The 140,842-nt window shown below is 47.5% G+C and overlaps 5 protein-coding genes and 1 non-coding gene across 14 annotated transcripts in view; 2 read left to right on the top strand and 4 right to left on the bottom strand.

The window, feature by feature from the left end:
• Positions 1–2,928: 2,928 nt before the first annotated feature.
• On the bottom strand, positions 2,929–26,685 carry Fbxw2 (F-box and WD repeat domain containing 2). Its single transcript, XM_040735590.1, has 8 exons — positions 26,590–26,685; positions 26,376–26,484; positions 19,544–20,053; positions 13,098–13,292; positions 11,208–11,341; positions 7,963–8,049; positions 6,223–6,392; positions 2,929–3,597 (listed from the first exon to the last, which is right to left on the bottom strand). Exons 3-8 carry the CDS (start codon positions 20,031–20,033, stop codon positions 3,309–3,311), a joined length of 1,365 nt encoding a protein of 454 aa, XP_040591524.1. The 5' UTR covers positions 20,034–20,053; positions 26,376–26,484; positions 26,590–26,685; the 3' UTR covers positions 2,929–3,308.
• Positions 26,686–34,025: 7,340 nt separating this feature from the next.
• Psmd5 (proteasome 26S subunit, non-ATPase 5) lies at positions 34,026–52,434 on the bottom strand. Of its 3 annotated transcripts, XM_005082073.4 has the most exons (10): positions 52,228–52,434; positions 48,058–48,202; positions 47,103–47,216; positions 46,435–46,563; positions 43,610–43,719; positions 42,991–43,133; positions 40,229–40,420; positions 38,579–38,688; positions 37,161–37,301; positions 34,026–35,034 (listed from the first exon to the last, which is right to left on the bottom strand). In XM_005082073.4, the coding sequence occupies exons 1-10, from the start codon at positions 52,398–52,400 to the stop codon at positions 34,777–34,779; spliced, it is 1,515 nt and encodes a 504-aa protein (XP_005082130.1). In that variant the 5' UTR covers positions 52,401–52,434; the 3' UTR covers positions 34,026–34,776. The 3 variants fall into 3 exon arrangements, with proteins under 3 accessions (XP_005082130.1, XP_040591532.1, XP_040591533.1); XM_040735598.1 differs by lacking the exon at positions 47,103–47,216; XM_040735599.1 differs by lacking the exons at positions 47,103–47,216; positions 48,058–48,202; positions 52,228–52,434 and adding an exon at positions 46,946–47,080.
• Positions 52,435–57,823: 5,389 nt separating this feature from the next.
• On the top strand, positions 57,824–86,246 carry LOC101824467 (protein CutA homolog). 3 transcript variants are annotated; one of them, XM_013122059.3, is made up of 7 exons: positions 57,824–58,051; positions 66,938–67,083; positions 70,177–70,236; positions 71,390–71,435; positions 71,769–71,818; positions 82,639–82,771; positions 86,081–86,211. In XM_013122059.3, the coding sequence occupies exons 1-6, from the start codon at positions 57,983–57,985 to the stop codon at positions 82,739–82,741; spliced, it is 474 nt and encodes a 157-aa protein (XP_012977513.1). In that variant the 5' UTR covers positions 57,824–57,982; the 3' UTR covers positions 82,742–82,771; positions 86,081–86,211. The 3 variants fall into 3 exon arrangements, with proteins under 3 accessions (XP_012977513.1, XP_005082132.1, XP_021089717.1); XM_005082075.4 differs by having other exon boundaries at positions 57,828–58,051; positions 86,107–86,246; XM_021234058.2 differs by lacking the exon at positions 86,081–86,211 and having other exon boundaries at positions 57,829–58,051; positions 82,639–85,796.
• Positions 86,247–86,262: 16 nt separating this feature from the next.
• Positions 86,263–105,729, bottom strand: Phf19 (PHD finger protein 19). 3 transcript variants are annotated; one of them, XM_013122058.3, is made up of 15 exons: positions 105,598–105,729; positions 103,308–103,508; positions 102,892–102,973; positions 98,153–98,248; positions 97,682–97,782; positions 96,991–97,139; positions 95,819–95,914; positions 95,026–95,094; positions 94,817–94,937; positions 92,584–92,651; positions 91,895–92,056; positions 91,288–91,375; positions 90,563–90,648; positions 89,572–89,667; positions 86,263–88,577 (listed from the first exon to the last, which is right to left on the bottom strand). In XM_013122058.3, exons 2-15 carry the CDS (start codon positions 103,491–103,493, stop codon positions 88,235–88,237), a joined length of 1,743 nt encoding a protein of 580 aa, XP_012977512.1. In that variant the 5' UTR covers positions 103,494–103,508; positions 105,598–105,729; the 3' UTR covers positions 86,263–88,234. The 3 variants fall into 3 exon arrangements, with proteins under 3 accessions (XP_012977512.1, XP_021089716.1, XP_040591610.1); XM_021234057.2 differs by lacking the exon at positions 105,598–105,729 and adding an exon at positions 104,717–104,903; XM_040735676.1 differs by lacking the exons at positions 86,263–88,577; positions 89,572–89,667; positions 90,563–90,648; positions 91,288–91,375; positions 92,584–92,651 and having other exon boundaries at positions 91,901–92,056.
• Positions 105,730–107,894: 2,165 nt separating this feature from the next.
• Positions 107,895–107,999, top strand: LOC121136086. Its single transcript, XR_005873215.1, has one exon. It is a non-coding gene; the product is annotated as a U6 spliceosomal RNA (small nuclear RNA).
• A 16,739-nt stretch (positions 108,000–124,738) lies between these two features.
• Traf1 (TNF receptor associated factor 1) overlaps positions 124,739–140,842 on the bottom strand; it is a 19,789-nt gene continuing 3,685 nt past the window's right edge. Inside the window, exons 2-8 of one of the 3 annotated variants that reach the window (XM_005082079.3) lie at positions 140,521–140,688; positions 138,840–138,924; positions 131,808–131,873; positions 130,896–131,306; positions 129,501–129,678; positions 128,113–128,261; positions 124,739–127,051 (exon numbers count right to left, since the gene is read on the bottom strand). In XM_005082079.3, coding sequence (XP_005082136.1) covers positions 126,833–127,051; positions 128,113–128,261; positions 129,501–129,678; positions 130,896–131,306; positions 131,808–131,873; positions 138,840–138,924; positions 140,521–140,660 — 1,248 coding nt within the window. In that variant the 5' untranslated portion in view covers positions 140,661–140,688 and the 3' untranslated portion in view covers positions 124,739–126,832. Of the gene's footprint in view, positions 127,052–128,112; positions 128,262–129,500; positions 129,679–130,895; positions 131,307–131,807; positions 131,874–138,839; positions 138,925–139,005; positions 140,451–140,520; positions 140,689–140,842 lie in introns of those variants that run through there. The other 2 variants (XM_021234063.2, XM_040735685.1) reach the window with 2 other exon arrangements.

The raw sequence follows: 140,842 nt of genomic DNA, 5'->3' as shown, positions 1-140,842 counted from the left end.
CGGCCCCGGCGCGGCGCAGGGCGCTCCGCGGTGAGACGACGCCGAGAGCCAGCGAGCCCGAGCTCCCCGGATGCAGACGCGGCTCCCTGGGGGACCCCGGGGATGCGCGGCCCTGGTCCCGCAGGACTCCGAGCGCTGGTAGCTCCCGCCGTGGGGTCCCCGGCAGAGGTGCCCGGCGCTGCGGACTGCGGAGGGCCGCGGTGTGGTCGCGTCCCGGCCGTGGACGCCGGCGGGTGGGGTCGGGGTGACAGTCGCCTCTGCTTCCCCGCTCGCTGCATTGCCTTAGGACGCGGGTCTCTTCTGAGGGTTCGGGTGCGGACCCCGTTTCCCAGCACCTTGCTGAGCTGTCTAAGGGAGCGAGCGGTCGCTTCTCGAGAGTGCAAATGCTTTGATGACCGCAGAGCTGCCCCCGCAGCCCGAAGTGTCGTTTTCGTCGTTTCTCAAGGTCTCACCCAGTTCACGTTCAGAGTGTTGAAGGAATGAATGTAAAGGAAGCAAGCCGTTGGTAAACCACTGTTTTCTTTTTTTTTTTTTTTCGAGACAGGGTTTCTCTGTGGCTTTGGAGGCTGTCCTGGAACTCGCTTGATAGTCCAGGCTGGTCTCGAACTCACAGAGATCCGCCTGCCTCTGCCTCCCGAGTGCTGGGATTAAAGGCGTGCGCCACCAGGTAAACCACTGTTTTCAAACGTATTTCGCTCCTGCTAAAGCTAGTGCCCAGGTCCCCGTTGGTGTTCATACCATGGTTTCTGGTGTCCTCCCCACTCCAGACCAGGTTTCTTTGTGTAACACAGCCTTGGTGGCCCTGGAACTGATCAGTAGACTAGGCTGGCTTTGAATTCAGATCCGCTTCTGCCTTTGAGTGCTGGGATTAAAGGTGTGCACCGCCGCCACCACCACTATCTTAACTCGTTTCTAGTTTACTCTTTAACTATTATTTAGTGCATAAACTCTTGGTCATTTGAATGTCTTTTACGTTGTTTTTAAAATAATTTTTTAAGCTGTGGACTTAAAGCTATTTTTCAAGAAAAATTATATTTTGTTGGTGAATTTTATTTCTTTTAGGAAGATTTTGCTGCTTTCTTCATATGAAGTTGATACTTAAATCAGTCAACAAATATGCAAAATGTTTAGGACCACTTATGCTGTTTGTGTGAAAGTACCTGTCTTGTACTTAAATACTGATCGTATGTGTTACATGGTTGGTACCCATGATCAGCCACCTGCATCTTTCAGTCATTTGTCTTTTTTTCTGCTTGCTAATTTTTGTTTCCTTTCTGAGATAGGATTATCTTTTTAGGGTTTTTTTTTTTTTTTTGGTCCTGGAACTTGTTCTGTAGACCAGGCTGGCTGTTTTTCCAGAGGACCTGGAAGTTCTATTTCCAGCAAGGACAAAGGAAGTTTGTAACCTTCTGTAACTTCAGTTCCAAGGGATGTGATGCCCTCTTCCTCTGCAGGAACTAGGCACTCACTTGTTTCCTTGTACATACAAGCAGGCAAAACAGTCATATACATAAATCTTTTTGTTTGTTTTTGAGACAGGGTCTCTCCGTAGCCTTAGCCTTGGTTGTCCTGGAACTTGCTTTGTAGACCAAGCTTGCCTTGAACTCAAGAGATTCAACTGAATGCTGGGATTACAGGCATGGCCCACTACTGCCCCGCAAAAAAAAAAAAAAAAAAAGTTAATGAGCCGGGGCGGTGGTGGTGCAAGCCTTTGATCCCAGCACTCGGGAAGCAGAGGCAGGCAGATCTCTGGGAGGTCAAGTCCAGCCTGGTCTACAAAGTGAGTTCCAGGACGGCTAGGACTGTTACACAGAGAAACCCTGTCTTGAAAACAAAGCAAGTTCATGGTGGCCTCCAACTGATCTTGAACTCCTGATTTTCTTGTATCCCCTCTCCAAATGCTGCAACCTAAACTACCATGCCTGACTGCTGTGTGCTTTTTCTTTCCTTTCTTCTTTAAAACAAATAAATACGATTTTTAAAAATTTATGTGCATTGATATTTTTCGTGCGTGCGTGCGTGCTGGATTGTTTGATCTCTGGAACAGGAGTTACAGAAAGTTTATGAGCTGCTTCGTGATTGCTGGGAATTGAACCCGAGTCCTCTGTAAGAGCAGTATGTGCCTTTAACCACTGAGTCATTTCTTTAGCCTATACAGAAAACTTTACATTTTTTTTCTCAGTAGTTAATCAGAAAACTGGGGGGGGGGGGTCTAGTAAGGATTTTTTTTCTGTTCTGGAAATAGTTTTATCAGATTAATTGCCTTGTGCTGTCAGTCTCAAGTTTATCTCCTTCTTTTTAAGTACTTTGGTGTTTTGCCTGCAAGTATATCTGCATGACAGTGTCAAATCCACTGGAACTAGAGTCTTAGAGAGTAGTCAGCTGCCATGTGGTGCTGGGAACTGAACCCAGGTCCTCTGGAAGAGCAGGCAGTGCTCTTAACTGCTCAGCCATCCCTCCAGTCCCTCTAGTATATTTTCTATCTCAGAATAGATGTTTGTGTTTACATTTGTGTATTTGTATATATACCTGTACACGTTAAGTGTGTACATGTGCATACTCAAGTGTGTACATGTGTATATTTAAGCCTGGGGGGAAATCTTAGCTGATCAAACATCTGAGGAAATTGGGCTAGAGAAAGCACATGACTGACATAAAGCCAGGGCTGTTATCACCCCCAGTCCTCTCTGTGCACCAGCTAAGGTGGGGCCCAGCTTTCTCCACATGTAAACTAAATCTTCAGAAAACCTTCATATCTTAACCTTCCACAATCCCCCCCCCCTGCCAAGAACCATGGTTTACAATGAGGTGCAAAGAGTCAACCTCAAGACCCAGATCTACAGGACTCAGTAGTCTTTTTTTTAACAATGGCTCTTGTAAAATCCAAGCCTCGTGAGAAAGTTGCTATAATATCATAGTACCTTTTGCTTGAAATTCAAACAAAGCTTTAATAACAGACTCCATGTGATTTTATAGGCAACCATTTAGCAGATTAATGAATCATTTAACTTTCTTTACTCAATATTCCACTTAGAAAGAATCCAAAAATGCAATCTCATTCTGACCAACGTAACTAAGTACAAATGAAGTAAGTCACTGGTGTACCTCAGTAGCATGCTGCGGTGTAAGTCAGTAAAACAAGCCCTCCCGCCCCAGCCCTGGCCCCTGGCAAACAGATAAATGATTGTGCACTGCGTGATGATACCTTTAGGTGAGAACTTTGGTTCATGCAGTTGGCTGCCACAGACGTTGCACCCAAACCCGCAGCCCTGGCACCCAAAGTCAGTCAGTGGTGGCAGCTGTCGGCGTCAGCCATGCTCCTTCCACAAGACCAGGTGAATACTGTGGTCAGGCATGCTCGTGGCGAAGACTAAGCCTGTGTCATTGTGCCCATCCAGTCCATTGAGCCAGGATGCTTCACCCGCCAGGAAGCTGGAGCCTCTCTTTGATTTCCTGTACTCTGGCAGAGGCCAGCGGCTAATTAGACTCTCTGTCCTCAAGTCCATAATGTACAGGTAGTGGTTGTCAAACAGCAGGGCAAAGACATCTCCAAAGCCAAGCAAGGCCAAGTTTGCTACCTCAGGTGTCTTGATGACCCTACAAGGAAGAGAGTTACAAATCATGAAGCAGAAGACAACTTTGCTGTAGACACTTGAAATCCTAAGCAAATTCAGAGCTAGTAAGAATTTTTGATAAAAAGGAAAAAGAAACTGTGAATCTGGCATGGTGGTGGATACCTTTAATCCCAGGCAGACGGATTTGAGTTTGAGACCAGCCTGGTCTACAGAGTGAGTTCCAGAACAGCTAAGGTTACAGAGAAACCATGCTTAGGGGAAAAAACAAAAAAACACCACCTGCCAGGATAATACTCCATGAAATTAATAAAAGAGTCAAAAGCTGGTTCTTGGTGTGAAAACTAGACCAGAACATGGATTAACCTGGACTGAAAATTGCAAAAAAACAAGAAACAAAACAAACAAAAAAACAACAACAAAAACCACTCCTGGAATATTCAAGAACAGCTTTTATCTAGTCAAGCTAAACATTCCATCTGGTCACTGATATTTTTGTATATAATAAAAAATGAAAAAAATTTTGCTAGTGTAATGGTACTGGGAGTTAAGCCACTGAAAGGTGGCCTATAATTAGTTATTGAACATTGGTCTTCCCTCTTCCTGGTCAGTCATTCCCATGACTATGGTTTAATGTTTCTGCTGCTTCCCGGTATTCATCAGAATGCCTGATTCACAGGCAGGTGTTCAATAAATACCTTGTAGGGAATAAAGCAGTGGTACAAAGAACACAGATAAACACAAGATTCCTGTAACAGACCAAAAGTAAATGGGATGGGGGGAGTTTGTTCCCAACATTAAAATACAGTGTTGAGAATATGAGAATAGAAATACAGGGTTTGACAGGCATGACTACTTAAGAAGTGCAGATAGAAATCCCTACTGGCAGTTTGGGCCCTAGGCTATTCAAGATTACTGCGATTCTCCAGCCAAAGTGCTCAGCATGTTGCCATTTGGGGTTTTTTAGTTCAAAAGTGAAAAGATCCTAGAACCCACAAGGCTACAAGGTTTGTGCTAGGATTTCAAAAAACGTTTCCTCTATTTGTTTTAGAGGTGCAAAAAGGCAGAGATAAAACTCTCCTTTCAGATTTAAACCTAGCAAATCTAGACTCTAGGACCCAGAGACACGGTTCTGGGCAGGAAGCAGTGAACCAGTGACTGACAGGTGTGTGTAGGTCGGAGAACCATGCCTACCGAGCAGTCTTCTACCTTCTGGGTTCAGGGGATCCAAGTCATGTGGTCACGCTTGGGAGAAAGTGCCTTTACTTACCCTGCTCGCACTGATTCTTTGTTTCTGTTTTTCTTTAGAGACAGGCATTCACATAGCTGACTTTCAAGTTCACTACACAGCTAAGGATTACTCTGAACTCCAGATTCTCCTGCTTACACCTCTCAAGTTATGAGATTCAGTTTCAGAGTTTCTTTCTTGCTTTTGGTGGCCCTGGCTTCTCAGTACACTAAGCTCACGCCTACTGGATAATACAGCCATGGCTGGATGAATGCTGGACTAGGAGATGTAGAATATAAGGCCCTTGCATTTTTAGGCTGCTTTTATCTTTTCCTCAAAGCATGATCACTCTAGAAATGATTGACAGCTCTGAAATCTAATTATTCTATGACTCAAACGAAAATGAGTTGTAGCTGAGACCAGAGAGCCAGAGTTTATCAAAATCATACTCATAGGCCTATAATCAGACCCCATATAAACTGATCTTGATTGTATTTGTCATAATAAAAATTTGTCAACTCTTATACTAGTTCCTCACCACAAACATTTCATTTATAAATGTGAAAACTGAGACACAGAATGAGAAATTTAGACAAAGCCTCACAGACCATAGGAGATAATACAGATCTTTGGCATGAGAGGTGCCAAAAATCCTAAGACTTTGGTGCCTAAATTCAAGTCTTTTTTTTTATAAGATTTATTTATTATGTATGCAATGTTCTTTCTGCATGTTTGCCTGCATACCAGAAGAAGGCACCAGATCTTATTACAGATGGTTGTGAGCCATCATGTGGTTGCTGGGAACTGAATTCAAGACCTCTGGTAGATCAACCAGTGCTCTTAACCACTTGGCTATCTTTCTAGCCCTCAAGTCTTTTATCAAAGTAAATTCTCTAATTTACCATACAGCACTCAAACATGCCAACAGTATTCATTGGGGCACAGAACTGCCATTGAAACTCTTATATAAAATTCTTTTGGTAGTAAATCAGGTTAACTAGTCGCTAGTCAGCAGAAGGCTGCTTACTGCCTAGGCCTCACTGGAGTCAGGACCAAACAATGCATAAGTTCAACTGATAATGAAGTCAAACTCAGAGACATTAGACCTGAAGGAGGTCAGAAAGGTCTTCTCATCTGCATCGCTCATTTTCCAGGAAAAGGTTTTGAATCCTGAAAGGGAAGGGGCTTATGATTCCGAGTAAGGGAGGGATTAGAATCTTGAGCTTTAGGTTTAAGCATATGATACTTTCTGACGTGCTTCTAAAACATTTGCCTAAGTGGAGCATTTGACATAGACAACCCAGTTAACTGATGCAGTACTTCCCAAAAGGAGATACTGGTGTGCACACCCAGATTTTCTCTTTACACTGCTGAGCTGGACAGACTTTCAAGGGGAGAGCACATGGCCCAAGGACACATTACCTGAGAATGTCGTAACTGGCAAAGTCCCACTGGTACAGACCAAGGGCTGAACTACAGACAATGTATTTCCCATCAAAATGAAGTCTTGGCTGCAGGCAGATACTTCTATCTTCAGAAACAGACAAAGTCTTCAAGCATTTACAGTTGATTTCTCTCCCAATTGGCCAAATCTACAAAAAAATAAAAAGGGAAGATGATTGGTCATATTAAACAAAAGCTAGTGCCCTAGGCTGTGGTAGTACACACCTTTAATCCCAGCTCTCTGGAGGCAGAGACAGGCGAGTCTCTATGAGTTCCAGGACAGCCAGGGCCCCGCGCGCAAACCCCCCCCCCCCCACGTACGTGTTTGCACAACATGACTTAAAAAAAAAGAGTGGCATCTGGTAACAGACACAAAGGAAATACAGGGTCAAGAGTCACAGGTTTAAGTCCTGATTTTATGTGATCCTAGGTAAAATAGTTAACCTCTCTGAATAATAATAATAATGCCTACCACAAAGGTGGTTTAAAGACGCATTAGAAGTGGAGTGTCAGACAGGCAATGGTGATGCAAACCTTTAATACCAGCACTTAGGAGGCAGAAGCAGAGAGGTCTCTGAGTTCGAGGCCAGCCTGGTCTACAGAATGAGTTCCAGGACAGCCAGGGCTACACAGAAACCCTGTCATGAAAAAACTGTTGGCAAATTGTTAAAACAAATCAATGTTTCTTTTTATAGTTTAGATCTAAGACTGAGGAAGGTAGGTGGTATGAGCCTTAAAAGAAGAGTCTTAGTGCTCAGGATGTTAAGGCAGGAGGATTGCAAGTTTGAGGTCAATCTGGGCTACATGGTTGAGCCCTCTCAAGATAACAAAATCAAACTCATCAATTTGGCTACATTAGATGGCCAGCAAGTCCCAGGAATCCTTTTTTTGTTTCTTCAAGACAGGGTTTCTTTGTGTACCCCTCTCTGTTCTGGCACTTGCTATATAGACCAGGCTGGCCTCGAACACAGTGATCCACCTGTCCCTGCCTCCAGGTGCTGGGATTAAAGGCGTGCACCACCATCTCCTGGCTTAAACGTGTGTGTGTATCTACACACCTATATGTGTGTATTTATTTACTTACTTTTTTATGATTTATTCATTTTTATATATGCAGTGTTCTGCCTACATGTATCCATGCAGGCCAGAAGAGGGCACCAGATCTCACTACAGATGGTTGTGGGCCACCATGTGGTTGCCAGCAATTACCTCTGGAAACGTGGCCAGTGCTCTCAACTTCTGAGCCATCTCTCTAGCCTCTATTTATTTTCAACCCAGAGATTTGTTTCTGTTTTTTGTTTTTTTTTGAAACAGGGTTTCTCTGTGGCTTTGGAGACTGTCCGGGAACTGGCTCTGTAGACCAGGCTGGCCTCGAACTCAGAGATCCGCCTGCCTGTCTCCCGAGTGTTGGGATTAAAGGCCTGCACCACCACCACCACCCGGCTTCAACCCAGAGATTTTCTTATCTCTGCCTCCTCACACCCGGATAACATTCCTGGCCTTTTTAATGGGTGTTGGAGATCTAAACTCAGGTATTGATTTTCACCAGCCTCTTGGCTGCCTGGCATATGAAGGATGAATCACACCATTTCTAATAGGTATAGTGACTTAAACTACGATCTCTCCCTGGCAATTAGCTCCCTTTGGCATACCTTTTTAGTTTTCCTTCTATGTTATTTTTTTCTTTGATGAGATAAATTATGGAGGGAGAAGACTTACCTTGATCTCATATTTATCCGCACTTAAGAGGATGTAGTCTCCAGGGCTGTGCAAGAGAGACTTGACTTTGCACTTCTGCAAAACCACCTACAAGCATAAGCATCTACATTACACAAAGAACTTAGCACTCCTGTCCTATACTAGTTTTATACTGTTTTTAAATTAAAATATGAAAATGAGCTTGCATTGACATGAGGAACATGTAGTGTGGAATTCTATTATTAGGCTAATTCTTAACATTTTACCACAACTAGATTCTGTTAACTGACTGTATCTCAATGTCCAGTGCTGGGAGCATTCACTCTTAGTTTTACTTGGAAGTGCTAACATCAGGGCTAATTCTTAAGATGGTGAGGTGCACACTTGGGATGTGGCTCAGTGGTGAATACTTGCCTACTATACTCAAAGCTCCAATTTGATCCCTGATACTGCATCCTCTTTATTCTTACTGCTGCTATTACATGCACGCACGCACGCACCCACGCACGACTTAAATGTAAGGAGCCAACTGTGATAGTGCAAGCCTTTAATCCCAGCATGTGGAAGGCAAAAACAGCAGATCTCTTACAGAGTGAGTCCATGTCAACTAGGGCTACCTGAAAAGACCCAGTCCTTAAAAATAAATAAACAAGGAACATACACCGTGCACACAGATGTGGACAGACACGGTCTGTTCATGAGCATGTGAGCCATATGACTCAGAATAAGGACCTGCGTCTGTCGCAGAGACCTGCTAACTGCAGCCATGGAGAAGACTGCAGCAGGTATGCTGTTCCTTAGTGCTGGAGACTGAACCAGAGCCTCCCACATGCTAAGTCAGCACCCTACCACTGCACTATACCAGACTCACTGTTTCTGTTTACTCACTTCATATAAGTGCGGAGAAGAGGAACTAGAATCATGCAAATAACAGTAACAGGAAAAGGCAAAGTTCATAGCACTTGGGGTCATCTGTTATTGTTAGGTCCTAGTATCTTTCAGTAGATCAGCACAAACGTTCAGAAGCCTGAGATACAGAAGCAGCTAAACCCAGCAGACCTGTTAACAGCCATCAGACAGACACCTCTGCTTGATGCTGCCCCAACACCTTATTTTATGTGTATAAGGATTTAGCTGATGACAGAGTTCTTCAGGTCATGAAGGGAGACTTGTCCACATCACAGGTATAATCGTGAGCCCACACCCACTAGGGTTGCCTGTTATATATTAGCTTTTCTGTTCCAACAAGTGAATGTGTCCAGCAGTTACCGATCTTCTCATAAACCGCCATGTCTTTTTTTTTTCTTGGGGGGCCGGGTTTCGAGACAGGGTTTCTCTGTGGCTTAGGAGGCTATCCTGGAACTCACTATGTAGACCAGGCTAGTCTTGAACTCAGAGGTCCACCTGCCTCTGCTGGGATTAAAGGAGTGCGCCACCGCCACCACCTGGCAAACTTCCCTACCTTTACTTTTACCTATTCAGAGAAAATTTTAGATTGCCCACTCAATATAAAACCTGGCAGGCATCTCTGAGTCTGTCCTCTTTCTAACCTACAATGAGTAATTTAGGTAACTTTATATTAAAAGATAGATCCTTCGTGCATTGCCACATAAACCCAAGCCACTGCATCTTTTTTTTTTTTTTTGGTTTTTCGAGACAGGGTTTCTCTGTATTATTTTGGAGGCTGTCCTGGAACTCACTCTGTAGACCAGGCTGGTCTCGAACTCACAGAGATCTGCCTGCCTCTGCCTCCCGAGTGCTGGGATTAAAGGCGTGCGCCACCAACGCCAGTCTGCCATTGCATCTTTTGCTTAAGCTAAACCTAACTGGGAATCTTGTAGCCACGGGTATGTATTTTCAAATCTATCGTCTTTCCACATTCAAACCGTGTTTCTCATACATAAATGATAGCAGACCTTAGATCCTAACTTCCAATGGCTTTTAGTGTCTACCAACCTTGCTATGGCACGCTAACTCTTCGGCCAGCTCTCATAATTACAGAATGGTTGCACTGGCCGCCTTTAGGTGCTTTCCTGTCCCTGAGCACATGCAAATATAAACCACACTCTGAAATGTTCTAACTGCTCTTTCCACAGCTATCTCCTAGTTCCCTTGTTTGGCCCTTCTCAAAAAACTTTTCCTAATTACTTCCTAGACTCTCTCATACCACACTATACTTCTTCACAGAACTAATCTGGAATTAAACAGCATTTATTTGTGAAATTACTAAGTACTAACCATTTCTATTAAATTAAAATCCATCATATTTAGCTAAGGTCTATTTTATTTACTCCTACATCCCCAGCCTCTTGGAAAAAGAGCATTAATAAGCTCAAGAATTGTGTCTCTTGTCAAGTTGTGGTAACAAATGCCTTTAATCCCAGCACTTGGGAGGCAGAGTCAGGTGGATCTCTGGGAGTTTGAGGTCAGTCTGGTCTTCAGAGTAAGTTCCAGAACTGCCAGGGCTATTACACAGAGAAACCCTGTCTCAAAAAACCAAATATAAAAAAAGTGCCTGCACAACATATCTATCACAATGCTGCATTTGAAACACACTTTATTTTGAGAATAAGAAAACATCACAACATTCTGTTAAAGGCTCATTTTTCTTCTTTGCTTTCTTTATATTTTTGTCATGATGGCACTTGATCTCACTGGGCTACACCCAGCCCCTCCCTATCTCATATTTCGCAAACACCACACTGTTTTGTTGTTGGTGATGCTGGTTTTGTTTACTCATTGTTCTTTTTTGGGGGCTGGAGAAGTGGCTACCTGTAGTCTTGAGGATCAAACCCAGAACCTCATGCTAGACAAGCATTCTACCTCTGAACTAGTTTGCAATACTCGCCTTTCAGATTTTCTTGTTTGTTTTTGAGATAGGGTTTCTCTGTGTATCCCAGGCTGTCCTGGAACTTGCTCTGTAGACCAGGCTGGCTTTGAACTCAGAGAGATCCTCCTGCTTTGCCTCTCAACTGCTGGGATTAAAGATGTGTGCTACTACTGCCCTGACACTTTTCAAAATGAAAATTATAGTTCTGAATAAAAGAAGGGTATCTTTATGTAGCCTAAGCTGCTGGCCTTGTGGACATGTAGATTACACCCAGATAATCTAACTGGTTTTTACATGGTGGTCACTATGGCATACCACCATGTTCTGACTGCATTTATTCTGTTGTGATTCATCTACAATATAAACAAGGCCTACCATCCTCCATTCCCCACCAGTGAGGAGCCAGACACCAAGGACATTTCCCTGGTCTTCCTACCTTGGTGACCCATTCAGTATGCCCAGTGAGTGTGTTCAGGCATGTCCCAGCAGATAAAGCCCATACTTTCACAGCGAAGTCCGCAGAGCCACTCACCAAAATATCCAGTTCATCACTGTAGTCCACACTGAACACTAGTGCACACAACACAGTCAAAGTTAAAACACTTCACTGTCAACGCATGTTTGTAAAAAATAACATTTATTCTCCTAGCTGTCTACATACATAACTTCCTAACCAGAGCACATTAAGAATTGAGCTATTGAAGCAGCAATTTTATGATACAAAGAAATCTATTTCAGGACTGTTGTCACAGTTTATCCTAAGGTTGAGAAAGCCTTGACTAACATGCTCTCTTCTGCTTCTGTCAGCTTCACATGGTAGAAAGATGCCATCTAGTTTGTGGGCAGACACCAGCAAAGGCGGCCCTTTTAAGATCTGCAGTGTGAAGAAAATAAACTGCAGAACACTCGGGCTCCAGAAACATCAGGGCAGACAAAAACAAGGGTCTCAGAGGCTGTACTTAGTCAACAGTGTCTAAAAGTCATATATCCAGCAACTACATTAGTTTAGGATGTGTACTGAATATTCAGTATTTGGTTTTAAATGTCTGCCAAACTCAAAAGCACACTAGGAACATAGAGGCAATGCTGACTCTTCCTTCAAGGAACCAAGGGACAAGCTGTTTTTTTAAAGGTTACCTCTTTGCTAGAGCAACCTTGAAGAGGATGACTACTCTGCCAGGGCTATCAGAGAGAACTTTAGAGAAGATGAAATCCTGGAGCTGGGACAAGAATACATGCAGCTTACTAAGAACATAAACAACACTCCAGGCAGAGGGTACAGGAAATGCATGGATTAAAAGCCACAGCAGGGTCAAGAAACAGCAGCACAACGTTTTTAGAGCAAGACCTTTCAAACTGGTAAGGAAGGACATCACCTAGAAGCTGTGGTATCTTTATGCCATGAAGTGTTACTCTGTTTAATGGACTGGGTCCACACTGTACCATAGACTTTTTTGTTTGTTTTTGAGACAGGATTTCTTTGTGTAGCCCTGGCTGTCTTACAACTTACTCTGTAGACCAGGCTGGAACTCACAGAGATCCACCTGCCTCTGCCTCTTAAGTGCTGGGATTAAAGGCGTGCGCCACCACAACCAGTTATAAACCATAGACTTCTAAGACAAATGAGAGCAGATTTAAAAAATTGTAAATATATAAGAATAGTTGACGGGTGCTTTTTAGTAGCAGAAGAGCTAGGTTTAGAGAAATACTAGCACCAATTACAACATAGGGAGCTCGGTATAAGAGTAAACAAGATAGGTAGAATCCCTGACCTATGGCGTTTAGGATTAAGAGGTAAGATAGTCACTATGATTATATGCATGACAGTCTAGTCTGCTCAGAAATATGACATTCTAAAACAGAAATCCCATTCATGTTAGCCCCAGGATGTTGCTTGTTTTACTTACTTAGCAGCCAAGTACTATTCTGTGTAGATACAATCCGTGAACTACCTTCTGCCCAAAGGTTTTTCAGCTCTAAATAAACGGAGTGGTCTGAATGTCTAAGTGTGACAGTATGGAATCCACTAAAAGCAAATGTGACTGACTGTGCAGGAAGGGAAATAAACTGGAAGAAGGACAGCTACTTCTTCCAGTATACAGGTACAAAAAGAGTGTTTTATTAAGGCTAAGGAAAAGCAAAATTGTGGAAAACATTCCAAATATAAGTAACTGAAATGCAGGGAAATAGCTGCAGCAGTTGAGAAAGAAGAGAAAAATCGCAGGTTAAAGCAAGCAAGAAAAAACAAACAAAAAAGTATTTGACTCAGGATTTTAAAAGGCATTGCTAAAGTAATTATAAAGACCCTCAAAAAAGAAGAACCCACCCGCCCCCGTGTGCCCCCGGAAATGCTGTGTCCTGGCTCCAGAACTCCATTCCCAGCAGGCCACGGTGTTGTCAAAGGAGCCTGTCACAAGCTTCTGTTCATCGAACTTCACAGCTGCACAGGTGTGGGTCTGGATGCCGTAAACACACTGCCCTGTGCTTACATCCCACAGCTTTGCAGACAAGTCATCTGACCCTTGAAGAGACAAATCAGGAAGGTTAGTGTGACCTAGACACCCTACAGGAGAAGCAGTCCACTAAAGAGGCTCTCTCCATAGTCCCCTCTGGGGTGCTTCTGCTTTAAGGCTAAAAAACCCAAAGCACAGACAATAATGTGATTTGTTGGGCCTCAAATGGCTTTAAATATACTAAGACAGAACCCAACCCTCTTGTCTTTTCCTCTTAATCTTCTAGGCTATAAAAGATATTAGATAAAGCATCTCTTTATGCTTCTACTTGCAACATTTCCGATCTTTGGTTATTAGCACTTTCAGATTTGGCTGGTTCATCTTACCTATGGCTGCATGTTTACACTTGAATGCTTGTCCACTCACTACCCAACAATTCTGAATAAATAAGGGCCGTTGACTAGGAAACCACAGTCCATTCTAAGACAAGATAAAGACAGGTCTCATGTCACTGGGTAACTTTTATAAAGGTCAACTGGTAATTCTTGAGCCATCTTGAAAATGCCAAGGAACCGCCGGGCGTTGGTGGCGCACGCCTTTAATCCCAGCACTCGGGAGGCAGAGGCAGGCGGATCTCTGAGAGTTCGAGGCCAGCCTGGTCTACAGAGCGAGTGCCAGGACAGCCTCCAAAACTACACAGAGAAACCCTGTCTCGAACAAAAACAACAGCAAAACAAAAAAACAACAACAACAAAAAGAAAATGCCAAGGAACCTCAGTAGATACCAGGGATAAATCACCTGCAGACATTCATATCAACTCACCAAGTGCTTACATTTGTAGGAAAAAAAGTTGGTTTTATTTCTGTCTGTAGGGAGTGGAGGAAGGCCTCAGTGTGAAAACTTCTGAATGAATATGTATTTTCACATGAGCAAGGTCTGTCAATGACTCCAAGACCAATTGGCCCATGGTAAATTGGCAAAACTGTTACACAGGGATGGCAAAGCTGCCCTTGGGAATATGAATATGAGTGTTTACAAATGACTGACCAATGTGTGCAGAGACTAAGAACTGCAGCCTCCCAGCTGTCTACAGTTAGAGACTGGCTACCTAAGATATCTCCTACTGAGACCAGGAAACCCTCCCTGATCCCAGCTTCACTGTGTTGTCTGTCTGCTCTTCAGGGTTTCCAGTCCCAAGTCACCTGGGACACAGCATGGCCTCTGATGAAAAGGTTATACTCATCATGGTGGTAATTCAGGACTGAGCTTTCATTAAGTCTGAAATCCCAGTTATTAAAATTCTGTCTCAAATCACTTTTAGAGGATCAACAAAAGACATTTTGAGAAATACTAAATATAGTTACTCAAACAAGACACTGTATTCTAGGAAAGCACCAACAAGTTGGTTTTCAAAGGCTGAAATGGAAGAAATGAGCATACAAAGACAAACTCCACACAAACAGGAGGCTAAAGCATTCTAGTTTAGAGTTGCAGAACTAAACCCTGTAGTCTCTAAGGTTGGTAGGCAGTTCTCCATCATCAGTAACACTCTTGAGAACCAGAGGTCCACAACAGTGTGCCAAATAAAAACCACACATAATCTGTCTTCTAATAGTTAACTTTAAAAAATGAAAACTGTATTTTATTTAATTCAGCTTGTCAAAAGTGTTAATACATGTAACAAAGTATCAAAAGGACACTCTTTGTTCTTTTATGTTCTAGGTCTTTTAATTCTGGTATTTCCCATTTCACACTTCCATCTGGACCAGCTATAGCTCAAGAACCCAACAGGGCTAGTGGATCCTCTCCAGCACAGCAGAGCACAGATTAGGATCCTTCCGATCCAATGCCAGGGCTTAACTGGTATTTCATTCAGTGAACATCTGTATGTGTCAGTCTCTCTCTCTCTCTCTCTCAGACAATTTTTCTTTTTTGGTCTGACTTGTTATGTCAAACAAGTCCTTTTTGTTTGTTTTTGCAAGACAGGGTTTCTCTGAGTATCAATGGCTGTCCTGTAACTTGCTCTGGAGACCACACTCAGAGATCTGCCTGTTTCTGCTTCCTGAGTGCTGGGATTACTTGTGTGTGTGCCACTACCACCTGGCCAAAAATTAAAAAAAAAAAAAAAAAAGACAGAAACACATATATAATTCTCTAACTTATTTTACCTGTGAAGTCTCAAACATGATGCCACTAGAAATTTCAAACTAACAAAAATCATAATTTTTAAATGCAAACCAGGTGAATTACAATAAAAATAATATATACCTATTTAGAAACTAACCTCTCAAAAATTATTTATTATGTAGTGTTCTGTCTGCGTGTATGCCTGCAGGCCAGAAGAGGGCACCAGATCTCAATATAGGTGGTTGTGAGCCACCGTGTGGTTGCTGGTTGTGGTTGAACTCAGGACCTCTGTAAGAGCAGCTGGTGCTCTCAACCTCTGAGCCATCTCTAGAAACTAATCTTAAAATGTAGGGCTTGGGGGCTGAATGTGGCTTAGTGGTGGAGTGCATGCATAGGCCCTAGATTTCTTTTTCGTCTTTTTTTTTTTTAAGATTTATTTTATTGTGTATACACTGTTCTACTTGCATGCCAGAAGAGGATGCCAGATATCATTACAGATGGTTGTGACTACCATGTGGATTTAACTCAGGACCTCTGAAAGAACAGCCAGTGCTCTTAACTGCTGAGCCATCTCTCCAGCCTGGCCCTGGATCTCTTTTTGCCAGCACCAAAAACAACCAAAAATGCAGTTTGGGTCCATTAACAAATATTAACTTTATAAGTAACCAGGACTTGAAGATTATTTCCTATTTACTTTTTTAACATATAATTGAGGGTTTTTTTCCCCTCCTTTTTCTTGTTTGTATGTGTACGTATGTTTGCATATGGAGACCTTGGGGGAAACATCCAGAATCTTTATCACTCTCCACCTTTATTCCTTATAAGGCAGTCAGTGTCTCTCAGTCAAACTAGGTCTGGGTGATGGTGGCAGATGCCTTTAATCCCAGCACTCAGGTGGCAGAGGTAGACAGATCTCTGAGTTCAAGGCCAGCCTGGTCTACAGAGTGAGTTCTGGGACAGCCATGTCTCAAAAAGCCAAAACAGAAAGGTGATCATGAAGATAATGAGCCCAGTGCCAATACTTAAGGAGTGCCAAGTCAATACCATATTTTTTTTTTTTGTTTCTGTTTTTCGAGGCAGGGTTTGGAGTCTGTCCTGGAACTAGCTCTTGTAGACCAGGCTGGTCTCGAAGTCACAGAGATCCGACTGCTTTTGCCTCCCGAATGCTGGGATTAAAGGCGTGCGGTGCCACCACCAGGCTTTAATACCATATCTCAATCTTAAAAAAAAAAAAAAGAGGCTAGACATCAATGCACAGAAAAATGGCTGATAATGTTCCAATAATCAGACTTACAGGGAAAATAGAAAGCATGAAGCAAGTTCAGGGTGACAAACCAAACCATGAAATGCCTTAATCAAATGACTAATCAAACTGGAAAAGTGCCTGTCATTTCAGAGAATAAGTCACCACATGGAAAAATATGTGTTCTATATAGAAATGCAGTTTAAAAATAATCTTGAGAAGTTACTTATCTCTTAACTATTAAAGATACTGAGATTGATTCTGGAGAGACTGAAAGCATATTATTTATGGCTGCTTCAGCTTCTGTCCCAAAGTAAGTAATCCAAGCAGGGGAGGGAAATGCAAACAAATATTTATAAAACAGAAACCTGAACACATACTAACATATAGCCACATGATATATTTATTCAAAAGATGAACTAATGCATATTAAAAGTGAAAATTATATAGTTTTGGCACTCCAGGAATATTTGTTAAAAAATAACCTGTCCAAATAGGCATTAATTAAGACTGCTGGTAAGAACCAGAAGCAGAGCTGAAGACAAGGCTCTTGCAGAGGACCCTAGTTCAGTTCCCAGATCTATCTCAGGGACCTGATGCCCACTCTGGCCTCTGCAGGAGCATCAACTTATGTGTAAGTACCCAAACTCAGACATGTGCATAAATACATAATTAAAAAGTAAAACAAAGCAAAACAAAACAAAACTGGGGGCTTAAAAGATGGCTTAGTTGTTAAGAGCAATGACTGCTCTTCCAGAGATTTTGAATTCCATGATGGCTCACAACTGTCTACAACTTTAATCCCATGATTTGATGCCTTCTTCTGGTGTGCAGACAAATACTCATGTAAATAAATCCAACAACAACACAAACAAAAAACTCCTAGAACCATTCTACACATAGCCTAGGAAGGAATTACATTACCATCAAAATGTGTCGCCTAAATGTGGACACATATCAAAACCATTTGTGGAAACACACCTCCATTATCTTTTTCTCCCCTCAAGACAGGGTTTCTCTATGTAACAGTCCTGGCTGTCCTAGAACTAGCTCGGTAGTCCAGGCTGGCCTAGAACTCACAGAGATTCACCTGCCTCTGCCTCCCAAGTGCTGGGATTAAAGATGTGCATCACCACTGCCCCGCTTATAATGCTATAGTAACACCAAATTTAAAACTTTAGCAATTGTATATATAATGTATATAGGTGCATTGTCATGTGCTTTAGCTTGTTAAAAGTATACTCCAAGAGTGAGGGCTCCTCTGTTCCATACTCCAGTGTGGCGGTGTGAATGAGAATGACCCCATAGGCTCATATGATTGAATACTTGGTCCCCAGTTGGTGGCATTGTTTGGGAAGGTCTAGGTGTGGTCTTGTTGGAAGAATTGTGTCACTGGGAGGTTTCAAAAGCCCATGCCATTCTCAGTTAGCTTTCTCTGTTTCATGTTCTCAGCTACTGCTCCAACAACATTCCTGCCTACCCGCCCCCCCCCCCCCATTGGCTGTGCTTGTGGTCATGGTCATGGACTCTGGACCCATAAGCTCCAAATTAAATTCTTTCTCTTATAAGTTGCTTTAGCCATGTTGTCTTATCATAGCAAAAGAAAAGCAACAAAGATATCCAGCAGATATATTTCAAGTACCTTCTAAGGCACCTTGTCCAAGAACAAGTTGACCCCTGGTTCTATAACTGGTAGAAAAAAAAAAAAGACAACAAGCAGCTAAGTGTTTTTAAACACCATATTCTTCAGAACAGCTAGAAGGCACATTATTCCCATAGGTTACTGCTGTTTATCCCATAATGCAAAAATGCCTACTTCAGGCAGCTGTGATACACGCCTTTAATCCCAGCAATTGGGAGGCAGAGGCAGGCAGATCTCTGTGAGTTCAAGGCCAGCATGGTCTATAGAACAGGCCAGCTTCCAAAGATAACAGAGAAACCCTATCTCGAAAAAACAACAGCAAAAAACAAAACCAACCAACCAAAAAATGCCTATAGTAGGAACGGGAAGGCTTACCAGTCAGGGAAGTTTATCCAAGAGAGAAAACACGAGGAATACAAAGGATTGTCTCAACTTTCCCAGTCAGTTGGGATGCTGTTAGCGCCCAATCGTATGTCATCTGCTATTTATTTGGAAGTCTCACTCTATAGGACTCTTCCACTTGGAAAAGTCAGCTGGCTGCCTGGGGTGAGGGGGGTAGTGGCTGACTTCTCCGGTTGATTTCTGCTGAAGGTTTGGAAGTCCCAAACTCGATAGTGTTATCTTGTGTTTGTTCTCCCAGTCATCTCTGCTAGACACCTGAAGTGCTCAGGCTGATGGTGTTTGGTTATCTGTTGTTTCATTAACTGATTGCTATTTATTCTCTAACCTTTTGCTTGCAATAGACTTAATAAGCTCATTCAAAACTGAAAGCACTGCTATGGTAGGTCATTCTTTGTGGACTGTCAGAACAGTGTGTCAGTCACTTAAATGCCCAGTTTAAAAACCATCCAGCTGCCTTTGTCTCCATGTCCAAACTGTCAGCACCCAGTTCTTAGGATCACAGGATTTTAGAGCATGGAAGGAACTCATCCCTTCCCATTATTTTAAAGATACGGAAATAAATACAGGTTAAATAATTCACCTAAAATGTTCTTGCCAGACCTATTTTTTTAAATAATAAGACACAAAATTAACAAACATGGAAGAAAAGTGTAAGAATTAGCCTACACCTTTCTGATTCACATTACACTTTAAAGACTGAATAAATCCGTATAAAAATGACTCTTCTCCAAAGGGAAGAAGAGCATGAGGAGTGGAGACAACTGCTCAGAGGAAAGCGCCACTACAAATGCCCCGTATAACCAACACTTGCTCTTCTCAAGAGGGAGCGAGCTTACAGGGATCAGTCTTCTAAGTCAGTAGAGAAGGAACCCTAACCCTCCCTGGGACTTGCCCAGGCCCTTACCTGTGCAGAGAAGTCCGTCTCTGTAGTAAAGTGCATACACTCTGGCACTATGTCCAATTAGTGATGAGGTCTCAAAGGCTTCGTGGTCCTCCAGCTGCTTCATCCTCAAGATAGCCTTCAAGTAAACCTTCTTCCAGTGCAGTGCGTCCTGAACAGAATCATCTATCTGCCAGCCCAAATTTTTACAGGCAGTCTGCCACACCTCTGTGCAGGCACTTATCACCTTATTCCACTGCTTAGAGACCAGGCAGCATGTGAGTAAAGTTTGAGGATCGAGCCATTTTAACAAATAAAAACTGAGCTCCAGGGGAAGGAGTTTGAGGAAGTCCCGCTTGAGGAGAGTCTCCAGGTTATTGGAGAGGTGCCTGAGCTGGACTGCCCCACTCAGACTAATCAGGTGGTCCAGAGTTTCATTTTTCTGCAAGTCCGTCAGAGAAAGAAATGTAACAGAAATGTTATCAAGCCATGTCTCAAAGTCCTTTCTCTCCATAAGGTTATGGAAATATTTACCTGTGGCACATCAAAATATTGTATTAGTTCTGTTCAAAACATTGTTCAAGCAAGACTGCTAATAAATGAAGTATTAAAAATTAGTGTAAAATAGCATTACAATTTTATGCTTAGTTACTTTATAGTTAATAAACTACACTGAATGTTTCCATCCACACAAAAGGAAATGCATCTAGGAAAACATTTTAACAAACTGTGAAACAGTAAATGTCAGAGGAACTTATGTCAGTGTGTGACTTGCTCCTTTTGAAGTCTAATACATGCCACACGCATCGTCACCAAAAAAGATTTACAGAACATCCATAAGAATGTATTCTACTCTGCATACAACCCTCCATCCAATCCATTACAAAACTACTTCCTCACTAAATTCCTTACTAAATACCTTTATTTGGGAATAAAATCACAATAATAGCAAATCTCTGGAGCTGTGACCTGTGCATTAGTTATGCTGGGTACAACCTGATCTGCTACTCAAAAATGACAAAATGAATGACTTGGTTTTACAACAGATGCTAAAGCAGAGAGACGTGAAGAAAGAAATAAACATGCAGTAAGCTTTGTGCAGCAGGTCTTCTAGTGCACCATTCCCTCAGCACTGCCTGCCGAACATGGGTTACTGGAGGCCTTACACAGCTTACTTTAGAAGCCTTACCATGTCCCTAGAGAACCATGAGGGCCCTTGCAGCCTACAACACAAAGCGGAATTAATAATCCCCATAGTGCTGGGCACAGTGGAACATGCCTGCAATCCTAGCCACTCAGAGGCTGCCCTAAAAGTCATTAAGTTGGAGACCAGGCCGGGCAATATGGCAAGACCATAGCAAAAAATAATCATCTGGACACTCACAAAAAACAAAAACAAAAAAACACATGTCATTTACACTTTACAAATGAAGACTCTACAGGTGCAAGAAGCTAGGTCACAAAGCTAGTGAAATGGCAGGACAGAGGAGACCTGTGTTTTCAAGATCAGTGCAGCAGCTGGGGGAGTGGGTGTGGAACCCAGCTCTCAAGGGACAGAGGCAGGTGGATCTCTGTGACTAGAGGCCAGCCTGATCTACCAGAGTGAGTTCCAGGACAGCCAGGGCTACACAGAGAAACCCTGTCTTGAAAAAAACATAAGTAAATAAATTAATAATAATAATGAGAATTAAACTAATGGAAAGAAAAAAATACCAATTTAAAAAATGATCTGTTCTGTGTTGATTTTAATATTGGGTAACAGGTTCATGGGAACCTAGTTTGATTTTTACTATGTTCAGACAGTTTCACGGCTTATGGGGGGAGGAGTTCTTCTGATTTCCTACAAGATTGTCACTTAATTTAAAAAAAATTAAAGTTCAATCTGGAAGAAAATAAATTTCTTTCCTGACATGTTACCTAGGTTAGATCTATAAAAAGTTAGTCCTGTCTTCCATCTTTGTTAGTTCCCAGTATGTAATTTGGCAAGACTGTGTGACACAAAGCTGTGTGTTAGCAGAAGCAACAGAATGTTTCAATCAGTCCTCTCTAGCTAACAGCCTGGGCGTCTGAAGACTACTCCAAGTCAGGGGTCTGGTTCTACAGGGAATACTCATTTATAGGAAAGGCCCAGTTCTTCATCTGCTAAAAAATAAGCAGCTCACATGGTCTCATCAACTCATCTCAAAAAATAAGCTTCCTCTGTCTGATCCCTAGCACAATCCCTCTGCAACACACCCAGAAAATCCTACCCTTAAGAACAATTAGTTACAAGACCAAGCCATTGGTTTCTGTGGGCATCGTAGCTATTGAACATTGGATTTTCACTGAGTCCCTGTCCCCTTGAGTACCAGAATAACAGATGTGTGCCACAAAGCCTGTGTAAAATCATTTGACTACTCAGAGCATACTACTAAAACTCACCAACTTTTACTTTTCTAAAAGAACCAACTAATTTTGGAGGGAAGTTCCTTAAAGCCACAGGTCTAAATTGAGCTTGTTCACATAGCCTCTAGGAATAATGCCATGTACTGGCAGCACAAGGTCCCCAGGGAAGCCTCAGGAAATGGGATTTCAATTCAACAGGAGGTGCTTTAATTCATCACAACATTCTTGCCAACAGTGGAACAGCTAACTACAGAATGGAGCTTCCCATTAGCGTGAAGAGACAGGACCGATGGATACTGAGAGCGGGATAAATGAAAAGAGCTAGACCAGCCAGTTTTGTTTTCTTTAAAAAAGCTGATTCAGTCACTTCCTGTGTGATCATGGGAATGCTCAACTAATGTCTATGTTCCCATTTGTAAAACAGAAGGTACTGTCCCAACTTCAGCAGCATGAGAATCAGAAATGAAGCAGAGACATGTCCAACAGTAACTTCAGTTCCATTACTATAAATGCCTGGCAGGGCTCCTGTATGTAGTCCGAGGCTGGAATGGACATGACTAACCTCAGTCCTATAATGTTATCACAGTTTCCTTCATATCTAGAAGAAAAACGCAAGAGCTCAGGCTAATTCCACAACGGAAGGCAGTTACTGACCAAGGCTCTAATGCCTCCTAGGTGCTTGCTCCTCTCTGTGCACACACACCCCTTGCTATCTTGCTTCTCTCGCCTTTCTCAATGCAAACTTGTTCTCCAGCCCTTAACAGAAACAACCACAAAGATCTGAGGAAATGTGTAGTATGAGAAAAACAGTCCTAAAGTGGGAGGTGGGAGCCTGAATTTGATCTATACCTCTAAGCAATTACATTTATGTTGGTCTTAATGACTAAAGCAGTGCCTGTGAGTATCCTTTGATTTTAGCCTGGGTCACAGAAAATGTAAGTACTACTGCCCTTACTAGCAAAGAATCTATGGCCCAGAGTTCTATAGGAAGCAGCAGCTCAATATTACCCAGTCTCCACCTCCCAAGGCAGAAACGTCTAACCTCTGAACTGTTTTACAGGAAAAACATTGTGGGTGCAAAGTTTAAATATTTCCTCTTCTTCTACTCTGCCATAACCTGTGCAGGTAAGGAATAAAAGATTCGGGCCCATGACAAGACTCAGTGGGTAAAAAGGTTTGTTGCAAAAACTAATGACCTGATCCCCAAAACCTATGTATGGTGGTATGAAAGAAAATGGCCCCCAAAGGGAGGGGCATAATTAGGAGGTGTGGCTTTGTTGGAGGAAGTGTGTCACTGTGGGGTCAGTCATCGAGTGTGACAGCCAAGTCAATTTTCTGTTGCAAGATACATCTCAGCTACTCCAGCATGTCTGCCAGCACTCCGCCATGATAATGTACTGAACCTCTGAAACTGTAAGCGAGCCCACCCCAAAATGTTTTCACTTATAAGAGCTGTCACAATCATGATGTCTCTTCACAGCAATAAAAATCAAACTAAGAAGTTACTACCAGGGAGTGGGATATTTCTGTGATAGGCCTGACCATGTGTTTGTTTGTTTGTTTGGAGGAGTTTGGACTTTGGTACTTTGGGTTTGGAAAGCAATGAACTCTTTAAACACTGCTTAATGGGCCATATAGTAGGAACATGGAAGACAGTGGTGCTGAGAGTTATTTGAATTATGGGGGGTGGGGGCAGGGTGGGCTCACTCAAGAGGTTTCAGAGGAGAAATTTAGTTTGTTATCTAGAGACTGCTCTTGTGACATTTTGGTGAAGAAAGTAGCTGCTTTTTGCCCTTGTCTGAAGTCTGCCTGAGGCTAAAATGAAGAGTTTTGGATTAATTCCATTGGCAGAAGAAATCTCAAACAGCCTAGTATAGGCTCTGTTTTGTATTAACTGTAATGAAAATACATAATGAAAAGGAGCAAGTTGAGCAAGGAAAAATATTCGATGAGAAAAAGGATACTAGGAAGTAGTCATGATAAACAGAGTTGGAGATCTGAAGAGCATTTCAACATCAGACATGAAGATGCAGTTTGGAGTTTGCCCAGCTGGTTTTCAGTCTTTCTTTAGTCTGGTATTTCCTCACTATGCTCCCTTCCCTGTGTTTTGGGATGATAATGTATATCCTGTGGTATATTAGAAGTATGTGATCTGTTTTTTGATTTTATAGGGGATTACAGTAAAGAGATTGCCATGCATCTCAGAAGACACTTTGGACTCTGAAACAAGTTTGGGTCTGTTATAGACTGTGGGGACATTGGAAGGTGGACTGAATGCATTTTGCATTAATATATAGCTATAAACCTTGGGGGCCAGGGAGTGGAATGTAGTTGTTTGAAAGAAAATGGTCCCAGACCGGGCAGTGGTGGTGCACGCCTTTAATCCCAGCACTAGGGAGGCAGAGGCAGGTGGATCTCAGTGAGTTCAAGACCAGCCTGGTCTACAAGAGCTAGTTCCAGGATAGCCTCCAAAGCCACAGAGAAACCCTGTCTCAAAAAAACAAAAACAAACAAACAACAAATTGGTCCCCAAGGGGAGGGGCACTATTAGGAGGTGTGACCTTGTTGGAGGAAGTGTGTGTGTGTGGGGGGGGGCTCTGCGCTACTTTTTGCTCAAGCTTCCCTCAGTGAGTCAACTTCTTGCCTGCAAGATGTAGGACTCTCAGCTACTCTAGTACATCTGCCTGCACTCTACCATGTTCCTCCTCATGATAGTGGACAGAGCCTCTGAAACTGTAACTAAACCTCCTCAATTAAATGTATTTATTTTTAAGAGCTGTCATGGTCATGGTATCTCTTCACAGCAATAAAAATCAAACTAAGACACTTTGTAAAGCTGGAAGGCAAAAACTGACCCCATAAAATTGTTCTTTGGCTTACACACTCACACACGAACTCAAGCATACACACACACCAAACACAAAAACATAATTTTTTAAAGAATTAAAGGTAGATATTTGTTGTTGTTGGAAAGGTTAGTTCCTTACCCCACCATTTCCTACCAAGTACAACCAGCTAAGCAGAGGCAGGCCAGGCATGGTGGCACACATCCTTTAATCTGAGTACTAAGAGACAGAGGCAGGGGAATCTTTCCGTTTGAAGCCAGCCTGGTCTACATAGGGAGTTCCAGTCAGAGCTATGTAGAGAGGTCCTGTCTCAAAAAACCAAAAAGGAAAAAAGAATCAGATGCTTTGAATACATGTGCATAGAGGCTTATATGTACATAAAAATATTTTCTGAGTATTCAGGAAACGGACTAAACAGGTTACTTCCAGAGAGAATGAGAAAGCAAGTAAAATGGATGAGCTCCCTTTTAAATATGAAAGCCTTTTGTATTTAAAACATGTGAATACACTATTTTAAAAATATTTTCCTCTCATTGCTCGAGGAATTTAGAAAATTGCTTTAATTTTCTTTTTTTTTTCTTTTTTGGTTTTTCGAGACAGGGTTTCTCTGTGGCTTTGGAGGCTGTCCTGGAACTAGCTCTTGTAGACCAGGCTGGCCTCGAACTCACAGAGATCCGCCTGCCTCTGCCTCCCAAGTGCTGGGATTAAAGGCGTGCGCCACCAACGCCCGGCTTAATTTTCTTTTTTAGTTAGTTTTTGTTTTTTGAGACAGGGTTTCTCTGTGTAGCTTTGGAGCCTATCCTGGCACTCGCTCAGTAAACCAGGCTGGCCTCGAACTCAGAGATCCTCCTGCCTCTGCCTCCCTAGTGCTGGGATTAAAGGCATGCGCCACCAATGCCCAGCTTTTGTTTGTTTTTTGAGACAGGTTTTTGCAATGCTGCCAAGGCTGGTCTCCAATCCGCAATTCTCCTGCCTCAGCTGCCTGAGTGTTGAGACTACTGGAGTCAACAGCCACCCATGGCCTAAAAGCCCCTAGTTTGCAGGTTATTTTTTTTAAAGCTTTGAAAAAACTCAAATAATATTCATAAAAAACGGGCTCTGAAATTTCACTTATTGGATAACCATTGGCAAATCACGTCCTGCATTCAAGCATATTTCCTCACTTGTAAACTGTAGCCTGGTACTGTTTTACCTACAGGAGTTTGTGAGGATTAAGCAGGATAAAGCGTTCTTCACAGTATCTGGCACACTATAAACCTACAATAAATGCCAGTTACTGTTACTATGTAGTACGAATACAGTTATCTCGGCTTCTTTTTTCTTTTCTAAGCAGCATCCCAAATACACACCTGTTTTCAAAGCATACCCACAAGTATGGTGCCTTCCTACACGCTCTACAACGTTCTGTATCTTACAAACCACCTGTCCGCACTTCATCTTTCATCAAACAGGTAGTCTTGGGGCATCAATGTTAATTCATTTCGCAGCTCGGGAAACCGAGGCATCAGAAGACAGGAACTCTTAGATCTAATTTTCCTGTTTCTAAAATGAACTCCGAATCCCTCAGCCCGCTCACGACTCCCTTGGTCCCCTGCTCCCGGGGCCGTGTTCCGCGCGGCACTGACCTGAGCGAGCGCCCCGGGGCCCGGGACCTCGCGCCGGGCTCACACCGACTAGGCGCGCTCGGGCCGCCAGAGCGTCGCAGCGGCCGGGTCCGCTCCGCAGCCATGGCGCCTGCGGGGAGAGGGAGAAGACAGGCCGACGCGGCGGGTCAGCAACGCCGCCGGCGCCCAGGATCCCTGCCCGATCAATCCCGCCCGGCCCAGAGCCCACACAGACCTGGACCTGCGGCCGCGGCTCTGGGCTGCAGCCTCACAGGGGAGCGGCTTCCGGTGCTGCTTGCGTCATCTCCGCGCGTCCCTCCCGGCACCCAGCGCCCAGCTCCAGGCGGAAACGGTTGTACTTCCGGCCCCCGCCCACCCGGAAGATGGGAAAGAATGGTCGGGCCTGTGGAGAGGGGCAGAGTGTACCCTGCCACCTGTCCTGGACGAAAGCGTCGTCTCAAGGCGGCTGTCCAGATTTTCACGGGAGTAATTTTTCGCCGGGGACTAAAGCTACCAATTAAGATGTATCTAAATTCAGACAACCCGTTAACACTTGATACATCCCAAACACGATTCTGGCACGGAAGGACAAATTCCTAACCGCGTGAGGTCTACATCTAGCCGTAGGGGAAAGACAGCATAAGCAACCAAGCAAGCTATGTGGAAAGGAGCAAGTGAGGTAGGCATGAATCCCAACATATGCACTCTGTGCCCAAATAGCAGGCACTCGACCATGGAGACAGCTGTTCTCTGTAACACCTAAGTTACTTTGTGGGAGCCTAAGTTACATTTTAAGTTTTTTTGTTTTGTTTTGTTTTTCGAGACAGGGTTTCTCTGTATTGCTTTGGAGTGGAGGTTGTCCTGGAACTCGCTCTGTAGACCAGGCTGGCCTCGAACTCACAGAGACCCTCCTGCCTCTGCCTTCCGAGTGCTGGGATTAAAGGCATGCACCACCAACGCCTGGCACATTTTAAGTTTTAAGCCCTTGTAAAATTTGGTTCTGGACCGTTTCCTGGAAAACCGGGTATGGACCTGGTCAGATCACACACACCTGGCCAATATTTAATTGAAGTTTCAACTGTGGTGGTCTTATTCTTGAGTGGTGGGATTAACAATGTATCAGTAGACTGGCATCCTTTTGCTGTCTCCAGACAGAAACCATGGTAAGCAAGGAGAAGCTCTTCAGTGCTACTATGTGGTAGCTATTTTTTGTTGTTACTGTTTTTCCAGACAGGGTTTCTCTGTGTAGCTCTGCCTGTCCTGGAACTCCCTCTGTAGACCAAGCTGGCCTTGAACTGAGATCAACCTGCCTCTGTCTCTTGAGTGCTGGGTTAAAGGGGTGTGCCACCACTGCCTGGCTTTTTTTTTTTTTTTTTTTTTTTTTTGGAAAGCTTTTTTTCCCTTGCTGTTTGACAGCAGCAATCAGGACAAGAGCAGGACGGGGAGGAGGGGTGCCCTCAGTCTTTGTACGTGCAGGGCTCCAGTCGGCCTAGGCATGGCGAGCACGGCTCTGGCAGGCCTTGTCCTTGCCCCATTCCCTCTGCCTTGCTACACTATTAGTTACATTCCTAAAGCTACCACCAAGGTCTTTCTTTATTTGGCCACTTCCTCCTCCTGGGGCTGACTAACAATGTCCAGCTATCAAAATTATTAAAGTCCAGCAATCAAAAGTCCTCTTTGAGCCGGGCACACGCCTTTAATCCCAGCACTCGGGAGGCAGAGGCAGGCGGATCTCTGTGAGTTCGAGGCCAGCCTGGTCTACAAAGTGAGTTCCACGACAGCCTCCAAAGCTGTCTCGAAAAAGCAAACAAACAAAAAAACAAAAACAAACAAACAAACAAACAAAAGTCCCCTTTGGCTCACCTAATTAACATGCCCAATCAAAACAAACCAGCTAACCCTAACGAAGGGTTTCCCTTTATAAACTGCCATTTGCCTATGAGCCATGCCTGTCCCCTCTGTGCAGAAGCAGTCCTTTACTCCCCCCCATGGCAATAGCCCTCCCCCCTTGTTCCCTTCACTTTGTTCCTCATCCTCTGTCTCCTGTCTTTGCTGCCCTCTGTCCCTCTGGAGCAAGTAAGTTTTCTTTGTGCTGAGAACTTGATCTTGTGGTACCTGGTTCTAGTCCTTTAAAAAATAGGCTTTGAGTGTCTGGACCCTTAGCTCTACCTTTCAATAGGCCTTGTCAAGGTTTGCCACCGAGCAAATGCCACAGGTAGTAGTTAGCACAAGAGGTTTATTTGGAGAGGGGGACAGCGAAAGGCGTGTCAGAGTGGGGACATGAGAGAGGCAGGCAGACAGACAGACAGAAAAGAGGAAGGAAAGAGGCAGGAGAGGAGCAAGAGAGGAGAGAGGAGGCGCGAGAGAGCTGTGCCTGGCCAGCATGTCTAAAGGGAGCCCCCCCCAACAGTTGATGGCATACTGCTTTGGCGACAGAGGCAGGCTGCCGCCCTAGCAGAAACCAACAAGCTCTCTGTCCTCTGTTGTCATCTATTTCTCCTGTCCGTCCTCCTTTCCTGACCAGCGTGAAACTTCCCTGCTGCTGCTCCCTCAGCTGTCAAACAGCTTGCCACTTTGTAGGCGTTCCACGCTGACCATGTTAAACCTGCGATTCACACGAGAAAAACCAGTTCCACAATTTGGAGTCAAATTTGAAGTAAGCTTTAATTAAATACTGGTCAGAATGATGGACTGTGGTCAGGTCCATTTCAGGGTCCTCAGGAAATGGCCACCAGTCACTTTTTGCAGAGGCTTAAAAAGGCAAAAAACAAAAACAAAACAAAACAAAAAAACCCCACAGGGCTAACTATTTCCCATCAGGTCCTCAGAGGCAAGCATATATCTTGCCATATTTTCTGCCTATATATCTCCTGCCAACAACCAATGAAGCACATGAGGTGCAAATGAACTTATTTAGGGGAGTGAAGATATGCAGCTTGTTAATTCCTGAGAACCGCAGTGCCCAGCATTCGGGACAGCTACATGTTCTTGGACAAATGGGGTTTCCTGGTTAACATTGGCTCTTCAAACCACGAGGCTCTTGTTGCCACGACTGGTTTTCCTGCTTCTACCGTCACCTCTTCTCCAATGTCTTTTTATGTTACCAGCTCAGCCCACACTAGCGAAAGTTGACAAGAACGGTGGCAAGAAGAGCCTTTTACTGGGCTCAGTGTTGCAACATGAGGGTGGAGGGCACCAGAGACTGTCTCCCGGATGACACCCCGAGTGAGTCTGAGCAGTCTGAGTACATGGCCGAGAAGGGTCTGTATAAGGCAGTCATGGCCACATCTGGTGTAGGTAGAAATAGTCACACGGCCGTCTAAGTTCACTAATACTTGTGATAGCCAGACATCTGGTACAAACTGCTTCATACAACCCTGAATGGGGTTGTACTCTCAGTAGCTGGGCCTCTCAGCTGCAATTGTGCACTTTTATCAAGACATTCTCCAAGCGTTCTAGACAGCTGGTGCTAGCATGAGGGTAGTATAGCTTGACTCTTTGAAAGTCCCTTTGCTTGAGGCAGGGAGGGCACAAGACAGAAGCTAGCAGTTGTTGGAGAGTTCTGACAGGCCCCAGCCTGGCAAACACGGTGCCAGCCGGCCTTGTCCTCCCCACTTCCCTCTCCCTTGCTCAGCCGGTGGAGTCCCTTATTCAAACACTTTCACATTTCTAAAGCTAGCCACCAAGGTCTGCTCACTTACTTGACCACTCCCTTATGCCCACTCATTCCTGAGGCTGATCACCAAGGTCCAACTACCAAAACACCAAAATCCAGCAGTTCAAATTCATAATTGGTTGCACCGACTAGCCTGTTGTCAGGACTTCTCAACTCAATCTAGCAGACTTCCGCTTTTCTCCTTAAAAACCACTCCTGTAGAGCCACTGGCTGCTGCTGTCTTAACCCTCTCGCTTGCATGTGTGCTCGACCCTCTTGTTGTGGAATATTCCTTTACACTGTGTGAAGTTACGTCGCTGGGGTTAGTTTAATGAAAAGTTAATGGCTAATAGCTAGGCAAGAGGTATAGCAGGGACTTCTGGACAGAGAGAGCTCTGGGAAAAAGAAAGGTGGTGTCCCCAGCCAGATGTTGAGAAGGCAGCATGGGCAGTACAGAGTAAAGGCAACCAAGCCTCGTTAAAAATGTAGATTAAAAGATATGAGTTAATTTAAATTATGAGCTAATGGGACAAGCCTTATAATTGATAAGAAGTCTCTGTGTTATTATTTGCGAGCTGGCAGTCCTGACCAAAAGAAAGTTCAACTACAGATGGCACCCAATGTGCCTTTAATCTCAACACTTGAGAGTCAGAGGCAGGTGGATCTCTGAGTTTGAGGCCAGCCTGGTCTACAGATAAAGTTCTAGGACAGCGAGGGCTGCACAGAGAAACGCTGTCTCAAACAAACAAAACACAAAACAAAATAAAAGAATCACAACTGTGTCAAGTGCTCCACACATATGTACACTATATATGCTATTTTTAAAATGCCTGCAACGTTATAAGGTAGTTTCTATTGTTGTCCATATATTTAGATGATTTGGGTATCTTGCCAACAGTTACAGTCACTCTGTCAGTAGTGTTGTGAGAAAAATGGTGCGCGAGAGAAAGATGCCATGCAACATGGTTCAAACAGAGGGGTTTTTGTTTGTTTGTTTTTTTGAGACAGGGTTTCTCTGTATTGTTTTGGAGCCTGTCCTGGAACTCGCTCTGTAGACCAGGCTGGTCTCTAACTCACAGAGATCCACCTGCCTCTGCCTCCTGAGGGCTGGGATTAAAGACAGGAGAGAGGAAAGAGCAGGGAGAGAAAGAAGAGGGGAGAGAGAGAGAGAGAGACAGACAGACAGACAGAGAGGGAGAGAGACAGAGAGAGAGAGAGAGAGAGTGACAGAGACAGAGAGAGAGAGACAGAGGGAGACAGATAGAGGAGGAGAGAGAGAGGGACAGACAGAGAGGGAGAGAAAGAAAGAGAGAAGAATGGGAAGCGGGCAGGGCCCTTTAGAAGGGAACATAGTGAATGTGCACAGGTGGAGCTCTAAGTGGCTGCATCTGAGGACACATCCTGTCAGAACCCCAAGGACAGGTCAGAAGAGATGCCTGGATACTGACAGGTAGAGAATGAGACTCTTAATCTCAGCATCATGGGCAACAGATGTAGCACAAATAATAAAACAGACACAGATATTGGGGTTAAAGCTGAAGATCAGAGAAATAAAGTGGCCAGTCACTAGAGAGTTCCCACCTCTACCAATGCTCAGACCGAGGGGGTAATCCACCGAGCCTCAGACTGCTCCCAAATGCACTGCTCCTCAGATTCTTCCCCTCTCTAGTGCTGGGATTAAAGGCATGGGATTCCGAGTACTGAGATCACCCTTGTGTGAGCTCTGTTTATCTTTTAGACTGGGTCAATTTCATGTAGCTCAGGGTGGCCTTGAACGATTTAGTAAATATCTTACATAGCTTAAACCAGAAATTCAGAATCTCTCAATAAGACACACTGAATATGTTTCTTTGGGGGAGAAAAGATGAGGTCACATGTATCCCTTAATGTTTAGAGCAGTCTTACCATGTGCATGTGCGGGTATTAGCGTTCTTCCTGAGAGAGACCATGCATTGCTTTTCTTTGGGAGGTGATGCTGTGCAAACATAATGCAGATGCAGGGTTCTCTGAGCTTCCACGTGTATTTTACTTGGAGCTCAGCACAATACAGAGTCTGTCCCATGAGAAACAGGACAGACACATGAAAAGGTTTGCTTTTTTCTCTTTTTCTGTTCATTTGTAGCTGGCTCAAGACATCTTTGAAAATGAACCACCCGATTTATTTCTAAATATAGACTAAATGCAAATCTACAAATTAAGTAGACCATCTGGATAACTGGATAGCAGTGTGGATATTTATGGGGGTTGATAGGGGTGAGGTTTTACTGCATAGCCCAGGTTGGTCTTGAAATTGTGAGTCCTCTGAGAGCTAGGATAACAGGTGTACATCATCGTATGTTCAGTACATGAACATTTATATCTTTCTCAAGTTTGTCAAGTTTCCTAATATGGCTTCTTTAAAGTAATTGTTCTATCTCACTATGAGTCCTCCTATAATTCAAAGACTTGGGCTCATGATACTGTTTCAGAATCCTATAAACTGTCTTCCAGCTCTCATTTATTATACTTTGTTCTCCTCTGATAATATATTTTCCACAGTCTGACTTGGAGTTCTCATTCTTTCTTTTTCTGGAAGTTAGTCTTACAAGAGCTGGAAAATGTCATGGAATCACATTAAGTAATATTTTGGGGGCTTTCTCCATCTTTTCTCTCCTTGACAGTCTGATAATGTGAGAATCTGTTGATAAATCACTCTGCATTGTTTCTAAAGACTCAAGATTAATTTTTAAAGGAATTTAAGTTTTTTATTTATGTGTCTGTAGAGATCAGAAAAGGGCATTTTGGAGTTACAAACAGATATGAACCACCAGGTATGAGTACTGGGAACCAAGCTCAAGTCCTCTTCAAGAGTATCGAGTTCTCTTAACTGCTGAGCCATCTCAAAAACCAAAAATCTTCTGTTTGAGGGGGTCTGTTGTTAAAATTTCAATTATACTTTATTATTCATTGAGTTTTTCAGCTTCAAGATTATTGTGTGTGTATGTGTGTGATTTTTTTTTTCATGAAGATGGAAGAATGCTTTCTTGCTTTTACTAAATGGCCAGAGTTCTCTTGTGTCTGTGTTTTCTTGGGTCATTATTTTGATGTCCTCATCAGGCACTTCATAAATTCCATCTGTGGGGCTAGTTACTGGAGAATTAACAGATTCATTTGATAGTGTCTGTCTTAGTTTGTGTTTTATTGCTGTGAAGAGCCACCATGACCTCAGCAACTCTTATAAAGGGAAGACATTTAACTGGGGCTGGCTTACAGTTCAGAGGTTCAGTTCACTATCATGGGGGCATGCAGGCAGACGTGGTGCTGGAGGAGCCAAGACTTATACTTCTGGATCAGCAGGCCACAGAGAGACAGAGCCACTAGGCCTTGCTTGGCTTTCTGAAACCTCAAAGCCCACCCCTAGTAACACACTTCCTCCAATATGGCCACACCCACTTCAATATGGCCACACCTCCTAATAGTGCCACTCCATCATGCCCAATATTTGAGCCTCTGTAGCCTAATTTGAGATATTGGCAGGAGAGAAAAAGGAAACTCAGAGACAAGAGGAGAAATGATGCAACTGGACCAGAATTCCAATCACTTGAGAATCATGTCACAGGAAGGGATGACTTATCAACCTTACCACAGCCTAAAAGAATCACTTCCTGGTTCTAAATTGGTCACTGCCAAGTTCATGCAGAAACCTGGACAACTGATTTTTGTGTGTAGAAAGCCTTACTGTTTAGAGAATAACCCTGGAGAGCAGGTAGAGGAGAGCCCTCTGTAAGCCAGAGAGGGCATCTCAGTTGTACACACTGTCCTTGCCATTCTGACTCTCATGGATCAGAGAAATTACCCCAAACCCTTCACAATGATGACCCACCAATGAAGTGACATTAAGAGAACTGTTTGGTTAAGGCTCATCTCCCTCCCTCCCTCCCTTGGAACTCAACACGGTAAAATTGACAAACAGCAAAAGTACCAATCCCAAACAAATTTTAGAGATTTTTACTTTCAAAGGAAAAGTAACCAAGAAATCCTATTAAAGCCATTTATTCTTTGTATACAAATAATACAATTCGATGATTCCAAATGACATATTTTTCAGAGACTACTTAAGATACCCACAGAGAAACTTTGGTCAGCCTACCCAAGCCTCCGGTGCTCAGGCCAGCCTGCATGAGCAGGCACTTCCTCCCTGAACCAAGCTTGCTCTACCCCAGATCCTGAGGAAGAGACACCTGACCCAGAAACACCAATGAGAAAAGGACAGCGCAGCAGAGTCAGTGCCTGAGCCACCTGGGAGGGGGTACAAAGGAGTCGGCAGCAAGCTCTGCTCCTCACTGACTCCCAGTGCCTGAGTCATTTGGTGCTCTCACCCCCTCCCCAAGGTCACCCGCAACAGAGGTGGAATCAGATAAGGAAAAAAAAAAAGAGTGGTGAAAAGAAATCAGAATCATTTTGGTTTCATTTTATTTTTAAGAGGTCACGAGTGTGCACATGGAAGCTTTCTGAGAAAACCAACCTTTGACCCTGCGCAGAGACTACAGCAGCCAGAGGACCAGCCTGGAAAAGCCTAGTGCTCCCCTAGTCCTGCTGTTGTGTTCACTGCCGGGTTAGTGCCTGGTCCACAACACATTCACGTAGGAACAGCACTGCTGATTAGGACTGCACCAGACACTCCATAGCACTGGAAGAGGGAAGCCCCTGCTCTCTGAAACACAGATGGAATCATATGCCTTGATAAATTCTGGTCAAAACATGGTCTTCTGCCCTAACTGAAAGGAATCAATCCGCTCCTTCCACTGCTGTCGTGGCAACAGGCTTCACATAGTACGGACCTTCACTTAGGTAGGTTCTGAGTCTCAGATAATTTGAGTTCCCAAAGATCTCTGCAACGGTCTTGGAATTGGCCAGTGCTTTCACCAGTTCATACTTGGCATCCTTTGAAGCTTTGTCATGTTCCACAGACCGGTCCATCACATATTCTACAAAACCTGGACTGTTAAACATAAGCTTCTGAGCCCAGGGCTGGTTTGCAATAGCCTGAAATTGAAGGCAGAAAGAGAATCCAATTCATCTAGTCCTTAAGAAGTCTGTGAGCTGAACAGCACAGTACTCAGAAACACAGTTGGCAGCACAAACCTTAGAGGCATCACCCCTGGTCCAAATAAACAAATTCCCAAGAAACATATTTTAAATAATGCCATACATTAAAAGCTTTGTATACAAAGGTGTTCATCACTAGTAAAAGCTTTAAATGTCTAACAATGGGCCTGGTTAAGTAAACAATGGCTCACAGCAATAAAAACTTAATATATGCCAAAGGGGTAGTGACCCACAGTTAGAGAACTGCTGGCATAGATCCAGTTTCTAGACAACACTAAAATATGGCACAAGAACAAAGAGCAAAACTAGAGAAGACAACGTTGCTTCAGGGACACTCTTGAAATGGGGTTTCTCTGTGTACTCCTAGCTGTCCTAGAACTCACTCTGTAGACCAGGTTGGCCTTGAACTCAGAGATCTGCCTTCTTCTGCCTTCCAAGTGCTGGACTAAAGGTGTGTGCCACCACTGCCCAGCACAGTCACTCTTAAGCTTGTACACAAGAGGAATGTTTACTGTAGCATCATTTGTAACATGTATCTAAATCTCCATTTGCAGGAGAATGACACATTGTGACTAAGTCAATGGAATGCTGATTTTCTATTGGCCTATTTTAAATCAGATGCATTTTTTTTTTTTTTTTTGGTCTTTCAAGACAGAGTTTCTCTGTATTGTTTTGGAGGTTGTCCTGGAACTTGCTCTGTTCCAGGACAGACTAGGCTGACCTCAAACTCACAGAGATCCACCTGCCTCTGCCTCCCGAGTACTGGGATTAAAGGTGTGCGCCACCAATGCCCGGCTTCAGATACATTTTAAAACTAAAATCTAAGAATATGTATGATCTGCACTGCAGGTAGCAGAACCGCTAGCACTGGCCTGTGAAGCCCATATCTGTGACAGTTAGACTTAGGAAAGAGGACCATGACTGTGACCAGGCAGAGGTACCGAGCACACACCAAGAACTTTCCTCTGGGAACACTGCACGCCAAGAGAGCAATGCTAAAACTAAAACCAGATACAAGCATGCAACTGTGTGGTTTGAAATTTCCTACTTTTCAGTCTCTCAAACTTTGAAATAATGAATCAGCGACCACATGTTTATCAAAAGCTCATTACTACATTTAGGATGTTCCCAGCCTCATTTCTTCCTCAGGCCAGCAGCAGCAGCCACCCACCAAATCAGAGGGGCCAGAAGAGCAAGAGCCAAGGCTGTGAGACATCAACACAGATGGCTGTTTCCAAGGTGAAGCATCCCCAAGCACTTTTAAAGTCTTACTGTTCTAGACCTTACGGGAACACCTGTGCTCCCTAAGACATGCTTTAGGAAATCTGCCCCTCACATTCCCACTCAGTATGGCCTAGTGTGTGTCCTGGGTCCTGGGATAAGACCACTAATGTGATTACACTTGGCCAGGATGACTGACGCACTGCCAAGTGCTAGGGCTAAGAAGGTAAACAGGGGAAGGAGTTAATAAACACTTCAACATAACATAATAATAAAGCATGCACACATACAATCCTTACCTTAGCTATAATTTTACAATCAACTTTCTAACTATATTTATGGTCTGTCTCTCTCCACAGATTGGGAGTTTCAGAAAAGGCTCAACATCCACATCTAGCAGGGTAAAGGGTAAGCTCAATGTCTGTTGAATGAATATATCACGTATGAGAACCAGTATCAATTTCACTGTATAGACAGGCCAAGTGTGCTAAAGCTACTTCTTGAAAAAATAAGAGATTCTTAAGCAAAGTTAGGAAAGAGTGTAGAGGTCAGAGATATGAAGCAAGTGCCAGAAGGGACAGCAGGAATAAGTCAGGAAAAGGCAAGGGTAAGGCTGAGTACAAGGTCCAGGAGCTGGTATTAATCTGAAATTAATCAATCTGTGATCTGTATCCAACAGTAGCTTGTTCAACTTCAAACAACATCAGATACCTTTAACTGATAACACGTGTCTCCCTCACTGGCCCCTGCAGTAGCAGGGCATAAACTGCTGTGCACACAGCGGCTAGCTTATTCTGAGTGCTCTGTGTTGAGCTGGCATTTACTAAGGAAAGAACACCTACTGTGAACACTTTCAAGGCAGCACAGTGTAGTTCAGGGAAGGGTTGGTTACTGATGCCACGGAAGAGCTCCAGGGAGTCTCGAGATAAGGAGGAAAACCAGGACTCTGCCATCCTCAGGAAGTCATCGGTCTGCTGCTCAGGCTGTAAGACAGAAAGGGAAATGCTCACAACAAGGTTGGTACACCTGGAGAAAGGCTAGCAGCGACGGCACAAAGAGCCTTGTGTAATGGCACCAGCGAGCTACCCGTGGAGAACTCACCCCCAAATCCAGCACAGAAAGTCCCCACTTTTGTTGGGGGGATGAAATAATCCCTAGGCTCTCTTTAGTTGTATTATTCCACTATACATTTAGAATGCTAGGAGTCAGGCTGTTGAGATGACTCAATGGGTAAAAGTACTTGCTGTGTACGCTTGATGGCCTAAGTTCAATCCCTGGATTTTTTATAAAAGCAGGAAGAGAGAATTGACTTTGCAAAGCTGTCTTGACCCTTACACGTGTATTATGGCATGTGTGCCCACACACCTCTCCCCATCCCTCCTTCTCTCATACACAATAATAGATGGGGGAAGTTCTGTATATATGCCAATAAAGCACTGTTGGCCAATAGGGAAGCGAGATAGGTGGGACTAGGAGCCCAGGAGAATTCTGGGTAGGAGAAACACAGGGAGTCAAGATGTAACTGCCATAGGGATAAGAAGCCCAGAAACTTCTCTCTGGTAAGAGAAATACTTAGATTAACAATTATGGGGTAAATACTTAAGTCAGAGCTCTATCAATCCCCAACTCTCCAATGTGCAGCAGGGAACACTGCAGAAGAGAGCGGGCCAAGGACTGTAAGCGCTGGAGCGGGGGAGGACATGCTGTGAGATACTGTCTTCTGACAGGGCATGACAGCAGCCGGGGAGGGACAGTCTTTGCAGTGTGGCTATGACCCCATACTCTTGTGCACACGGGCAGCACTAACTGGACTCGATGGTTATGAAAGATGAGAGACAGAGGGGAAGGGAGAGAGAAAGACAGACAGACACACATGAAGTTGGGAGGAGGGCACGTTGAAGAGGAGTGGATACAATCAAAATATATGTATACATGTATGAAACTAAATATCACTAAAATTTTTTCATGTAACAATCAAATAGTGAAATTTATCTTCTTTTTGTTGTTTTTGAGACAGGGTTTCTCTATGTAACCTTGGCTGTCCTAGAACTCACCATGTAGACCAGGCTGGCCTGGAGCTCAGAGATCCACCTGCCTCTGCCTCCCCAGTGCTGGGATTAAAGGCGTGCACCACTAGGTTATCATCTTAATTAAAGTGAGAAGCATGACACCCATGTGAACACTGACTTGACTAGTGCCAAGCTGACTCATCCCCCTAAATATAACCCACCACCCTTCAGTAATTTCTCCATCTACTCACTGATAAATACAGAAGAGAAGAAACAGCATCCAAGCATCTGGTTTTTAGCTCTGTAGACGCATTCTTTGCTTGATAACCTATTCTTGTGAGGAGGTGTTCAAAGCGGGTTCCTGTGAAGGACAATGGAGACCGAGAACATAAGCCCTATATTTGAACCATCTTAAACACAGTTAGTGCTACCAGTAACACTGAGATTACTGTGCAGCCATCACCATCTAGAATGTCTCCAATATGCCCTGGTATTCACTCTCCACTCTGTTTCTATGAACTTGACCTCCCCATGTGCTTACTATAATCTTGTCTGTGAAAGCGTGCAGTACTCACCTTCCATGCCTAGCTTTCTTCTCTTAGCATAATGCCTTCAAACTTCCTCCAGGCTATAGCTTGTGCCACAATTTCAGACTTTCACAAGATTCCATCAAATGAAAGACTGTATCAAATGCAAACCAGCAATGCACACTGGTTTGTTTTCAATTATTCAGAGTAGACTAATACTGCTATGAACAAGAATATACTGGCATCTGCTTGAGCCTGTGCTTTCCATGTAGTTTAGTTCCTATCTTGAAATGAAATTGCTGGCTCATGTTAACTCTGTTTAACTTTTAGTCAGTGGAACTCCACAGTGTTTTCTATAGCAATTAAACCATTTCATAGTGTGATCAGAAAAGTTTTCAACATCTGAACACTTGCTACGCTTTTTAACTTATCAGAGACCACGTGACAGATCCCAAACACAGCACTTTACTGCTACGGCAGGGTGAGCATCTTGTCCAGGACTGGATGAAAGGCTCCAGTCTGCACAAGCCCGGGAAGTCTCTTAAGTCCTGATTCCTGCCTTTCTGCTGCTGTATCTGAGCAAAGAGAAGACCAGCGGCTGGCTGCTCCACAGGACGGAGAAGCGGACGCCACAGTGAATGCACTTAAAACACGTTGCAGAGGCTGCTGCATGCAGCTCATCAATTCTCTTTTCTTTTCTTTTTGTTTTTTTGAGACAGGGTTTCTCTGTAGCTTTTGAGCCTGTCCTGGAATTCACTTTGTAGACCAGGCTAGCCTTGAATTCACAGAGATCTACCTGCCTCTGCCTCCCGAGTGCTGGGATTAAAGGCGTGCGCCACCACTGTCCAGCCAGTTCAACATGTACTTCACAAGTTACATCAAAACAGTACTGTGCTTTCTGTGTTAATTTGTTGTGTGAGTAGATGTTCATACATGTATCTTTCTTGACACAAAATTTTCTTTCCTGACTCTCTGTTTGTGAAATATCCAAAACTCTGAAGAGGCTGCTGTTGTGCTGTTTTGATAAACAAGGAAAGCGAGGCCTAGAGAAGTCACGTGAATCAGATTCATGCACTTCCATCGGTGACAGAACCAGAACAGGACACGAGCCATGCCTTTGTAAAAAGCAGTCAAGGAAGATGGTAACAGTAAATGCTGTTTGGTCCCTGCTGCATGAAAGAACTTGGACACAGTGCAGTGTAACAGCCACAGCTTTTCAGCAGTCATCATGAGACGCTATGAGATGAGTCTGTACCATAAAGACTATGCCCATAAAAGTAGTCTCTACAACAGTTAACAGCAGATAGACCACGCCCCAAATTCCGGCCAGAAATGAGAATGAATCTTACAAAACCCAAGATAAGTCATACCAACCTGTCTTCTGTAAAACCTGTTTCCCTTCAACACTGGATCCGAGGATTCCGACCGTGTCTACAGCTATACCAATCATGGTGGGGTCCTGACTGTCTGCCATTTCAAACACTTTCTCCAGAAAGACAGGGTAGCGCTCACAGATTTGTTGAGGACTATCCATGACAGCCAGGTTTCCAAAAAACTTCACAAATCCTAAACATGTTAATAAAAAATATACTTTAACAGAGGGATATAAGACAGCACAAATGTTTCCACAAGAATATTAATAAATGCAGGCCAGAAACAGGTGACAGATAAGCACTGTGTTGTCTACAGAGCAGAGCCAATAAGGAAACTGAAAGACCCATAATGTGTGTGACTCTGAGACAATAGAAACCCCAAGGTGTCAATGGAGTTTGGTAGGCAGAGGAGTATCTGTGAGTTCGAGGCCAGCCTGCTCTATACAGTGAGTTACAGTCAGGGAGAAAAGGAAATGAAGGGAAGAGTGGGGGGAGGGAGAGAGAGATGGGGAGGGCGGAGAGAGGGAGAGGAAGGGAGAGAGAGGGAGAAGTGAGAGGAAGAGGGAGGGAGATAGACACAGAGAAAGAGAGGGGAGGGACAGAGAGACACTGAGGGTGATGGAGAGGAAGGGAACATGTGTGCACCAATGGATAACAGTGACACGAAGACAAGCTTGAAGACACTGTTAAAGAGGTGCACACATGCCGGGCGGTGGTGGCGCACGGCTTTAATCCCAGCACTCGGGAGGCAGAGGCAGGCGGATCTCTGTGAGTTCTAGGCCAGCCTGGTCTACAGAGCGAGTGCCAGGACAGGCTCCAAAGCTACACAGAGAAACCCTGTCTCGAAAAACCAAAAAAAAAAAAAAAAAAAAGGTGCATACATTAGTAAAATACAGCAGAGCACGTCAAGGGGCATAAGCCTCCATCTACTACAAGTGTTCAATGAAGACTAATCAACTTGTCCTGGAAGGAGAAGGGTGGAGTGGGTCCTCTAGCATCTCACCTCAGAGACTGTAAATATTGGTATTGGTATCTTCATTTACTTTTCACTGAACTTTTAAAGAAAACCATCTAATGTTCAAGAGGACCCATGTTCTCATAACATTAGTGCAATCGCCCCTGGGGCAAATCTATCTATCTATCTATCTATCTATCTATCTATCTATCTATCTATCTATCTATCAATCAATCTATCAATCTATCTATCAATCTATCTATCTATCTATCTATCTATCTATCTATCTATCTATCTATCTATCTATCTATCTATCTATCTATCTATCTATCTATCTGGTTTTTCGAGACAGGGCTTCTCTGTGTAGCCCTGGCTGTCCTTGAACTCGCTCTGTAGATCAGGCTGATCTCAAACTCACAGAGATCCACCTGCCTCTGCATCCCGTGTAGTGATATATTATTTATGATTAGAATATGATATATTATTTAGATTATTTTGAGTAATGCTGATCCAGGTCCTTCATTGATTTTTGTTGTTTTTTGAGTCAGGATTTCTCTGTGTAGCTTTGGAGCCTGTCCTGGAATTTGCTCTGTAGACCAGGCTGGCCTGGAACTCACAGACCCCCCCCCCGCCTCCTGAGTGCTGGGATTAAAAGCACGCCACAACACTGCCCAGCCTCTTTGCTGATTTTTAACTGGGTTGTTTGCACTACTCATATTCTGGACACTGATTCCTAGGTACAGTGTGCAAATATCCCTCTAATCGCAGGTTGTATCTTCACTCTGGTGATTGTTTGGCTGAGCAGATGCCTTTTGGTTTGACAGAATTACATTTGTTGATTTTTTTCCTTCTGTCATCTGTGCTTTGAGAAGCATATCCAAAAACTTTCCTACTACATTCTCTTGTACCAGCTCAGTTTTATGTCTTACATTTTAGTCCTTAATTACACTGTGCTGAGTTTTATGACATGAGATGAGGGTCTAATTTCATTCTTTATTTAAATATACAGTCTTGTCTTTTAGTATCATTTATCAAAAATAATGTACTTTCCACTGTATGTTCTGGGCATGGACTGTAGATACACAGATTTATGCTGAGCGCTCCATTTTGTCCTGTTAGTTTGTGTGTCTTTATAGGAGTAAGATGGTGTTTTAATCACCAAGTATTCCTTTTTCAGATGCTATCACAATGGGAGCGCTTCCTTGAGCTCTTTTTGGACAGCTTGCTGTTAGTGTACAAGGCTACAAATTTTGTATGCCGCTGCTGATCCTATAACTTCACTGATTTCATTTCTTAGTTGTGACAGTCTCTCAGTGATGCATTCTGCATTAAGATCATGCCACCCACACCTAAAAACAGGATATCTTATTTTCCTTTTGGATTTAGATGCCTTTTATTTTTTCCCTTCCCAATGTGTAGGAGTTCCCATACTACCCTGAACAGAAGTAGTAGAGAGGGACCACTGCTCCTGATCTTAAAGGAAAGGCTCTCCACTTCTCACAATTGAACACATCATCAGCTACAGATTTGTCATTCATGGCCTGTACTAAGTTAAAATGCACGTATTCTTTTATCCTAGTTAACCGAGGATGCTGAATTTTTATCAGATGCATTTTTGGTATCTGCTGGCATGTTTTTGTCTTTCACTTAGTAATCTGGTGTATCTTCCTGATGGATGTGGGTTCACTGAGTCACTGGAAGGTGACTTGTGACACTGTACCACTGACGGCTGTGGATGTCCTGTACAGGAAGCAGCACTAAGAAGGGTTATCCCTGCCCTTCAGAAGCCCATGTTACTCAGCTCTTACCTGGCAAATAGAAGCCAGAGAAAGGGTCTGAATCTGCTCCAACAATTATATTAGATATCTGGTCAATGACTCCTTCCTGAGCAAGGTACTGTCGTCCATGATGGGTATATGCTAGTGATGTCACCATTTCTATACAGGTGGCTCTAAAAATAAAAAAGGATAAAAACGAAGAACATTTAAAAACTGCTTTAACACTGGTTATATTTTAATTTTCCTCACTAAATCGGAGAGGCCCATGTCCTGGCTTCCTTTTCAGATGAGGACACAAGAGCAACACTATTTTCCTAACTAATTTGGAGTCACTTGTTACAGTGGAGTTCAAAACTGAGGCCTAACCTTCTGACGGGAGGCCCACTACTATTTCTGTAACAGAGCTGTAACATACTAAGCAAAGAGCACACTTGCCCAGGGACAGAGGATATGGTCACATGAAAACAGCTAAAACTACAGTATTCATGATATAATGTAATTTCCTAAAATGCTTCCTGAAGATAAACAGCAGTCCCGAGACTGCAAACTGTGTGCAGTCTCCAACAGCGCAGCCCCACACTAAATCCCACAGTTGCTTCCTGACACTCCAAACAAAGCATTTATCTCTAAGAAGTCTGAGTCCACACACCTGACCAGCACGTCCTCACCCGTCAGCTCTCTCAGAAGCTGGGTCACCAGTCCACTCGTGGTACAGTAGTTTAAAGATTCTGACGACACAGAAGAAATCTCCACAATTAGCTGAAACAGAGAGAAAAAAAGGTCAAAAGAGCCCCCAAATTCGCTAGATCTCATTTTAAGTTAAATGCAGAACTATGCACTATATTTATATTTGTGAGTGCCCTCGATCACGCTCTCTCCCCCCCCTCTCTTTCCCTCTCTCCCTCTCCCTCTCTCTCTCTCTCCCTCTCCTCCCTCCCCCTCGTTTTTCGAGACAGGGTTTCTCTGTGTAACAGCCCGACTGTCCTGGAACTCGCTTTGCCCTTAAAGTCACTGAGCCTCTGCCTGCCTCTGCCTCCTGAGTGCTGGGATTAAAGGTGTGCGCCACCACTGCCTGCCTATAATTGAGTTCTCAACAATTCATGATGCTTCTAGGAAAACTTCACTGAACAAAACACAAATTACTCTGTCAGAGAAACAGTCCATTGCATCTAGATATACTTGTAATTCCACCAAGAAACCATTAACCAGGGCATTAAAGCTTACACCATTAACAAATATAAAAATAAGTCTAAACTAACACTCTGTCTCTCTCTGTTTCTGTCTCTCTCTCGTCTAATATATACAAGACCTGTATCTAAGCAACACAAAACAAAACAAACAACAATATGAATCCGTCTGTCACATCTTCATTCGACAATCATGTCCTGAAGTTTAATGAAAGACATAAGATACTCAAAGGGTTTAAGCAGAGAAGTGGTAAATCAGGAATTTGTTCTTTACATCTTTATTTACTTATCTATTTGTGAAGGGGAGTGTGTGTGTATGAGAGGAGGTGGGGACCAGAAGGCAACTTGTGAGAGTTGGTTCTCTCCTTCTGCCCTAAGAATTCTGAGGACCAAATTCAGGCCATCAGGCTTGGCAGCAAGAGACTTTACTCACTGAGCCATTTCACGGGCCCAAAGATCATTCTTCTACATACTATAAACATCATGCTGGACACCACAAATATACACAATTTAGTATATTAATTAAAATATATATTGGGGAAACAATACTCATTGCACTTAAGAGAAAGTAGGGATGAGAAAAAGGAGGGAAATTCATTTGGATGCAAATGCAGTGCAGAAGGTTACACTGGCAGGTTGGTCTAGGGCGGTGGCTATACAGCAAGAAGAAAGACACAGCCTAAGTAACTGATGTGACGGGATGTGGGACGGGGGACGAGCCTCTGTGAGGAGTGAGCTCAAGGTCCACACTCAACCAACACCGACTGTCCAGCACAGACCAGGGCTTCAGTCCGAGCATGAATGTGAGGGGCCACAGTGAGCAGGCAGCTGCGTCAAGGCTGAATCTTAACTCAGAAGAGAGGTGTAGGTAAGTTTATGCACCAAAGTCTTACCCCATAGGTGGAAATGGGAACCGAAATCATGAGAATGAATTTGCCTGAGTGCTGTGTTTGCTTTTAATTCTTGACTCTTTTGGCTTATGGGGGAGCCTACCACCCAGCTACAAAGTATATCACACACAGGCTTATTGTTATTTAGGAGTGCCTGGCCTTAGCTTGGTTTATCTCTAGCCAGCTTCTCTTACCTTTAAATTAACGTGTCTGCCTTTTCCCTCCGGGCTTTTCCCTTTCTTACTCCTGTATCTTGCTTTCCTTCTTACTCTGGGCTGGCTGGGTGGCTGGCACCTGACATCCTCCTCTCCTTGTTCTCTTCTTGCTCATTCCTCTTCCTCATTTCTCCTCTATTCTCTCTGTCTGCCAGCCCTGCCAATCCTTGCTCCTGCCTCACTACTGGCCATTCAGCTCTTTATTAGGCCGTTGGGTGTTTTAGGCAGGCAAAGAATCACAGCTTCACCAAGTTAAACAAATGCAGCATATACAAAAGTTACACACCTTAAAATAGTATCCCCAACACTTGAGTATAGAGTGAACATGAAAGCGGGGCTGGGACTCTGTAATCATCAACAATGAAGTCCAGTAAGGAATAATGAGCCAGGAAGCCGAAGAAACAAAGAAACACCAAAGCTCACAAAGCCAGTGTCCTCAGGAAGGAAATAAGTTCCATGTAGTTAGGGAATCAGATTACACATGGCTTCATTTTAGATATGATATGTACTTAGGTGTGTGGACTTGGGTCAAATATTCTTCAATGACGAGATTTACAACATACAACATATACTATATCAATCAATGGTGCAGGGGCTAAGATAGTTTGGGCACTAAAGTGCTTACATACAAGCATGGTGTTAAAAATACCAGGTGCAGTGGCATGCAATTATAATTTCAACACTGGGCAGACAAAGACAGGGAGGTCCATGGAGCTCACCGGCCGGGCAGCTTAGCTTAATCAGTGGATTCCAGGCCCATGAGACCCCATCTCAAAGAACAAGACAGACCCAAGGAATGATGCAGATTGACCTCTGGCCTCCACATGTTCACATCTACATACCAAGTGCAAACACACAAGGGAATGAATACAGCGTGTGAGAGGTTTTAGCAGTGTTCAACAGGAAACTGGTGGAAAGAAGAGTCGTGTCTTCCCACTACCAGCACTAAAAGCTTTTCAGTGGTGTCCTGTCGCCAAGTGACCCTTACACCACACTCTCAGTATGTTTGTGACTGTTCCCTTATCAGGGTTCAAATGCATCTTGGAATTATGAGCACCATAGCATACAGGACCCAACACAGACCATCTACTCAATAAATGTGTGCAAGTGAGCCATTTAACCTTCCTTTGAGCATGTACTACACTGTGTTGAAAGCATCAGAAAGTGTGCTTTTAGTTTTACCTCATATACCCTGTATCGAACGACGTCATTTGTTTTCATCACATTTTTCAAATCATCCAGCAAATTACTTTCAAATAAAGCTTCCAGTCCAGCTTGGGTTAGTGATATTCTTGACAGGGACTTGATAGCCTTATGCGGAAAGAAAGTATTTCTTGTCAGAAAAGCACAGAATATTTACAACTACTTCCTAAGCCTGATAGGAAAATTAGTACATAAAATACCCTAATCTAACAGGTATTCACATGTTTAGCTACTGCCATCCATCCGTCCGTCCATCCATCCATCCATTTTGTTACAGGGTTTCTCTATAACAACCCTAGCTGTCCCAGAACTAGCTCTGTAGACTATGATGACCTCAAAATCACAGATCACCTGACTCTGCCTCCCAAGTGCTGGGATTAAAGGTGTGCACCACCAATGCCCGGTTGCTACTGTTATTTATAACTGGAAAACAATAAGCAACCAAATGTAAATCTGACAGCCGAAGTAGACATGTGTCTTAGGAACTCACTGCTATGCATTTGATATCCGTTACACAAGGCTGCAGATTTGATAGTAACTCCGATCCTGGCGTAGCATTTATGTGACAAATCATCCATGAAACCTCCTCTACTGACTTTTGGACACAATGCCTCTGCACAGTTGGCTGAGAGTTCTAGTGAACTCACCACTTTGGCAACAGATAAATTCTCTCCACCTATGCAATAAACAATCTGTTTTAATAGTTCAGTGTTATTCAGAATCTCAGTAACAGCTTCAGAATTTTCAACAATTCTTCCAATCTGAAAGAAAAAACAAAACAAAAAACAACAACAAAACAAGCCAGCAGAGACTCCTCCCAAGGAGAACATGTAAACACAGGACATTTGAATTTTTTCTAGTGTATCATTATTTTATAAGTAGTTATTACAGCTATTACACAAATTACCTCAAATTCACAATGATTCAAATTTACTAAAGCCAGGGCGCATAGGGTATAGTCACACTTTTAAATGGAAAGGAACAGTAAAGAGTAGGCAGAGTGGAGACAGGTAAATGAAAACAATATGAATCCTAATATGTTAATTTTAGTCATACAAATCTTGGATAAATTACTTTTTTTGAGCTTAATTTTTAAATTAAGCAATATAAAATAGGAGTGCAATTTTCAACTCTAGGGCAATAAGATTTTCAACTCTAGGGCAATAAGATTAAGTGAAGATGGGGCAAGCATCTGCTAGTCTCCAGCAGACACATGGGCAGTGATCAGGGTAGAGAAGAAAAGGGAAGGCTGCCTACTGTCTACTTGGTAGCCAGCTGAGGTGCCTAATGTTCTGGCGTGACCCTGGCAGCATGTCACATAAGTGCTACACCAGGATCAGAGTCACTATCTTAACGCTGGCTAATGAACTTCACACTTAGTTCATGCTTCTTCAAAACAATAGAATGTAGCAAGGCAACCTTTAAACATCTAAAAATAATTTTCTTCAGAGTGGGCACTCCTTAAAGAAAAAACAACAGGTTTTGTTCTGTTAACTCAAACAGCAATGGTGTGCGTGATACCTGGCATGTTGGAGAACCTCAGTGAACAGTGGACAGAGAACAGCTGGGCTGCTTCTCTCATTTATTACTGAAATTTCATACCTGGGACAGAGTGAGGGTTTTTACAGAATCATCCGGGTGAGTCAGTCCCCTCTGCAGGTCAACTCTGAGGTTCCTGGCCAAGTGAACTGGCTCCACAGCTTGGAGCAACCTCTCCAGAATAGATACACACAAAGCAGTCTGTTCCCTAAAGGAGACACAACAGAGCTTATTCATTCACATCATGCCAGACTGGAAACAAGCACCTAACACCTAAAACTTGGCTCTATGACAATTTCTTCCTGAAGATTTTCTCCAAAGTAGTAGTGTCTAGTCTCACACTAGGCATTTATTTTATTTTGGTTTTTCGAGACAGGGTTTCTCTGTGACTTTGGAGGCTGTCCTGGAACTAGCTCTTATAGACTAGGCTGGCCTCGAACTCACAGAGATCCGCCTGCCTCTGCCTCCCGAGTGCTAGGATTAAGGCATGCGCCACAAATGCCTGGTCACACCAGACATTTAGTATGCATCCATTGTCTGCAATGACTGTGGTGGGGCCATGGAGACAGACAGGGCAGTCTAGTTTCAGAGAGCTCACTCTAACAGAAGACACACACACACACAAAAGAGACAAATTAGAGATGAATGCTAGAAGCTGTGGGCGATTAAAAATAAATTGGCAAGGTATGGATAAGGCTTCCAGGGCAGTAACGCTGAACTAAGTTTTATGAAAAAAAAAAAAGGAGGGGGAATGAATGATTAAGACAGGTGTTGCAAGCAGAAGTAGCAGGATACAAGAAAACAGAAATAAACTACTCTATTAAAACTTCAGAGGAACCTCACAGAGCATGTTATGGCTGGGGTCAGTATGGGGGGGGTAGAGAGATGGTGAACTGGTGAGAAGAATGGTAAAGAAACGAAACTAAACACGCACAGATGCCAGATGCTGAGTCTCTTATGCCATCACAGAAATGGAGACTTTTTCCAGAGAAGCAATGCCAAGTGATCGAGTGGCATTTAGAAATCTTTTGGGGGCTGGATGTGTAACTCAGTGGTAGAACATAAGCTTAGCATGTGCAAATCCTGGGTCCAGTCCCTTACGCCAAGAAGGCAGAAAGAACAAATGAATGCAAGAAGGGAGAAAGAGCCACTCTGCAGCATACTAGAGATTACAGGAGGTGATGAGCAAGTGAGCCAGAGAAGCGGCAGCCACGGTGGAGAAGAGGCACATGTGAAAACTACTAGAAAGGCAAACCAATCCGGATGTGTTGACTACCCACTGTGGGTACAGATCTTGTTCCAGGAACAATTTGCTTGTCTTTTAATAGGCAATGTAAATAAATGGGCTAAACTATGTCTGATGTCAGTAGAGAATTAAACTGGCCTAACTTTCCTACTTGCGACAAGAATAAAAATCAAAGGCCTTAAAAACAAACACACCCGGGCTGGGGCGATGGCTCAGTGGGTAAACACTTGCCATGTCTTACAGAGAGGACCTGAGTTCAGATTCCCAGAACTCACATAAGCTGGCTGGCTCCATGAAAAGACTTGCAGAACCCATGGAAAAAGTTGGATACAGTAGTATGCACCAGACAGGGTCTCGGCAGGATGCTCATGGGCCAGCTAGCCTGGAGCAGAGGCTCTCAACCCCTGGGAAACCACACCATCGGGAAACAGAGATATGTACATTACGATTCACAGCAGCAGCATAATTACAATTATGAAGAAGCGACAAAAATAATTTTATGGTTGGAGGTCACTACAGCATAAGGAACACTATTAAAGGGTTGCAGCATTAGGAAGGTTGAGAACCATTGGCCTGGAGTAGGATGGGCTGTGGCAGGAAAAAAACAGGAGAAGTCAAGCCTCAACAGTTGGAAAGTGAGAACGGACTCCCCGAAGGAGTCCCCCACTCCCACACACGCAATCTCTCTCATGAAAAGAATTTTTAAAAGCAGTGATGGGTTAATGTGGGAACAACAGACCTTGGCTGGAAACCCACTCCTCCATCAGCCTGGGAGCAGGCAACTGTGAGACAATGTTTACTAAAAACATGTTTACTGAAAACAATCCAGTACCCTAAGAAATGTTTACTGGAGCTATAAGTTCCTGATAAGGGCTCGCTCACTGAAACACCCTGACTTTGATCTTTCCAATGGCTAGCAACCTCTTCCTGCTCCCGGCTGCTACTGCTGATTCTGGTGTCAGGGATTTAACCACCAGCCAGGAGGAGGAAGGGGGTATGTGGATTGTGTGCATGTGTGGATGTATGTATGGCAGAAGCTTTTTCTGGAGGGAAGTGTTTTCTTGGGATGTTCTCCTGAGCCTTCTTGGGGAGCATAAAGATTTCTTAACGCAACCGACTGGTCTCTGTGTCATCAATCCTGACACCCTCGCCACATTCTCGGATACAGGCTGCACAGCGGGTGCGGCAGGTTAAACTGCATTGTATATAAATTGTAGGTCCTATGTGAACCTTAGCAGCCACAAGAGCTAGAGGTGGTAAGCTAGAATCATTCTTGTTTGACTTTTATGGTATGTATCAGTAATCTTAGGTGTTAATTACTTCCCTCACAAAAAGCACCAGGATCACAGATTTCCATCAACGGAATCCCAATCTCAATCAGCATAGTCTCTTGAGTGGTCTAGCCAAGGCAACAGTGATGTAATGTGGAGATGGCCAGAAATTATCCAGAGAAGAGCTGCTCCCACAAATTGCAACTGACACAGTACACACGCAGCTCTAAATTTCCTAGGCGTCCACCCATCATGTAGCAAACTGTCTTTTCCACTTACTTCACTCTGAAACTCCCCGATTTCAGTGCCTGCTGCCAATCCACATGGTGACTTTTCAGGGTTTTCACTTTCAACATGAAAAGCCGGCTAGGAGTGGTGTGCGTTCTGCAAGACAACCTGGTCTACACACTCCACTCCACACAACAAGATCCCATCTCAAAAACACAAAACAAGCAAACCGCAAAACTGGGCCAGGGATCCAAGTCAAAGGCCATAAGCCTCATCTCGCACTCAGATGCCAAGACGAAATACGGTTTCCTGTCCTCAGAGACCCTTCAGACCACAAAGACGGACACAAAGGAACCAGAATCACGAATAGAGGCGATGACAGCATCCACTAAGACGTCTGAGGGATGGCGCTGCCGCTGGGCCTTTGCAGAATATGGACCAAGGAGACAGCATTCATCTGGAAGCCCTGACAGGCGTGACTTTAGGAAAGTGCAAGTCATGCTTGAGGAACCCCAGCACTGTTACATTACAGGTGCACCAGACAAATAAACGATAAGGGCTAGACTGGAAAAGCTGACTGGAAATATACCAGGAAGGGCCCAAATGCCACACCATGCAGTCATGGTTTCACACTGTAGGCAAGCGTAACCATTGACAAGCCAAGCCAGCCCCCCCTGAGACATTAACTCTGGTTGCAGGGTGAGGACTGGTCAGAGAAGAGAAATAAACATTAAGATAAGGACTGTTAAAGCCGACTCAACAAATGCAGCGAGAGGAGGAGGAGAATGAGAGCTTATATTAAAGAGAGAAAGGATAACAGAGGCAAAACACCTTCTGGAAGCATTCAGTGTTGACCAAAGAGGTCACGATCTTTTCAAATTAAAAAGTCACTTTCAAATTCTGGCTTGCATAAAAAAATCCATTAAATGATCAAATTGCCAAATACAACATGTTTTAATACTGTAAGTGCATGTTACATCAAAGGTTGCTACCCTAACGTTTTAACTCCAGTTTCCACATTAATAGTTTCTAAAGATAATCCTGGGTAATGCAGTTTACTCTTGAATGTAGGGGGTGTATAATGGGTTAAATTACACATATCGGGATCGTAAGTTCTGCAATTTCTTTTTTTTTAAATCCACGTTTTCATATCCACACACACTTCAAATTTCAAGTAGCTGTGCAGTGTTAGACAGCGATAATTTATGTCCTTCATTTGGCTGTTTCTAGTTTTTTTTTTTTTTTGCTGTCTCACAAATCTGCCACGACTACTCCTCTCTACACAGTATACAGTAATACAAGTACACAAGCACTCACACGCTGGATGCTCAAGCTAAAAGGCATGCACGCAGATCCCCTTTGAAGGGGCCAAGACCCGGCCAACACACAGTTGCGGCGTTTTTCCAGTGGGACAACCTTCCCTTGCCTCCGAAAGTCGAGGGGAGCCGTGCCTACCCACCCGTCTCCCCAGCCGCGGGGTCCTCTCACCGATTGTTCTCGTTAAGCAAGGAGAAGAGCGGGCCGAGGCGCAGCTCCGCCGCCTGCTCGCGAAGCTCGTGGAGCGGCACGGCGTGCACCACGGACTGCAGCGCTCGCAGCTCCTCCAGCGGCGCCTCCAACCGGGCCACCTCCCTCAGCAGCGTCACAGCCTGGGCCGCCATCTTCCCGGCTCGCGTCCGCCCGCCCGCCCACCTCACCAAGGTTCCCGGGGCCCTTCTTCGAGTCTCGCGAGACCCGAGTGGGCGTGGCTTCCCCCCGCGAGCCCGTCAAGTCTCGCGAGGCGAGATCCCTTGGGGGATTTGCTCAGAGCGGTAGCCGCCCCTAGCCGCTGGGTCCGCCCGGCCGAGCGAGAATGAGGATGCGCGGGGAATCAGAGGCGTCGTGCGCGGTCTCCTCCAAGGCCTCCGCGGCGGAACGGGCTTGGGTGAACCCGGGTCCGGGTAGGGATCCTGACGTGGTCCTGCGTCAGGAAGGCGTGCGGAAACCAAAGTTCCTGGGAACTGGACGAGGCAGGCGTGGATAAACGACCTGGAGGTGGCGCGGCACCGTTTTGACACCTGTCAGCCAACGGGAAGCTTGATTAAGACAGGCTTGGGGCGAGTGTGCAGGAAGTTTCCGGCCTCTTCGAGATTCTGTGCGTGACGGAGTCATCCGAAGGATGGACACTGCATTAGTGTTTGGAGTGGAGGGGCCGGCCTCAGACTCTGGAGGCGGTTCGCAACCAAGCCGAATGCATATCTAGGTGTCTGGCGGGAACCAGTGGTCAAGGGCAGTCCATGCAAGTTTCATGAAAGCGGGCTGGGAAGGTCCTGAGTTCAATTCCCAGAAAACACATCACAGCCATCTATAATAGATCTGGTGCCCTCTTATGGCCTGCAGACTTGTATGCATGCATAGCACCGTATACATAATAAGTACATCTTTTAAAAAAAAACACCAAATTACGTGAAAGCAAGAGAAAAAGTTCTAAAATCGCTGCTGTCTTGAGAAATACAGCATTGTTGGAGGAGGAAGAACCATTAAAAGACAGTTGACAGCTGTGCTGGCCAATCTTATGTCCAACTCGACACACAACTTAGAGATAACTCTGAAAGGAGGAAACCTCAATTGAGAAAATGCCTCCATAAGATCCGGTTGTAAGGCCTTTTGTTACTTAGTGATTGACGGGAGAGGGCCCAGCCCAGTGTGGGTGGTGCCATCCCTGGGCTGGTGGTCCTGGGTTCTATAAGGAAGCAGGCTGAGCAAGCCACGAGGAGCAAGCCAGGAAGCAGCTCCCTCCATGGCCTCTGCATCAGCTCCAGCCTTGGAAACCTTTATTTCCTTCAATAATAAACAGTGATACGGAGATGTAAGCAAAAAAAAAAAATCCCTTTTCTCTCCAACGTGCTTTCTGGTCCTGATGTTTTCTTGCAGCAATAGAAACCCTAACGAAGATACCAGCCAACTATTTCAAGCAGTTGGAAAAGCTGGTCCTCAAGGCCAAGGAGATGAGTCTGTTTTGGAAAGAGAGCACTGCTTCCTGTACTTAAGGGACAAAAATCCAGAAAGCTTAGACAAGACTAAGAATGGGATATTCCTCTGTGTGTGTGCATGTCAGGGACTCAGGTGACAAAAACAAAGTTCTACAGCTTTATAAGGACTCTAATCCCACTTGTCTTTTGGAAAAAGATAAACCACCATTTTCCTGTTTTATGCCATGCTTAACCAGAAGTATCAATAATGATTGCCTTCTTTTCAGATTACTTCATGAAGCCTAGAAACAAATTGGCAGAGAAAAGTCTTGATTGTGGACAAAAGTACCAGCCATTCAAACTCATTCTTTGCTTACTTTAATGCTGATGACTGTTGTTCTCACCACTTCCTCCCAGAGGCTTGTTTCCTTTAGCCCCTGAATTATATTTTTTAAGCATCCAGTAATTATACCAAGAAGACATTAGACTACTTTGCTCACTGCATTAAAAAAAAAAAAAGAAACACAGCAGTCAGCTGGGCTTTGGTGGCGCATGCCTTTAATCCCAGCACTCGGGAGGCAGGGCAGGCAGATCTCTATGAGGCCAGCCTGGCCCACAGAGGGAGTTCCATAGACAAAAAGACCAGTCCCTACAAGCAGAGATTAACAATAACTCTAGGGAGGTTTGTGAGGCCGAATGTTTTTGTCTTGCCTGGTCCTGCCGGGTTGCTTTCTCTCTGACCCATCAGTCCCCGTACCTGCTTATGAAATAATCACTCAGAGGCTAGTATTAAATATAATTGCTTGGCCAATGGCTCAGGTTTATGACTGGCTAGCTCTCTTATAAATTAAACCATTTCTACTAATCTGTGTATTGCCACATGACTTTTGTTCTGGCATCTTTCTCCTTAGGCTGCTGTTGACATCTCTCTTCTTGGGCAGCTGGCTTGAATTCCTCTGGAGCCCGCCCTTCTCCTGTGTATCTGTTTGGATTTCCCACCTACCTATATTCTGTCTTTCCATAGGCCAAAGCAGCTTTAATTATCAACCAATGGGAGCCACATATATTCACAGTGTACAGAAGGATATCCCACTTCAGGCTGGAGAGATGGCCTGAGCCATTTCTGAAGGTTAAGAGCACTGGATGCTCTTCCATAGGTTCTGAGTTCAATTCCTAGCAACCACGTGGTGGTTCACAACCATATGTAATGAGATCTGATGTCCTCTTCTGGTGTGCAGGCACATATGCAGGCAGAACACAAAATAAATAATCGTTTTAAAAAAGATAACTCTAAGGCAGTTTAATGCTGTGTATGCCAGCCCTCAGCCCCCACTGCCTGTAATTGAATGGATTCTGTGCCTACAAGATGGCTCAGCAGGTAAAGGCACTTGCTGTCAAACTTACCTGAGTTCCATTCCTCGTGGTGGAAGGAGAGAGCTGATTCCCACAAGTTGTCATGGATGCAGCACCGTGTTGTGAAGTGCTGGCTCATAGACACACACACCCCCTCCTGTAGGGACCAATGGCTCCCTGATAACCACACAGAGACTTGTTAATTATAAATGCTTGGTCAACAGCTTACACGTGTTACTAACTAGCTCTTACAACTTAAATGAACCCATATTTATTAATTTGCTTGCTGCCATGTGGCTCATGGCTTGTTATCTCATTTTTTATACGTCTTACTTCCTCTCCATCTGGCTGGCAACTTTGCCCTTTTTCTTCGAAGCATTCTCTCAGGCTGGCTCTCCTGCCTAAACTCTTCCTGCCTAGCTATTGGCCAGGTGGCTCTTGGTTAAACCAATGAGAGCAGCAGATCTCCACAGTGTACAAAAGGATTATTTCACAGCACCCTCCATATGCCGTGGATTTCTGAATAACCCATAAAGAGGTAGAAGAAAACTCACAAAAGAAAGAGATGGGAAACAAATGAAGTTGGTGATGGAGAGGGATGCAGGATCCGAGTCTGAGGGGAAGTCCGACATTGGCCCAAAACGGGAATTGTCAGAATTTCATAGGGAAGAAAAGGGAGAATTGATGTGAGTGAAAGGCCTCTAAAAGCATGTTTGTAATCCCACGAAGTGGGAAGATTGAGAATTTCTGTCCCAAGAGACTGCCAAAGCCATACATGCTCAACTGGACTTAGAGGATCTAACCTGAGCATTGACCATGAAGAGAGTAGAAGCATCCAGAGGTTGCTTCTTCCAAATAGTGGTTCCTCCTGCCACCCATCCTTCAGCATCACTAGCACCACTGCCACATCCATAGTTGCCAGCCACTCACCCATAACAGCCAGTCTTCCAACAGGTGCTGAGCAATTGAATTCAGGTAATGGTCATTGATACGCCCATTTTCATTGATGTAATAGGTATGGAGGATTATAGTGTAGTCCTGACTTACTTTTGTAGGCTTATAAAGGGTTTTTTAGGGGTCTTCAGCCTTATTTTTTTCTAACTATATTTTGACAGATAACTAAGTTTTTCAGTTACAAGTAAAAACAGGTAGTTGAGCCGGGTGTTGTGGTGCACTCCTTTAATCCCAGCACTCGGGAGGCAGAGGCAGGCAGATCTCTGTGAGTTCGAGGCCAGCCTGGTCTACAGAGTGAGTTCCAGGACAGCTTCCAAAACAATACAGGGAAATTCTGTCTCCAAAAACCAAAACCAAAACAAACAAAACAACAACAAAAACCAAAAAAAAAAAAAAAAACGGTTGAAAAGAACTGCTTTTGAAACTGTAGCATGGTTATATGTTTTATAAATTACTCAATGTTAATCTTTTGTTCTTCATATCTGGGAAGTATGAGCCTTTTCCTTATTCCCCTCATCTCAAGTAAGTAATTTGCTTGAATGTGCAGCTAACAATTTAATTTGATTATTATTTTTGCTAGGAAACCAGGGCTTTAACACTTAGATCAACAGATCATTACAACTACTGGCGACTGGGAACTGGTCTCACAGACCAGATTTGGTTAATGTGTTTCTCTGCTCAGTCTGGAACAATTTTTGGTTTGTTTCCCATATCTGCTCATTTTTTGTTTGTGAGTTTGTTACTAGTTCCCTTTTTAAAATTACTGTTTGACTATTGCACGTGTCTGTGGGTGTGGGTGTGTCACGTGGATACGTGGAGGTCAGAGGACAACTTGCTCCCTTTCATCGCTTGGATTCTGGGATTGGCTCAATTCATCAGGTTTGGTGGCAAGCACCTTAATTTAATGAACTATCTCTCTGGCTCCAAACTCACCAGTTAAAGTGTAGATTTTGTTGAAAACACACACACACACACATACACACACACACACACCTACCAGAATAATCTAGATATAAGCTGGTCTCTGTATAGCTAAGCTCCTTCCTATGCCTGGAGTTGTCAAATTAGGATATTTCACATTAAAAAGCCCAGCCCAGCCGTTGGTTTCACACACCGTTTTTAATCCCATCACTCAGGAGGCAGAGGCAGGGGCAGGCAGATCTGTGAGTTCAAGGCCAGCCCAGTCTAAAGAGCAAGTTCCAGAACATGCTCCAAAGCAATACAGAGAAACCCTGTCTTGAAAAACAAAACAAACAACAAAAAGTTGGAAACCATAGCCGCTGAGAACTCTGTATTTCTGAAGGACGACAACACTCAGCTGCTGACTTACTGCCTTTCTCCTGTTTGCCGCTCCCTTGCTTCTAAGTGGGTCTGGTCTGTGCTAAAATGAGATGGTGCTGGGCTTAATTCTAGGAAAGGACAACTAACTGGCCTGGGAAGCGAGGGGTCAGTTCAGTGGGGAGAGAAGTAGAGATCAAAGTTAAGGTACAGGTAGGTAGGGAGGGAGGGAGGGAGGGACATGGGACAGAGAGGCAGTTCTGTATGAGCTCTTGTTTGATTTTGTGGGTGGCTTTGGCCTGTTGACTGAAGGGTTTTAACTGCAGGCTGCAGCTTGGTGTGCTGTGGTTTCTGAAGGTTTTGTTTCCTAAGAAAGGTTTGTCTTTTTACCTGTATGTGTGTGATTTTATTGTTTACTTGAAGAGAAAGGAAAAGTAGCATTATTTTTTGCCGGAGTAGTAGCTCTGGAAAGTAAGCTCCAAGGAGAGGTGAGACCAGTGGAAAAAAAACAGCTTTCTTTCCCAGGCTGCGGGCAGGCGGTCTCCTGGCCAGCCTACCTGGGAGGGGCAGAGCTGGATGGTGTCCTGGAAAAAGGTGTGTGGGGGTGGAGGAGGCTGCCGTTGAAGGCCCTGGCTTCTGCCTGCCAGCGGCACCTACCTAAGGCTGCAGTCCTCCGAGACTGCTAGTGCTAACTCCCCAGCAACACGATGGACAGGCCGGAATCCCGGTGCCCTCCCGCAGGCTCCCTCAGGCTATTTGTCCTCACGTGCCTCCTGGTGAGTGCCCCAGTCTGTGACACAGTCCTCTTTGCCTGAAGCTTCTGCTTGGGGGCTGAGGGAGAAGAGGTGAAGGAAAGGTATCTCTCTTCACTGCTCTTGGGGTTATGAGCTGTGGGCAGCTTGTAGAAGAACTGAGATCCTTCGAAGCCCTCAATGTCCCTCCCGGAAGCTGTCCAGTGTTTCAGGGTTTCCAGCACCCTTTATGTCTGCCTTGTGGGGATAAGTGTTCTGTGAGGGAAGGAGTGTTTCTGGTACATTCTCTCCTAAGACCCTTTCCTAGGGTCTTTGCCTATTGCATTATGCTTTGCTATGTTTTCTGCAGGCTGTTTTCTCATCTCCTAAACGCTCTACAAGGTTTAGGTGTGACAGCGGAACAGTTGCAAATGGTAGGAGGGCAGGACTGTAGAGTCCCAAGCTTCAGGCTCTGCCTGATGGTGGTGGACTCCCACAGAGTCATTAACCCCCTTCTCTGGCCATTGTGTCCACATTTGTTTTTGTTTGTTTTATTTAAGCTCTGGATTTGTAGTCAGGAAAACATATAAGCTGGATGTTGTGTTGATGTCACAGTAATTACAGGTTACTTAAAACTAGATTGGTTAAAAGTTTCATCCACCCGGTTAGGTGAGGCTCACGACACCGACTAACCTCTTAAAGGCATAGGTGCTCTAGGACACAGAAGCCTGGCCGGCTGGTGCATTCTATAATACCAACATTCAGGAGGCTGAGGCAGGGAGATCCCTGCATATTTGAGGCTTTCCTGGTCTACATAATGAGTTCAGGTCACCCAAGGCTACATAGCAAGCCCCTATCTCAAGAAAGAAAGAAAAGAAAAAAGGGAGAACCAGGCACTGGTGGCTCACGCCTTTAATCCCAGCACTCAGGAGGCAGTGGCAGGTGGATCTCTGTGAGTGTGAGGCCAGCCTGGTCTACAGAGTGAGTTCCAGGACGCAGTCACAGAGAAACCCTGTCTTGAAATACCCAAAACCCAATAAAGAAAGAAAGAAAAAAAAGAAAGAAAGAAAGAAAGGAAAAGAAAAAAGGGAGAATGGCTGGATCAGATAGGAAATAACTGAATGATACATAAAATATTTCATGTAAGTATAAAATTAGAGATGGTGTATAGTAAAGATAGAAAAGATATAAAGTATTAAAATTTTGTAATATGAAGACATTTCTTTAAACTTGTTTGTGGAGTTGCCATAGCCTATAAGGAGCTTGCCAGGAACATCATTCCAATGAAAAGAAGAGCTAGGCACAACAGCACACATCTGGACTACAACATCTGGACACAACAGCACTAGGGATGGTGGAACAGATAGATGCTTGGAGCTCATTGAACTGTCTCAGAAACAAAATGGACCCTAGACAAAGGACTATGGGCAACTAAGGAATTCTGAGAGCAGGAGAAGTAGCCTTCCCTAGGGACATTACCACATGGTCAGCCCTGAAACTGTCTGTCTGTCTGTAACACTAGATAGATTGAACAGGTTGTATTTATATATTTATGTGCTTATATATATGCAGAGATAACAAAGAAAAGGAGGGGAATGGGAGGAATTGGAGGGAGGAAAAGAAAGAGGGAATGCCCAGCACTCGGGAGGCAGAGGCAGGCGGATCTCTGTGAGTTCGAGGCCAGGCTGGACCGACAGCCTCCAAAACAATACAGAGAAACCCTGTCTCATAAAACAAAAAACAAAAAAACAAACAAAAAAAAAGAAAGTGGGAATGACATAATTATATTTTAATTTCAAAAGAATAATTTTTTAAAAGTTGGAAAGTAGGGGGTGTGGGAGGAGGGGAGGGAGAGGGAACTGGGATTGACATGTAAAACAAGCTATTTAAAATAAAAAAAAATTTAAAAAAGTTGGAAAGCAACTGAGGAAGACACCCAACACAGACCTCTGGCCTTCACAAGCTCAACGCATAGATTATAGTCATATCTTTTCACAAACTCAGTGCATCTGCACATGTGTGCATTGTACACACAACACATATAGATTATAGTCATATCTTTTCACAGGCTTAGTGCATCTGCACATGTGTGCATGTGTACACACACAGCACATAGATCACAGTCAGATCTTTTCACAGGCTCAGTGCATCTGCACATGTGTGCATGTGTACACACAACACATAGATTATAGTCAGATCTTTTCACAAGTTCAGTGCATCTGCACATGTGTGAGTGTGTACACACACATAGATTACAGTCAGATCTTTTCCTATTAACGTGAGTGTTTGGTATGGCATTGACAGTAGTGAGTATAGCTGCCTTCAATTACAGTAAATGTTTCTGTCATTTCCATCCACCAATTTTGCATTCATAGAAGTCATTTTCTTTCTTTCTTTTTTTTTTTTTTTTTTTTTGTTTTTTTTGTTTTTCGAGGCAGGGTTTCTCCGAGGCTTTTGGAGGCTGTCCTGGAACTAGCTCTTGTAGACCAGGCTGGCCTCGAACTCACAGAGATCCGCCTGCCTCTGCCTCCCGAGTGCTGGGATTAAAGGCGTGCGCCACCAACGCCCGGCTCATAGAAGTCATTTTCTAAACTGCCATCCATTATTGGGGCCACACTGATGTTTTGTACTTATGATACTTTGTTAAAATCTATTGGTAGTAAGATTTTTTCTTTTGGGGTACCCAGCTCCCAAATGAAGCACACAGGGAGGCTTATTCTTAGTTATGAGTGCCCAGGCTTAGCTTGACTTGCTTCTAGCCAGCTGTTCTTATCGTAAACTAACCTGTCTTCCTTCTCCCCCTGGGCTTTTCCTGTTTTGCTTCTGTAAATCTTACTCTGTGAACTTCTGTGCAGCTGGATGGCTAGCCCATGATGTCCTCTCTCCTTGTTCTCTCCTTGCTCCTCCTTCATTTTCTCCTTCTGTTTATCCTGTCTGCCAGCCCCGCCCATCCTTGCTCCTGTCCTGCTATTGACCATTCAGCTCTTTATTAGGACCACCAGATGTTTGCGACAGGCACAGTAACACAGCCTCACAGAGTCAAACAAATGCAGCATAGACAAAAGTCACACCCTTTAAAAAATATTCCCCAACACATGTCCACAAATAATGTCCACTGTCTAGAGTGGTAAGGTGCTGTCAATATAGAAATAAAGAAGAATGAAGACTTAACTGTCCAATGGGGGAGGTGATAGCAGCCACAGTGTACTTCAGTGTTCTGGCAGTTCTGATCCCTACCTGTTAGATGACAATATCATCCCCTTCCTGGTCATGAGCCAAAATTGTCTCCAGACTTTGCTAAGTCCCTTGGAGGACAAAAACCACCCTGGCTTGAGTTTGTATCCCCTGCCTCTGGTTACTTTGAGCCAAGGCTGCCTTAGGTAACACTGGATGGTCTCATGCCTCTTAGTATGTTGAGTGTGAGCTCATCTCATGCTTCCAGGACAGCTGGCATGAGTTTGTATTTCAGCTTTGTGTGCCCACCACGCCTGCTGGCTCAAACACCCCAGCTCTTTCTTAGCTGTTGCAGCTGAGGAGCAGTCAGGCTGCCTCCTTCCCTTCCAATAACATGTGTGGGTCAACTTCCCGTTGGTAAGCGTTCCTTTTGCTTACAGTTGTGCTCAAGTCACATGTTAGGGAACTCAGGGGGGTCACAATCTGTGTCCCAGTTACCATTGAGATGTCAATGAAAACAGCCACATAGTGAAAAGCAGGAAAAAGGAAGACTGATCCAGTTGGGAAGAGAGATGAGGAGACCCAGTGGTCCCACCAAGTCCATCCTCATTGAGAAGAAAGACGTCAAGACTCTCCCACAAGGTGACTCAGCCGCCACTGACCCATCATTGTCTGGTGTCTGGTCTCCAACAAGGTGGCCCAGCAAACTGTCAGCCGTATGTGAAATCTGTTTCTGGGAGGCAAGTTCCCTCTCTGGTCAGTGTCAAGTACAGCCTTTTTCTTCTCATAGCATGAATATCCTGGGGAAAAGAAGTTTTCTTTCTTGGGCCCATTGTTCCAGCAATCGGATCGTCAGAATGAGGGACACAAATATTGCAGCAAGGCCAGTAATGCTTACAGTGGGTAGTCCCCAAGTCCTACTTCCTTCAAGTTAGCTAATGTTGACACTGCCATCTGGTTTGCACACTGACAGTGCATTTTACTAGCCTGCAAGTGTTTATTTAGAGCCATGTGTCAAGAGCTAACCTGGGGCCGTGGTCACAGGCACAGCTCTTCTTTACTGTGTTAGGGATCCCAGGTTGTACTTCTGTTCTCATCAGCGTCCCTGGCACCAAGTCAGGCGGCATGGCAGGGGCCCGTCTCCATCGCCGGTACCTCCGAGTCAGGCAGCATTGGGCAGGGGTGGGGATCCCATGTCCAGTTCCTCAGTGAGGCTGGCAAGAGGGGAGGAAGTGCCTTCTTTAGCAGTAGTGGCAAGACCCGAATTCCTCCCTCTAGTACTTTTAGTTTTTCCTTATAATCCAAACGAACTTTCATTTAAGAAGCAATGGTAAAAGCTTCCTTGAAAAGCTTGGTTCATTTTTGCTTCGTAACTACTAGGTCAGTTCCAGAGGGTGCTGTGTTGAAGTGGAGGCACTAGTGGAAACTGCAGGGGGTAAGAAGAATCCAACCAGAACATTAAAATCTAACTCAGGACATTAAAAACATTGCCTAATGAACTAGAGAGCCAGCTTGGTTGTTAAGAGCACTGGTTGCTCTTGCAGAGGACCTGGGTTTGGTTCCCAGAACCCACATGGTAATTCACAATCATCTGTAACACCAATTCCAGGGGAATCTTCTGGCCTTTGCAGGCACCAGACACGCACATGGTACCCAGACATACATGCAGGCAAACACCCATACATATGAAAAATTTTTAAAAAGGTAAAACAACAAAAACATTATTCAGAGCATGTTAAGAACTACAGTCAGGCCAGGCATTGGTGGTGCACGCCTTTAATCCCAGCACTGGGGGAAGGGGGCAGAGGCAGGTGGATCTCTGAGTTCGAGACCAGCCTGGTCTACAAGAGCTAGTTCCAGGACAGTCTCCAATACAGAGAAACCCTGTCTCGAAAAACAACACAAAACAAACAAACAAACCAGAACTACAGTCAGAAACCACGTGACAATATGAAATGGAGGGAGGACAGAGGTTCCCTGGAAGAAAGCATGAGTCTGGGCTGGGAGACGAGGGGCGGCCATTGCTCAAGCTGGCTGGGTTGCAACCTGACTCTTAGGCTGCCACTGTCCTTTTAATGCTTCTACGATGACGCTGGAATGGAAGGTCCTTCAGCTCCTTTCCTCTCAGGTACCTTCCTCTACGATAATAAGAAAATGATAACTCAGATGTTTTCTCCCACGGCTACTGTCATTACTCAGGATCTTGATGTCTTTTTCTGAGCCGGGGAAATGACTTCCTAAATAGGCTGCTTCCTGGCTAGTCTCTATTCCTCGCCTGCTCAGTCTTCTACGCGGATTGGCCATATTGTCATGTCCTACTTACAACCTCCCAAGTACCTGCTACCTGAATCCAGACACACGATCCCCAGTTTGACCCCCTTTCTTTGTGGTGCTAGCCAGATTTATTGCTCTCTGACCTCCCCACCCACATAGGAAGGCCTGTGGAAACAGGGTGCTCTATACCCCTGGAGTTGATTTAGTGCCTCAGTGCCCCCATCAATAATCTGACTTACTGTCATTGTTTGAGTGTTTGCTACAGGCTCGTGTGTCTGAATACTCGATATCCAGGTAGTGGTATGGTTTGAAGGGACAGAGACTCTCTGAAGAAAGTAGGTCATTGGAGGTGGGCCTTGATGCTTATAATTCTACCTCTCCAGTCTCTGCCTCCTCGTGTGGGAAAAACCAGCTTCCACACATTGCCCTCACAGTGATGGACTACTATTTTGTTTGTTTTAAAATGTTCTGGTTTTTAAGGGTGTGTGTGTGTGTGTGTGTGTTTATGTGTGTATGTGTGTGTGTGCGCGTGTGCATGTGCGTGTGTGTTTATGTGTGTATGTGTGTGTGTGCGCGTGTGCATGTGCGTGCGTGTGCATGTGCGGGCGTGCTTGTGCAGCTGCACACACATCTATGCAAGTTCGTATTGAGTGTCTCCCACTGTTGCTCTCTATTTATTTGAGGTATGGTCTCTCACTGAACCTGGAGCTGGTTGACTGGCCAGACTGCTGTCCAGTGAGCCCCTCTGAGTCTCCTGTGTGCCTCATAGCACTGAGACTACAATCGGGTGCTGGGATGCCTAGAGTTTTGCCTGGGTGCTGGGGATCCAAACTCAAGTCTTCATGCTTGCACGGCGAGCACATCACCCAGTGAGACATCTCCCTAGCCTGACTGAATTCCCATAAACTAAGTCCAAATAATTTTTGCCTCTCTTAATTTGCTTCTTGTCAGGTATCTGGTCAACACAATATCAAGAGTGACTAATATAGAAAACTGATGCAGAGAAGCAGGGTTGGTGTGACAAGCCTGACCCTATTGCTTGTTATGCCTCTGGAACTGGCTTATGGGAGGAACCTGAAGTGGTTTGGAGCTCTGGGCTAGGGAACCCATAGACTGCTAAAAATAGACCTGTGGATCTGTGGTGGCAGTTTGGAGGGCCAGAATGACTGTGTAAATGTTGCTGACAACTGTGCTTCTGAGGTTTCAGAGTAGAGCAAGGACTGCTGGGATAAGCAAAGGAGCTCATTTAACCTGAAGTGGTTTTTTCCCCCAATATATATTTTTATTTATTTTTTACATTCCAATCCCAGCTCCCCCACCCTCTTCTCCTCCCCCCCCCCACCTCCTATCAGGGAGTCTTCTAAGTCTGTCCCATCATCTCATTGAGGCTGGACCAGGGCACCTCTCCACTCCAGGGCAGAGCAGCATGGAGAAAGCGCTGCTTTTGTTAAACAGATTGCTTTTAGAGAAACCACACTCAGCTGCTGGGGCATTAGGAAAGGTGCGAACCCTGCACGTGGAAAGCTCCGTTTGAAATTCACGTGAAATGAGAGTGCTTGAACAGAGTGCCCCGATCCCTTAACGGCACACAGAGAACACTGCATCTGTGGTCTGAGTGGGACAGGCTGTATCTGAGCTGGCGGTGGAAGTTGGCTTTCCTCACAAGATGCTGGTATTGCAGGCATGTAAAGCACAGGAGTTACAGGCTCACAGAGTCGGCACCAGAATCCAGAAAGTTCTGAGGCCAGATTCCATCAATGGGACCCCTGAGTGGGCTGACTCTGAAACTGTGAAGGTGGCATCTCGGTTGCAGTGGCAACGACAGGATATTGGGGATGCCAGAAATATGGCACTGGTGGAGGGGACCCCAGACAGGACACACATAGGGCATGTGACGGAGCTGGAAGGGTGGGCTAACCAAGCCCGCTGCAGTACTGAACTGTTCCCTGCAGGGTCTGGGTCTGCCCTGCTGGGTTTTGGTCATACTTTGGCTCAATTTTCCATGCTAAGCATCTGTTCTTAACTTTGGTATTGAGACTGTCCACACTTGGGTATTGTATGCACATTTGAATTATAGGGGCTCCTGACTTTGAACTTCTGTAGAGCTGTATGACTATGCCTGAAGACTTTTAAAGATAGACTGACTATATTTGCATTGTGAGATGGCCATGGACCTTTGGGGCAGATATAGAGATGTCTCCAGTAGGCTCGTATATTTGAACAGGTTTCCCAGCTGATGGCGTGGCTTTGGACACTGTGAAGCTTTCAGGTAAAGGTTATTAAATGGAGGGAGTTGGTGGCAGGGCAGCCTCTGCCTCGTCTTTGGCAAGATAAATGCCTCAGGCCACAGCCCTGCCTCTTGCTTCCCCAGTCACACACACCACGTGTAAGCCAAGTTGCTTCCAGTCATCACAATGAGAAAAGCAACCAATACAGAGAGTATCTGCTCCGCAAAGCCTGCTCGTGCCCCTCCCCAAGGAAAATCTACTCTTCCGTCCTTGTAATGATTAGTCCCAGTAGTGTGGGTTGCATAATTTTAAAACTGTTTGTCCTAAACTATGCACAACACCGGGCACAGATCAATGAATGCAAGTGAAATTACTGTCTAAAACATCAGGAGAGACAAGTGCTTACCATTAAAAATAACCTTCACAGGGTGTTAGCTCTTCAGCAAGTGAAAGCTACAATTACCTGCAGTAACAGTTCCGTGCAGTAAAAATGGATTTGAACTCATCCAGACTTGAGTCCAAACTCTGGCTTCAACATATAAAGCTATGGTTTTGAAAAAGGTTTTTTGCCTCACTTATTTGTTTTTTTCCTTAGCTACAAAATGCAGAGGAAAGCATCTAGGCTTGAGGGTTTTGTTAAGTGTGGATAAATCAGTATGTGTGGGTGCCAGAAGTCGACCTTGGCGTATCATTCTTCATTCGTCTTGTTATTTATTTACTTAATGTTGTTTAGGTGTTTTGCTTACCATGTATGTGCCTGTGCCCTGGGAAGCCAAAAGAGGATGTCAGATCCCCTGGAACTTGGGTTGTGAACCATCATGTGGGTGTTGGGAATTGAACCCAAGTCCATTGAAAGAGTATTCAGTGCTCTAACCCTTGCTCTTTTTGGAGGGGGTGTTGGGTAGGGTCTGTCATTGGCATAGAACTTGCTGAGTCGGAGCCACAAGTATGCTGGGTGTCCTGTGAGCCCCGGGGATCTGCCCGTCTCTGCACCTTCGGTGCTCAGACTATAGGCATGGGCCACCAAATCTAGGGGTTTTCTATGGCTTGTGGGAATCTAACATTGGTCCAGAGGCCCACTTTACCAACTGAGCTAGCTTCTCAGACCCTGGGTATGAATACTCTTATGTAGTAAACTAAAATACAGGTCTCTGCAATTTGTTTTTGTTTTTGTTTGTAGATGGGGATGACAAAGTGATTCCAGTCTGGTGGAGCCAGGAATCACTAACCTGTGTTTGTCTTTTCTACCATACAGGTTCTGACAGCTGTTCTGACGTATCCTATGCTCAGGACCTTTAGCCTCTGGTTCCACTCCTCCCTTGCCAGGAGCTATGTCTCTGGCACTTACTCCATCGTTTTTGTCAACTGTCCCAATGAGCAAATTGCCAGAGACGTTGCCAGGTATAGTACAGGAGCTAAGTGATGCCCCTAAATGCATGGGAAGATACCAGGGTGCTCTCTAGGGGCCACGGGGCAGCCCTGCTGTTACTTTGTGAACGCCTTCTGTCCAGGGATGAACTCCATACTTTCTGCCTGGTGTGGGATGAGGAACCCATTGGATGATCCTGGTCGGTGTGACCCAGGGCTGACCCTCCTGCTATACTAGAGACTGTTAAGTGATTGATGGGGCAGGAAAGGAATATGAGGCCCATAGAGATAAGTGGATTGCTTGAGGCCTTAAAGAACTGTGAAAACCTACATGGAGCAGGTCAAACCCCCAATTGCTAGTCTAACTTATTTTCTCATCCCCTTAGCTCAATTCCTGAGGTGCAAGAGCACTGGGTTTGTAATCACATCATAGTTTTACTGTTGACTGTGCAACTTCCATTTATGTGACTTTGGGCAAGTGTTTTTACTCGTTTACTCTTAGGGGGCCTAGCATCCAGCTCCCAAATAAGAACACACAGAGACTTATTATTACTTTTAAATGCCTGGCCGTAGCTTGCTTTATTTCTAGCCAGCTTTTCTTAGTTTAAATTATCCTGTCTATCTTTTGCCTCTGGGCTTTTACCTTTTTCTATTTCTGTGTATCTATCTTTTCTTTCCTTCTTATTCCGTGTCTGGCTGTGTAGCTGGGTGGCTGGCCCCTTCTTTCTTTCTTTTTTTTTTTTTTTCTTTTTTCTTTTTGTTTGTTTTTGAGACAGGGTTTCTCTGTGGCTTTGGAGGCTGTCCTGGAACTCACTCTGTAGACCAGGCTGGTCTCAAACTCACAGAGATCCGCTTGCCTCTGCCTCCCAGGTACTGGGATTAAAGGCGTGCGCCACCACCACCCAGCAACCATCTATAATGGAATCTGATGCTGTGTTCTGTCTGATGTCCTCTTATGTCATGCAGGCACACATGCAAATAGAGCATTCATATGCATAAATAAAGAAATCTTTAAAAAAAAGACCCAGGAAAAAACAATGTGAAAAAGACTTTCTACTTGCCAAAACAAACACTGGACTGGGCGGGCAGCTTCTGCTTGGAGTTGTATGAGCTCTTTGTGGTCATGTGAAGATGTAGAGATCAGCAGGGGTGGCATTATGAAGGGAGCTCTTGGGAGTGAAGAAGGTCTTTGTTTAGTCAGGTAAAGAGGAGAGCTGTCTATCACAGAACAGGCACACGTTTCAGACAGGAAAGACAGGCAGAGTCCAGTCCGTCCTCCGTAGGCCCAGTGCCAATCATCCCGCCCCCCCCATCCCCCTGTTCCCCCCCCCACTGAGCTGGCCTTTAAAGTGGCCTCCCCACAGCCTCTTCTCTGTGTCCTCAGATGCTGATGTGTGGATGGTTACCAGTGGATGCAAAAAGGTGACCCCCACCCTTCTGTGGATGTAACTAAATGCCAGAGTAGGTCATTTATTTATAAATAAAGATGTATTTCACCTTATGTCTGTAGCTCTGGGAAGTCCAAGAGCATGCGACTTGGGATCTGACAGGAGCCCTCTGCCTGCATTGTTACATGGCACAGGGCATCACATGGCAGTAGAGGGCGAGCATGCTGATTCACCCCCTCTTCCTTTCCTTTCGAAGTCACCAATGCCACCATGGGGGCCCCGCCCTCATGCCCTCACTAACCACCCTCTAAAAGCTCTCCCTCCAAACCTCATTAACAGGATTTGTGGGATTATATTCCCAGCACAGGGATTCTGGGGACACACTCAAACCGTGGAGCTCTGCCTCTGGCCCCCAGCATTCAAAACCCAACATGGAAAACTGCCTTCTGTCCCCGAGCCCTGACACTGAACTAGCTGCACACCCTTTCAAAAGTCCCAGCCCACCTCTCATCTGAATCCATTTGGGTGAAACTCAGAGCACACCTGAAGCAAAGCGACTTCACCAGCTTGTGAAATCCAACAAGTTACCTGCTCTACAGGACAGACGTTTCCATTTCCAAATAGAGAAGTAAGCAAGAAGCAGGGCACAGCTGGCCTCAGGTGTCTTGCTTAGGGTTGTCATTGCTGTGACAAAACACCATGACCAAAAGGCAAGTTGGGGAGGAAAGGGTTTATTTGGCTTACACTGCAGCCCTGCTGTTCACCACCATAGGACGCCAGGACAGGAAGTCAAACTGAGCAGGAACCTGAGGCAGGAGCTGATGCAGAGGCCATGAAGGATGCTGCTTCCTGGCTTGTTCTTCATGGGTTACTCAGCCTGCTTCCTTCTAGAACCCAGGACCACCAGCCCAGGGTTGGCACCACGCACACTGGGCTGGGCCTCCCCCATCAGTCACTAATTGAGAAAATACCCCACAGACTTGTCTATAGCCACATTTTTTTGTAGTTTTATGTGCATTGGTGTTTTGCTGTGGCTTTGGATCCCTTGGAACTGGAGTTAGGCAGTTGTGAGCTGTCATGTGGGTGCTGGGAATTGAACCCGGGTCCTCCTGAAGAGCAGTCAGTGCTTGTAACCACTGAGCCATCTATCTAGCCCCCTATAGCCACGTCTTATGGGTGCCTTTTCTCAACTGAGTGTTCTTCCTCTCTAGTGACTATAGTTTGTGTCAAGTTGGTATAAAACTAGCCAGGACACCATGCAAATCTAAAATCCAATAGCACTTTAATTTTGAAGGCTCAGGATACATTCCTCTGTGTGTGTGTGTGTGTGTGTGTGTGTGTGTGTGTGTGTGTGTGTGTGTGTATGTGTGTGTGTGTAGGGCCAGCTAGGCCTTATGCAGCCCAGCCTCCATGGCTTTGCTGGGCTCAGCTGGGCTCAGCCGGTAGCTCTACGGTTTTGTCTTGATAGAGGTTTAGTCCCCATCACTCTCCTAGCCTTGCCCAAGTGAAAACTGTGGCAGCTCTGATTCCCACATTTTTACTTCATTAATTACTTGCCAACATCCTCACCCACAGCTTCATTAACATAGACTTTCAGAATTAAGTTTACAACATATATACTGCATAGCAGGAGAGGGACACCCTAAATGATTGTTCACTCAGATACTCACGGTAATTCCCACCTCTTCTGTTAAAACCTTGGATTTGCTCCAGTGATCACCCCCTCTCTTTGCTCTAGGGCCATACTGGATAAGAAGCTGGCTGCCTCTGTGAACATCTTGCCTAAGACATCCTCACTGTGAGTTTTGCCAAGGCCAGTGGAGGGGAGTTGGGAGTGTTAAGGTGGGGTCCTGGATGACAGAGCATGGACAAATGGTGAGCTGTCGGAGAACGTTTAAAAGGCATTTAATCAACACTTGACAGTTGACTTGCATCAGAGTTTATGTTTATTGTCAATTTATGTCACCCAAGGAAAGCAAAAAGAAAAAATATCGTGTATAGAGAAAGGAGGGAAAAGCCACGCTATTGCTCAACTGCTCACAGCCTTTTGAGCATGGCTCCATAACTTGGCTTTCCTTTTGATCTCTGGGCCTTAGCCTAAGTCTGTTGAATCAGTCTCTCTGGGGCTGAGGCCTAAGTTTCTGGATCTTTAAAATGTTTCCTAGGGGCTTATGAGTGTAGCTCAGTGGTAGAGCGCTTGCTTGCCTGTCATGCGTGTGGTCTGGGTTTGCTCTCCAGCATAACAAAAAGGGAAGAGGTGAGAAGGAACGGAGGGAGGCTGATAGAGGGAAGAAGAAAGGAAGGAAAAGGAAGGATGGAGGCCAGGAGACCTCATGTGAAATCTTAAGTTAGGAAGCTGTCTTCAAGAGACAACCTCCAGGAATGCCCTGGTGGGTCCTAATGTATTTGTTAGAATGGTTGGGCAAACCGACCTGTGGGACCTTGGCCAACTCTAGACTTCTTTTATGGGTGTCTTAGGGTTTCTATTGCTGCGATAAAACACTATTACCAAAAGGCAAGTTGGGGAGGAGAGGGTTTGTTTGTCTTAAACTTCCATATCACTGTCAAGGAACTCACACAAGGCAGGAATCTGGAGGCAGGAGCTGATGCAGAGTCCATGAAGGGTGCTGCTTCCTGTTTTGCTCAGTACACCTTCTTATAGAATCCAGGACCCGCAGCCCAGGGATGGCTCCACCCACAGTGGCCTGGGCCCTCCCACACCGATCACTAATTGAGAAAATGCTCCACAGGCTGGCCTGCAGCCCAGTCTTAGGGAGGCGTCTTCCCAGTTGAGCCTCCCTCTTCTCTGATCGCTCTAGCTTGTGCCAGAAAAATAGGTTTGGGGGAGATTGTAGCGTCTCCTCTTCAGTAATGCACCTGCTCTGGCAGGTTTGACGATTTGGCAGGCTCCTCTTGTGACTGTCACAGTTTGATTTTGTTCTCTTTTCTAGGTACTTTTGGAAGGGAGAAATTGAAGAATCCACTGAGATCTTGTTGGTAAGTGAGGACAGGGGCCGAGGTGGTTTTAATAGGACAATGAGTGACATCAGGGTCATTTTCCAGATTCTAGTTAAAAATCAGGGACAACCCTGGGTCTAGCTCAGTGACGACTTTTTACATGCAGCAGTCCTAAAGTTCAGTCTTCATAGAGAGAAAAAAAAAAAAAACATCAGTCAACTGATTGAGGCTCTTGCCCCACCTAAGATGTCTGAGGCTCATTAGCAATCTAGAGACCTGATCTGGTGACCTGTGAGGAATGCTAAATGGCCATAGGAATGGTGAGTTGAGCTGGATTCAGGTCCCACATTGTTGATTTTCTTCTTGTCACAGCTAATAAAGACAAAGACTTCCAAGGTCTCCAGGCTGTCCACCTACATGAGGTAAGGCTTCTCATTCATTCACCACAGGACCAGGCCAGGATGTTCTGGGCACTGAGGGAATGAAGCTGGGAAGTGGGAGAGCTGGGGTTTAGCCACTGCTGCCCATAAGACTCCTTGTCCTTCTCTGTGTCTCGGCTTCTCCATCTGGATAATGGACAGTAGAACGAGATGGTGTACACCGGTGGCTTCAGAATCTTGGTCTCAGGGCCTTTTCATACCTTAAAAAAGATTATTCAGACTCACAAAAGCATCACGGGTTAATTTCTAGCTTGTTCTAGTAATGCAGTCCTAAAGCTCACAGTTTGGGTCCCAGTGATTGATGTCAGTGGTTCACCAAGTGAGGGCTCTTTTCCTCTGAGGTCTCCAAGACTTTGATCAAGTCCATGAAAGTTAACTTTTTAGTCACAAGTGCTAAGGATTTTGAAAACTGTCTTTACCTTACCCAACAATAAAACCATTTATATGTTAATAACACGAATACCATATTTTTATGAAAAGTAGTCATATTTTTCCAAAACCAAGAAGTTAATGAGAAAATGGCATCATTCACATTTTGCAAATTGTGACTTTTATGGATAGCTGCTAGGGACAGTTTTAAGTTTACAATGACAATTACAGCCACTGTGGAGTGGATGGTGGCATACCCCCGCCATTAAAGACAGGAATACCATACACCAGGCAATTAATGATACTCCTACAAATACACCCAAAAGGGCCAGAAAACAGACTTAAATACTTGTGTGAAATATTGACAACAGCGATATTCACAGCAGGCCCATGGCAAATGCAGTTCCTTTGCTCATCCACACATGACTGGATGAACACTGGGAAACATAGTTTGCATGATGTGAACAAACCCCAAAAACATCATGCCAAGTGACATAAGCCAGAAACCAAAGGGCAAGGACTCTTCTAACCCAACAATATGAGATGAGCACAGTAGTCAAATTTATAGCCAGAAAGTCAGTCAAAGGTTACCCAGGACTGTCGGGAAGGGGCAGGGGCTACGGCTGAATGATATAGGGTTTCTGTGTAAGAAGATGAAGACGTTTTGCAAATGGAGAGTTGTGCAACTGCACATTTATACACTTAAAATGGTTAAAATGAGGCTGGGAAGGTCGCTCGGTTGGCGAAGTGCCTTATGCACGAGCGTGAGAATCTGAGTTTGGATCCCCAGAGTCCCCATAAACGCCAGGTGTGCTGCAATCCTGGTGCTGGGGGATCCCGGAAGCTTGCTGGCCAGGCAGTCTAGGTGTGAGTGAGCTCCAAGTTCAGTGAGAACCCTGGTCTCAAAAAACTCAGATGGAAAGTAACAAGAGAACACCAACACACACACACACACACACACACACACACACACACACACACACACACACACACACAGAGAGAGAGAGAGAGAGAGAGAGAGAGAGAGAGAGAGAGAAGATTTAGAAGTTTTGCTTGCAAACAATTCTCTCAATGACAATATGGAAGTTATGGAAGTTGTCCCCTTTTACCTCCAGTATTGGAGATGGGATTTTGTGTCACTTCAGACCTACTGAATGGAACTGCATTCCAAGAATCATACCTAGTGATTCTTGTCCACATTGCCACTTGAAGCATGGGTCTAACCATGTGTTACATTGTGCGAAGATACTTTTCAACTGTCCAACATAAGCACTACCTCATGGATTCCAACTTGGTTTGTGTGGTATAGGGTTCAAATGCATCATCATTATTATTATTATTATTTTATTCTTTCTTGTACATTACATCCCAGCCACAACCATAACATTTTATGCAGAGGACCTATCTCAGGCCCACACAGGGTTTGTGTTTTGTCACTTCAGGCTTTGTGGGCCACTGTGAGTCCTGCTTAGTTGATTCTTTGGATTTTCTTGTGGTGTCCTTGACCCCTTGGCTCCTACGATTCTTCCTCCCTCTCGTCAGTGGGGCTCCCCTGAGCTCCAGCTAATGTTTGGCTGTGGGCCTCTGCATCTGCTCCCATCAGTTGCTGCATGAAGCCTCTCTGATAACGACTGGGCTAGGCACCGATCTATGAGTATGGCAGAATGTCATTAGGAATCATTTTATTGACCTTTTATTTATTTATTTTTGCAAGTCATGTTTGGTTCTATCTTGGGTCTCTGGGCTGTCCTGGCTCTGTTTCCTGTCCATCCAGGCAGGTGTCTGGTGTGGGCTCCCTCTCATGGCATGGGCCTCAAGTTTGGACCAGTCATGGCTTGGCCACTCTCACAAGTTCTGTGCCACCATTACCCCAGAACATCTTGCAGGCAGGGTAGATTGTAGGTCAAGTACAGTGTTCTTAAGTATCATCCCAGGCTGACTGAATTGTGCAGCCTGGGCTACATGCCCTTGCTCTGCATGATAAAAGTTATTTCCTTCCTGTCTTAAGCAAACTAGGATGTCATGGCCATAGAGCTGTAGCTGAGTCTAAATTCTAACTACAGGGAAGGCCCTATTATTAACACATTGGCAGAGGTCAGGGAATGAGGCATCTTGATTGAACCAAAACTGAAACCTACATCTGACAGAGAGCTGATCTCCAGAATTTACAAAGAACTCAAGAAGCAAGCCTCCAAAACACCAAAGGATCCGATCAAAAAGTGGGCTACAGAACTAAATAGAGAATTGTCAGTAGAGGACTCTAAAATGGCTGAGAGACACTTAAGAAAGTGCTCAACCATTGAGCTGGGCTTCTTCGCCTTCTTCTATACCTATTATTCTTAGATTTGGTCTTTTCACGGTGTCCCATATTTCCTGGATATTTTGTGTTAAGGATTTGTTGGATTTAAGACTTTCTTTTGTCGATGAGTCTATTTCCTCTAGTTTATCTTCAGTGCATGAGAGTCTGTCTTCCATCTCTTGTATTCTGTTAGTTATGCTTGCAACTGTAGTTCCTGATTGTTTTTTCAGCCTTTCGATTTCCAGCATTACCTGAATCATAGAAGAAAATTTTCCCAACCTGAACAAGGAGATGCCTATGAAACTACAAGAAGCTTAACGAACACCAAATAGACTGGACCAAAAAAAAGTCCCCTCACCACAAAATAATCAAAACACCAAACATACAGAATAAAGAACGAATATTAAAAGCAGTAAAGGAAAAAGGCCAAGTAACATATAAAGGCAAACCTATCAGAATTACACCCAACTTCTCCATGGAAAATATGAAAGCCAGAAGGTCCTGGGTAGATGTTCTACAAACACTAAGAGATCACAGATTCCAGCCCAGACTACTATTCCCCGCAAAACTCTCAATCACTATAGAAGGAGAAAACAAAATATTCCATGACAAAACCAGATTTATGCAATACGTATCCACAAATCCAGCCCTACAGAAAGTTCTAGAAGGAAAACTCCGACACGAGGAAGTTAACTACACTCAAAATAACATGGGCAATAGATAATCTAACTTAACCAGAAATCAGAAAAACTCACACACAAAACCACCACCCAAAACGGATCCAAAGCAAACAAGAATCAACAATCAATGGCCATTAATATCCCTGAATACCAATTATCTTAACACCTATAAAAAGACACAGACTAACAGAATGGATACAAAGACAGAATCCATCCTTCTGCTGCATATAAGAAACACACCTCAATTTCAAAGACAGTCGCTACCTCAAGGTTAAGGGTTGGGAAAAGACTTGCCAATCAAATGGACATAAGAAGCAAGCAGGTGTAGCTATCCTAATATCCAACAAAATAGACTTCAAACTAAAATTAATCAAAAGAGATGAAGAAGGTCACTTCATATTCATCATAGGAAAAATCCATCAGGAAGAAGTCTCAATTCTGAACATATATGCCCCAAATATAAAGGCACCCATATGTTTCATAAAAGAAACATTACTACAACTCAAATCACACATTAAACCCCCACACACTTATAGTGGGAGACTTCAACACCCCACTCTCCAGACAGAAACTTAACAAAGAAACAAAGGAATTAACAGAAGTTATCACCCAATTGTGTTTAACAGACATCTATAGAACATTCCACCCAAACATAAAAGAATATACTTTCTTCTCAGTACCACATGGAACCTTCTCTAAAATCAACCACATTCTTGGCAGTACAGCAAACCTCAACAAATACAAAAAAAAATGTAATAACCCCCTGTACCCTTTCGGATCACCACAGCTTAAAATTAGAATTCACCATCAACACAGACTGCAGAAACCTCACAAACTCATGGAAACTGAACAATGCTCAATTACATCACCCCTGGGTAAAGGAAGAAATAAAGAAAAATAACAGATTTCCTAGAATTCAATGAAAATGAAGGCACAACATACTCAAACCTTTGGGATACTTTGAAAGCAGTCCTAAGAGGAAAATTCATAGCACTAAGTGCGCACATGAAGAAACTGGAGAATTACCACACTAGAGAATTAACAGAACAGCTGAAAGCTCTAGAACACAAAGAAGCAAACTCACCCAGGAGGAGTAGACGCCAGGAAATAATCAAATTGAGAACTGAAATCAATAAAGTAGAAACAAAGAAAACAATACAAAGAATCAATAAAACAAAGAGTTGATTATTTGAGAAAATCAACAAGATAGACAAACCTATATCAAACCTAACCAAAAGACAGAGAGAGAGCCGGGCGTTGGTGGCGCACGCCTTTAATCCCAGCACTCAGGAGGCAGAGACAGGCGGATCTCTGTGAGTTCGAGGCCAGCCTGGTCTACAGAGTGAGTTCAAGGACAGCCTCCAAAGCCACAGAGAAACCTTGTCTCGAAAAAAAAAAAACTAAAAAAAAAAAAAAGACAGAGAGAGAACATGCAAATTAACAAAATCAAATGAAAAGGGGGCATAACAACAGACACTGGGGAAATCTAAAGAATCATCAGGTCATACTGTGAAAATTTGCACTCCACCAAATTGGAAAATCTGAAGGAAATGGATGATTTTCTGGATAGATATCACTTACCAAAATTAAATCAAGAAGAGATAAACAATTTAAACAGATCTATATCCCCTAAAGAAATAGAAGCAGCCATAAAAAGTCTTCCAACCAAGAAAAGTCCAGGGCCAGATGGTTTCAGTGCGGAATTCTACCAAAAATTCAAGGAAGAGTTAATACCAATACTCTTCAAATTGTTCCACACAATAGAAGCAGAAGGATCACTGCCAAATTCTTTTTATGAGGCTACAATTACATTAATAGCCAAACGACACAAAGACACAACCAAGATAGGGAATTACAGACCAATCTCCCTCATGAACATTGATGAAAAAATACTCAATAAAATAATGGCAAATTGAATCTAAGAACACATAAGAAAAATCATACACCATGATCAAGTAGGCTTCATCCCAGGGATGCAGGGATGGTTCAGCATACAAAAATCCATCAATGTAATCCACCTTATAAACAATCTGAAAAGGGAAAACCACATGATCATCTCACTAGATGCTGAAAAAGCCTTTGACAAAATCCAATACCTCTTCATGATAAAGGTCTTGGAGAGATCAGGAATAACAGGAACATACCTAAACATAATAAAAACAATATACAGCAAACCAACAGCCAGCATCAAACTAAATGGAAACTAAAGGCGATTCCTCTAAAATCAGGAACAAGACAAGGCTGTCCACTCTCTCCATATGTCTTCAATATTGTAATTGAAGTTCTAGCTAGAGCAATATGACAACAAAAGGAGATCAAGGGAATACGAATTGGAAAGGAAGAAGTCAGACTTTCACTATTTGCAGATGATATGATAGTCTATGTAAGTGAACCAAAGAATTCTGCCAGGAAACTCCTACAGCTGATAAACACCTTCAGCAAAGTGGCAGGATACAAGATTAACTCAAAAAAATCAGTAGCCCTACTATATATAGACAATAAAGGGGATGAGAAAGAATTCAGAGAAACATCACCCTTTACAGTAGCCACAAACACCATAAAATATCTTGGGGTAACTCTAACCAAACAGGTGAAAGACCTGTATAACAAGAACTTTGAGTCTTTAAAGAAAGAAATTAAAGAAGACACCAGAAAATGGAAAGATCTCCCATGCTCTTGGATAGGTAGGATCAACGTAGTAAAAATGGCAGTTTTACCAAAAGCAATCTACAGATTCAATGCAATCCCTCTCAAAATACCAACACAACTTTTCACCAACCTCGAAAGGATAATCCTCAACTTTATATGGAAAAACAAAAGACCCAGGATAGCCAAGGCAACCCTGTACAATAAAGGAACTTCCGGAGCCATCACCATCCCTGACTTCAAGCTCTATTATAGAGCTATAGTTCTGAAAACAGCTTGGTATTGGCACAAAACAGACAGGTAGACCAATGGAATCGAATCGAAGACCCTGATATCAACCCACACACCTTTGAACACCTGATCTTTGATAAAGAAGCTAAAACTATACAATGGAAAAAAGAAAGCATCTTAAACAAAAGGTACTAGAGTAACTGGATGCTGGCATGTAAAAGACAACAGATAGATCCATATCTATCACCATGCCCAAAACTTAAGTCCAAATGGATCAAAGACCTCAACATAAATCCAGCCACATTGAATCTCTTAGAGGAGAAAGTGGGAAGTACCCTTGAACGAATTGGTACAGGAGACTGCTTCCTGAACATAACACCAGTAGCACAGACACTGGGATCGACAATTAATAAATGGGACCTCCTGAAACTGAGGAGCTTCTGCAGGGCAAAGGACACAGTAAACAAGACAAAACGACAGCTCACAGAATGGGAAAAGATATTCACCAACCCCACATCTGACAGAGGGATGATCTCCAAAATTTACAAAGAACTCAAGAAGCAAGTCTCCAGAACACCAAAGGATCCAATTAAAAAATGGGGTACAGAACTAAATAGAGAATTCTTAATAGAGGAGTCCAAAATGGCCAAGAGACACTTGAGAAAGTGCTCAACATCTTTAGCCATTAGGGAAATGCAAATCAAAACAACTGAGATACCATCTCACTCCTGTCAGAATGGCTAAAATCAAAAACTCTAATGACAGTTTATGCTGGAGAGGATGTGGAGAAAGGGGTACACTCCTCCACTGCTGGTGGGAATGCAAACTTGTGCAGCCACTTTGGAGATCAGTTTGGAGATTCCTCAGAAAATTTGAAATCAGTCTACCGCAAGATCCAGCAATTCCACTCTTAGGCATATACCCAAAAGATGTACACTCATACAATAAGGACATCTGCTCAACTATGTTCATAGCAGCATTGTTTGTAATAGACAGAACCTGGAAAGAACCTAGATGCCCCTCAACTGAAGAGTGGACAGAGAAAATGTGGTACATTTACACAATGAAATACTATTCAGTAGAAAAAAAAGAAATCTTGAAATTTGCAGGCAAATAGATGACACTAGAAGAAACCATCCTGAGTGAGGTAACCCAGTCACAAAAAGACAAACATGGTATGTACTCACTCATATATGGATTTTAGACATGGAGCAGGGCATTGCCAGCCTACAACCCCACCACCAGAGAGTCTGGGGTGCAGGGAGGACCCTAAGAGAGATATGCATGGTAACCCGGAGAAGGGTTATGGGATTTGATCTCCTAATTAGATTGGGGAGGGGGAGAAGGTGAGGGCAGAAGGAGATGGGAGAAAGAGAGGGAGAGAAGAGGAGGAGAGAGGGGGACATGGGAGAGCAGGAAGGTTGAGCCAGGATAAGAATAGAGGAGAAACGGATGAGAGATACCATAAAAGAGGGAGCCAGTATAAGTTGGAGGAGAGATCTGGCACTAGTGAGATCTTCACAGATCTACAGGAATGACACCAACTGGCATTAAGGCTACCTTAAATGCCCTCCCATGATGGTGAGAATGATGACTACCTTATATGCCATCCTAGAACCCTCATCCAGTGGCTGATGGAGACAGAGGCAGACACCCACAGCTGTGAACCGAATTGAACTTCTGAAACCCAGTTGCAAAGAGGAGTGATGACCAAGGGAATCCAGATCAGGCTGGCAAGGCCCACAGGGGCAGCTGACCTAAACAAGGGGGGAATGCATGGACCCCAGACTGATGATTGGGGGGCCAGCATGGGACTGATCCAGACATCCTCCCACTGAACCTGTGTGACAGAGAGGAGGCCTTGGCAATCTGTGGGACCTGGGAGAGTTGATCAGTATTTATTCCTGGCATACAGAGGGACTCTGGGAGTCCATGCCACGTGGAGGGATGCTCTCTCAGTCTGGACACACGGGAAAGAACCTGGGCCATTCCCGGGATGATGTGACAGACTCTGGAAATCCCTCATGGAGGCCCTTGCCCTCCCTGGGGAGTGGAGGGGGAATGGAGTGGGGATGAGGGGTTGAGAGGATTAGGGGGTAGGGGAGGAGGGGAGGGAGAGGGAACTGAAAGTGACATTCGTAAAAAGTTAAATAAAAAATATGAAAAAAAAAGAAAGTGCTCAACATCCCTAGCCATCTGTGAAATGCAAATCAACAACTCTGAGATATCATCTTACTCCTGTCAGAATGGCTAAAATCAAAAACTCCAACAACAGTTTATGCTGGAGAGGATGTGGAAAGAGGGGAACACTCCTTTACTGCTGGTGGGAGTGCAGACTTGTACAGCCACTTTGGAAGTCAGTATGGAGATTCCTCAGGAAAATGGGAATCAGGCTACCACAAGACACAGCAATTCCACTCTTAGGCATATACTGAAAAGATACACATCCATACAACAAGGATGTCTGTTCCACTATGTTCATAGCAGCATTATTTGTAATAGCCAGAACCTGGAAGCAACCTAGACGCCCCTCAACTGAAGAATGGATAGAGAAAATATGATACATTTACACAATGGAGTACTTACTATTCAGTGGGGGGGGAAAACAATGGAATCTTGAAATTTGCAGGCAAATGGATGGCACTAGAAGAAACCATCCTGAGTGAGGTAACCCAGTCACAAAAAGAGAAACATGGTATGTACTCACTCATTTATGGGTTTTAGACATACAATCCCACTGCCAGAGGATCTGGGAAACAGAACCTTCATCCAGCAACTGATGAAAGCAGAGGCAGATACCCACAGACAAACACTGAACTAAACTCCTGGAATCCAGTGTCAGAAAGAGAGAACTGATGGGCAAAGGAGTTAAGAGTGGGCTGGTTTAACCCACAGAAACAGTTGACCTGAACAAAGGGGAGCTCTTGAACCCCAGATTGATGGCTGTGTGAAAAGCATGGGACTGACCCAGACCCCCTGAATGTGGGTGTCAGTGAGGAGGCCTAGGTAATCTATGGGGCCTTGGGTAGTGGATCAGTATTTATCCCTGGCGTACAAATAGACTGTGAGAGCCCATGCCACAATGAGAGAGGCTCTCTCAGCTTGGACTCTTGAAGGAGGGCCTAGGCCCTGCCCTGGATGACATGACAGACTTTGGAGTTCCACCATGGAGGGCCTCTCCCTCCCTGGAAATCAGAGTGGAGATTGGGTGGTGGCCTTGGGGCATCTGGTGGGGAGGGAGGGAGGAGGGGAGGGAGAGGGAGCTGTGATTGACATGTGAAACAAGCTTGTTTCTAACTTAAATAAAAAAAGGAAAAAACCTAAACCTGCGAGGGACAGCTTCTGGGGTAGGAGAGAGCCCCAGAGTTATACTGCTTCTTATGTTGAAGTCTGGCTTCCTACTCAATAGTTGTACCATAGTGCTTAAAAAATGTTAGTATGCTTTTTGCCTCATCTGTCTATCTATAAAATGAGTATCAATCTACCAGGTTCTTACACATATTAGAATACATGAAATATACCTATAGAGTGTTTCAACAGTTCATCTTATTGCTAACATATATGATTCTTTGAATTCAATATGTCTGTTTATAAAAGATTCTGGCCTCAGTGTCCATGAAATGAACTCATCAAACTGATAATCTTCACGTTCTGAATAAACCAACCCTACTTGCTGTACATGCTACAGTGCTTATTTTTACTACGATTAGTTAACTGTTACCTCATGAGAATTTCCCAATGGCTCCATGTTGATCAGTAAGTAAGCAAAGAATTTTTGTGCACATTGGCACATGAGAGACTGGCATGAAGACACCGGGCTTTGTGCACTGAGTGCCAGGTGAACTAAGCAAAGAGGCAGGTGACTGAGCCAGGCTTGCAAAAAGGGCTCCGTGGGGAAGGTCAGGGACTGTTTGCCCTTGAGCGTCAAGAGGATTTTGGTTGATGAGCAGTAGCAGTGAGGACTTTGTCGCAGGAAGGACTGTATGGACTTTGGGGAAGGGGCAGGAAGACACAGCGGCGTGTGTGTGTGTGTGTGTGTGTGTGTGTGTGTGTGTGTGTGTGTGTGTGTAGGTGGAAAGGGTAGGAGCATGAGTGTGTGCCATGCTGGCCTTCAGCCGAGGGTGCTAGCTAGTCCTTAGCAATCCTCTTCTGTAGGGACATCCAGAGAAATTAGTGACTTGTCCACAGTCTAAGAACCAAATAAGGGCAGACACAGGATTTCAACCCATACCTCTGAGACTAAAGCAGCAGTTCTTAACCTGTGGGTTGAGATTCCTAACAGTAGCAAAATTACAGTTATGAAGTAGCAAGGAAATGATTTTACGGTTGGGGGGGTCCCCACAACATGAGGAGCTGTACTAAAGGGCTGCAGTGTTAGGAGGGTTGAGAACCTCTGCTCCAAAGACACTGATCCAAACCAGCACCTGTTGAGTGGGGAACAGGCTCAGGCAGGCTGGCCCAAGGCAGAGTGAGCTGCTGCAGCTTACGGGGCCTCCAGAGGGCCTGCGGCCTGGGTTTTGTCGTGTAGGTTTATCTTGTGACAGTCACTCATTAGAGCTCTGCTTTCTTTCCAAAAGGTTGGCTCATCCTTTTGAAATCCCAGAAGTCTTCAGTATTTCCATGGACCACGGAGATGCTCGCTATTTAAAGTGGCTTGAGGAGGGCATGAAGGAAGACTAAGCAGAGAAACTGCAGGCTGCTGACTTGACTGTAAGCCTTTCCTGACTGCGCTCTGGGAAAAGCAGGGCCTCCTTGTGCCTCCCTAGGGGGTTCCTGACAGCACAGGGGTGACCTGTGCATGCTGATTGAAGGGCTGAGCATTTCAAGACCAGAAGTGAAGGCCAGCCCGACCAGCAAGCACCAATTGGAGCCTGTCTCTGAGTCCTGTGTGTTTGCAGGTGGCCAGGGGGTGAGGATGCAGGGACAGAGGGGAGGCGGCCGAGAGGGCACTGGGCCTACTGTTAGTGCTTGGGTGTAACTGCTCCTAGGCGTCTCATGGGGACAAAGGGCCTTGCTCACCTGGGTGTGTGTGGGATAAACATCTTCTAAAGAAACTGACACGTGCGCTGTTCAAAATCATGTATTGTAGTGGTACGGTTCCAGGGGAGGTCAGCAGAATTCTATTCTTGTTACACTGGCTTTTGTTGCTCCTGAACTTGCAGAGGTGAGGCTGGGAAGGGACTTCTTGAGCCTATACAGACTAGGGGAATATTAGGGTTTCAACACAGCCTCGTGAGCTGAGAGTAAGTCTTGACTCTTTATTAGACTTAATATAACAGACATGCAAAGACTCTGGAGACATGGGCTCTCAGCCCTGGGAATGAACCTGCTGGACCAGGGTTCTTCACACTTGCTGTACAGAGCTTCTAGGGCTGACAGAGGAACCCCTGAACTTCTTGGGGAATGCAGCCCCCATCCACATCCCAAGTGAAGCTGCCAGGAGTTTGTAAATCGCTGCTGTGATTTTCCCGATATTATGCATCATGAAGAAAAACTGCACTTCATAGAATTGCATGCAAGTAGGCGTGCTAAATTATACAGCCTAGCCATGGTTTCTCATCCCATGTTGAGGGTTCTTCTACACCTGTCCCAGGATCTCTGGTGACGAGGACAGGGAGCCTAGGGGATGCTGAGCCCAAGGCTCTGGAAAGGAAGAGTTGAACCAGGCCTTTTTCATGAATCTCAAAAGGTAACTCCGTGGCGGTGTGGCACAGGAAGGTAGAGTCGGGATACAGACATCTGTGGTGTCCTGGTCTCTTCTATGGGGCGGGGTTGTTACATACATATGTGTTCTAGTTCTGATAGCTGCTGTGCGCCTCCCATGTTGTGCCCCAAATACCACGTGGCGAAGGGTCTCCGAGGGCCGTCTGTGAGAGCCTGATCAGGACAGAGGCCCTTCCAAAGGGCCAAAGAAGTCCACTGGCAGTTTTGAGGGTTGAGGAACTGAGATGTCCTTGGTCTTAAACCCCAGTTTCTGAGGTATATTCAGATCTTGAAAACCCAGCTTACGATGTACCCAGGCCCCCGCATGTACCATCAGTGCTGCTTTTAGGATAAAGTTCAGTTTCTGTGTCCTCCTTTTAGAACCTGTTTCCTTCACAGTCTCGTCACCCCGTGGCAGATGGGTGGCCTCACTGTGCATGGTCTCTGTGGTCATGTTGTCCCCTCTACCCGGTGTTACTCCTTTGAAGTCTCACTTACAGGCTCGATCACCAGGTGCTGGAGGTCAGAGGCCTGTCTAAATCTTGTTGGTCTCTTGCACAAGGTTTGGGAATTATTTCCCAAGTAGACATTTCAGTTTTAAGTGTTTAAAAAAAAAACAAAAGTTTCTCTACAACATGAAATTTACTTTTAAGTTTTGAAATAGGCAAAGTATGTATTTTTCTCTTGAATTCTTTTTATTTTTTTATTTTTTGGTTTTTCGAGACAAGGTTTCTCTGTAGTTTTGGAGGCTGTCCTGGAACTCCCTCTGTAGACCAGACTGGCCTCGAACTCCCGAGTGCTGGGATTAAAGGCGTGCGCCACCACAGCCCGGCTTCTCTTGAAATTTCTTAAACTTAAAAGGTTTTTATACTGTGGCCTTCATTGGTTCATTTTAGGTGCCATCAAAAAAGCCTTTTTTGGTGACCTGTCTGCCACAGTGTTCGGGAAAAGGAGAGAGGGGACACTTGCTGAACTGTTTAGGAAGCTCTCTGTCTTATCCTTGTAAGTTAGGCTTATTTGTTAGCATTTTTGCTGATGAAACCTGAGGTCAGAAGGCGTAAGCCACTTAAGAGGAAAGAGGCTGTGGACCAGAATCTGATTCTAACCCTAACACTCCTGCTACTTTTTATTCAGGCGAGTCAGTCCCCAGGAAGGCCACAGATCCAGAGACTCTGCAATAGCCGCAGGCAAAGTTACTAGTCTCTAAGGTCTGTCAGCCTGACACTTGTCCATCTATTACTTTGTTTCTTCCTTACCATAGATCTGGAGGGTGTGACCCATCCATGGGTGGAGAGAGAGTAGAGCTTAATGACCGGCCACTATCCTACAGTGTCCTCCTAAGATGAGGCTGTTAAAGGCAGGCTGGGTCCCCGGCTAGTGTCTCCATGTGGGAACTCCCTTCCAGCAGTTCTTATGATTCCCAGAATCTCTAAAAAAAGGCAACTGTGGAAATGAGGAAAAAAACTATCTATCCAAAACAGCTAAATCTTACGAGGACACACCCTGCATTAAAAGAGGCCCTTCATCTCGACATGGTGGTGGACCCAACAATCCCAGCCCTTGCGGGGCTAAGGCAGAACAACCCTGAGTTCAAGGCCAGCCTGAGCTACATAGGGAGATCCTATCTCAAACAATAAAAGCAAATCACCTTCATCAAGTAAAGCACAAAAGCAGGTAACATCAAAGTGCTGAGCTGAAGAATGAGCCTAGCCAGGACACACAAGGGAGTGGCCACCAACATCTAATCTATGGGCCTTGCTCTGGGGTTTCTGTGGGTGCCGGTGCTATCAGTAGGTTTTCCTTGGAAATAATTTTATATGCAAACTCTGAGGGTGATGTTCCAAGAAATAAACTTTGGAAGCAAAAGGAACACTTAAGGCGGTAACTCAGACACATGGCTGGCTATCTTTTGTGCTATTCAGTTATACACCCAAATGCTGAGGCGTTAGAAGCTATCTATACAAATGATGTTCTCTGGTAACCTCAGCCTATAGTCCTCTGTTAACAGCACTAATAAAAGGGTTTGATATGCCTCTCTACTCAACAATTTTTCAGGGAAATATGAGGGAAGGAATATGAAGAGCAAAGTATTTTAAGACTAACGTGGTTTGGGGAAGTTCTGAGAATTCGAAATCCTTGTTTGTTTGTTTTTGGTTTTTCAAGACAAGAGTGTCTCTGTGCAACAGCCCTAGCTGTCCTGGAGCTAGCTTTGTAGACCAGGCTGGCCTTGAACTCAGAGATCTACCTGTCTCTGCCTCCTGAGTGCTGGGACTAAAGATGTGCACCGCTATGTCTGTTTTTTTCCTAAATCCTAAGGGTCAGTGTTTGCTGTTACTCGGCAGGGGGAGGAAAACAAATTCCACATTACCAAAGGGGAACCCTGCTGAGAGAACAGAGGTTGCTGGATGGCTAGAGGGATGGCCTTGATGTCCCCAGCAAAACTCCAGGAAGCCAAGAGTGGAATGTGAAGGCTTTTCCAAGGACACGCTTACACTGTAAACCAGACAACAATTATAATTTTAATATAACAAATATTAAAAGCAGCAATTCAAAACCAAAATCTTTTCAAAGGTGCACAGGGTTATACTGTCAGTTGCCAGTAATGCAGCCATTATCTGTGGGAGTGAAATGCTGGTATGAGGGGTCAGGTGACCTGCTCAGGCCTTGTGCCCAGTTTCCCAATGGAACAAGCACCTCCTCTCCTGCCCCTCAGACCCAGCAGGGGAAGGCAGACAGCCAGCCTTGCTCTCTGGTTCTCTGAGCAGCCTGGAAAGCAGATGTTGGAGGTTGGCATGCTCGCTGAGGCCAACAGGAAGCCACAAATTGACCCCAGTTCCCACACTCCTGCTGGCCTGGGAGTTGGCTTCCCAACTCTCCTTCACCTGGCCCCACCTGGGTATCTCAGTGGCAGCAGCTGGGAGACTGAGAATGGGGACCAGTGCCATCTGCTCATCCTTGCCTGAGACAAGACAGGGAAGCAGGAGGAAATGGGCGGCTGTGTCCAGAGTGAGAGGCGCTACCCCTTTGTAAGGCACTACAGTTGGTTTAAGGCAAGGGCCATCTAACCTACTCCTGGGACCCCCTGAGTGCTCTCAGACAGATGTGGAGGGGTCAGGCCTCGTCATGGAAATATCTGCCCCTCTAATATAGGTCTGATGCTCCCATGCTGCCCATCTCCTCCTTCTGACTGGCAGCCTGCAAAACCCTGCTAAAGTCACAGCAGCAGTCAGGGGACTGGTCCCAGTCTGCTGCCCCTGCCTCCCACCCCAAAGGCACTTCTTTCTGCTTTCCAACAAGTCAGTCAGTTTCTAATACTTCTGCAGGCCACTTAAGGGCTCCTTGCCTACCTCCTAACTTTGGTTTCTCTCCAGATGGGGCTGTTTGTCCATTTTAAGGGTTCTATTTACTACCATCAAGGACAAAGACTTCCTTTCTGAAGGGAGGGAATGAGTCAGGTCCTTGAAAAACCCCAGCCTGTCCCCAAAGTGATTGTCAGTTACAGAGTGAGGCGGGTGCTCTCCAGGAGAGGGGTGTCTTTTGTGCTTCTCTGTGGGGGTCAAGGCTGGTTTATAGCCAGAGGGCAAGAGTTTGTTTTTCACATTTAATTGCAGCATGTATCCCTGGAAGAGGCCAAGGACAGGAACCAGGGTACCCAGAGGGAATGTGACTGGTGTGTGTGTGTGTGTGTGTGTGTGTGTGTGTGTGTGTGTGTGTGTGTCCGTCCACACAGTGGTATGGTGTTAGACTATGATGGGTCTGGAATTTAGTCTGACCTGGCTTCGCTCCCCATCATTTCCTTTGAGGTCTAAGTGTTTAAGAACAAGGCCAGGCTCCACTCCTTGACAACAGTGAAGGGTTATTGCTGGAGACAAACCTCTGGGACCCTGTGGTCTTTCCTGTGAGCATCAGTAAAGGACCCTGATGCTGGTTCCTTCAGCAGAGACCCAGCTCATCACTCCCCAGGGTCAGACACCCCTACCTTCCCGGCATTGGGGGTGTCGGTGAGAAAGTAGAAGACCCTCAGTGTGGGGTTCCTCTCTCACGCTGTGGCCCCAGTGAAGGCTGTCCAGTGCGGAACAGACGGAATGTGCATGAGGGGGACGGGTGGTGACACAGCGCACCCGGGAGGGTTAAAAACATAGAACTGGGCATCGTAAAAATCAGATTCAGGCCTCAGGGTCATGAAGGGTCACATCCAGGGTACCTTGGAACCAGAGGGACTAACAAACAGTTTGAGGGCTACGGAGTGTATGGACAATGAGAAAGTCAGCGGGGTCTGGACACAGGCAATCAATCAGTACAGCAGCACGCAGGCCTTGGCCTGGCGGGCAGCAGGCAGGGCAGATAGCCAGGCCCTTCCGGCCCTGTCCTGCTTCCCTCCACCACCCCAGCAGGGAGAAAACAGGGAGCCAATGGCTTCGTCTGCCCCTCCTTTGGTTTCCAGGGATCTAGACAGCTCCTGAGGGGTAATCAGTAAGGGGTAGTCCCTTCCCATTCCAACAGGTACTGAACTTTGCCCTCTAGCGTGACCCTCCGAGCCAACACTTGATACTTCTCCCCACAGGCCAACCGTCCAGCTGCACCAAAGTAGTTGGTGATAGATGACTTGAGGTGGGACAAGGAGGAGTCATCTTCACTGATGCTTTCCAACGTGTGGCTGTCAATGCCTTCGTCTGGGGGCTCAGGGCCCAGAGCTCCCTCTGCACTGCTGTCTGAGGGGCAGCGTCCATCCAGCTCGGCCGCCTGGCGCTTTGCCCGCAGGGGCATGTATGCTTTGGCTGCCAGCTTCCTCTTGCGGCTGCCTACCGTCCATCTGTATCAGGAGGGGAAAAGGGATGAGTTGGAACAATCATTAGATGCCTCACCCCCGAGAGTCTCTTAGGTACCAGGCGGGACTGGTGTTCTTAGGTACCGTGCCAGATCCTGGGCATGAATTGAATTGCTGGAACTTCACAGTAGTCCTTTAATAGGGAAACTGAGGCTCCAGAGAAGAAACCAGCTAGAGAACAGAGACCAGGAGTCAAACCTGGGTGTGCTCAACTTAAATAGCACATGTTCTTTGTATCTGAAAGGGTGGTTTGTGCATGCTTCTAAAGTCCCAGAGTGCAAAGGCCTTGTTGAGGCTGCCTGGTTTTTTGTATGAGCTGGATTAGCTACACAGGGAAAGGAACTGAAGGACCTGTACCACACAGGCAGGGTATTAGCAAAAAGGTCTCAGAGACAAGCTGCATGGTAACGGATGCTGAGACATGGCCGCCATGACCTGAAGCACTAGTGAGAAACCCAGAAGCAGGAAGACTAGGGGGGTGATAGATAGCTCAGTAATAGGGCACTTCTCCAGTATGTATGAAGCCTGGGTTTGATCCCTAGAATCCAATTTAAAGCTACAGAGGCAACAGCAGAGAAGGGCAGCCAGTCCCCGGCATACAAATCAGACAGCCAGGAACTGAGACTAGGAGCCCTGTGGTCTGAGGCACAGACTCACACAGTCATAGCACACAGAGACCAAGACGCCCAGAATGAAGAGGACTCTGGTCAAACAGCCCCAGAATTGGATTTCTTGATTAGAGGCATCACACAGCTATCAGGCAAAGGACGTCCCAAGTGGAAGGGACCACAACACCTTAGCCTCCACGCTGGTGGAGGGTCCAGAGCAGACTCAGTCACAGGCCACCAGCACCCCTCACCCACCTCTCTATCCATCTCAAGACCTGGAAGTGCAGAATGTGTCTTCCTACAGCGGTGGGGAGTGGATGGGCTGGGGACCGCTGTCCCTGCAAAGCTCTGGGCAGGCCCGGGAAGCTCACCTGGAGTCATAGGAGAGGCTGGTGGAGGCAGAGCCCGAGGTGCTGGCCGCGTCAGTGGAGTCCACGTCCGAGAAGACGGTCTGGCCCGAGCTGGCACTGAGAGGGAGAGAGGACAAGCCTGCTGCTGGACTGCCTCAGGGCCAGCCAGGCCCTCAGGGTCCCCTGGAGCAGAGGAGTCTTCTCTCTGCCAAGCTGCTTGCCCCAGGCCTGCCTGTTTTATTCCCCCCCCACTTAGTCTTCAAAGTTGGGAGTAAAAAAGAAAAATCTGGCCAGGCGTTGGTGGCGCACGCCTTTAATCCCAGCACTCAGGAGGCAGAGGCAGACGGATCTCTGTGAGTTCGAGGCCGGCCTGGTCTACAGAGCAAGTTCCGGGACAGCCTCCAAAGCAATACAGAGAAACCCTGTCTTGAAAAACCAAAAAAGAAAAAAGAAAACAAAAACAAAAACAGAAAAGAAATTTAGCTAATGCTGCATAGTTAGAACTGGTAAGCATGGACCAGAGTTCCCATCTGACTCTAAGTCCCCCACTTCCTGCTCCATGACCAGTGAACAGCATGACATGGTCTTCGGCGATTTGGGGAGTAAAGTAAAAGATAAAATTCTTGCCCTTGAATTACCCCAATATGGATGCTATGAGCTCTAAGCAGGCTTCCAATACAGCCTGGGAAGGCCAGTGGGGGCTTCCTGAAGGAAGCTGTATCCTGAATTTTCGGATGGGGGAGGGCAGGGCACAGACCTCAGTGGAGTCACAGGTAAGAGGGTAGCCATGGCTCTACCAGTGTGGGGTGTGAGGCAGGAGAGGCTGTAGGGAGCTGGGACTGTGGTCAAGGCTTTGCAGGGCAGGGGGCTGCAAGCTGTGTGCAACAGATTCTCAGGCAGCCCAGTGCACACTGGGCCATTTAACTGAAGTTTCAGAAGGCCCGAGAAGAGAGTGTCCACACCCTCGGGATGAGAGGAGTGTCCCCCCCTTCACCTCTAGAGTAGAAGGTACCTTTTTAAACTCTGAATTTCATCCAGGGTGAAGTCGAATATACTGGCCAGGTGGTGGTTGGTGCTCCAGGCGGAAGTAAAGTCACTCTATAGACATCACAGAGACAGGGTCAGTCACGGGACAAGGGGACAAGCAGCCCTTCCCGCAGCTGAGGGGCATATGCAATGGCTGCTACTCAACCAGGACCGCCAACTGACCCCTCGGGTAAAACCTGCCACTCCTCTTGACTCTAAGCTGTCACCAGAGCTCCAAGTCACCCTGGTTTCCAGTCCCGACCTCCTCTCCAGCCACCCAGCCTTCCATCTATCTCTCTGGGCCTCCGTTGCCTCCACTGCAAAGCTCAGAGCCTGCCTTACTCAGAGGTCACGGGGAGCACAGACTCAAAGCTGTTGTGAAAGTTATCGCAGCAGGTAAAGCGGGGGGTGCAGAGGCATTGTGAGCGCTAGGAGAGGATAGTGGAGGCAGGGACATATGCTGAAATGGACGGCTCTAGGCTGGGCGACGTCTAGAGAGCTGCCGCCCCCACACAGCCCTGTGTTGCCCAGGGTATTATCTACCCCCACCCCGCCCATGTGTTCGCAGGAGCATTCGCTCGCGGTAGATGTGCCCCATAGCGGTCTTGGAGTACTCCTTGGGTCTGGGGACAGCATCGGGGACAGTGCAGGACCCCCAATGCGTGCCGTCCCTGCACGTAGGACTGGAGAATAAGAAAACCGGGAACTAACACTGGGAATAGCGTCTTCCAGCAAAAACTTTGATCTTTTTCTTCTACAGACTCGCCTTTTCTGCTGCTGGGATTCATGAGGCAGCAAACTGCGGAGACAGAAAAGGGAGAGGGCGGCCTAGTCAGAGCTGGAGGGGCCGGGATGAGGCTGAGTCAGAGGCCTCAGGAGTGCTGGAGTTGGGGGCAGTGTGGGGTCAGGAGGGTTCGGGCAGGGCAGAAGGAGCCGGGGAGGTAGGCATCCTCCAGGGCAGCGAATGTGAGTGGGTTTAGACCTTTTCCAGAAAGGTCCCTCTTTGCCCCAGTGCCCCTAGACAGGAAGCTGTGCCCAGCCAGGAGAACGAGGCCACGTCGTACACTTCTGTGGCCTCTGCCCAGTCCTAATGCAGCAGGGCTGGGTCCCAGGATCAGGAAGTGAGGGGCCTCTGAGCTTTCCACTAGCCCTTCCAGGGTGCCTATGGCTGGACCCTGCTGGGTCTAGGGACCCCAGGCTTACGGCGGTACTGCCACACCGCCCGGGCCCATTGCGTAGCCTTCTGCCATCTGCGGGAGCTGGGAGCTTGGTCAGAGAACCCAGGCTGGCTGTAGCCACAGCCTCCGCCAGCACTGACCCAGGCTTGCTCTTTCCTCTCTTCCGGAGCAGCTCAGAGGTCCCTCTCTCACTTGGCATCAGCCCCCTGTCGGGAAGCAGCTTTCCTGGAGGGGCGGGTGGGACACGGATGCGCAGGCGGAAGATACACTTCTTCTTCTTAATCTCCTTGCCACACAGGAACCTGGGGTGGGCGGGAAAGAGGCGGGGCCATCAGCTGAGCCTCTGAGAGTGGGAGAGCCGAGCCGGTAACCACCAAGGCCATCGGCCTCCCTGCCCTCAGAATGAATTCAGTCCCCAGCTGAGAACGTGGCCCACCCAGCGCCTCCCTGCTTCCTGCACGTACTCCTGCTGACCGGGTGTGTGTGTGTGTGTGTGTGTGTGTGTGTGTGTAAAACAAAAAGCAGAGAGGACAGGAAAAAAAAGTTCTGGATACACCAGGTGTGGTGCAGCACATAGGAGGCTTTGCAAAGAAAGCCTCTTGGATGATTTCACTCCCAGGATTGAGAGTGGGAAGGAGGAGGAGCCAGGTATGGAGCACAGCTGAGCGGGGGAGACAGCAGGAGGAGCCAGGCAGGGAGCACAGCTGAGCGGGGGAGATACAGGAGGAGGAGCCAGGCAGGGAGCACAGCTGAGCAGGGGAGACATGGTGGGAGACCTTTAGATTGAGACCTCACCTGTCAGGACCTCTCCCTCCCTCCCTGCACTCACCGACTTTTGTAACTGTTGAGAGCATTGAGGAGATGCGGTCCTCGATCTGTCACAGGGGTGCTGGTGAGCTATGGGAAGCAGGCCAGCAGGATGGTCAGCCCCACACATGGGGCATCTGAGGATGCACTATCCTGACCCCCCTCACACCCGCCCACTGCTGCCATCGCGTGCTGCAGTGTGCTCCAGGTGAGAGCCGCTGACTTACAATCTCTTTCCCTCTCTGAGCTCATCTTCCCACCTGTAATGCAGAGGAAACCTCCTGGCCCCAATGATTCAGGGCTGTGGCTGTAGCCCAGTGGGAGACAGCTTGTCTGGTCACGCACAAGGCCCTGGGTTCATTCCTCATTGCTGCTTTAAAAACATCCACACTCGCCAGGTGTGGTAATGCATGCCTTTAATCCCACACTCGGGAAGCAGAGACAGGGGAATCTCTGTGAGTTTGAGGACAGCCAAAGCTACATAGAGAAACCCTGTCTTGAAAAACCAAAAACCAAACCAAAACAAAAAGCCAACAACAAAAACCCAAACAAGTAAACAACCCCCCAAAGAAACAAACAAAAAGACACAAAGACAAGCCAACAAACAAACAAACCGTCCACACTTTTGACCAGTAATGCCACCCTATGAGATCTATGATTCAGGTAAAGTATGGGTCATGAATGAGATTTGGCACACAGAAATGTGTCCAGCCTGGGAGAATATCAGTGCAGTCATTTAAAAGGTTATAAAAACACCAATAATCTGGGACAGCTTAACACTAACCAAAAAGAGATGATCTAAAATAGCATATTTTGCTTTGTATAAACCATAAAAAAGTGGAGGAATAGGATATACCCATACTTTATTTCTAGTTATTTCTGAGTAGTGACAGTAGGGATCTTTTAAAAGTATACTTCTGTTTTGATAATTTAAAATTTTCTTTCTACTAGAGATGTATTTTTAAAAAAAGCATTTATTTGTATTTCATGAGTGTTTACCTGCATGTGTGTATGTGTACCATGTGTATGCAGTGCCCATGGAGGCCAGAAGAGGGTGCTGGACCCCTGGAACTGGAGTTACAGAAGGGTATGAGCTGCCATGCATGTGATGGGAATGGAACCTGGCTGGATCCTTGGTCAGGCAGCACAAGTGCTCTTAACTGCTGAGTCATCTCTCTAGCCTCTATGCATAATTCTTTATAAGTCAGAAAAGTTATTAAAAATACCAACTTTAGCCGAGCGTTGGTGGTGCAGGCCTTTAATCCCAGCACTCGGGAGGCAGAGGCAGGCGGATCTCTGTGAGTTCGAGGCCAACCTGGGCTACAGAGCGAGTTCCAGGACAGTCTCCAAAACAATACAGAGAAACCCAGTCTCGATAAACAAAAAACAAAAACAAAAAAATAAACAAAAAAGCCAACCCTGTGGCTCAGTGGTTAAGAGCAATCATTCTTGCGGAGGGCCTGATTTTGATTTCTACCACCAACATTTGTAACTCCAGTTTCAGGGGACCCAACACCTTCTTATAGCATCTGTAGTCACCAGGCACACATGCGGTGCACAGATACGCACATTTGCAAAACACTCATTCACACTAAATAAATTAAAAACAACACCGACTCTATCCGAAAAGGCTTTCTGTGTCTTACAGCTTTCCAGACACTATAAATGGAGACATTATACGCAACTGCATGCCACACATAAGAATTACCTATTTGGGTTATTTTTTTTTAAGCCAGCCCAAGGACCCTTGTTTGTTTTTTTCAGCTCTGTCCCATCAAAGAAGGGTTGGGCAGTCAAGTGGGAGACATCTCATTTTGTAGCAGCAAAGAGAACTCTGAGGGTGTGGTTAGGGCAGAGGTCTCTGTAGCCCCACAGGAGTGGTTAGGCTGCCTTCCAGCTCTGACAGTTTCCAAGTCTGTTAGTTAGAGGCCCCTGGAAACCCAGAACAGAGCAAGACCAACGGAAAACAAACACACTGTGTTTTTCAACCTAGCCAGCAAATCTGCGGTGCCCCAAATACCTTAGCAGAGAGTCCCATTCAGCCACACTTGCTGCAATGCCCTGGTTCCCTGAAGCTGAGTTAGTGAGGTCCCAACTGACCACTGCCCAAAATGGAGATCAGAAAGCCCCTTCCCTGCACAGGCTCAGTAGCTTTTACTTAAAGAACTGCACTCCAGGGTGAGACTCAGGGATTGACAGAGTCCTGCTCTGAGTGACCCTGTGCAGGTGTCTCTGGCACCTGGGCCTCTACATACCTTGCCAAGCTGCAGGAGCTCCCAGTGGTGATTGACAAAGGCCAGAATCTCCTCAAAGTCAAAATACTTCTTCTTGCTCTGTACTCCCAGGTTATAGAGGGCCAGGTGAACTATGTCCACCCTGAGCAAGAGGCAAGGGCCAAGTGAGGGTCAGGGTAGAGGGCAGAGGGCAAGGGAGGAGCTGGTAGGGATAGGTCCCATCCACTCACCATCGCAGGGGCAGCCTCTCGATATACTCTGGGCCTTGATTACACACGGAGCACAAGAACAGGTAGAACCTGGGGGTAGGTGAGCAGGGGCTGAGATGGGAGAGCACCTGACCCTCAGCCTAGACCATCCCTCTCATTCCCACCTGTCTTCTCATGGTCAGCATCCACTCCTGGGCTGTCAGCCTCTAATCAGTGGAGGGGACAGGACCAAGGAATGCATCTATCCCTGACCCCTCTCCAAATATCACTGTCCTAGAGTTCAGCTCCATTCATAGAGAGGTTGGGCTGTAGTGGTCACCACTGTCTCTTCCCTCTCTCCCTGTCTCTCCTTCTCTCTCTCTGTCTCACACATGCTTGCACACACACATGTACACACACGCATGCCAGTCACCAGCCAAGATTTAAAAAGCATAATATTTGATTTGGCATGTATAATGCCTCCCATTAGCTTAGCCCTACTAATTAGAAACCATCTATTTCCCTCATGGCTTCTATGGTACCTTCTGGTAAGGCTAAGGTAGAGACTCTCCTCCCTGAGACATTTGTAGAGCCTGGAGTTTAGTGAAGGCAGGAGTTTGCTTAAGGCACCACACAAATCAGTGGTAACTAAGCATGTAGCCGAGTGTGTTGCTTTATCATCTCCTGGCCCAGCATAGCCAGGGTCCCTTTTATCTTGAGCTGTCTCCTGTAGATAAGCATACACAGCCTATCACAGACCTCCTTTGTATGAACCTGGCAGATAACCTGAGGTTGCTGCTACCACCCCTGTCCCCCACCCCCGATCAGCACGTACCGGTCTCCAAACATCATAGGCTCATTGAGGCACTGGGTGCAAGCTTCATGGAACCACTGCCTGCACCGGTAACACTGCAGCATCCGCAGGTACCACCTGGAGACAAGAAGAGTCAGGCCAGCCACGGCACAGCCCAGCACGGTCTAGCAGAAGAAACACTGGCCCCAGCCCTGACGAACAGGGTTAATGCGCAGATTCCTTGGTCGGTTTCACTTCAGAAGAGCCTTTTGGAAGCACATTTTTTTTCTTTTTTCGAGACAGGGTTTCTCTGTATTGTTTTGGAGGCTGTCCTGGAACTCCCTCGGTAGACCATGCTGGTCTCGAACTCACAGAGATCCACCTGCCTCTGCCTCCCGAGTGCTGGGATTAAAGGCGTGCACCACCAACGCCGGCTGTATTTTTTTTTTTTTTGAAGAGAACTGCCCCAGCAAACATTGAGAAGCACCGGCTTACTAATGCATACAGGGTTCTGTATACTGTTTTCCATCGGGTCATTCATCGGCCTCCCAGCGCACACTGGGAAGCTCATGAGCGATTAAGGTAACTAAACCTATTTGAGAGATGAAACAGCTCAAATGGAATAGTTCAGAGCCCAGCTGGGCTTCCAGGCAACCTCCACACCATCAGAGCAGGCTCTCAGACTCAGGGCAGGGGAAGGGGCGGTCTGCCTTTAAGGCCCCTAGGCGATTCTCCTGGCTCTTCTCGGTACCAACTTGCCTTATCGCGGCTGTTCGCCCACCGGACCACTCTGGGTCTCCCTCCCGAAGCCCCATCTTCCTGCAGAGAGGCACGGCCCCAACACTAGGATCTACTCTCCCTAATGTGACATCGGGGATCCGCCTCTTCAAGGCCTGACACTGAGCCTTCGCCCTGCGGCTGCCACTCCGGGTCCATCCCTCCAGATCCCGCCTTCACAGCCTGACACTCAGACCCTGCCCCTAGCCTGACACCAAGGCCCCGCCCCGCGGCTGTCACTCCAGGCCCGCCCCTCCAGACACTCAGGTTCCACCCCCAGCTGTCACTCCGAGCACGCCTCTTCAGAGCATGCCACTCAAGCCCCGCCCCTCGGCCTGTCACCCAGGCCGCGCCCCCCTGGCTGTCACTCGCTGCGCCCGCCCGTCAGCCCACCGGGGAGCCCGGGTCGCCTGCACCTGCCCCGCCCTGGGCCTTACTCTCCAGGCCCGCCGCAGTAGCAGTAGCATTGCTGCTGGTTGGTGCGATGCGGCGAGTCCCACTCGAGCTCCTCGGGCTGGTAGGACAGCACCATCTTCACAGCCTGCAGCGTCCTGGCGATGGCGCCTTTCTTCAGAGCACCGCCTTTCTGGGGAAGGGGGGGAATAGGGCCCAGGTCACCAACAACACCTGTTAGCATACAGTTATCAGGAGAAACGCCGCCAGGTTTGGGGAGATCCAGGCGCTCTATGAGCGTCCGAAAAGCAAGGAGATTTTTTTTCTCGACACTCTATGAGCGTCAGAAAAGCAAGATTTTTTTCTCGCCAATCCTGAACCCATCCTCTGTCCCCCTCCAAGATATTAACAGCATCAGCAGTAACTAGCACAACACAGACAATAATTAACCACGTATAAGGGGCATGTACATAGAGTTGTGTTTTACTAGCAAATCACCCATTATTGGGTGCCCCGTTTATGGATGGGAAAACTGAGGTTTAGAGAGGCTCTGCAATCTGGCGTAGGACAGAGAGCTAGTGGGTGGCAGAACATCCCGTGTCTCCAAAGCCGGAGGAGTGGAGTTAGCTCCTCTGCCTGGAGTACAGGGTCAGTGATGGGGGCTCTGGCCTGGGGCTAGGGAGGCTCAGGTCTGCTGACGTGGGAGGCAGGGACTGGCAGAAGGGGAGTGCTCACCCTCACAGCCAGTGCGAAGATGCAGCGTCGGCAGAACCACGGAGAGAGGAGGGGGCGGTTGGCGCTGCCTGCCATGGGGATGTGGCACTGCTGGTGGTAGCCTGTGGCGAAGGAGGGAGTGGCGAGTTACTCATAAGGAGGTGGTGGCCCAAGGCTACCCGGCCAAGGGCAGCGAGGCTAGCAGAGCTACCGCACTGCCTGCCGGCTTCCATGGCGCTGTCTGGTAGTACCCACCCAGGAGCCAGGCTGGAGAGCCACCGAGGGACTAAAACACAGTACTGGCCACTTCAAGAGGAGCCAAGGACGGCCTTCAGGGCCTCCCCCAAACTGCATATCTCAACTTTCCCCAAGGCTGGAGATGCCCGGAGATGCTCTCAGGGACAGAAGGGGACATAAGAAACCAGATGGGACCTCAGCAAGGGAGTGGGGGAGGGGCCCACTAGCTACGGCCTTCTCTGTTCACCCACTCACCCAAGCCACACTTGCCACAGATGAGGATCTCGTTCATCGGCCCTGATGTCTTCCCTAGGCAGATGTCACACTTGGGCTCCTCTCCAGGAACACCGGCTGAAAAAGAAGAACTATCCACTCAGGCCCAGCTCACATCATCAAGAAAAAAGTCAAAGTCATAGACTGTGAGGGAATCCAAACATGGAAATGGCAGGAAGCTCATAGGTCCCCTACTAGGAAACTTAATTCTGGTGTTTAGCTAAATTGACACAGTGTCGATTTGCCCTCTAAATATATTTATATCCATAGACAGTTACTACTCAGCCTTAACCAGAGAGGTGTCTGTTTCCTGTGAGCTGCAGAGAAACAGCAGCACAGAATGCTGAGAATAACTGACTGTCGAGGGTTCAGCTCTAAAGAGGGCATCTATGCCACACTCTTCCATGGAACATTGGGGAAGAATGAAATTTAAGAGCTGGAAGACAAATAAGGGCTGTGAATTGCTATTGGACATGGCATGGCCATCCTGAACTGTTGTTTTTTTTTTTTTTTTCCCCTTCTTTCCAAGACAGGGTTTCTCTGCGTAGCCCTGGATATCCTGGAACTCACTGTGTAGACCAGGCAGGCCTCCAACTCACAGAGTTCCACCTGCCTCTGCCTCCCAAGTGCGGTATTAAAGGTGTGCACCACCACCGCCTGGCACAATCACGACCTCTTTTTTTTTTTTTTTTTTTTTGGTTTTTCGAGACAGGGTTTTTCTGTGGCTTTGGAGGCTGTCCTGGAACTTGCTTGGTAGTCCAGGCTGGTCTCGAACTCACAGAGATCCGCCTGCCTCTGCCTCCCGAGTGCTGGGATTAAAGGCGTGTGCCACCAACGCCCGACCAATCACGACCTCTTAATAGCTGCAGATGACTACCTTGAGTCTGCACAAGAATGGGCCACATACTGATGGCATAGGGGCTCCATCCCTTGTGCTGAACCATTTCCTATGGGTACATTTTGGGGGATAAAGAATCATTATCTTCAGTTATTGTACCCGTTGATGACCCCACTGGGCTCCAGTGGGTAATCCCAATACAATAGCCATAGATATGACCCTGATTACATCAAATGTGTCATACAACCAGTCTACATCCGGGAAAGGGGCAGATGGAGAGGAGGGAGGAGGCGATGGGGTAGGAGGGAGAGCAGGGGGAGTTGAGGAGAGTGTAACAGGAATGTATACTGTACATGCATGAAACTTTCAAGGACAACTTAGTTATTAAAACAATAATTCTAAAAACCATAGAGCAAGGGTCTGAACTTCGGCTGTGTGCTGGGCTTCCCAACAGGCCCCGAAAGCTGCCTTACTGAACCTTCGTAGACGGGGAAACTGAGGCTCAAGGAGTTAAGGTCCTTGCTTAGACATTAAGTAGGAGAGTGGAATGCAAACTGAGCTGTCTCACAGCTAATTCTTTGCTCTTTTGACCACATCTGGTTCCCTCCAGCTATTCCAACTTGCTTTGTTAAACATTTCTTATGTTAAATGACATTTGAAACACTTATTGTTGGATGATAATGTATTTTATAAACTTCATGCTGTCATCAATTGTGAACTCACAGGCAATCCTGTTTAAACTATATTCTCCCCCGCATCTCCTCCTGGTATTTCAAGTCAAGACCCAGGCATCCATTCCTTTTTCTCTAGCCATCTCAGATCAGAGCCCTTTTCAAACGCACCGCATAGCCTTTATTGTACCTAAAGTTACTTTTATTTCCAAAGGCCTAACAAATTAAAATGTCCTTACAATTTTGTGTTCCGAATCAAGATCCAAAGTCCAGACACGGTGACCGGATTAACTTGTTTAGTTTATTTTGGAGCTAGGGTTCTGACCCGGGGCCTTGCTTGTTGGGTACACTCCCTGCCACTGAAGCAAACCCCAGCCCCAGAGCTATAGAATGGCTTTTCATTCGCCTCCTCTATGTTTTTTCATGTGGGTCTTCCATTAAGGAACAAATATATTTTTATATCGGAAGTATTTGCATGATTATGTTAAATGTATCTTTTCCTTTTGAGGGGTGCAATGTGCTAAGCATGAAACCTAAGACTTTGCACATTCCAGGCAAACGGCGGAGCTACTTCCATCCGCTGCCCACAAATACAACTTTTCAGTGTACATACATGCATGCAGGTTCACGTGTGGGCAGGTCACATTGAGCAGGGGCCACCATCTTGGTTTTTTGTTTTTTTGAGATAGTGTTTCTCTGTGTAGCCCTGGCTGTCCTGGAACTCACTCTGTAGACCAGGCTGGCATCGAACTCAGAGATCTACCTGCCTCTGCCTCCTGAGCCGAGTGTGCTAGGATTAAAGGCGTGGACCACCACTGCTAGCTCATTCTGTCTTTTTAGGATGAGGTGTCTCACGAGATCTAGTGTTCCCTGACTAGCCTGACTGGCCAGTGAGCTCCAGGTATCCGCCTGTCTTCACTTCCCCGGAGTTGGGATTATAAGTGTGAACCAGCATGCCGCTTTCTTTGAAAGGTATGTTGGATTATGTGTAAGGGCTTTGCCTGCGTGGATGTGTGTGCACCACTTGTGGGCCTGGTGCCCGTGAGGTACAGAAAAGGGTGTTGGCACTGTAGCCAGTGCCCTCAACTTCTGAGTTATCACCCCATGCCCACTTTCTTATGTGAGTTCTGGGGACCAAACCTGGGTGCTTGTGCGAGCAAGTTAAGTATTTTCACCGAGTGAGCCACCTTCCCGCACTCTCCTTAAATACATTTGAGAGTGATTTAAAAAAAAACTTTAGTACAAGAGGCTTATTGGGGAAGGAGGATTAAAGATCAATAGGCCCCACTGGAGTGGGTCCATGAGAGAGGCAGGCAGGCAGGCAGGCAGGCAGGCAGACAGACAGACAGACCGACAGACCGACATGGTAGAGGCAAGAAACAAGCAAGACAAGAGAAGCAAGGGAGGAAAGAAGAGGCAAGAAGAAGCAAAAATGATTTTTAAATGAATTTCTCGCTGTGGGCCTGTCTGTGTGTGGGTATGTGCACATGAGTGCAGGCGCCACAGGAGGTCAGAGGACAGTAGATTCCCTGAGATGGAGTGACGGGTGACTGTGAGCCACCACATGCGGGTGCTGGGAGCCAAACTCAAGTCCTCTGCAAGAGCAGAGCTTACCCTTAGCCCCTCAAGTACATTTTGCTGTGTTGCTCCTGTTTTGCCACCCCAGAAGGCTGCAAGGAATTTGCTGTTTAGCTTTTTTTTTTAAACGTTCTTTTGAGACACAGTCTTGCTATGTGGCTCAGACAGGCCTTGAACTGGTGATCCTCCTGCCTCATTCTCTTTTGGATGAAGGTTTTGTAAAGGCAGAAATGGCATTGCTGTATCTCTGTGCCCTCAGGCCCCTGATGGGATACAACAGGCAATAGATGTTCAAGGTGTTATTTGTTGACGAAATGGCTCGGTAGTTGCCTTGTTTACACCCATTGCTTAATAAAGTGATACATAGTAGCTGTATCACACCCAGCCTTAAAGGGCGCCAAGAGGTCACTGGCCTGTTGGATGGATATGAGACAAACTGTTCCTGGCTACACCCCTGCGATGCCCCGCCCCTGTGCCTGGTGCACAGTGGGATGCCTCCCAAACCCTGTCAATTTGAAATATCTTTTTTCTGCTGCTGGAATTTTAGGTTTTTCCTAGAAGGGGATGCTCATAGCTTCGGATCCACAGAAAACAGGTGCAGGGTGCAAGGGACTAGAGGAAAGAAACCAGTCTCCCCTGGCCACAGGTTTTTGGAGAAAAATCTTTTTTTTTAAAGACCTACAAACTGACTTAGTCCCGTGACCCATTTGGCCAGCTTCTTGGAATCACCCTTTCCAGTAGCAGATTCTTGGAAACCTCCCTACGTTGCAGTAGCTCTCGGCTGAGCACACTGCGTCATCTAATGTCCCACTGTTCGGTGGAGCCTGGACGTCCCCTGCCTCTTTCAGTTGAAGAAATGTGGACTAAGAAAAGTGGCATCACTGCTAAGGCTCTGTAGATAGATGTGGGACTCGGCTCAGGAACTGCCGCAGTGGACCACATCGGCTCTCTTGAGGGTAAGTGATATTTAATAGGTTTCTTCTCCCGTGTCACAGTTGGTGTTTGGAGTTTCATGAAAAAAGTAAACGGGTATTGTGACTAGGGATGGTGCAAATCTGTCCCGTGTAGCCTGAATGATCCTAACTAGCTGTATCTATAACAGCGTCAGCTGCCTGAAGGCAGGGGTGGTGCCGAAGCCCAGCCCCCTTCCATCCTGAGAGCAGGCCGAGTCCCACCTAGGCATGGCCAATGCATGCTTCCCTGATGTGCGGTGCCCTCACCTCTGCGTCTCAGGGGTAGACATTCCCCACCCACTTCTTCACACGCAGATAGGGGACACAGTTGGCGCCTGTGACTCAACCCCCTCTCCTCGGGCCTCTTCCTCCTCCCTAGCTGTAGGAGACCCAGAGTAGCAGCCAACATTCAGGTAGGACACTAACTGCAGGCCCGAGACCAAGTCCTACACTCTTGGTTCTAATACATGCCTGAGTCCCTCCTCCATCTGCCCTGCCTCCCTCCTGAAGTCTGAGCATTCAGGAGGGGGGGACTGATGTCACACAAGCAGAAACCCGATCATCGCCCCAGGTGGGCCCAGGACGATTGACTGCCCAAGGCCTGGGCTCCATGGACTAGCACAGGTGCCAGGACAAAAGGTGACGAGGACACAGAGAGAGGCACGAAGAACTGACACTCACCGTGCTGTATGTCCTTCCACAGGACCCAGTATTTGGAATTATCTTCAAAAGTCACAAGGCAGCTTTGCTTAGGACTGCTGACCTGAGACAGGAGAGGGAGAAGAGGAGCAGGGCAGCGTGAAACGGGGCAGCAGGGAAAGCAGGGTCTCACCCTCCTCCATCTCCCGCACCTAGGGCCATCAGGGACAGGGTGACAACTGCAAGGGAATGTTTTTAAGGGCAGAAGAACAGGCTAGCATGTCACCCATGTCCCGCCCAGGCTGCTGGTTTGCTTAAGTTCTCTAAAGAGCCTGCTGGGCCACACCAGCCCCTGAGAAGCTCTAGATCCTTCCATGTTCAGCTTCTAGGCACGAGGGACAAGAAGGGCCGAGCAGAGAGAGCCTGAGCCTGGGCCCAGGGGCCAGGGAAGGACTCACCCTCTTGATCTTGCCGAGGTAGTACAGCCCGTCTGTCCACCGGCACAGCACATACTGTCCTTCTGTCAACTTGGACATCAAGTCTCTGAAGTTCTTTTTGGCCTTAGACATGGTCCCCTTGTTGGGGAGGTGGCTGGTGGCACCATAGGCTCCCCCAGTCCCTGGGTCTAGAGCTTGTGTATCCATCAGCTTCTGGTGACACTGGAGGAGAAAGCACAAGATCTTATCTTGCTCCCTGCCCCTGAAACCCGGTAAGGCTTTCAAACACACTGATTGACAGAACGACTCTGGGAGGGAGGCATTATTATCCCATTGTAAGGACAGGGAAACTGAGGAGAGGCAAGGAAAGTGGCTGGCGACCCAGAGGTGAACCACAGCTCACAACGATTCAAGGCGGCTCTGTGTCATACCATGCTGCTTCTCAGAGAGTCGTCTCCCCACCATACCTGGGACGAAGGCCCCACCCATGAATCTGAACCCCAATACCTGTCCCCGGAGGCTGAGGCATTACCCTGTATGCAAGCACTCTGTGGGCTCGGCTCTGAGGAAGCGCACCCTCAAGACTTTGTGTCTCCCCTGAATGTGTTTGGAGAAAACTCTCGGGGTGAACGGGTGTGACATAGCCACGAACCTTTCGTGAGCCCCCTTTCTCAGTTATTCGATGATTTCATGGAAACCAACTCAGGGCATTTAAACCTGCCCATGCTTTTGTCCACGCTGGCTCAAGGGCGTTAAGCTGTTGCCACACCAGCCCCCTGACACACCTGGCTCTCCCCATTTGCTCCCCTTTTCCTGATAACGCTATCATCGTGGCCATCAGCAGCCTTCTCGGGCCGGTGGGCTGCCACGGCGGTTTCTGGTTCAGCCCTGCCCAGCGCCTGCCCTCTACCCCAGCAGCCCTGCCTGCTTCGAGTCCTGTCCTCATCTTTCCCCATCAATGAATTCATCCACCTTCCCCTGAGCCCCTTGCTTGCTACAGCCTGGCACCTGGAGTGAGGAGTTCCCAGGTCTCTCCAGTTTCCCTGCTTCCCCACCTGAATCTCCCCAGACCTTCACTGATGTTAATCGCCTCTCCCCTCTGTGGGTTCACCTGGCACCACACCCCTGCACATACGCTCTCCTAGAGTCAAACACAGCTTCCCTATGGTGCAGTGCGTGGGGACGGCGGGGGCGGTCCTGTTCTGGATCCCTCCCCTTGCCTAGGTGCTGGGCACCTGGCGTCTCGGTCTGCTGACAGGAAGACAGCTCTGGGTGTGTTTTCATGTGAGTGCCTCTTCAGAGACCGAAAGGACACTATCTGTGGCAATGCGCCAGTCCGTATGTGAAACTAAACACACGTGGGCACGTGAGGGGCCCTGGGGGCAATGGGGCACAGTCAGGGTCTTGGCTGTCCAGATGATGGTGTATACCTCCTACTCCAGGGCAGAGGCGCAGGCACCAGGTACAGGCTGGAGTCAGAACTCTTGCCCTCTTCACCAGCGCTTGGCTCCTGGGGCGTTGGGAGGTCCCTGCTTGCTCCGGCCTGGAGCGGACCGGCCTCGGCAGGTTCACAAACTGACATTTCCTCCCCCGCTGAGCTTCTGGGGGCAGGCCGGGTCGCTGCGCCCCCGAGGCCTGGCTGGGCCCCCGGGTAGCGGCCCCCCCACCCCGCCTCCATCCTCCGGGAGCGGGCCCCCGCGGGCTGTGATTGGCTGATTCAAACCCATCGCCACAGAAATGCTTGTTTGCGGGTTCCCGTCGGCGTCCAGTTCAAATCCGCGGCACTGGGCGCGCGGGGCTGGGCTGGGGCAGGAAGCGCGGATGATTCATGCGCCGAGGCCTCTCCAGGGCGGCCGTTGGCTTTTTAAAAGGGTGTTGAGGGGGAGGACCGCTTGCAGCAGTGTCCCCTAAGGCTTCAGGCACCGCTTTCCTCAGTTGCTCCAAATGCAAACTTTCCCAGCTCCCAACCCGTCGTTGCCTGACTTTGGACGTGAGCAAAATCCCAAATGCCCTCCTATCCTCCCTCCATAGCCTCATATGGAAAAGAAAAGACTCGCGGCCACAAACGGAGACCTGTCACCCGCACCCTGCCCTGGGTTGGGGATGTGGCTGGGATTCCCGCTGCCCTGAGGGTACCGCTCCGGCTCCATCTCGGTCCCCATCCCACAAGCGCGCAGCTCCGCAGGACTCCACCCCCCACCCCCGCCCGGGAACTGCAGGACTCAACTTAGTGCTCTAGATGGGGGGTCGTGTGCAGGGATTGGAGCGTGAAACGCGGAGTTTCCCGGGGCGCTCGCAGCGCGGGACTTACCGCGAGGCAGCGCGTCCGCCGGTCCCACTTGGAGTCTGGCCACCAGGCTCATCAGCAGCGGAGGTGCGCTCGGCCCGCGACTGCCCGGCCGAGTGTCCGCCCGTGGGGCCGGGGTAGGGGTCTCGGCGGGGGCGGGGCGGGGCGGGGGCGCCGCGGGGAGGAGGGGACGCGGGGAGGGAGGGGCCGGTGCGCTCAGGAAGGGGCCCCCCGGGCGCGGGGCGCCATCTTTTTCGCGTTTTCCCGCGAATTATTGACGTCCCCGCTTATGTAATTAGCAGGGGCCGCACCGGCTTCGCCATTGGAGCCTGTGGCCGGCGGGGCCCCGCAGCGCCTCACGGGGCCGCCCCCGCTCAGAGAGCTGAGCCGGCACACGCGGAAACACAGCTGCACAAACCCACAGCTCGGAAGGCGTGCGCACAGCACACGCACACAGTTACACCCGGACCCGGGTAGATCGCCCAGCACCTTGATCTTACAGCACTGACATCCCACTCCACCTTTGGGAGACCAGGGCAAGCCTAAGAGAACCAGGCACGGGACACATATACAAGTCACAACGCTCAGAATGATACTATGCCCTCAGCATAGGCTCCCGCGGAACCACGTGTAAGGCACACAAGTCAGCAAGCATAGAGCTCCAACGCATTAACCACAAGACCCACGCGAGCATGCCACCCACGCACTGCAGAGATATAATGCAAAAGAGACAGTCACACACACCACGTGCACAAACACAGCACTTAGGCAAAAAAAAAAAAAAGTAAATTTAGGACAGATCTTGTAGATATGGTTTCAATCAGATAAAATCTTCCTCTGGGAGAAAAGACAGAGTGTCCCCACCCAGACTCACTCTTGGCGCCAGGACTGGAGAAAGTGCTGGCTAACACCCCTTACCCACATTCCTGCCTTCCATCTGGAGGGCCCATTGCACCTGCTACCATGTTGCCTGCAGGCAGTCCTGCAGAGTGAGTGCATCCGTGGGAGCCTTCCCCTCTCACTGTCCGTTTGGCCCTCAGCTCCAGGGGATGCTGGCAGTGCAGCCTGCAGCTCCTGTCTGCCTTCTACCTGCCTCCCAGCTTGAGATACAGGCGTCCTCATCCCCTCACCCCAGGGGCTTCCTGCTCCTCCGGTCTTACTGCCCTCATTCTGGGTCTTTGACCAACAGCAGAACCTACTTATCGTGAGCATCTGTCTCCCTTTTGCTGGGACTGGAAAGGAAGTTGGTAGCAGCCCCATCAGACAGGATCTTCCAGTCTAGAAAGGCCAATTCAAAGGCACCCCCCAGGACCAGACATTTAGCCACCTTCAGCAGGATAACGCCTGTCTGTCCAGGATGCTCTCTAGGCTGGCCAGCAGCACCTTTAGGACTCCAGGAACAGAGACAGCAGAAGCCTGTCTCTGAGCTCACAGGTTGGCACCACCCAACCCTACATGTGAGCCCCTGAGTGAGCTACTTCAGTAGTTGAGCTGTTGGGAAGGTTAGGGGGCTCTGCATGTCCTGTAGAAGGTGAATAGTGTGATTTGTCAAGAAATCTGTACTCACATGCTGTTCCCCTTTTGTAGGGTACAACTCGGGCTTAGGGCAGATGGGTAAGAGACATAGGGCCTGCAGTCTGGTGGGGGAGTCAGTACTGGGGCAGCACATTTATGTCAAAGATGATGTTGGCATGGAATTGGGGAGTTCTTGCTCTCAGGCCTTTGAGCAGAGGGTTTGTGGGTGAGCTAGCCCCCAAGGTTTATATACCACATCCTTATCTATTTAAAGATGGTGCCTCACAGGGCCATTGCCTAGATAAAAAGGTCAACACAGGAAGGAGCAGGTGCTTGGCGAACTCCATAGTGGGGTGTGAAATGAGAAAGCTGTTGAAATACTACAAGGCAGGACACGGTAACGCCATAGAAGGTGCATGCCATTTACCCCAGTCTAGAGTTGCTTCCATGGAGAAACTGGCATATGGATAAGATGCAGAAATAGGGAGGCAGGAATTTCAGGAGGAGGGAATTGAATGGACTGACACTCTCTCTCTCTCTCTCTCTCTCTCTCTCTCTCTCTCTCTCTCTCTCTCTCTCTCTCTCTCACACACACACATTAAAAGTCCAAGTTAAAAAATGAGTAGTGATCCAGGCAGTGGTGGTGCAGGCACGCCTTTAATCCCAGCACTCAGGAGGCAGAGACAGGTGGATCTCTGTGAGTTCGAGGCCAGCCTGGTCTATGGAGAGAGAGTTCCAGGACAGCCAAAACCTACATGGTGAGACCCCATCTTAAAGAAATCATTCATTCAACCAATAAATGATCAGTGCTTTCTAAGGCAACATTTATCTAAATTGGAATTATACAGAAACATTTAGCATGGCCCTTGTGCAAGGGTGACATAGGGATTCATGATCATTAAATGTTTTCCCCATTAGAATGTTGTTTGCTGCAATTCTGGATTTTTTTAAACAGTTGTTGATGTTGGAAAGCCTTAAATAAAACTGATTTAAAATTTAAAACCAGACAAAAGGCATCAATACATCATTCCCCAAAGAGGAAACCCAAATGGCCAAAATGGCCAAAAATACAGAGATGTTCCCCTTCATTAGCCATGTGGGAGATGCAAATAAGAAGGACCGTGTCACATCATTACACATCCCCAGTGCGGCAGAGAGTTAAGGTCTGTCTGTTTTAGGGAGTGGGGCCAGTTAGGGTGTAGTTCAGGGGCCTCTCAGGTTTTGCTGATGGGGATGGCCATTGCTAGGATTTGGTGAGCTGACAGGGTAACACACCAAGTAGGATTTAAGATGCTGGTGCCTTCAGTTATCAGCATGTAATAGCAAACAAACAAACAAACAGAACTGTATCCTGAGAGAAACTAAACTAACACAATGGACCCTGACATAATCCATGCTAGGAATCAATGAGCATGGAGGTAGCTAGGTAGCATGTGCTCATTATAAAGACGGGCACAGGGGACCCTGAGGAGATTACAGATGTGGAGGCCTGGGATGTGCAGGGTGGTTACAGGCCACAGGTCCTCCTGTGTTTGGCATTAGTATCCTCGTCTCTTAAGACTTGTCACAATGTGGTGAGCCAGGCTTGGCAGACATCAGGGAGAGGATGGAGGGTTAGAGCGGCAGAACAGTTTCTAACACACACACACACACACACACACACACACACACACACACACACACACACATACACACACAGGCACACGTGCGCACACACACACATGCACACAGACACGCGCACACAGGCGCACGCACACATACACGTGTGCACGTGCACACACACACACACACACACACGCACACCAGGACATGCTCTGTTCCTCAGTCGTGCCTCCTCCTCCCTGGGCACCGCCTCTCTTTTTAACCCAGTTAAGGAAAATGTAGAAATGTCCAGGGAAGAAAATAAAAGCCACCAGTGACGGTCCCCCATCTTACTCTTAAATCACCTTTCCTGGAGCGCAGCGCACAAACCACAACTCGCTTGTTCATGTGTACAGTCACTAACTTACTTTGAGAGAACATCATCTTGTCTCAGGACCATTTGCTCAAGTCCTAAGTGACATAGCATCCATGAAGGAAGGTGCTACGTGAAGTGAACACTCTTCAAAATATTTGAATGTTATGGTCATCAGTCTTTAGAAGTAATTATCATTCAGGTGGCTACTTAGATGGATCTGTGTTCTGTGTCTAAGTTTGGGGGTCAGTTTAGAATGTTCTCATCATGGAGGTGTTTTCAAACTATGGTAGAAAACATGCCCATTAACACTGTTTGAAAAGGAATGGGTTGATGGGATCATATTGTGACTTGCTGAAGTGCCTGTGGCCTTGGCAAGCTGCCAAGCCATAAACACTTTTTACCTGTGGCTTTTGTGGGTAAATAAAAGAAGTCATGTTGTCTACCCCTGTCTGTGGAAAGAGAACCTTTGTCAGCTCACAGAAATACTACTACCCCTCCCCCATGCCACTGTGGAATCCAGTCTCTCCATCTGTTAAAAATGAAGTGACTGGTGGTGGCCCACACCTCGGATCCCAGCACTCGGGAGGCAGAGGCAGGCGGATCTCTGTGAGTTCGAGGCCAGCCTGCTCTACGGGGTGAGTTCCAGGACAGCCAGGGCTACACAGAGAATGTATCTATCTCGGAAAACCAAAACCAAAATCAAACCAAAGCAAAGCAAAAAACTTAAGTGGTCCTTCATGTGTACTTTCAACATTCAACCGTGAGGTAGGGACCTGCGCTGTGGATCCACACTCTGCTGAGGTCTTGGGTGTGCTTTGAAGGTGAGGAAAGTCCAGCCATTGGCCTGAGGATGCTCCTGGCCCAGGGCTGGTGTGGCGGAGAGGCAGGTAATTGCTAGATGGGGTCAGATACGCAGGCTGGCTTTGAGCAAATGACTTTTAGTATCCCCTCCCCCCAGCCCATGCTCAGATCATCTGATCCTATGACCTGTATTTGAGAATTATTGTGTCTCGTTTTTTATGGTGTGTTGTCCCCTTTTTGGTCTTGAGGAGATGGTAAATGAGGCTGTTGTAGGAATTTAGCAGACTCACTGCTTTGGGGTAGATAATAGAATGAACAGCTGTTTTTGTTTGTTTGTTTTTAGAAATACTTTGACCTTGAAGAGTCCTTGTGGAAAACAGTGATTATTTTGCTGAAGAGGCATTGTAGCTCTCCTGTGACTTTGGTCATAAGATAGATGCCCCAGGCACACCCAAGGCTCTTGTATTATTATTATTTCAAACAGTACATAATAAAGGTTGTGGGGCCAAGTGATAATCTGCTGTAGTAAGACATACAAATCAGATTAGGGACCTTGGCATGGGGAAATACTTTGTTACAATCAATAAATACATCAGAGAAGCTGAACCTGCCTGCTTAAAATTTCACCCTGGAGTGCTACCCAGAGCACCCTGACAGAGGCAAAGCTAGGCGTCAAGCCAGTGCCTGCCCCCCCCAGCCCTCGTCTTGTGGCCTCTTACCTCAGTGAACGTCCATCTGCAAGTTTAGGACACCTTTAGTGTCACATGACATGTCTTCCACAGGGCTGCCTCACCCCTCACCCACAGCCGTGGACAGGTGAGCAAAGACCCAGGATGGCAGGAACTTCCTCACCCGTGGTAAGGAGGTTACGGTACGTATTCCAGGTCACGCTGACGGAAGTTAGACACAGCCACTGGGACCAGGTAGCGGACTGACAGGACCTCCTGGGGCAGCACCCTCGTCTTCATGCAGGGAAGTGTGTCTGTGAGAGGCTTGTTCAAGGACAAGCGGGGAAGACTTGCAGACTGAGTGGGAAATCAGTGGAGAACCCAGATCTGGGGTGATGTCTCTGTCAGCTCTCAGGCAGTCCCCTGGAGTCTTTGTTTTTAGATTAGTTTTTATGTGCTTTAGTTAAAATATAATCACATCACTCCCCCTTTTCTTTCCTCCCTTCACCTCCTCACAAGTGCCCCCTACTCCTTCCATGACTCCCCCAACGCTCAAGCTGGTCCCTTTTTTCCCAATCACTATTGTTACATATATGTAATGTGTGTGTGTGTGTGTGTGTGTGCGCGCTCAAATGTATAATCTGCTAAGCCTGCTTTTGTTGTTTGTGTGCACATGGTTTCAAGGGTTAAGAGGTTCATCCCTGGGAGAGGCCAACTCTTCCTCTTTCTTCTAAATTTAAATTTTATTTGATGTGTATGGCTGTTTTGCTCGCATGTGTGTCTGCAAACCATTTTTTTTTGTGCCATGGAGGCCAGAAGGCATCAGATCCTGGAGTTACAGGTGGTTATGAGCTGCAGTAAGAGTCCTGGGCGTTGAACCCGGGATCTCTGGAAGAGCAGTCATGACTTTAACTGTTGAATCCCCTCTCCAGCCCCAGTATTTGTTTTAAAAATTCTGTGGTTAGGGGCTGGAGAGATGGCTCAGTGGTTAAGAGCACCTACTGTTCTTCCAAAGGACCCAGGTTCATTTCCCAACACTCACATGGCAGGTCACAACTGTCTGTGACTCTAAGATACAGGCAAAACCAACAATCTACATAAAATAAAACTTTAAAAATTCTGTGGTTAGATATTCCGTGACAAGAAACAAACTTGCCCGAGTGGGAAGGTATGAGTGTCCTTTCAGGACCCTTTCCGCTTGGAGAGCTGTGAACCTGCGGTAAGGGTCTCGGGGCTCTCAGACACAAAGAGCAAACTCTGAGGCTTTGTCCCCATTTTATGTCTGTTCTGTTCCCAATATTGCGGCAATAGTTTTAAGAGGCTTAGCTGGGGCCTTAGCTGACTTCTTCTAAGACCGTAGTTTGGGTCCCTTGTCCCCCCATCTCAGAGGAGGAGAAAGCTGGGCTAGAGCTCCATGTGGGGACAGGTGGCACTCGGTGTTGTGGGCACCGCCTTGAGTTAGGAACCTGTTAACCCCCAATGCATTTCCACGTGGTGTATGTCAGATCCCTGGACACCCCGACTCTAAAGCATCTCCAAGCCCCAGGGCAGGGTAAGACAGGCCAGCAGGGGATCCACAGGAGCTAGCCTGCACGGGGGAGTTATGGCAGTGTAGAGTTGGGAACAGTGGGCACAGTTTGAATGGAAGTCAAAGCAAAGAGATGCCAAGCAGGGAGATGAGACACAGGAGACGGGGAACCACAGAGGGGCACACGTCTCCAGAGACAGCCTTAGTCTGTATAGAATACAGGGAAACCAAATGGAGCGAGAGGGACTGAAACCACAAGTGGCGTGTTCACCCAGCCTTCCAGGCCAATCCAGTCGCCTGGTTGTGCACCTTCTGTGACTGGACATCAGCCACAGCATGTCCTGGTTCCACGATTAGTCCATTCAGCCTGCAGCCTCCTCTGTCTGTCTCGAGACCTCATGTGGTCATTGATAGTTTTGGTGTCGGCTTGCCTAGGTGTGGGGCCCCACAGCAGTCTGGGTGTGGTTGTGAAGGTAACCCCTAGGTCTGTGCACACCAGACCCAGTCAATCAGTGGAAGGTGTTCAAAGTAAAAAAAAAAACAAAAAACTGAGGCTTCCAGAGAAAACTTTCTCTCAAGACAGCAGCATTCATACTGTCCGAGTCACAAGCCTGCTGGTATGACCTGCAGATTCCAAGCTTGCAGGCCTGACCTGACATAGCCCTGCCAGCCAATTCCACAAATCTATCCCTTGTAAATATTGCATCTGGATATGTGTCTGTCTCATACTGGCTCTGTTTCGGACAGGTGTGGGTCCTTCCCTCCTTGTCAATCTCACTTTCTGTTCAAAGATCGACACTTTTCTTCTTACCACAGCCCACCACAGCAGTGGCTTTTCCTGTAACCGTCCTCTCCACACTCATGAATGACCTGTCAAAGGCTAGAAGGGCCCAGATAGGAACGGAAGCACCAGAGAACGCTTTGGGCAGATCTGAAAGCTGCCCCTGGGCCACAGGTGAGGGACGCTGCCTGGTTGCTTAGGACATTGGCAGCTCACACCTATTGGGCCTATGCTGTGGTGCTCCTCAGACCACGGTAAGAGAGGCTGTGCCAACATTTTTATAGCATCCATAGGTGTCCAGAGCACCGCAGGAAATGATTGTTTCTACCAGCTCTGCAACAGGATGAAGAACTATGACCAGAATGCTACCTGTCCACGCAGAGTCTTGCTTACAAGCCACCAGGCCGAACTCTTCCCATCTTAGGCAAAGAGGGATCTTGCTGGAGGATAGCAAGCCCCTGCAGTGCCAGCAAGAGACTGGAGGACAGTCTCAGGCAATGGCCAATGGCTGCAAGAACGCCACCTAAGTGAGACTCAGTCTGATTCCCAAGGGTCAGCCCGGAGAGTGATCCGATGTCACCCTGAGCTGCATTTCACACGTGCTGTCTACTTTCCAAGGTACTTCTGCTATGCATTCATTTATCATGATGTTGGCCAGGAGAGGTGTTAGTCTTCCTTCCCTAAAGGAATTTGAAGGTGGAGCTTGATACTGGGAAGATCCAAGTGACAACTAAACCTCTTGACCCAATAGCCCTACTTAAGCTAATGACAACATACGCTAATCTAGAATTAGACCCATCTTGACTCAAGATCAAGTTTTACCACCTACTAGATCAAAACTTTGGTCAAAATAGCTGTCTCAAAGGGTCCTGGCCCCTATGAGAAAAGAGTGTATCAAACCTACAAACACTGTAAATAAAGAAAGGATTTTGAGCCTTGGGGGAGTAGGGATGGACAGTGATGGCCAAGGCAGCTTCTCATCTTGGTATCCAAATCGTAAGTGTTTGCTGAGTAACCTGATAAACAAGGGATCATCATTGTCCTTATTTGATTACTGCCACTGTTCTAATCTGACCATTGCTTTTGCAAAAACAAGCAAACAAATAATAACAACAACAAAACTCAAGAGAGAGGCTAGAGGTGTAACTCAGTTGGTAAAGTGTCTGCCTGGCACGAACGAAGTCCCAGGTTCAAGTATGGGCATGGTGGTGCATCCTTGTAACTTTAGCTTCCAGGAAGTGAAAATATATAAGGATCAGAAGTTCAAGGTCATCTTTATCTACAAAGCAAGTTTGTGGCCAGCCTGGATTACACAAAACCCTGTCGTAAAAAGTACAAACAAACAAACAAAAGCCAAGCCAAGTGGATAAACAAACCAACATCCATCACCCACCTATCGCAATGGGCAGATCTCACCGCACCTACTGCACCCACGGTGATGCCACCATCCCCGCGGTACCCACGGTACCCGCTGTACCCAGCTTTTGTGAGCTGCAACCTCATAAATGAGCCCACAATGTTTTCTTTCTAGCAGCCCTTTTGACATTTTCACTTCAGTATGTGAAATCTGGCTACTTGTCTTCGGGAGAGTTTATGGAAAAAGAGCTTCCAGCTGGCTTTGGGGCAGCCCATAAAAATGTCCTGAAAACGTTGCCCAGTTAGAAATGAGAAACCGCTGGCGGCAGAGCCGGTGACGCCACAGGCCTCGTTGAGGCCCGCTGGACTGCACTCATTAGCAAGGGGATCCTCCTCCATTCCTTCCCGGTGCCTGGTCTAAAGGATGGGGCCCAGGAGCTGTTACAGAGAAACCGCAGCTTTCAAGTATGGGATAAACACATCCTTTACACGGAGGGGCTGTGATTTAGACGGCTTGAAAGGACGCAGGGGGGAAGAGTTTCCGCAGTGCTAACCGAAGAGGCTGACACGGCCTTCGTGTTCTGCCCCATCTCCTCCTTGCCTCAGGCTTGAGTCCTTTCCGGAAGTCCTCTTCGGTGACCGCCTCGTGATAGATTTGTTCATCCTCAGCCTGAGCCCCCCCCCCAGGAGCCTTCTAGCTTCAAGGTCAAGTTCAACCATCGCTGGCTTCCTAGTCACAGCCGTCCCTGCTTTCAGCTCCCTAGTGCTAGGATAATAGGTCTATGCCGCTGTGCCCAGCTACAAGGCTTTGTAGTACATATACCTGCTCTGTCTCTGTGGTTTCTCATATACTCCACCCCCAACCCGGCTGTGTCCTGCAGTTTCCACTCAGACTCTTGGACTGCTTCCCACCCTGGCGGGGACACAGCGCCCCCTGCTTTGTGGCTGGACGTTTACTTCTCGGTCGCAGCCGGTCCTGTGGGGGCGTGGCTAGGACTCTGCAGGCAGGCAGGGTTAGGTAGCCCTGCTTGTGCGACCCCACAGGGCACCCTGCTTCCCCCTCATCCCACTTCTGCGGCAGGCCCCTTGTATGGGCGGTGCCTGGTACGGGGCACAGCAGCGCAGCCCTTTGCTGAGCTGGCCAAGGATGTGGCCGAGAGTGTGTGTTGAAGAACCAGGTGATTCTGCTGTGAGGCCATGGAGAAGGGCACTAACTGACAACGTGAGACAGGGATGCACAGCCATCTGTGAGAGCTGTGCCCTGGACTCCCGCTTGCCAGGGAGCATGGACTGTGCCTCTGCAGCCCAGCGATGTGCTGAAAGGAAACACTTCGGTCATCTGTCTGGACAGGCGGTGCTGGGTGTCTGTCTAAGCGCTGCCCACCTCTCCAAGTCATCTGTCCCGTCTCAGCCAGCTGCAAGAAGAAAGCCTGTGTACCCTCCCCCACGTCAGTCCCAGAAGCCTGACGTGGGGCACTGGTTACCTGGTGTTCTGAAATGCACAGCATCTTAAGAATGGTTGCAGGCTCCAGGTAACTTGCAGAGCTGGGGAGGGGCGTTGAGGCCAATAGGACATTGACAGAACCATGGAGGCGTGGGAAATGAGGCCCCAACCTATTCCTGTCCTTTGAGACTATGGGCTCCTGGCTGTCAGATTTCTCTTGTTTAAAAGAGATCGGCAACATTCTGGATTTGTGTGTGTAGGTGTGAAAAATTTTAGGTTTGTTTTTTTGAGACAGGGTTTCTCTGTGTAGCCCTGGCTGTCCTGGAACTCTCTCTGTAGACCAGGCTGGCCTTGAGTTCCGAGACTCACCTGCCTCGGTCTCCCAAGTGCTGGGATTAAAGACATGCACCACTACCACCCAGTGAAAAATTCTAATTTATTAAAGGTGACAGTTGATTCAAACAATTTAAAGCAAATATCAGGCAATGACGCCCCTGAAGAATGCACTTGGCATTTGCTACAAGTGTGTGCTCTGACCCCCTGCAGATCAAACTAGAAAGAGACCTGACTGCCTCGTGTGGGCCTGCTCTCCGTCCTCAGAGCCTCGTGGTGGGTCTGCACAGGTCCGGGCTCAGGAAGCAGCCCCAGAGACTAGCAGGACACGAGCTAGCTGAAGGCTGCTTGGGGACTTGGCTGCTCAGGATTAGCAGTATCCTCTCAGATGCCCGGGCCTCTGGGGAGGGTTTTGTTTGGCCTCAGTAACAGTGCGTGGGAGTCTGTGGACTCCAGGAACTGTGCTGTGCTGCGGGATCAAGCTTTGTCGCTGAGAGAGCTCTGAAGAGCGTTTGTGGCAGAGCTCAGCGTCGGGCTGCAGGCCTCTTCTCTGAGCTCCAGTCTCATCCTGGCTCCTTTTGGTCCCTCACCTTTCGTAACCCACGCGGTCACAGCCCAGCCTGTAAAAATGTATTCTTTTACCTCCCCGCCGAAGACACAAAGTGCTGTGTGGAGTAAGGCGTGCTGTGAATAAATAAACCCAGATAAATAGCCAGAGCTCCAAAGAAGAAAGGTGAGTGACTAAGTGACTACGGGAATGAGTCACGGCTTGAATGAGCCACCCAGGGCTTCACACAGAGCAGGTGCTCAGGAAATGGGGTGGGGGCAGGGCCTGTGGAGTGGAAAACAGACCCTCACAGCTGAAAGACAATATAACCTTGTCATTTCCCAGTGGCCGAGCACTCAGCCGCCTGTGTATCTCTGCCTCAGTTTCCTCATCTATATAATGGGGATAATCCCAGAAACCACCTCGGCAGACTTGTTGGGGGACTGGATGTGATTGTGTGGGTAAAGTGTCCAGTACAGGACAACCAAGTAAAAGGCAACTGAGACTATTTTAACAATGAATGAACCTGGCACGTGAATGTCACTCAGGCATCTGATGACAAGGTTTGTGCCTGAGTGAGGCCCGAAGTGAGGTCCACTTTTCATTTAAGTAAGCAGAGTCTTGGCAAGAGATCCACAGGGACCAGTATTCCATCCACTCCTGGCCCCAGGCCTGGGAACCCTCTCACCAAGCCTGGGTACAATGACAGCAGGTAGCTCTATGTGTGGCCTCCCCATTGCTCTCCCAGCATGCTTAGGGGCTGAAGGTGCTCCTTGTCTGCCCTGTCACTCACCCCCCTTGCCCTTGCTCTCTGTCTGTTTTGGAGTCTCTGACAGTCCTCTGCGGGCTTCCCTGGTCTTCCACGGCATCATCTTTTTGGCCTTTATTTTTTTTAAAGATTTGTTTTATTTGACTTTTTTTTTTTTTTTTGGTTTTTCGAGACAGGGTTTCTCTGTGGCTTTGGAGGCTTTCCTGGCACTCGCTCTGTAGACCAGGCTGGCCTCGAACTCACAGAGATCCGCCTGCCTCTACCTCCCGAGTGCTGGGATTAAAGGCATGGGCCACCACCGCCCGGCCATTTGTTTTATTTTTAATTACATGTCTGAGTGTGGGTAAGTGCACATTCATGCTCGTGCTGGAGATACCAGAGATGCCAGACCCCCTGGAGAGGGGGTTACAGGTGGCGGTGAGCAGTTTGATGTGGGTGCTCAGAACCAAATCTGAGTCCTCCCCATGAGCAGCACATACTTTTAACCGCTGATCTGCACACAGTTTTAACCACTGATCTGCTTTTCCAGCCCCATCTTTTTTATTTTTATGTATGTTTATGCATACATGTGTGTTCATGTTGTATACATGCAGTTATATGTTGTATATGCACATGTGTGTGTGTTCATGTTGTATACATGTAGTTATATGTTGTATGTGCACACACGTGGAGGTCAGAGAACAACCCTAAGACAGCCCTGGATGTCACCCTCAGGAATGCTGTCAATCTCCTTTGAGACAGGGTCTCTCACTGGACCTAGAGTTCTCCAAATAGGTGAGGGTGGCTGACCAGTGAACCCCAGGTATCCTGTATCCCCCTCCCCAGTGCTGGGATTACCGCCTAGGAATTTTACATGTGTTCTGAGACTTGAACTTGGGTTGTCGTGCTTGAGAGGAAAACATTTCCCAGCTGTCCCCGAATCCCTCCAGCGTCATCTTGAACAGTGACTTGACTTTCTGGCTTGATGGATGTGTACATGTCACGTGGTATCCTGGAGGGGTCCTGGGTTCAATGGAGGGCAGCCATGAGGGTAGGGCACAAATGGACAGTGAGGAAAGTCCAGTGCTTTAGCACTGCTAAGGGAAGGACACTCAACAGCCATCCTGATGGACAGTGGCCTGTGGTGAACTCGGGGTCAGCCTAAGTGCCAATCATCTGTGGAGAGGCACTGTTGTGTAGGGCATTCCAGAGTTAAGAGTATCGGCATCAACCTGGAGCCTGTCGCAAGTACACATTCTCCATCCCAGGAAACCACTGGAGGGAGGCTGGGCCCTCTGCGTGACAACCTGTGGGAAAGCCGGTGCACAGCCAGGCTTGGGACTGCCGACATCTCAGTGGATTTCAGTTTGTGACCGTCAATCAGGTGTATAGCAATAGGTTTCTAAGTATGATGAGGTCATTGTGCACCCTGCCTGGCAGACGGTGGGTGCTAAGCAGTGCCTTCCTGTCCATCCTGTGACAGTCCCAACCCCATGACAAGACCCCAGCTACAGGGAGAAGGGAGACAAAGAGCCCCAGATGTGAAAGTTTACTTGGGGTCCTGAATGTCAGCCTTCCAATGTCCCTGTACTCTCCAAGGTCTGAGTAGTTTTATTAAAGATTTTGAAACAATGATCTCCCCAAATATATAAATTTAAACACTTAAATGTCTGGGTGTGAAATTAAAAAAAGTTCATATGGAAGAAAATATTAAGTCAAAGGCTGGACACCCCCGACACACATGGACACACAGAAATTATCATTTTTCAAGTTGAACCAATTCCACAACTTCCATTAGTACCTTCTTAAGTTCGTCTAATATCCTGAGACAGGTGACCAACTTCATCTGTTCTTTGATATTGGAATTAGAAGTCATTTAACCATAGTTTACATTTTAACATAGTTTACTTAAGTTCTAAGTCTGCACCTCGCCTGGATATCATCTTGTAATTAAAAGTATAAACCCAGAAGTCACCAACTTCCTAAAGCAGAGAAGAAATGGGAGAAATGAAACTCACCAATAGAACTGCAGGGCTTCCCTGTTCATTTTACCTCCAGCGGAGGCTCAAGTTACATTCCTTCAACAAAGCAGGAGCCTTGCGACTTGCTGTCTCTGGGGCCACCTGGCCCCTTGTCTCCAGATCACCTCCTAAGAGATGGCCTGTCCTAGGAGCAGCCGGCCCCCGCCTGGCTGGTGGAAGGAGTTTCTGTGGCTGCATGAACCCCACCCAGCATCAGGCATCGCAGGAGCCTGTGTCTGCCATGCCTTTCCTGCTGTAGGGTGTGGGGGCACTGGCTGACGGTCCCGCAGCCACTGGCGCACCTCTGGCTGCAGAAAGATGCATTCATTCTGCTCGCATGCCGTCACCCCTGGACACACCCTGAGCGTTGGCAGTAGCCTTGGGCGGGGCTCCCAGAAGGCCTCAGGAGGATGCACTATCAGAGGCCTTAACGCCTCCCCTCTTCAGCCAGCATCCGTCACCTCTGCTTCGGCTAACACCCAAGGGCCTTCCATGACCAGGGACCTTTATACCCATGTAAAGGCCAGAGCGACCCTGTTACCTCAGGGTTCTGTTCTCCAACTTTGTCCAAGACCAAAGCGGGGTTCAGACCTGGCAATGTGACTGTTTCAAGGTCACTCAGTAAGGAGCATGGTGGGGCCTGGGTTCAAGGAGGACTCTTAACTCAGTGCTCATCCACAAAAGCTCCTTCAGGAGGGAGGGAACCCCCACTCCATCTACTGATGATTCTCCTTCTGGGAGGCCCAGCAGTAACCAAGATGCAGGAGGCTCGAAACTGCCCCCCCAAACAAAGCAGGGAGACCAGCATCAAGCTTCCCTCTGCTCCCACCTTCCTGGGCTTTAGGGAATGTAATTGCTCTGGTGTTTATGTAATACCTAAATGGCATCTTAATATAATTATTTGAATGGCTTTGTTGAAGTCCAATTTACATAGTGTAAAGTAAGACTAGAGCTTGCGTTGAACTATGATTTATTGTGTACATTTAAAAATATTCCCATTTAGAAATCGTATCGTGTGAGGGTAAAATAGGTCTTCTAGACTGGATCATTTGGGCTGATTTATTGGGAAGACCTGGCTTGATTGTGGTGGGTACCACCGGCTGGGCAGGCGGTGGGCAAGGCCAGCTGCCCCTCCAGCCCACACGTTGACTTTCTTCTTCAGGGAGATCTCAGTTTGGTTCCTAGCACCTGCTAACAGATCAACTAGGATAATCCTTTAATTAAAACCAGCCAATTATGAACGGTAATTACATCCACAAAATCCCCTTCCAGTCACACCTGACGACTACTGAATAACTGAAGACTACAAGAGAGCCAGGTTGATCTGTCAAATTAACTAGGGCACAGGTGAAACTGTCACCTCCTGGGGCCACTATAACATGCAAGAGACAAGGGAAGCGACCACCTGGAGGCTCGGGGGGGGGGGGGGGCTGCGGCTTAGCCTGGGGTGGGCAGTGCTGTGATGAGGGAGCTTTAAGACTGGGCCGGGCAGAGGGAGGCACAGTAGCAGCCTGGGTTTGTCTCACAGCTTCTTGATGCAAAAACTTAACCCTGTGCATGTCCTCTAGACAGCCTGGGCTTCAGTCTGCAGGTTATAAAGTCAGGTACCCTTTTTTTATTAGCCTCTGCATGTTTACTGAAAGGCTGGGTATGATGCTCGGTGGTAGAGCATGTACTTAGCATACATGAGACCCCGGATTCAATCGCCAGCACAAAAGCAAACACATACTTCTGCTGCTTGTTTCCTGTTCTACACGCTGACGCCAGGGAGGGTCCAGTGAGGTAGCGGCCGGCAGTGGCTATAGCGCATTGTTTCCTGCCTTGGGGCCTGGGGCTGAGAGCCTGGTGTAGATTAGTTCTCCTCACCTCACAGCAAGCCTACAAGGGAGCACACCTGTGACCCCAGCTGACAGAAAAGGGTCGCCCATGAGCACACTGGCCTGTGGGCCCGTCAGACGGTTGACAAGTAAAGGCACTTGCCTGGGAGCCCCTTCCATGTTGCTAGCTAGTCTTGTCTTGTTTGAAACACTTTCCCAGAGCTGAGGGTGTGGCAGGGCAAACGGTACACCAGGGACCCTGGGTTCAAGCCCCATCACTGAAAAAAATCAAAACAAAAAGACTTTCCAAGGCACAAAATGCTTGCCCCTCTGCCCCTGGAGAAGCTTGTGTGAGACCCCGAACAGCTGGCATCGAGTGGGCAGACCTACAGCTTCCGCCCTCCAAGTGTCGTGCTGCTGGAGGAAGGCTCCAGTTAGGGGGGCTTCCTTTAAAGATCCAGCCTTGCCACCTCTGAGCCTGCAGGAACCTCGGGTTCATTATCCAAAAGCATGGACTATGGTCCTTGTCCTAGCCAGGGAGTTTGGGAGCTTGCTTACAGGTCCAGAAAGGCCCCAGAACCATTGAATTGACCTTTCCTAAGACCCCGGTTGGCAGGGAGATGGCAGTTGGGGCTGGATTACACCCAGCAAAACTTCAGAGCCAGCTGTGCTGAGCCAGCAAGAGCTAAAAATAACCATCACGTCTTACAGGGACACTGAGCTGGCCCAGAGGCAGATGGGAGTGGGGGGGAGGGGGTGGGGACATTCACCCACCACCAGGACTCCCCACCTGCAGGGGATGTGTGTAGGGGGATCCCCATCCTCGGCTCTGCAGAGTTGGCCACAAGCGACACCGGAAGGGGAGGGCCTGTTCCTTCTGGCCAAGGCGCTGGAGAAAATCCGATAGTATGACTGGGTGTCAAGCTCACACGGGCCACGGATGCGTTTCTAAGTTTCCTAGAAATCTAATCTATCCAGAATGTTGAAATCGTTTTAGCATGTCAGCCACATAAAACGTCAGTGAGATAAGCGACATTCTGTCTTCACTATAAAGTCTGGGCTGTAGTTTTCAGCACTTCTCAACTGGGTGCCGCCACAATTCAAGGGCTGCATTCATTTCCTGTGGCTGCTGGAACACATTACCACAAACACAGTGGCTCAAAGCCACACTCGCCTCCAGACCTGGAGGTTAGAAGACTGAAGAGATTTACAGGGTTGGGCCCTAGGTAATGGTGGCCCCTGTGGTGCACACAGGCTTGGGTTCTCTTTCTCCATGACAAGGTGCATCCACCTAACTGAGGTTTGTCACCTTTCTGTGTCTGTCTTCTTTGCCCTTGGGCTCTTCTGATTCTTTTTTATAATTTCCTTTGTGACCTTGGGCCCCTGGGTAATCCAAGATACTCTCTCAAATAAAGATACTCAATTTAATTGCATCTGCAAATCCTGCTTTGCCACTTAAGGCAGCACATTCCCATGTCCATGTGTGAGCGCATGGAGGGCTGTCTTCAGCCTGCCTTATTGCTTTAGTTCACATGGATTAGTGACCACCAAGCTAGGCAGGGTAGCTCCACGGCAAAGGTGTGAGCAAAATCAGATTCCTGCTGAGGCCCAAGCTCAGACACAAATTAACTGTGGGCCACGGGGCAAGTTACTTCATATCCTCACAACACTACACTGTCTTCCCTGTGAAATTGATAACCTATACAGATTAGGGTGATATCAACAGAAGGTGAAGTGATTACTGTCTGCAAAGGGAGCTATCCTGGCACGTGTGTGCGCGCGTGGGCTCGCACATGTGGAGTAGAAGACCTGAGTCCTGGCCATCTGTGGTGCTCGGTAGACCTCATGGGGCTTAACATCCTCGTTTAATAGATGGGGGAACTAAGGCCGAGTGAAAAACGCTTTGGATAAGGTTGGCACTCATGGCCTGTGCTTATCTCCGCCCACCTGGCAGAAGTGCAGAGCCCAGAGACAGCAAGCGACTGTTCTAACCTACAGCAGAAGAAAACCGCTCTGAGGGCCTTGGCGTGGGTGCCCTCATCACCCGCACATTACAAGGTGTGTTTGAGCGTGAGCTTCCCAGGACAGTCACAGCAGGGAGGAGCTGGTGCCTCAAGTAGGTTCAATCTTACTGCTGGGCTGGGGACTTCTCCAGGGGTGGAGGGGTGGGTGCTTCGAGGTGAGAGTATGGAAAGAGTTTTGTGTGTGGAGGGACACCAGAAGGCTCCTGCGCTTACCAGGAAGGTTGGCCACGGTCAGGAGGTCCAGGCCCACAGTGGCTCAGCCCTCTTGGAGGAGATGCTTCCCTGAGTGGGCTCCTCACTGCCTCCAAGCTCTTTCCCGAACACCCTGCCCCCAGCAAAGAGGCCTTCCTGGGAAGACGATCCAGTCGGTGAAGTGCTTGCCGCACAAGTGTGAGAACCTGAGTCCTGAGTTCAGTCCCCAGCACCTACATAAAAAGCCAGGCGTGTTGGTGCTCGCTTGAAATCCTAACACTGCAGAGGAGTTGGCAGGTGGATTCCCAGGGCTTGTTGCTAGCCAGTCTAGATGAATCTGTGAACTCCAGGTCTCAGTGAGAGGCCCTGCCTCAAAAACCTGAGGAACAACACTGAAGGCTGACCTGGCCTCCACACATGCACACATCGTGTGCACGAGCAGTCCCCCACAAGCATCCTCACATACATGTACATGTACGGGTACACACATGGGGGGGCAGAGCGAGGGACAGAGAGAGGGAGAGGGAGAGGGAGACAGAGAGAGAGAGAAAGAGAGAGAGAGAGTGAGACAGACCCAGAGAGGGCACACACACACACACACACACACACACACACACACACACACACACACAGAGGCAGACAGACAGAGACGAGAGAGGAGGCAGGAGAGAGGAGAGGGAAGGGGGCACCTCTGATAATTCTGCGAGTACAGTCTTTGTTGCTGGGGCAATGAATCCAACTACTCCATGCTTACGGGGGGCTGAGGGCTGTAGGCAGAGGGGTAAGCGCTGCTGACTTGGTAGGTGGCCCGGCCCGGCAGCTGCCCGGGCCCGGCGGCTGCCCCTCTCTGGATCTTGCTATTGCTCTTCGGTGAGACCTGGCCGGTTATGCTAGCATTGCACCTCTTGACTTTCCCAGTAGGAAAAGGCTTTGGGATAGGTGGGACCGGAGGAAAGGACCCAGCAGAATGCCAATGGCCCAGGGTGGCTGTACTATCCGGCTCCCTCTGCTGTGCTCCATAAACCCCATCTGTGCCACATGCATGCGCTCTGCTTAAACACATACATGTGTGTGCATGCATGCTCCAGATGTGGAGGCAAATGAAATCCAGCTCCTGGCACAGGGTCACTGGGGGATCCCACCCAAGAAGCCTCCCCTCAAAGGCAGAGTACGGCAAGCAAGAGGCGTCTTTACCGCAGAGGGAGCCTAAAGGGCTAGCAGCTATTCTAGGAGGCATGACACTTCCCATTTGACCCCCTGCCACCCACCTCAGTCCCCAGGGAGGCTACCACAGTGAGCAGTAAGTCTCTGACCATGGAGGCGGAGATCTGCCTACTGCCTGTTTGCCCTTGAGAAAACGGTCTGACCTCGCTGAGTTTGTTTCTTCAGCTATGAAATACTGTTTTCAATAGGCAAGAAAACTTACTAAAATATTCGCAGCAGTGCTCTCCAGTTCCTGGGATCACGGCAGCTTTTATTTCTGCCCAGCCACTACTTTTTACAGCTTTTCTATGTGTGTTTCTCATCTGCGTAGAACCTACAGGTTAATGACGCGAATCACAGGTGTTCCCGCTTCCCATCATTCTCTGTGGGTCTCTGTGGACATGACACTGTGGCCTCTGAGCAAATATTGTCCCAGCCAACCGCTTGCTTCCTGGCCACTGTGGGGCTGGCATTGTCCTGCAGAGTTGGCCCTCAGGCTCAGTGAGGGACCTGTCACCTTCCAAGGACTGATAAAAATGCAACCTTGTCTTGGCTGGAGGGAAAACTAGTGGAAGGGAGGGGAGCTGCTCTGGCCTTGGCATGCCCATCTGTAAATGGGCACAAGTCTGTTCACCTCAGCGGGGGGGGGGGGCCCTGAGGATCCAGGGAAACAGGATTTGCCCGCAGCTTGCCTCCCTGACCCCTGAATCACCCGGAAGAGATAAGCCCAGGACTTCTCTGTGAGATAAACGATCTGTTTAAACCCTTGTCTCATCCTCTGCTAACAGGCCAAGGGCCCTGCAGGTGCACGGCAGCTCAGCATTTGATGTTTTCTGTGTTCTGGCCAGCTGGCCTGTCCGTGTTTTGGCTGGTCCAGCTTCTCTGCCTTCTCCTCCAGCCTTTGGTTACCCAGCCCCTGCTTGCAGCCAAGACACGTCCTATTCCTCCAAGGCTGTTCTCTCCTCCGCACCCAGATCTTCTCCATTTTAAAGCATTTCAGGCTGGTCCAAAGGTCACTTCTTCTGTGAAGCCCTCCCTGATTTGTCCAATGGAGTCTATGCTTTTCCCATCATTCTACTTTTAGTGATAATGCTCCACTATCATGCTGGTTCCTCTCAGCGAACTAGGAGATTCAGGAGAGTGGGTTTCATGGCTCACTGTTTCCCCCGGGGGAGGGTCTAGGCATAGATGATACACACAGCTGCCCACAATGCTTTGCTGGAAGCACAGTGTCTCTCACACTGTGTGAGGACATCTCTTCCCATCAGAAGTGCACCATCAAAGGTGTGGGGTGTGGCTGAGCAGAGCACTTGTCCATTGTGCAGGAAGCCCTGGTCCCCAGCATCTCATGGGATCAGGCAGGGGACACACACCGATATTCCAGCACTTGGGAGCTACAGGCAGGAGAATCAGGACTCAGCATCATGCTTGACTCTAGAGCGAGTTTGAAACCAGTCTGGGCTACCTGAGACCGAGGGGAGGGGGGACGGGAAGAAGAGGGGGGGAAGATGCATGGATGGAGAAACAGTGGTCCCTAGCAGTGAAGCGGTCCCCTTTTGCTGGGCACTCTGTGAGCAGTCACAAAGGTGCTGCGTGCTGGACACCAGCTCCCAATTGGCATGGCAACATCTTTCCTTGGCCTGGGTGTGCTCCTGGCTGTTGGGAAACTGGGCTACTAGGTTTAGGTGAGTGGGGATATGAGGATCCTGGGAATCTCTCCAGAATCCTCTGTGACTGTAGCCTCACCAGGGACAGGAAGCTTGGAATTCAAGGCCTTTGTTGTTTGTTTCATCTGTAAGAACATCAAGGGTCTTCAAATCCAACCCACAAGCCCTTCCTGGTATAGCTTCTGGAATTATCTGTTAACACAGGAACTCAGCCCAGGACAGCTCAAATTCATACTAGCGTCCAACCCTTCTGCCCTGAGTTCTTAGTTCTGAGTCTGAACAGAGAGACTGGACATGTCTCCAGTCTCCACTGACCTACAGAGACCTTCCTAGTGGGAGCACTCCTCTGCTTAGACCCCACAGGCCTGGCTCAACATCCGTGCCTCAGGCCAGTCTTAAGTTGGTCTCAACATTCAGGACCTGCTGGCCTGCTGGTGTGCCGGCCTCTGGTGTTTGTGGCCTGTGTGAAGAAAGCGCTTTTGCCTCCTCCACTCTGTGTCTGCAGGCACAGCTCCAGTCCGCCCACTCCGCCAAGCTGCCGTGGCACACTCTGGTCATGCCAGCTGCAGCCCATCCTTGCCTTGGACTGTGGGCTCCAAGGGCAGGGCATGGACGCCCATCTAGCTAAGTCCCCCAGTCAGGAGACACCTCCCATCCCTAAGCACTGGTGTCCACAATGCACTTGAGGAACATTGTGTCGTCTTTTACGTAGGCGTGCTTGGGTGACTGCAGCTTGCTGAGGGGGAAGAAGAGTGGGCAGCCGCTGGCCACGTTGGTCTCACTCTGTGGCCGCTGGAAGGAGGCCGAGCTCAAGTCAGGCCTGAAGGCATCAATGGCGTGCTCACGATTGTTCTGGTCAAGGAGCATAAAGGTGACCTGCAGGGAAGGGGTAGGTGGACGGTCAGGCCTCAGGGGATAATAACATTGGTTTTCTTGGGAGCCCAGTGTTTGGGCTCAGAGGGCTCCATGCCCAGAAGCTGTACCTCTGGCCCCCCACTCCACCCCATGCACATGGAGAGGAGGCAGAGGTGGAAGGGGCTTCACATCTGCACTAGGGAGGGGACATCCAGTACTGTGGCAGCTTCAAGGAATGTGTGTGTGTGTGTGTGTGTGTGTGTGTGTGTGTGTGTGCAAATCAGAGATCACCACCAGGTGTCTTCTTCAATTGCTCTCCACATCATTGTTATTATTAATTATTATTATCATTTTATTCAGACTTGGAGATCATTGGATAGCAAGCCCCAGGGGTCCTCACAACTTCTCCTTCCCAGTTCTGGGATGGCAGTCCCCACACCTGATTTTGGTGTGGGTTCTGGGGAATGTAAGCCGTCTCCCTAGGCTCATGGCAGTGGGGGTTCTGGTGCTGTAGTTGAGCTGGCTGCTGAGACTGGGGTGCACCGACAAGGATGCAGGTCTCGGGCACCTACATGTGTCAGCTTCTGCTGGGACCTCCTGCCGCCAGGCAGAGAAGCAACAGCAGACCGTGGGTGGGGCTTCTGTCCAAGCCCTGGGACTTCCTCCGAGCTTGCGGTGTACCCAGAGCAGATCATGTACCTCCCTCGAGAAGTGTGTCACCTAGCACGACACAAACCCCTGTCCTGGCACAAGCCCCTGAATGTACCCCAGGAAACACGCTGCGTTACATTGCTGAAGCCGTCCTTCAACTTGCTGGCACTAGAATTCCTGGGGAGGGCGCTAGAAATCCTGGAGCTTGGGTCTTCAGCCTCCTCCAGAGTGTTCTGTTCCAGACACGGCAGCTCCCGCTCAGAGGGCTGGGAGCCTCGCTCACTGCGTTTGCACGCAGCTTCATTTTATAAAAGGAAACTGATTATAGTAAGCACAGGAGGCTTGCCCAGGCCTCAGGTTCGTAGCTAAAGCCAGCACTAGGACCCAGGTTACCATGCCCTCCCCAAACCCATCTTCTCCTGGGCCCATACCTTGTTCCGAAATGGCCAAGGCAGGAGAGCGTCATACTCTCCTCTCATGATCACGATGAACAGGGACAGGTGCGTCTTCTTGCCCGAGCCGTCCCCATTCAGGTACAACCGCAGACACAACTTATAACCATACTTGGCCGTGTAGAAAGCTGAAAGGCAAAGCCAGTGTCAGCCCAGGACAATAGGCCAGGGCTGGGCTTTGCAGATGAGGAGAGGGGGCGCAGCAGCAGGCAGAGGGCTGGGTGGGGGGTTGGAGCCCAGCTCTCTTCTCCAGAAGATTGTCAACAAGGAAGGCCATGCTCTTGGAGGTGGCCTAGCTGAGGGCCAGCCCCATGATCACAGAGGAGGCGCCTGCTCGATGGCCCTGGCGCTACAGTGGGGTTGATCTGACACCGGTCACCCGTGGTTTTAGCACTTCCCCGTGTGCCGTGCCGCTTGCCTCGTGGTCACACGTGGAATCTGCCATTTTAAACAACCCTCAAGTAGCTGGAGAATGAACCCAGGAAGGGGGGGTGGATGGGCACTGTTTTATGTGCAGGGGCAGGATTAGGGTTAAGGCCCAGGCTTTCCAGATCTTGGCACTGATTTTCTCTGCTGCCCAAAGATTGGGTCCTCCCCGGAGGCTCGTGTGAGAAGGGCACTTTTGTCTCTGCTACCAACCCTTGGGAATGGCCCCAAGAGGCAAGTCAGTCCCGATGACCAAGCGTGGGGGCCTATGTGGCTCTCTCTCTCTGATGGTACATCCTTGGGCAGAGCTCTGTGCCTAGCTCTAAGCAGCCCCCCTGCTGGGGCCCTCCTCCTTGACTTCAGTTTATCTGCCTATAAAACGAGGCTGTGAGGACAAGCACTTGCCAAGACTCTCAGATGTCACACCCAGGAATGGCCTGGTCCTGGCAGATGGTGTGCCTTAAACAGACCCAGATCTGCACGTAAATATTATATGTATGCTATCTATATGTGTACACACACACACACACACACACACACAGCAGCATTTTAGTGGGTAACAATAACTACCAAGTCACTACTCTGTTAAGTCACTGTTCTCAGCAAGGGACCCAGAAACAAGGAAGAACCACCCAATTCACTGATGCCCATGGTCTTCCCACACGCACGCGGCTCCCCAGGGCCTGATTCAGTCCTCTGCCTCTTACTTCAGACTGCGGACTAGAGAGTGCCACCGTCTGCACCTCTTTGCCGAGTGTGGTTGACATCCAGGAAGGACAGAGGGTAGCGGCTGCGCTGGCAAGAGCCATGGCTCAGAGAGTACAGCCTGTGTCTCCCTCACCACTGGCAGGGGCCCCAGTCCGACTCAGCATGGCCGTTCTGTCTCCCGGGCCCCCTGGGGCCTGTCTCTCCCACCCGTCCCTGTGCCCACAAGGAGTTACCTGGAGAGAAGAGGCTGACAGTCCTGCCACACACTGACTCGTGACACCGTCTGGTGACATTGGTGATCTTCCACAGGAAGGTGCCATCAAAGGAGGCCTCCTCCATGAGCCGCAGGCTCTGCTCAAGCTTGCCCAGGACCTGATCTTTTTGGGCCAGGGTCTGCTGCAACTCCACCACCTGCAGGGAAGGCTGGTCAGCCAGAGGCAGCAGCACCCAGGCCGGGGGACTGGCGGCAATAGTGGAGCATTGGGATGCATCACCCCAGAGAGGCTTTCCTGACCAAGCATCCATCACCCAGTGCCTGTGCCTGTCCCATACTCAGAGTCCCTTTCTCTCCTTGCTCCCCTAGCCGACTCCTAGCCATGCGGCAGGAGCCCAGCTCACGTAACCCTTCTTGTGAAGCCTCCAGTCATTGTCCTTGCTGGCTCCCCCACAGTGTTTCTCAGCTCTTATGGTGACACCCATCCTCCTGTCCGGGCTGTCTCCCCATAGCACGCTGCTGTCCTCTCTATGCATAGTGCCCAGCTGCAAGAGCGGAGCCAGAAGTCTGATGGTGAGATGGGAACCCTCGCTGCCTTCAGGGAACCTACTTTATAACCTGGGTGAGGGTGTAAATGGTAAAAACTGAGGATCTGCCTGGCTATGTGAGCCCAGTGCCTGGCTTGCTAGTAGGTTTCCCCCGAAGAAATCTGAAAGAATAAACTTCAGCTGTGAGAGAGAAGGTGAGTGGCTCGGACCTAACTGGCCAGGGCTGGTAGGGACGGAACTAATGGTGGCAGGAAAAGAGTTGCTGTTTTTACAAAGTGTCAGGAGCTTGGTGACTGGCCACACTGGGAAAAGTGTAATCTCTGGAAGAGAGGGTAGACTGAGAACTGTGGGCTTGCCAGTCTGGGACTACACTCTGCATGTGGGCTCTTGCAGGGCATAGAGGCGTGGGTCGCCATGCTCTCAAGAGCAGAGAGGACACTGAAGGCATGGTCTGCTAGGATGTGAACACTGACGCTCTGCAGAGCAGCTGTGGGGCCAAGAAAGCAGTTGCCCTGAGGGCCCTGAAGACCACAGTCAGGAACAATACAGGGAAAACACAGCTTTATGAAAGCAGGAACTCTGTAACAAGGAAACTGCCCAACAACGGCATGAGTGGAGGGAGAGTTCTGGGCCCGTTCTGTGGAGGGAGAGTTCTGGGCCAGTTCTAACCAGAAGACCTGGAGCACTGGATCGCATGCTATTGCCTTTTCCTCAGCCTTTGATTCAGGGTCTTCCTAGGATGTCCTGGGACACAGGGTTAGGGTTAGGATGGGGGCAACGGTTCTGAGCAGGACGATAGACTAGAAGTCTGGATGGCATAGGTGCTCCCTGAGCTGACTCCGAGAGAACACGCCCATCGCACTCACCCTCTGCTCCAAGCTCAGGATGTGCTCTCGGTCCAGCTGGCTCTGGTGGATGGAGGCGGCCAGTGCCAGGTGGGACGCCTCTACCTCCTTGTTGAGGACCGCCACGATGTTCTCAAACACACGCAGCTTCTCCTCCAGCTGAGCCAACTGCTTCTCTTTCAGGAGGTGCCACAGGGCCTGTTCATCCTGGCTCTCGCAGCCAGGTGCTCGGTAACAGTCGACCTCCAGGTCCCCAGCTGCCGCCACAGACGCCTGAAGCTGCAGCTCCGACAGGTTCCGCTCCAGTGCCGTGGGCGTGGAGTCCAGGTTGGAGCCTGGCAAGGACTTCCACTCTTTTAGGCGCCCCAGCAGCAGGTGCAGGTGAGAGGCCTGGGAGGTGGCCTCATGCTCCTGCGTGGATTGCGGGCTCCCCTGATGAGAGAGTGACAGTCGCTAGTCGGCAGTCAAGTGGGAGGAGACCCTGGGGACTGTCAAGGAGTCGTGGCAGCAAAGGCCACCAAGCAGAACCAGAACCATCATCCCGGCAAAGGGGAAGTGGCTGTCTGTATGGGGAAGGGCAGGGCGTGGAGCCATGTGCAGGAAGACAGTGCTTAGATACTCCCACACAGTTAACGTGTCCCAGTCTCCAGAGTGGCCATCTTGCCCTGCCCTTGAACAGAATGACAATTCAGGACCATGGAGAGGGGTGTGGGCGACACACATTTGAGTGATGCTACAAGTGTTTAGGTGAGGCTTTAAGAAGAACTTCCCACAGTACCACAATGACTTAATAGTTGGATTTGTTGCTTGGTAACTCATTAGCGTAGAAGACCCCAGAGGAGTAGCGTGGTGTTTTGGGAGGGTTTGGAGAGGGAGAGACGGGGGTGGGAAGGTGGCTGGCACCTTGGTCAGATTTGGCATGTCGTCATTTACCTTGAAGGAACAGCCGACACCTGCAAAGGGACACATGACTCCAGCTTCGGGCACCTCAGGGCAAACCTGGAAATCATAACTGTGTCACTGGATGCTGGGAGGCACCCCCAGGGCCACCCCATGGGCTCCCTCAAAGTGATAGGAGCCAACCAGGCCAGGTCTGGTCCACTCTGTTCTGTCTGCCTGGCTGACTCCTTTCCACCTTCGAAGTTTTGGCCCTTCTGAAATCTGTTCTACAGAAAGAGGCCCAGAGCCCTCCTGTCATTTGGAACAACACAATCTTTTCTGTCAGGACAGAGTCCACACAGCTCTGGAGCCAGCCCTCACTCTTCAGCTTCAGATGCTGAAAAAAGGGCTTCACAAAAAGAGCTCTATGAAGGTAGAGTGTGCCTGTAACCACCGTGAAAGAGCACTGCTCCCCATCTGGCGGGGTGGCTGGGATAGGGGGACAAGGCCTTCCCAGCAAGGACGTGGGGCCACAAAGCAAAATATAGACACCTCAGAAAACCTAGGGGAGCAATTTATTTATTATTATTATTTTTATCCAGGGTCTCACTATGTAGCCTTGGCTGGCCTGGAACTTGCTGTGTAGAGGAGACTAGCCCCAAACTCACAGAAATCTTCTTGCTTCAGTCTCCCAAGTGCAGGGACCAAAGGCATGCACCATCACACCCAACCAGCCTTGAACTTCTGGCCCTCCTGCCTTCATTTCCTGAGTGCCGAGGATAAACGTGAGTCACAGATCTTGGTTTATGAGATGCAGGGGAGGCCAGCACCCTCACAAGCTTTCTATCAGCTGGGCTGCATTCCCAGCCCTATGGAAGTATCTTGCAAAAAGCCAAACCCTACTTACTTAAATCACTTGCTTATAACGTATAATCGACCTACAGATAACCCACATATTCCACTCCCAGGAATTTATTCCACAGAAACAGGAAGTTATGTCTACACAGAGATGTGTGTGAATACACACAGCAGCTTGATTCACAACAACTCTAACCTGGAAACCATTTGGGGACAGCCAGGGGGTGAATGGATCACAAATAGTGTCTTCCTCCTACAGAACTCTACTCAGTCATCAAATGGGATTAATACTAAACACCCACTCTAACATGGAGAGAGACCTTGAAGCCATTATGTTAAACAAAGAAGTCAGATGTTAAAATGTATTGTCTCCCAAGTGCAGGGTCCAAAGGCATGCACTATCACACCCAGCTAGCCTTGAACTTCTGGTCCCCCTGCCTCATTTCCTGAGTGCCAAGTATAAACATGTGTTGCAAATCTTGGTTTAAGAGATACAGGGGACTGAACCCTGAGCCCTGTGTGCACACACATCTCTGCATAACTTCCTGTTTCTGTGGAATAAATTCCTGGGAGAGGAATATGTGGCTTATCTGTAGGTTGATTATACGTTATAAACAAGTGATTTAAGTAAGTAGGGTTGGCTTTTGTAAAATACTTCCATAGGGCTGGGAATGTAGCCCAGTTGGTGGTATGGACTCCAGGATGTCCTTCTGAAGGAAGTTTAGGGGAGGCAACATGATCCTGACGGGCAGTCGGCATGCTGCCTGTCACCAATCTGGACTGGGCTGTGTGTGCAGGGAATGACCAGCTCTCTGTGGACAGGAGAATTTGTCACCTCAGCAGTGGGGAGTCACCTGATTTTTTTTAACATTAACCAGGACTTTATCAAATTGCATACTTAAAATGAGCACATTTTTTTCTACATGTAAATGATAGCTTGGTTTTATGAGAACTTTTTTTGACAGAATAATCTAAGTGAATTAGGACGAGATGAGGGGAGGCCGGAGGGCTTCAGGGCTGAGCAGTACAAAGCCACAGGGTTTGTTTTTCTCAAAGCTGAGTCACACAGTTGGTTTGGGATGCAGAGCCTAGCCTAGCAAGGGCTCACCCACTTGCCCCACTGCCCCCTGCTCCAGGGACAGACTGTTCCCAACCAAGAATAGGAAACTGATGTTTGATGGGGACAGACAGAGGGTAGCCCTGGCAAGGAGACACACTGGCTTTGGGAACCTGCTTCAGTACAGCCTCTCCTACAGGTCACTATTGATGACATGTGGCTCAGGGACACCGGATGCCAGTAATTTCTGCCCTGGGACCCTCTAGGGCCCTGTGGTTCTATGTACCCTTTGTGGCTTGAAGCTGCAGTCCCCAGAGGGAGAAGGATAAGTAAGGGGGGGCATCTCACACTAGAATTCTGGCATTGCCCACACAGTGGGATGTACCCATGGGTAAGCAGGGCCTCTGCGCTGCTTGGATGTCTGGCTGGGTCCTAATGATGAGGCGTGCACAGCAGTTTACTGTGACTTGCCTCGAATGCTGACAGATGGTCTTCTGAAGGCCTAGGGTCAGCCAGGCTGCCAGCTCTGGTCACCTGTCACTCACTCCTTACCATGTACTCGGGGTGTGGGCTCCAAGAGACAACCTGTCACATTACTTTGTAGTGCCATGGCAATGGGAGAATTACTAAGTTGTCCAGGTTTAGTTTCCCCATCTGCGAAATAAAATAACACTGACCCATCTTATGGCTATTATAAGAATATGAGGTAATATATGTAAGTGCTCACATGGTTAACTCTTGTAGCTGTGACAACACTAAATGGTTTAACACAATACAAACTTACAATCTCACACTTTTGAAGGTTAGCAGACCTACTATGAGAGTGCTGGCAGCAGCAAGTTCCGCAGGAAGCTGCCTGCAGCCCCTGGCTTGAGGGTCCTCTCTCCATCGTCAAAGTCAGCATCCCCTTCCCGTCTCCCATGGATGCTCGTCTCCTCATAAGGGCCCTGTGGCTATACTGTGCTCACCCAGGCAGTCCAGGGCACTGGTCCGACCTTGCCTTCATGCCTAAGAGTCTTTTAGGTTTTGTCATTCATGACTGCTCCTGTCAGGTTTGCATGCCATGTACAAAGCATTTGGGGGCCTATTTTCCACTTGAAGTTAAAATGGAGAAAATGCCACCAGTCTAGGAGCCTGAGGTTGTGGTCTGGCTTTGCCAAATGATTTAGGTTCATGTACCAGCATCTCCTTTGCCCTGGGCCTTCATATGTTACCTATTAATAAATCAAGGATGCTAACAGGATGCTGCCGGAGTGCTAAGATTATAGATGAAAACTGTCACATTTAGGGTGTGAGGATGCAGAGTCACACTGGCTAGCACACTTCAGAGACTGGGGAGAGATGCAGGAGGGACACCACTAGTGTTTTCGCACACACTGGGACCCTAGGAACAGAAGACTGACCGGCCTTCCTTGAAGGAAGCTGTCTCTATACAAAGAACAAAAGAAGTCACAGTAGCAGTGGGTTCCCTGTTTTGAAAAGACATAACCCCAAGCTGCAGGAGCCCACTACATGTACATGCTGGAAGTTAGACTAGACTGCTTAAACTCCTGCCATTTGGGGTTCTAGAAACGGTCATGACATTATCATGAGCCATGAACCGATCTTCCTGACTGGACCTCAGAGGGAAGAATGTGAGAGAAACAAAGTTTCCTTTTTGGGGTCTCAGCAAACAGAGTCAAATGTTATTTCCTAATTCCTGACTTGTTTTGTTTGTGCCTGCCTGCCTGCCTGCGTGCGTGTGTGCGTGCGTGCGTGAGTGAGTGAGTGTGAGCGAGCATTCGTGAGTGCGTGTTTGTGTGTGGGTGTGTGCTTGCACCCAGGTGCACACGGATAGAAGAAGAGGACATCAGAGACCCTGTATCATCGCTCTCCACCTTGAGACTCAGTCCCTTGAGACAGGGTCTCTCGCTGAACCTAGAGCTAGGCTGGTGGAGACAGCAAGCTCCAGCGACCCTTCTGTCACCACTCCTCACATCGCCGGTGTTACAAGTATGCATGGCCAAGCCCAGCTACCCCCTTTAAACAGGGGTTCTGGGAATTTGAACATGGGTCCTCAGGCTTACACAGCAGGAACTCTTATCTGTCCAGCCCTTCTCCAGCTCCCAGCTCCTGGTTTGCCTCCTACCCTACTGTCGATTGTCCAGGAAGGTCATTCCAGGGAAGTATGGCCTCTCTGCTATCGTTGGTCTTCTAATATTCGCTTGCTATGTTGGTAACTAGCTGATGTTCCTGGGCCCTACATAAGGAGATGGAGCTCTATTACAGACTCAGGAGAGGACAGGTTGATAGCAGCTGGCATGGGGAGAGTTTGTGGGATGGGCACCTCGGGCTGAACTCAGCCGCTTTCCAGCTTGGCCTACGTGCCCAGATTTCATCTCCTAGGTGCCTTCAGACATGCAGAAAAAAAGCTGGGAGTTACCACATGCAAAGGTCTGCCTTAGTTACTTTCCTTAGGTTAAAAGCTCCCATCAGGGGCAGGATCAGAGAAGTCCCTGTGTGAGCAGCTGGTGGCCCATGCTTGAGTCATCTCTCCAGCCCCTTAGTTTGTTTGTCTTAAGACAGCAAATTTTAACCTGTGCTCATCCTGAGCCCTGGAAATCCCTAGAAGACTTGGACAGGAGAAAAAAATGGAGATAATATTGTTTGATGTTGGGTCATAGGTGCCACAGTAGAGAGAGGAGCTCTCCAAGATGTTGTCTTCACTTTCTGAAGGAACAGAGGGGTTCAGCCTTCTTGGAAAAGTCTGACATCCAGCTAGCTCACCCCAGCTACTTTATTCAAACATATACAAGGCTAATGGGGGCTGGGAAAGGTTCCAACTACCGGAGTCATCTTGCTTTTGCTGCCTGTAAGAGCAGAAAACCCACACGAATCCCAGTCCCTTTTGATTGTGGCAGCCATAATCAAAAGTGACACCTGCAGCTCTGCCAGGAGCGTCTTAGGGTCAGGGTTGGTGCAGCTGTAAGCTCTCACGTAGCACCAAGTGCAGACACCCCAGAGAAACAACTCTTCAAGGCTTAACGAGTCCCCAAACAGTTTCTCAGCCTTGACTGGTTAGCTCAAGCATAGCAAAGGCTCTGCTGAAACATTTCTCTCTCAGCCAGACACGAAGGCCTTAGAGCGAGAAATGAAGGCCGTGCTACTCTACGGGTCACTTACCCAGCTCCAGGTGCTCCTCCCACCCAAGCCTTCTGTTTGAGTTGGGTTTCATCTTAATAAACATGAAAAAAAACCCTAAAGGTGCTAGATTAAGTCATATTAAAGTGTATCTGGCCCGCGTTACCTAACATTTATGTAAGAGGCGTGTTTTAGTTTTGCTGAGAGGGAAGAACAAAACAAGGCTCGCAAGGCACCGAGCTCATTTCCTGTGCTGCACGCGTAAGGCACGGAGGCCTCAGAAAGGTGTCTGTCTGCTCCCATGTGGAAGCTGCTCCAGAGGCAGCCAGACAGCGAGGCTCAGCAGTTCTTCCAGGGAAATTAACATGAGCCTCATTATTATTCTCTAAGGGCCCGTGGGATGGGGGGAGGCTGCGGAAAGATGGGAGGGAAAGCTCTTCAGTCAGCTCTGGGCAGGAAGTCCCCACACTCTCTGACTGACAGGGGCTGGTGCAAAGGAGGGGGGGCAGGTGTGGAGCCCCTTCTGCATCTGGAGTGGGGGGGGGTGGCAGCTGTTGACCTGTGACTCAGATGTCATAGATCCTGGCAAGAGCCTTCTAGAACCAACGCGGGGAGAAACGGCGTGGAAACAGGCTTGCCTTCAGCCATGCGGGACTCAGGGACCCCAACCCATGCCTGCACACAAAGCTCTGGATACGTGGGCCACTTGTTCACTGCTTTGACTGAAAGCAGCATCGTTTGTCTCGCTTTGGGGACAGAGTGGATGGCCAAGCAGAGATCCCAGCGTGTCTTCCTCTCCCGTCATCCCAGAGGTCAGGTTTTACACACAGGTTTTGTTTGGGATCTTAATTGGGAGATTAACATAAAGATTGCTGTCTTTGCTCTATATGTGGTAAAAGGTTTACCCCCAATTCTTATTTACCTTCCTGCCATTTCACAAAGACATACAGGAGGACACACTCGCAGAATGGAGACAATTTAGCTTGTAACACCGAATACGTCTCTCTAGTTTTATCGTTTTGTCATGAGCTGCTGGGAGCTACACAGGAACCCTCTGAACCTTTCATCTTGGTGGGGAGGGATGGACCAGATGTCAAGGCTGTTGCATAAGCATGTCTCTCTGGCCCCTTCCACACGCCCACAGGTGTCGCTTTCTCCTGGACACACAGCTTGGCTCACACGAGAGGTGAGCGGAAAATGGCCTCTCTCTTTTTCAGGAACTGGCTGAATGTCTCAGGCAAGCAGCTGGAGAGTATATTTTGGAGTCTTAAAGTTTCTGTTTAAGAGTGCTCAACTCTGCCTTTGTAGGGAGAAAGCAGCCACAGGTGATACGTGAGGGCGAGGATAGATAGATACTAACAAAATTTTATTTGTGGACATTGAGTTTGCATTTTAGAGTCTTTATGAGTTCCAAAATACAGTTTCTTCCATCAATTAAACACATAGAAAAACCATTCTTTCCCTGTGGGATGTATATAAAACAAGGAGATGGGCCAGCATTGGTCCAGGTTCCAGTTTGTGGACCCCTGGCCTAGAAGGTGGCTTCAATTCTAAGTGGATCAGAGGCTGCCAGGTGGCTTAGGACTAACACTGTGAACACCTGTCTCTGCCTTGCTGGGAACTAAATTCACTGTAGGCTCAAGACAAAGCAGGGACCTCTCTCTCTCTCTCTCTCTCTCTCTCTCTCTCTCTCTCTCCCTCTTTCCCTCTCTCCCTCCCCTTCCCTCCTTCCTGTTCTCTGTGGAGGTCAAAGGACAACCTCGGGAGTAGTTTCTCAGGTGCCCGTCATCCATCATTCCCCGCTCTGTTTTTTTGGAGACAAGGTCTCTGGTTAGCCAGGAACTCACTATGTAGACTAGGCTAGCTGGCCAGTAAGTCCCAGGGGCCCGAGGGGTTCATGTGTCTCCTCTCCAGCACTGGCATTGCAGGTGTCATCACATACAGCATTTATTACGTGGGTCCCAGTGACCAAGCCCAGGTCCTCAAAGACTGAGCCGCCTCAGCAGTCTCCAGAGATGGCCGTGTCACCTTCCCTGTCTATGCTAACATACCTTCTCCTGAGTCAGAAGGCTTCCTGGGCTCACAGGTTGGCGGCTGTCTGCTCTGCACTTGGAACAGATCCGATCCTCACCATCTCTGAGGAAACATGAACAAGATTCTCAAACAAGGAAGGTACCACACCTTACTGGCACCTGCCGACCACCCCTTGCCACCTACCTGACAGACATCAAAGCCCAGACCTAGCATCTAGCAGCAAGTCCACGATCCTGGAGCCCCACCGTGGAAGCTTTGAAATGGCATCCGCTGCTTCCTGAAGCTAGCAGTGAGTAGCTTCTGCAGCCTGCCTGCCCTGACCTCCTGGCGCCTTTCCTCAGCCCTCTAGTGCGGTTATGGATGTCTCACTGTAGAAACGCCCATCCAAGTGCCTGGCTACAGAGTCTCCGCTGGGAGAATTGTCTTACGCACTGGCTTGCAGAAGTTCTGAACCCTAATGCTTCCAATCTCAAGGGTTTAGGCGAGGGGTTATGGGCATGGAACGCCCATCTGTCCTTCTCAGTACCACGTATGCGGTTCTGGCCGCTTATTGTTTGGCCGTGGCAGGTGATCTTGGCCTATTAGAACGGGAAGAGGAGCCAGGGTCTGTCTACTTGGAATGGGTGTCAGAACCGGACCCCCACTGTGGCAGACACCTGTGTAAGTGGTTCTGCCTCACAGGGAGCGCTGCTGACTCAGCCCGTTTCTAGGTGAGGAAAATGAGACCTTGGAGAATGGGGGCTTTGGATGGGCCATGGAGGAGCGAGGCACCTCAGGTGGGGACCCTGCGCTCTGTAGTCAGCTTCTGCTCCCTCCTCTGCCAGGGTTGGGAGGGCGTGCATGAGCTCAGGGCATCAGCTGGCTGGGAAGCCTAGTCAGGTGTGGCCTCCAACGCACCCGGCCTCTCCACTGCTACAGCCTCCCACCCTGTTCCGGCAGCCTACTGCTTAGTCACCCACCGGATCTGAACGTCCCATTCGACTGATTCAGTTTCCCCACAGTCGTAAGCTACAAGGTCCCAAAGAAAAGGTCATGCCTGTTTATGAGTGTCTTCACCAGGAAACACCCAGGAGGCAAGCAACTTGTCTCCTGGGGCTTTGCCGTTATACGCTAGGGTGGTAATTGTGCTGACCTCTGCAGACCGATCTGAGCACACAGGGGTGGCGTGCTTGCCCGCAGCAGGTGCACAGCAATGGCTTAGGGTGTGGACGCCACTACTGTTGCAGCGCATCTCAGACGGTTTCCCTTTAAGTGTAAATACACACCCTGCTGCTTCTTTGCCCCCACTAACTGGGCTTAATGCAATGAAATGACGTCTTATCACAGTTTGGTATTTGCCAAGGGGGCTATGTTCACTACTGAAAGAAGTTTGGGGAATATTACTGATGGAGCCTTGTAACAAGTCTGTGAGGCAGGAGGCTAGCTACTCTAACGGCAGGAATTTGGGGCTCCGAGACAGCCTCGGTTCAAACCAGGCTACACGGCAGGAAGTGGCTGAGTGGTGCTTACATTTCTACCTCAATAATGATGGACAGACAGACCCATCCGCCCCCAGCTAGGGGGCAGTGTCCGGAAGAAAAGAGAGGGAAAAGAGGCTCAGAGGAGTGAAGCTCCCAGCTGTCTCTCCAGCCCTCCCTCCTAGCAGGGCTCCCTCCCTGGCAGTCCTTCCCACTGGCCCTTGGCTCTTTGGCCCCTCACCTCAGCTTCTCAGAGAGACAGACCGAGCAGCAGAGAGCCCTGGGCTCTGATGGGTCCTGGCAGGCAGCAGGGGGGCAACCAAATGGAAACTCATTTTCATCAGGGGCTGGGCGGGGACCGCTGGCCGAGCTGGAGGCCATCTTAAAGTTTCGGGTGGCCAGAGAGGGTCTGTCAAGTAGAGCAGAGGACAAGCCTTGTGGAGTCTGTAGAGAGAGGTGACCTTTCTGTGACTTTATCTTCTCCTCTCTGGCTGTGCGGTAGACGTCACAGCTGAGTCACAGCAGGGATGGGGTAGGAATTACCCTCTGTGGTTAGAAAAAGT

Source organism: Mesocricetus auratus, unplaced genomic scaffold (assembly GCF_017639785.1).
Source record: "Mesocricetus auratus isolate SY011 unplaced genomic scaffold, BCM_Maur_2.0 Super-Scaffold_100047, whole genome shotgun sequence".
NCBI classification, from domain to species: domain Eukaryota; kingdom Metazoa; phylum Chordata; class Mammalia; order Rodentia; family Cricetidae; genus Mesocricetus; species Mesocricetus auratus.
The sequence above is the reverse complement of the archived record's forward strand: the minus strand, read 5'-3'. Positions and strand labels throughout refer to the sequence as shown.

What these genes read in the sequence shown, in the direction of transcription:
- Phf19 (XM_013122058.3), bottom strand. Translation starts at nt 103,493, where the DNA reads ATGGATACACAAGCTCTAGACCCAGGGACTGGGGGAGCCTATGGTGCC. An exon ending in CCTATGATGTTTGGAGACCG is followed by an intron (nt 95,095 to 95,818) that starts GTACGTGCTGAT and finishes ACCTACCCCCAG; the next exon opens with GTTCTACCTGTTCTTGTGCT. An exon ending in GAAATTCAGAGTTTAAAAAG is followed by an intron (nt 89,668 to 90,562) that starts GTACCTTCTACT and finishes TCTCCCTCTCAG; the next exon opens with TGCCAGCTCGGGCCAGACCG.
- Psmd5 (XM_005082073.4), bottom strand. Translation starts at nt 52,400, where the DNA reads ATGGCGGCCCAGGCTGTGACGCTGCTGAGGGAGGTGGCCCGGTTGGAG. An exon ending in TTGCTTAACGAGAACAATCG is followed by an intron (nt 48,203 to 52,227) that starts GTGAGAGGACCC and finishes TGTCTCCTTTAG; the next exon opens with GGAACAGACTGCTTTGTGTG. An exon ending in AAACCCTCACTCTGTCCCAG is followed by an intron (nt 47,217 to 48,057) that starts GTATGAAATTTC and finishes TTTTTCTTTCAG; the next exon opens with ATTGGAAGAATTGTTGAAAA.
- LOC101824467 (XM_005082075.4), top strand. Translation starts at nt 57,983, where the DNA reads ATGGACAGGCCGGAATCCCGGTGCCCTCCCGCAGGCTCCCTCAGGCTA. An exon ending in ATTGCCAGAGACGTTGCCAG is followed by an intron (nt 67,084 to 70,176) that starts GTATAGTACAGG and finishes TCTTTGCTCTAG; the next exon opens with GGCCATACTGGATAAGAAGC. An exon ending in TTGCCTAAGACATCCTCACT is followed by an intron (nt 70,237 to 71,389) that starts GTGAGTTTTGCC and finishes TCTCTTTTCTAG; the next exon opens with GTACTTTTGGAAGGGAGAAA.
- Fbxw2 (XM_040735590.1), bottom strand. Translation starts at nt 20,033, where the DNA reads ATGGAGAGAAAGGACTTTGAGACATGGCTTGATAACATTTCTGTTACA. An exon ending in AGACGGACTTCTCTGCACAG is followed by an intron (nt 13,293 to 19,543) that starts GTAAGGGCCTGG and finishes TGTCTCTTCAAG; the next exon opens with GGTCAGATGACTTGTCTGCA. An exon ending in CCGGGGGCACACGGGGGCGG is followed by an intron (nt 11,342 to 13,097) that starts GTGGGTTCTTCT and finishes TGTGTGCACTAG; the next exon opens with TGTTCAGTGTGGACTACAGT.